General features: G+C 40.4%; 3 protein-coding genes and 1 non-coding gene across 12 annotated transcripts; 1 reads left to right on the top strand and 3 right to left on the bottom strand.

Moving 5' to 3' along the window:
• Positions 1–1,516: 1,516 nt before the first annotated feature.
• AP1G1 (adaptor related protein complex 1 subunit gamma 1) lies at positions 1,517–82,749 on the bottom strand. Its single transcript, XM_019935558.3, has 23 exons — positions 82,430–82,749; positions 55,977–56,180; positions 43,800–43,924; positions 38,134–38,275; positions 36,190–36,286; positions 34,935–35,011; positions 31,356–31,451; positions 30,813–30,893; positions 30,514–30,612; positions 26,766–26,821; positions 25,585–25,698; positions 23,071–23,211; positions 22,279–22,333; positions 17,501–17,623; positions 17,240–17,329; positions 16,499–16,626; positions 15,344–15,448; positions 14,286–14,427; positions 13,967–14,093; positions 9,856–9,963; positions 9,575–9,735; positions 6,826–6,924; positions 1,517–5,959 (listed from the first exon to the last, which is right to left on the bottom strand). Exons 2-23 carry the CDS (start codon positions 56,175–56,177, stop codon positions 5,858–5,860), a joined length of 2,469 nt encoding a protein of 822 aa, XP_019791117.1. The 5' UTR covers positions 56,178–56,180; positions 82,430–82,749; the 3' UTR covers positions 1,517–5,857.
• Positions 25,227–25,312, bottom strand: LOC117309294 (small nucleolar RNA SNORD71). Its single transcript, XR_004523582.1, has one exon. It is a non-coding gene; the product is annotated as a small nucleolar RNA SNORD71 (small nucleolar RNA).
• A 19,707-nt stretch (positions 82,750–102,456) lies between the features above and the next one.
• On the top strand, positions 102,457–113,550 carry ATXN1L (ataxin 1 like). 2 transcript variants are annotated; one of them, XM_033846175.2, is made up of 3 exons: positions 102,457–102,606; positions 104,474–104,541; positions 105,757–113,550. In XM_033846175.2, the coding sequence occupies exon 3, from the start codon at positions 105,877–105,879 to the stop codon at positions 107,941–107,943; it is 2,067 nt and encodes a 688-aa protein (XP_033702066.1). In that variant the 5' UTR covers positions 102,457–102,606; positions 104,474–104,541; positions 105,757–105,876; the 3' UTR covers positions 107,944–113,550. The 2 variants fall into 2 exon arrangements, with proteins under 2 accessions (XP_033702066.1, XP_033702065.1); XM_033846174.2 differs by having other exon boundaries at positions 105,760–113,550.
• A 1,740-nt stretch (positions 113,551–115,290) lies between these two features.
• Positions 115,291–132,643, bottom strand: ZNF821 (zinc finger protein 821). Of its 8 annotated transcripts, none has more exons than XM_019935561.3 (9): positions 132,508–132,643; positions 131,795–131,857; positions 130,296–130,383; positions 128,876–128,990; positions 121,774–121,899; positions 119,122–119,267; positions 118,327–118,431; positions 117,002–117,168; positions 115,291–116,240 (listed from the first exon to the last, which is right to left on the bottom strand). In XM_019935561.3, exons 4-9 carry the CDS (start codon positions 128,913–128,915, stop codon positions 115,586–115,588), a joined length of 1,239 nt encoding a protein of 412 aa, XP_019791120.1. In that variant the 5' UTR covers positions 128,916–128,990; positions 130,296–130,383; positions 131,795–131,857; positions 132,508–132,643; the 3' UTR covers positions 115,291–115,585. The 8 variants fall into 8 exon arrangements, with proteins under 8 accessions (XP_019791120.1, XP_019791119.1, XP_073652941.1 ...); XM_019935560.3 differs by having other exon boundaries at positions 130,296–130,413; XM_073796840.1 differs by lacking the exon at positions 130,296–130,383 and having other exon boundaries at positions 131,837–131,857.
• Between the last annotated feature and the right edge of the window lie 5,197 nt (positions 132,644–137,840).

Below are 137,840 nucleotides of genomic sequence, written 5' to 3' on the forward strand. Positions count from 1 at the left end.
AAAGGTCTCCATGGTTTAAGACCCAATTCAGTTAAGTGGTGACAACCAGTTGATTCTGAGTTTTCTTTTCAGATCATGTATTGCCATTAACATTTTATACTGTTTCAAAGGTCACATATTCATGTTCTCCCCCAGTTCAAGGCAGTGTGCATTATGTATGCCTAGGGTTATGTAACTACAATTTCTAGAAATGGTAAACAGCTCAGACTAACCCTAAAAATAAATTCCTCTGGGATTTTTTGTGCAAATATCCATCTGCCCTCACTGCAGGTTCATCATTACAAAAATCAGTTTGAATCAAGCCAAGAGACAGAGAAGTCATTAGACTCCCTCCTTTCTGTATCCTTCCTGTAAGTGCATACCTCTCTCTCCACCTAGAAGGGGTTGGGGAGGGACACACACACACACTTTATCCCAGGAGCTCTTCCTAATCTTCACTACAAAATGGAAAGAAGGTGTGGAGAAGGGGAGTTCACGTCTGTAAGATTTTGGTAGAGGAGCCATAAGAGCTTACTACATTTGCTTCTTTATAGCTAGTTCCCACTCCTTTGATGATCACAAGTCATCTTTAGGCCTAAATCCTTTGTTATTTCTACCACAGATTGAGATTTAGATAGTCCTTATTTTAGTTTCAAATAAACAGGCTGTATTTACCTGGCTTCCAGGTTTGAAGGATTTTTTTTCCTTGAACATTTTTGTATTGTTGAATATGGGGACAACTGAACTAGGGAAGGAAATAGCATGAAAAATACTTTAAAAAAGTGATAAAAATTGGGCTTCCCTGGTGGCGCAGTGGTTGAGAGTCTGCCTGCCGATGCAGGGGACACGGGTTCGTGCCCCGGTCCGGGAAGATCCCACATGCCGTGGAGCGGCTGGGCCCATGAGCCATGGCCGCTGAGCCTGCGCGTCCGGAGCCTGTGCTCCGCAACGGGAGAGGCCACAACAGTGAGAGGCCCGCGTACCCCAAAATAAAAAAGTGATAAAAATTAATTTGGTCCTTCTGGATGGAAGTTCAAATCTGAACACTATTCACTGTATTAAGTAAATGTCTAGAGTCTGTTACTGGCTAACGTTTTCTACTGCAGCTTTTATATTTTCCTCTCGTTACATGGAGATGAAGGTGTCAAGTAAATTTAATATTAGAAACAAAGATGAATTTTAACTAAGCCACATACAAGATTATAGAAATGTCACTTATCAAACAGCACCAAAGGGCACTTCTGCATAAATTAGATAATTGCCAAGGCCTACTTCCTTCTACTTCTCAGTTAGGGGGCTAACTATCACACTCTCCCTCTTTTCAATAAGGGACTATCAGGGATCATCTGAGTACTGGAACACATAAGCTCCCAACTTTCAACCACTCTCACTTCTATGGAAGAGTTCATATAAAATAGATCATGAAACAGAATTCATTTGGCTGGTCAAGCCTTCCTCTTCTTAGACACAGATAAACTTGAACAAGTCACAAATAGACGCTTTAAACTAAAAGTTCATGACCACCTCTAACACACAATTCATCTTGACATGATTTATTTGCCTTGTTTGAGAATTCACCCATGTGGAGAATACCAGCATGGAAACAATCACTAGTTAAAATTTCCAATTGCACTTTTCACTGTCTGTAACTTCAAGTTTTTAAAAATTTGTTCAAGTTCCTCTTTTGGTGAGATTTCTGTGTAAAAGGAACATTAACAGGTCAGTAAGTTTAGCTCAAAGCTCTGGAATAAGAACTCATCAAAGGCTTCTCTAATCCACTTGTAAGAAGTGAGGAAGCAAAATTTAAATCATTGAGTATTGACTTTTTATTAGTCACTGTTCATAATTTGTTTCAACCAAAAGACAATACACACAGCAGAATTCTAATGCATCCCATGTAAATGTTTACATCCATTTTATTCCTCTCACCTCTAAGACTTATCATTTAAAATTTTTTTTACATCTCAAAAATATGTCTGCAATAATTAGAACTTCATTAGCCGTCCCGCCTGGAAACAGCCTTTTAATATTTTTACAGTAAAGAAGATGTGATGGGGCTTAATGAAAATGTAACTTACAACATTATGAAAGAAAAGGGACTATACAGGGACATAGTGGGAGTTCACAAAGGAAAGAGTTCAGAAGCTCTTTCCCATGAAGCCCCCAAAGAGAAAACAAAAACAAAACACACAAAGCGCAACAGCAGGTTCCAAAAACAAAAACAAAAACAAAACTCCAATGTTCCATGTTGAAGTCAGAATCAGCCTCGTGGAAGTTCAAGAAGCAACTGTGCATGCTGCTTCAGCCTTTTCTTCTGTTTGAATGTTCCAGGTCCTGGAACCCTGTAGATGGGACCCACTCACCGCTATTGCTTGAAAAAGAGTTATTCACTTCCAGTTCTACAAGCAGGCCCACCCTCCTGAGCCAGAGCTGGTCAAAGTGTTTTAAACTTCAGGACTTTCTGAGCACGTCTCTTTTCAGTGATCCTCCCCATTCCCAAACTCCTGAGTGCACAGACGTGTACCACCTCTCCACCAACCACAAAGCTCGTGAGTATCCACTTTTTGCTCTCTAGCTCACTCTCTGTTTAGGACAATGTGGGTAGTACACATTCACTAGAAAAAAACATACGCATTCAAACTTTCCTTCCCCTAGTTCTCATAGCCCAAATATTTTCCGATGCAGAAGATAATGAAGTTGAACCTTGAAAACAGTTATCCCCTAATTTCCAACCTCTCAGAACAACATAAAAATGGAAAGCATGTTATATAGTAGACGGAAATACTCAAACCGTTAGTGCTAGACAGTTTTCTTATATAAATGGGACAAACAAGGGGTATGAAGCACATCTTTAATCTACAAGAGGGAAGAATCCCCTCCCAAATGTTACAGTGAGGAATGTTTCTTTAAATTAGAAAGACCTTAAAATGAACAGATAATCACTATACAGAGCATGAAACATTCCATGGCTGTCCAAATTACCTCGAGGTAACAGCACCGGAGCATAGTGGGAGAAGCTTCTCGGGTAGAGCACCCTTCCTACAGTTTTCTGAGATTACTTAGACGAATTCTCCTTTAGGATTACTGTGGGGGTGGGGAGGGAGTACAGAATAAAAACTACTCTGGAAGAGGGGAAAAACTGAGGTAAAAGTGCATGTGAAATTGTCCAAGTGTGTTTAGGCTCACTGCTTATCACCCTGGAGTTATGAAAACAGCCATGGAAATCACCCTTTCCTCACAATGGCTCTGAAGTTGTAAATCTAAACAATTTTGCTCCCCCGTGAATGGTTATACTAGGGAAAGAAAGAACTGAAATGTGCAAGTATTCATAGAAATTAAGAGATTTCTCCTTTAGCAGCACGGCCAAATGAGAGGAGAACGAATTCTGATCCTAGAAACTAAGGCACACTGAAGCTTTCAAAGATCCAATCATTTGAAACCGTCTTCACAACCATCAGTATCCTAGGCAGTTAGTTACCTGGCCGCTAGTCCTTCAATACGGTGCTCAGGTTCACTCTCTGGAATCATTTCATATTCTACACAGCACCCTTTGTGTTAAGGCCATGATTTTTACTCTGTCTAGACAAAGCTATGGATGATCACATAACTCTACCTCAAAACTACATTCACGCAAGGAGACACTTTGTTCTGAGAGTAGACCCTTTCCAGCCCCATTAGCTAGCACTGTCTCATAGCATGATCTTCAGCAAATTTCTGAGATTCAAATCAGTTCAACTAAAGAAACTTGAGCTGGTTAACTATAAACGTGAGAGAGAAAATAAAGCCTCAACCACAAGAGGAATGTTAGACAAATTCTATTCAAGAAATCCACCAATATTATGTTAATCCTATCACGTTTCACAGCATTACGTATCCATCCAATGAAATCAGTCTGCAAAGAAACCTTTAAAGACTATTTTTCATCACACAGGCAGAGCAGTTGTTTGAAACACACACTAGACCACAATTACTTTACTGAAAACTACGCACAAGGTAATATCCTGTTCTTGACTCAGTCAACCATTTACCCAGTAGAATAAGTTTTAGCAAATCTTGCTCTTAAATACTAAAATAAGACCAGAAAGTTCCCCCTTTGGAGCCTTTAGTTCAACTCCAGTTTGTCAAATGTTAGGAATAATCTAGCATCTGATACAGAGCTAGATTTGACAAGACACTGAAGATTTTAAGTAAAGGCTTGGTGAAATGGAGGGGGAAAAATGGATATCTGTATCCAGTTTTAAGACCAAAGCCAAAGTGGTCCTTATACTGTACTCAATACAGTAATGATTGCAAATGTTTTAAGAGCAAGGTGGGCCTGACTTTTCCTTTTCTTTAGTACATCAGACATGGCACCTGTGCACCTGAACATACACAGTACATTCAACACGTGCCACAGGAGAGTCACCTTACCTCATGCCAGCAACTCAGTGTTAAGGTTTGATAACATGAGGGTCCTTTCTAAAAGCACTCGGTACTCTCACTAGTTTAAAAAGCTCCAGATCTCAAGTCTTTGATGCAGATACTCATAAGATTGGCCTCTCTTGAAAGACCAACTTCTCGCACTCAGGAAAGGATATTCCTACCCTATGGTGTCTATAAGACTTCCTCTGACATAGGGAGCAAGGAAGCTACAAGGCTTCATTCCAACACCATAAAGTACGATATAGGAAAGATTTCTTTAACTGCGTGGTCTTTATTTCAGTGCCAGTGTTACAGATACAACACAAATGTTCCAGTTAGAAGAAGGAATTCAAACGGAATGCCAAGGTCCAAGCCAGGCTCAGGAAATAAAAAGGGAGATTTGGAGTAATGGAGAAGATGACTCCAATATGCTCTAGAGTGAATCAGATACTCACTCTTCCTGTGGGCAAAGGTGCTTTTGTTAAGGAGTCTGAACTTTAAAAGTGGCAAACTCCTCTTTCCACCCATTTACCATAGTTCAGGCAAGTCATGGGTTTGGGAGAAACTTTAAAATTTGTAGTGGGAATAGGGGCATTAATAACTATTAATATACCTTTTGTAAATTGTCCACTTTGCACTTTAAGGGGAATCAATTTTGAAAATCATGGAGAGTACTCATGACTACAGCTAAAGAATGCAGAGAAAGGGGGGCTGGAAGAGCCTTTGAAGTTTCTATTACAAATAGAGCACCATATCCTTCATGCCAAATCTAAACAAAAGCTCTTTTTAACTGCATCTGTCCAGTGTTTACAAATAACCTTTCAAGGTCTGACCAGTTCTTGGTAACAAACATACATACATGTGTGTGTCTGTGTGTATACAGCAATGCACAGAAAAGGCTACCAGGAGCCTAATGCCTCTTTCAAACATTGGGGGAACCAGTAGAAAAAGGCAGGGCTCCCTCATGTCCACCGTTACATTTCCATTCTCAATGCCAGATGTAAAAAGCGCCTGAAGATGGTAACCCAGCTAGTGAGGAGTAAATACCCCACCTCGCCCAGTCCACAGAGAAACACAGTAAAAAGAAGGGGCAACTCTTTGCTGCAGAGACAGAGTGAGTGTCTTCTTGCCATGAATTCCAGTCCTCTCCTCCAGACCAGCTGCTTATTTCCTCAGGGGCCCAGGGAATGTTGATTCTGGCTGTAAATGTAGGAGGGGTGGAGAAGTGCAGAAAAAGGAGAGGAGGAGGAAGAGTGCAAAGTAGCCTCCAGAAGCAGCCGGCCTCAACAGTGGAGGAGAGGAGATTAGTCTTTAACAATGCTTCAAGGTCAGCAATAACTTTAGGAAAATCCTCCTCAACAGTTCTCTTCAGCTCCTCATGCCCATGGTACAGTTGCGGGGGACTTGCAGCGATCATAATCTCCTTCCCAGAGTTCCTTTGATTGAGTGGGATAAGAATGAGAATGGTGCTGGACCCTCATTGCCAGGACTGAGGGGGAAAGTTGTTCACCTCTGCTAGATCTTGCATTGCTGAGCCCTTGTGATTATATGTGAGCTTGATCCGCATTCGCAGCTGTTGCTGTCAGAAGAAAAGAGAATAAAAAATTACACACTGAAATAAAATCTTTAGAATCTGTACAGTCTACAAATAGACTTTTAATCTTAGAAAACACATATTATTTTAAAGCAGAACTCTCTTAAAAATGAAACACAGGCAAAAAACAACAACAAAAACCACCTAATACTCTAGCTATTAGCCAACATCATGCAGTCAAGTAGAGAAAATGCATCTCCAGAACTCACTGTTGGCTTCAATCCTAGAACCACATTAACAGGACAGAACCACTCAGGAGTATTTTCACAGAAACATTTGCTAAGTGCTTTTCTCAAGATTCAACCCTTGTATCCAATTTTCTAGAAAAATTAGGTAAACGTACTCATCTTATGCTCTACATTCAGATATACTGGTTGCTTTGTCCCCCTCCCCATGCAAAAACCTAGACTTTTAAGCCTCTAAATAGAGAAATCTTTAAATGTGCATTTTAAAGATTTTTTTTTTTGATGTGGACCATTTTTAAAGTCTTTATTGAATTTGTTATAATATTGCTTCTGTTTTACGTTTTGGTTTTTTGGCCATGAGGCATGTGTGATCTTAGCTCCCCGACCAGGGATCACATCCCCACTCCCTGCATTGGAAGGTGAAGTCTTAACCACTGGACCGTGGGGAAGTCCTCTAAGTGTGCATTTTAATGAGATGCCACTAAACCATTTTGTGTGTCTGGGCTTCACTTATTATCTACAAAAGAACAAGGAGGTTAGACCAGACATTTAAAAAGATTTCTTTTCTGCTGTGAGTCAGAAAAACCTTTGAGAAACAAAGCAAATTTTATTTCAGGGAATATGCTTACACCTTGCTCAGATAATGTCTTCAACTGTGCTACTCACCTTCTGTGGGTTCAGAACTTTAATGACTTGTGTGATGGTCCCCGTATTAAATGCTGGGACGATGCTGCTGCTAGGAGACAGAAGCTGCAGCTGGAATGTCTGGGGGGAACAAAGGGCACTCTTCAGAAAAATACACTTAACACTATGTCAGAGATGTCAACAAATACAGTCAGACACGCAGATGATGGTTCAATTACCAGATTTACCTACTACTAAATTCTATTTGTTTTTCAGATATCAGCAATTCACAGCATGTGGGCTATCACTTCATGGCATTTATAAAACGCCATTGTTTCTAGCAATGAGCTACTCTTTCCTTCCTGGTAGAAGCAACTTTAGCCTACCTCTTTTCAAAAAGTAACCAATTCTCGTTCTGGCAACCTCAGTTAATAGTAACTGATCAACTATGTAACTAAAAAAACAAAACAAAACAAACAACAGCAACAAAAAAAATGGGTCCCTGCGGTTAAAAAAAACTAGAAAGAAATGAAAAGCTTTCTAAAAATAGTAAACCAGCACACTAGTCACCAACTACATGCCTTCAAACTTTTGTGTATTTGGACAGTTGGGATCAGAGACTTGAACCTTTGTTTTCTAAAGCCTATATAATCTGGAATGTGTCAAGGGTTACTCCTACAGGACAGAGGTAAAGGAAAAGCTGAAAAAAGCCAGTTTGTTAATATGTATGTGGAACACATCAGGATCTCTACATTGGGGACACAAAGCCCTAACAGAAAAATTATGTGCAGAACTAACCCATACAGCAAAAGACCTGGAAAAGCCAAACACCATAATTTATTGAGTGCTGGTGGATTTTGTTTGTTTGTTTACAGGGAAGAGAGATAAAGGAGCTGTGAGCAAGACAGGTAAGTCATAGTTAGCACTATACAGTATGTATGCAGCTATTTTACAGACTAGGGTTACAAAAATTTTCCTGAAAGTTTAGTCTCCTAAAATATTAGAGAGAGAGGAGAATTAGAGAGAGAGAAAGAGAAAGAAGAGAAGAGGGGGAGAGAGAAAGAAAGGGATGGAGGGAGAGAAAAGAGAGAAGGGCAAAGGGGAGAGAAGGAGAGGGAGGGAAGGAAGAAAGGAGGGAAGGAGGTTCGTGGGTCTAGGTCTTCTCTAAGGCCAAAAATTATAAAAGCAGAAATTTAATCTCAATGCACAGGTTTATTACTTTGGGACTTATTCATAAGTCTACTGTCAAGATAAATTATGTAAGCTAAAATTCATTTATTTACATTTATTTCATTAAATGTTAGATGGCATCAACTGTAATTCACACCATTATTTTATATACCACTGAGAAAGAAAATAGGCTGCCAATGAAACTATGACAAGGGTATCAATTTTAAAATGTACCTCAATTTCAGAAATAACAAAAAGTAAAAATAGTATTAGTAGAATCTACGAAATACAACGTTTTGAAGTTCAAGATACATCATGATATGCAAATAGGCATTGTATAGTACAACACCAAGAAGAAGGCCATACTTTAAAGCAGAGACAGTATGTTGCTAGAACCGCAGCGTAAAATAATAAGTATAAAACTCTAAGTTGTAGCAACTAACATTTACTGAGCACCGAACATACGAAAAGTGCTTAAAACAGTACCTGGCACATAAAACTCATTTATTCCTCAAAGGAACCCTATGAATTAGATATCACGATGACACACCCCCTTTGCAAATGAAGAAACGGAGGCATAGAGATTAAGTAACCTGCTTAATGTCATACAACTAGTATTGAAACCACTAACTCTACTGCTTGTAAAACATCTACATTATTCTGACTCCTAAAAATCCAAGTAAAGAAGGTTGCAAAGTCAGCAGTAACCACAAGTAAAAGGTCTTCAATTTCCAAAATTGTGTTGTCTGAATGTCATACTTCACATGTCACTGAAAAGATCAGATTAGCCTAATCTATCCCAGGGGTTGGTAAAATATGGTCCACGGGCCAAGAATGAACAGACACCTCTTTCTGCAAGTGTTTTATTGGAACAGAGCCACCACCTTTATATATTGCCCATGACAGTTTTGGCACTATGACAGCATATAGCCTAAAATACTCACTATCTCGTCTTTTACAGAAAAATTTTGCCCACTCCTCATTCTACATTTTCCTTTTTCAAAACTTTTCATTATTCAATGATGAACATAAACACTCCTTAAACTAAGATTTGGTATAAACAAAACTTCAATTTACAAAAACAAGCAGTCATTGCCATCAATAGTAAACTAGATGTTAATGAAGGAGGAATGTTTCTCTCACATTATCAAGAGGCAAAAACTTTTAATTCTGATCCAGTGACTAGAAGAGAATATCAAATACATGAAGTCTCTCATCTTGATTGAACTTTAATTCCACATTACAATTTGTGCTTTTTAGGTCTTTACCACTGTACTACTGAACCCCAACCTATCCTCAGTGCCCCGAGCATTAATGAATCACCTTGTAGAATTCTGCTCTGTCGCTATTAGGCTGCCCTTCCTTTATCCATTGTAGACAATACTAACTGTAAGAATATTTTGACTAAGCAGAAAGTGTTCATTAAAAATGACATGCTTAGTTAAAAAAAAAAAAATGACATGCTTTAATGAACCATAATAGTTAATTACTGTTAGTTTGAGTTAAATCTGCAAATTTAGTTTAATCTCTGAACATTAAAATATATCCCTTACCAAATACATAAAAAATAATCAGCCAATTTTTAATTCAAGGAAAAAGGCCAAGAAGACAATTATAGTACCTTTGGTACTGCAGCCTGGAAAACAAAGTCCGTCATGTCCAGCTCTGTGCTGTTGGAGGCCTGTATCGTTATCACTGTGACACTGGGGTTGGTGTTTGACCGTTCAAAGGTGAATTCTATCTTCAAGCCATTCTTACTGTATGCTGTGATGGAGGGGATGCCTGGGAAAGCACAGGGAGATCAGTCTAATTGTAGTCAGCCTAATGCTTGCAAAATTATTACTTCCTTTCTTCAACAACTATCTCTCATTGCGCTAATGATGATAACACCAGTGATCGTACCTGTAGCAATGTCATTGAAGAGAGGCTGTGATGAAAGCCCATCCAGCAAGAAGGGGGGCTGGGATATCTGTGGGACTGAGGCAGGGGCGGGAGCAGCAGCTGGAGCACCTAAATGAAACATCCCAAAGTTAGGTCAATCTTAGCCAGAATGACAAATCTCACCAAGAAAATATGGAAGAAAATTATCATGATCTCAAATTAAGGGAAGGATGCCTTAAACAAGATGCAAAAATAACTAAAAATTCAAATACTTTAAAATGAATAACTTCTGTTCATTAAAAAAAACCATAAAAAAATAGACCAAAGGCAGAAGAAAATGTATGCTACAAAATAACAAATGGATGATTACCCAGAACTATAAATATCTTTTACAAATCAATAAGGAAAAAAGTTAACCTAATTTAAAAGTGGTAAGAGAAGTGAACAAGCATTTCACAAAAGAAGGACTGCTTTGATTAATTCTTGCATATTTACACAGGGAGACATGTTACAAAAAGTGTGCATAGCAAGATAATTTCTAACAATGAAATTCTGGAAACAAAATGTCCATCATCAAAATAATGGGTAAGTAAATTGTGGTACACTGACAAAATAAAATACTATACATATACAGCAGTAAAAATGTGAATGCACTAGAAATGCACTTAACATGGATTATTCACAAATACAATGTTTAGCCAAAAAAAGCAAGGTATAAAAGTACACATGCAGTTGGATACCAGTTCTAAAAAGGCAAAAAATGGCAAAACAATACTACACACTGTATCATTCTAGAAATACACATGAATGGTAAACACCAAAGCTAACACTATTTTAGAATAGATAATAGTTACCTCTGGGATCAAGAGGGAAGGAGATAAGGGGGCAGTACACAGGGAATGTCAACTCTCTTAGTAACATTTTATTTTACAAGCTAAGTAGATCAAGGCATTTATTAATTTTAACACACACACACACCCTGGGAGAGGTGGTGTGGAGTGGGGGAAAGAAATCATCAGATTATCATACTTATTTGATCCTTCCAAATAAGAACAAGTTAAGGAGGGCCAGGGATAGAACGTGATCATGAACTAACAGAAATCAAGATTCTAAGAAGAGGCATAAGAAAATTCAGCAAAAGAAAGAGAATGCATTTTATGCTTAAATAGATTTCAAACTACTTATAAAATTAACTTAAATTACACCATTTAAAAAATTCACAAAATGAAATAAAGGCTGAATTAGCTTAAAAAAAATAATGCCCAAGTACACTAGAAAAAAAATCACATACTAAAAATTAGCAAGGAAGGTAGAAATACATATGGCTAAGCAAAGCACAAGGAGCTAAAACAAATGTGGACACCACAGGATGTGCAGTCAAGCAGATTACCAATGAAGAATATAAACAAATATTCACATAGTTATCCTAGTTTTTATAAATCTAATCTAGTAATTTTCCCACAATTTCCATTTTCAAAACAATTTTAGAAACATGTTCCCATGGAAAATCACGGGCTACCCAAGACACACAGGCAACATATGAGTCCCTAAGTCCCCCAAATTTTAGCTTTTTTCCTCCTGCAATGGTACAATACGTAGTTTTGAGAAACAACAGAAACTCACTGCTCCAGTTCCTCTAAAAGCTCATACTAAATTTATTTCCTACTTTCTACTGATTTAAATTACTGTGCATTACGATATGACTGTAATGATGGCTTAAAGAATCTAGAACTCAAAATTTTTTTACTTAAAAATTAAAAAAAAGGGAAAACGTGTTTAAACTCATTATGAATAAGGAAAGGAAAATCTAGACTTTTTAACATTTTATCATTTTACTTTTTCATTTAAGACTAGAAAAACAAGAAAGTCAGAACAAAAACAAAACATTAAGACCCCAAAAAAAAAAAAAAAAAAAAAAAAACATTAAGACCCCATGATAAATGAGTTAAAGGATACAAAAGGAATGTACGAAAAGGAAATTCATGTATAATGCACATATGGATAAATATAAAACATTCCCTTGAATGAAAAAATAAAAATTAACAAAATGATAGCATCAATCTTTCAACTGTTAGGGCTTTTTAAAAAAGACGATAATATTTATGACTATACAGTGAAACTCATGGCCATATACATTGAGGAAACGATAAATAACATTTACCAAGTGCCTACTATGTGTCATGCATGTACTAAGTCACTGTTCCTCACAATACCCTATGACGTTAAGTATTTATCCTTCTTACTTTAAACAGATTCAGACAGATTAAGCCTAACTTAACTTAGCCTAAGAATGTAAACCCAAAATAAATTTGGACAAATTTATGTAATAACGATATGTTGAGGCATCAGTTATGATAAGAAAACTCTGGAAACAAACAAAATGCCCAATAGTAAGGAACTGAATAAATAATGGTTCAAACTTCTTAATGAAATATTAGACAACCATTTAAAATTATAATTGGTAAGATTATGTACTAACATGGAAATGCTATTATGTTAATAAATAAAGCATATCATCTATACACTACAGTTTGTTTTGGACATGCCGCACAGCTTGCAGGATCCTAGTTCCCTGACCAGGGTCTGAAGCCAGGCCCTAAGCAGTGAAAGTACATAGTCCTAACCACTGGGCTGCCAGGGAATTCCCCATACACTATTTTTTTTTTTTTTTTTTTTTTTTTTTGCGGTACGCGGGCCTCTCACCGCCGTGGCCTCTCCCGTTGCGCAGCACAGGCCCCGGACGCGCAGGCCCAGCGGCCACGGCCCACGGGCCCAGCCGCTCCGCGGCATGTGGGATCCTCCCGGACCGGGGCACGAACCCGTGTCCCCTGCATCGGCAGGCGGACTCCCAACCACTGCGCCACCAGGGAAGCCCTACACTATGTTTTAAACATGGGATTGTTTTTGTTTTTCCATATATCTAGGATAGCTTTGGCATCTCAAGATTTGAAAATGACTATTTGTAAATGGCTCTAAGTACATGACAAGTAACATTTTTAAATTCTGTTAAGACAAATACAAACCATAAGCTCTGGGAGGCTGCTACGTTAGGAAAAAAATCATTTAGCTTGTGATAGCCAGTCTAGATGAGCATTCAACAACTTTATCCTATGGCTGTTTTCTACGTAAGGTCATGTATGCTGTAACTCTCCATTATACTTTTAAAGAAGTCACTTAAGATAGAAATTATATGCTACAGTGATACTCTTGGACTCTTTTTTTTTTTTAATTTATTTTTGTCTGTGTTGAGTCTTCATTGCTGCACGCGGGCTTTCTCTAGTTGCGGTGAGTGGGGGAGCTACTCTTTGTTGCGGTGCGCAAGCTTCTCATTGCGGTGGCTTCTCTTGTTGTGGAGCATGGTCTCTAGGCATGTGAGCTTTTGTAGTTGTGGCACACAGGTTCAGTAGCTGTGGCTCACGGGCTCTAGAGCGCAGGCTCAGTAGTTGTGGCACGGGCTTAGTTGCCCTGCAGCATGTGGGATCTTCCCGGACAAGGGCTTGAACCCATGTCCCCTGCATTGGCAGGCGGATTCTTAACCACTGTGCCACCAGGGAAGCCCTCTTGGACTCTCTTGAACTCTTGTGTTCACAATATCTCTGAACACATTAATTACAAATGTCTACTACATATAAATAAAGAAAAGATATTCCCAAATGAAAAGTTATATTTGAATATTATAACCATGGATGACTTTCTCCTTCCATTGCTTTAATACCAAGGAGAGAGACAGGGAGAGAGAGGGAAGGAGGAAAACAGTTGACATCTCTCCACTCTCTACAAACGGCCACAGTTCTTGGAAACTAACCATGAGTAGAAAGAAACCTGGAAAAAGTAATGTATTTCTTGGGATGTATTTCTTTTCTAACCTGAGACAGTCCTTTCTATCTTAAAATGCTATGAGTAATTTACTCTCCAAAAAATTAAAAATTAGACTTTAAGGAATCCCTATTAATTATCTCTAGAGTATTAGTATGGCAACATATCCCAGATGTTGTGAAGACTCTTGCTTTTCACTTAGCCTCTCCCATCTTCAACTGTTTCATGTGCTAGATAGAAAGGCTATGTTCAGTACAGTTTTCCCCTAAGGCCCTTGTCCCTAACCAAGCATGAAATAACTCTAGTCTGGCCTCACCTGTAAGGTTGATGTCTCCCAGCAAATCAAGAAGTTCTCCACCAGCAGAAGCTGGTTTGCTTGTAGGTGCAGTTGGAATGACAGGTGTTATGTCATTTCCTCCCAACAAATCCAATAAATCATTGGCCTAAACAAGGAAACAAAATCTTATTCATTAGTCACTGCCTAATCTGTATCTGATGCAAAGCCCTTTCAACACTTAAAAATAAAGAAGAGAACCATCAATCAATCCAGGAACACTGAAAGGTATCAGCTAAGAGATAGGTTCTAAGGAACTATAAGATCATGAAGATCCCCAGATAAGCAAGGGAAAAGCTACCTGGCTGGTGGGCTGTGGCCCAGAGGGTGGTGGCTTGGTCTCTAGAGGAGCTGGTTCTGTCTCTCCATTTGTCTGCACAATCTCAGTAGGGCCATTTGTGGTTACTTTTTCCATGACAGGCATTCTCTCAAGCAGAGCAGACCTGAAAGAATCTGAAGTGGTTAAATTCTAGGCAGTTAACCTAGCTTCCCTACCCAAAACAATCACTGTAACTATATTGGAGCCAAACATGTAGAGACATCTCCCCTCCCCACATCCCAACACAGACACTAAAATAGAAGCTGGATTACAAGAATACATGACCTAAATTCCTGGCTGGATTAAGGGCAGGCAAGAAACACTGAATGGACAAACTGTCCCTCTAAATCCCGAGACACTGGGAATTCTCAGTGATAGAGAAATTGGAATGAAAGAACAGCAAATAAGTACATTATTAGCAGTTTCCAATTAAGAAGATACTGGGGCTTCCCTGGTGGCGCAGTGGTTGAGAGCCCGCCTGCCGATGCAGCGGACACAGGTTCGTGCCCCGGTCCGGGAAGATCCCATATGCCGCAGAGCGGCTGGGCCCGTGAGCCATGGCCGCTGAGCTTGCGCGTCCAGAGCCTGTGCTCCGCAACGGGAGAGGCCACAACAGTGAGAGGCCCACGTACCGCAAAAAAAAAAAAGAAGAAGATACTGCATAACAGAAGAGGGAAAAAAGATACTGCATAACAGAAGACACTGCACACCAAAATGTTAATAGTAATGATATCTGAATGCGATTCTCTTGAGAAAAAAACAACTCCCACTTCTTCACCAAATAAAATGGAAAATGAAGCAAACTTTCTCTACCAAAAGAAAGGTGAGAAGGGGACTAAAGGAACATAGTTCACTTATTTCTTTAGAGGCTAGGCAGAATAGAAGATGGACAAAACACAAGGGGCCAAGCAGTTAGAACTAAACAGAGTTGTGAAGTCCGGCTAATAAAGCACGAGGGATGAATCTCCTTTACGGGTTTATCGTGACAATTTGTTTGAGATGCTAAGAGGCACATGCATTGTTTACTTTCTTTTACTTACCTCATATGGTCATATTTCTTAAAAAGTGCATTATATTCTACTGCCCTCTGCTGGAGCTCCACATCAATGCTGCTTCCATAGATGGAAACCACTTTCTTAATTCGGCTTTGGGATAAAATGACAAACAAATTCAAATACCCAAAAGAAAGTTCATAAACAAGCAGAGAGAATAATGTTTGAAACAGAGGGTTCTGGTTAAAATTTTGAAATGCTCTTTTCTTAATGTACATAACTTTTCAAAAACAAAACACTTTTCCTTTATGTTCATTCATCTGACATATAGCTCAAGACCATCATACTTATTACCATCATACTTATTCTAGTTGTAATACTAGATTTTGTCTGTTAAATATCTCATACCCTAAAATTTGCTAGACAAAAGTACCGATTATTAATTTGCTACAAAAGAATAAATTTATAGTGTTCACTCTCTTTTTTAATAACTTTAAAATAAGCTTTTATCAACAAGTGGGTCATGGCATCAGACTTCTTTCAACAAAAGGTCATTACCTGACACCAAATTCTTCTACTTCACAATTTAAATAGTAAAAAATACCATTCTTCACGAGGCTTAACATTAAAAATTAAAGCAGACGGCTTCCCTGGTGGCGCAGTGGTTGAGAGTCCGCCTGCCGAGGCAGGGGACACGGGTTCGTGCCCTGGTCCGGGAAGATCCCACATGCTGTGGAGCAGCTGGGCCCGTGAGCCATGGCCGCTGAGCCTGCGCCTCCAGAGCCTGTGCTCCGCAACGGGAGAGGCCACAACAGTGAGAGGCCCGCGTACCGCAAAAAAAAAAAAAAAGAAAAAAAAATTAAAGCAGAAGGTCTAAGAGAACTAAGTTTAAATATGCTTGGCTGCGAGACTGATCCAAGAATTGACTTTTCGTCAAAACAGTAAAAAGAAAAAAATAAACCAGAACCCTTATATGGGAAAATAACTTCGCTACTTTGAAAGAGAAAACAGGCATGGGGGATGACAGGGAGCAAAGTATAGATAAAATAAGGATTAACCATGAAATGATGATTGTTATTGAGGAATAAAGGTATATGCAATTGATTTTACTATTCTACTTTTGCTTTTGCTTGAAATTTTCCATAATAAAGTTTTTAAAAATTACAAAACAACATGTTCACCCTACTTTTTCTCCATACTCACTTTACAGTACAGGTGAATCGAGTAGAAAGCTTCATAATGGCAGTGAGGGCATAACCTCGTGTCACTGAGGTGGACATATTAGAGATTAGGACACTTTCTAAAATATCCAACACTTCATCCTCTGTTACCTGTGCAGAAAAAAAAAAAGACAATATAAGATGAATTTTAACTGTAAATATCTACATCTGATATTAAGTCACAGGATGTCACCAGAAAGACAATCCTGCCATCATCATTACCAAAGCTTCTAACATAAACTGTGCTTTGCCAGAGTAACTGTACAACCTAACCCACCAACCAGAAGCAAGTAGGAGGGAGGTAAAAAGGATGGAAAATACCCATTGGGGGCTAAGAGGCATTTTATGACTTTCAAAGGCAGAAGGAGAGGAAGAAAGGAAAAAGATACATAGAGTTAAAGTGTTGTTGCCACAACTTCTCTGAAATCCAGTCCTTTAATGAGCAAATGGAAACATGGATACACTCTCATTTCTTATCAGCCAGAGGGTAAGAGAAACAATGTAAGTCAGTCTGATGGGATGGGGGGTAGGTCCTAAACGCAGTTTTAATATCTCACAATGGCCCAGTAAGTTCCAACTCAAAAATCAGCAGGTTTTCCAATGTAATTCTGGAATTGCTTCTTTAAAAGGTTTTCAAGGAATCAATCTCAACTGATTAAACACCACTCTCTTAAAACCAAAAAATTGTTTTTCCCCCTCCTTAACCAAGAGTGACAAAGGGTACCTGAATAGGCTCTTCCTCTTCACATTGGCCAGACACAAGAAGATCTCCATATTCACCTATACACCAGGCAGCTACTTGCACCAAAGGTTGCTGTCAAAAGAAAGTCACCATTTGTCAAAGATTTCAGTCCTTTAAAGGATTAATACAAATCACAGGTCATCTAATCATAAAGGTCAAAACTGAGGCACCTCTAGAGTGACAGTAGTAAGAGCATATCAGGAAAATAAAGGGCAATTTCCCCCCAAAAGTGAAAGTACTTACCTGAGAATAATCACCAAGAATTGCTTTGTACAAGCGCTGGACAGTATAGGCATGCATCTCCACACTATTCGTTATTAACTGGATCAAGTTGGGAACTGCATCATCACGAACATAGCTTCCTGCCTAAAAGGAAATGCGGACAGTTAGCCCTAGAAACACACAGTAATAATAAGAAATGTTAGCTAGTATTGTTGCTGTTCAAAGGAGACTACTACAAAACACCCTCAAAGATAAAGTTGTTTCCAATTCTCATGTTTATAAGCAGTTCAAACTTCAAAGTCTTTTTTTTTTTACTGGAGTATAGTTGATTTACAATGTTGTGTTACTTTCAGGTGTACGGCAAAGTGAATCAGTTATACATACACATATATCCACTCTTTTTTTAGATTCTTTTCCCATACAGGCCATTTCAGAGTATTGAGTACAGTTCCCTATGCTCTACAGTAGGTTCTTATTAGTTACCTATTTTATATATAGTAGTGTGTATATGTCAATCCCCATCTCCCAATTTATCCCTCCCCCCTTAAAGTCTTATTTAAATGAATATTCTAAAGTTTTAAGATTTTATAAAAAATAAAAACTTCTCTTCGTCCAAAGTAAAAAAAAAAAAAAGTTTAAAATTTAAGAAGCCTTCTCTACTCAAAACAGGTAAGGTCTACGATTACAAAAATTTAAGAAATACATTCACTGGGAACTTAATTACAACAACCTCTCCCTTCCCACAACTCCCCAACACAGGTGTTAAAATCACATGAGCTAGCTATAGTAGTCACGCTACTCTGGGGGATGGAGAGTACGTGAACAGTTCAAAAAGGCTTGTTAAATAAGATGAGACTGAAATAAATAGTAACTTTTAAAAAACCTGAGTTTAGGGGACTTCTTTGGTGGTCCAGTGATAAAGAATCTGCCTTCCAATGCCGGGGACGTGGGTTCGATCCCTGGTCGGGGAACTAAGACCTCACATGCTGCAGGGCTTAGAACTAAGCCCGTGCGCCTCAACACACATGCTGCAAACTACAGAGCCCACGCACTCTGGAGCCTGCGTGCCACAACTAGAGAGAGAAAACCCGCACACCACAACTAGAGAGAAGCCCTTGCACCACAATGAAGAGCCCACACGTCACAACGAAAGATCCCAAGTGCCTCAAGAAGATCCTGTGTGCTGCAACTAAGACCCGATGCAGCCAAATAAATACATAAATAAGCAAACAAACAAATAAAAAACCTGAGTTTATTCACACTCCTTTAAAAACTAGTTTATAAATATAGAACCAATAAGTAGTCCCAGGAATAGGAAATATTTTGTATTTAATTATCCACATTAAAAAAAAAAGAAAACCTTGATCTCTTTATTGTCCTCTTGACTAGTGGAATCTTGAGATTTACAACCACAAAAACAAAATACAGCTATTTAACCTATGAGGAAACTAAATTTTGGCCTTATCAGAGCACGATGATAACCAGGCTGCACAGGACATATAAACAGTGGAACCTGTGCCTAGTATCAGCCCACCTTGGTCAATCTCCCATTACTGGACAGAAGAGTTGATCGGATTTACAAGACTGAGACCAGGCCTACCCATGTGTACTTTAGAGAGGAAAAAGACAAAGAAAAAATCCCAGGTGGCTGGGATACCCACTCCTGTTAAGAAACACAAAGACAGGGCTTCCCTGGTGGTGCAGTGGTTGAGAGTCCACCTGCCGATGAGAGGGACACGGCTTTGTGCCCCCGTCTGGGAGGATCCCATGTGCCGCGGAGCAGCTGGGCCCATGAGCCATGGCTGCTGAGCCTGCGCGTCCGGAGCCTGTGCTCCGCAACGGGAGAGGCCACAATGGTGAGAGGCCCGCGTACCGCAAAAAAAAAAAAAAAAAAAAAAAGAAACACAGAGACAGAGGGAGAGAAGTTTAGGGAAATGGTCAAAAAGGAAAGGTGAGAAGCTAAAAAGCAGGTAATTAGTGGTGTGACTTAGATATTTACATTCTTCCCTAATAGGAAAAAGCAGAGTGTTTTATTATTTTTTTTAATAAATTTATTTATTGTATTTATTTGTTATTTTTGGCTGCATTTGGTCTTCGTTGCTGCGAGCCGGCTCTCTCTAGTTGCAGTGAGTGGGGAGCTACTCTTCACCGCGGTTCACGGGCTTCTCATTGTGGTGGTTCTCTTGTTGCAGAGCACGGGCTCTAGGCGCGGGGGCTTCAGTAGTTGTGGTATGTGGGCTTCAGTAGTTGTGGCTCGCAGGCTTAGTTGCTCCGCATGTGGGATCTTCCTGAACCAGGGCTCGAACCAGTGTCCCCCTGAATTGGCAGGCAGATTCTTAACCACTGCTCCACCAGGGAAGCACAAGCAGAGTGTTTTAAATAAGAGAAATCATCAACATGATCTAATTGACATTTATAGACCACGCCATTCAACAACAGCAGAATACACATTCTTAAGCTCACACAGAACATTCATTAAGACAGATCACATTCTGGGCCATTAAAAATAAATTTAAAAGAACAGAGGGACTTCCCTGGTGGTCCAGTGGTAAAGAATCCGCCTTCCAATGCAGGGGACACGGGTTCGATCCCTAGTCGGGGAACTAAGATCCCACATGCCGCGTGGTAACTAAGCCCACGCACCACAACTACTGAGCCTGCACACCTCAACTAGAGAGACTGAGTGCCACAAACTACAGAGCCCACACGCTCTGGAGCCCACGTGCCACAACTAGAGAGAGAAAAACCCAAACGTCACAACTAGAGAGAAGCCTCTGTGCCACAACTAGAGAGAAGCGCAAGCTCTGCAATGACGAGCCCCTGTGCCACAACAAAAAGATCCCGCATGCCACAATGAAGACCCAAGGCAGACCAAGATAAAAATAAATAAATAAATATTTTAAAATAAATAAAAGAATAGAAATCATGCAAAATTAAACTAGAAATAAGTAATATAAAGATGGCTGAAAAGTCCCCAAATATTTGGAAATTAAATAACACACTACTAAATAACACATGGATCAAAGAAAACATTGGGAACAAAAAAACTATAGACCAATATCTCTCATGAACACAGATGCAAATATCCTTAAAAAAATTAGAAAATCAAATACAACAATAATGCATTAAAAAACCTATATGTCACAACCATGTGGGATTTATTCCTGATATGAAAGGCTGATTCAGCATTCAAAATTCAATTAATGTAAGCCAACTATACTTCAATTAAATAAATAATTTTTTAAAAAATCAATTAACTTAACCTAGCACATCAATAGGCTGAAGAAGAAAAATCATATGATCATATAAAAAGAGAACATAAATTGATTGGAAAACCGAAAAGTTGGAGCAATTTTTTAAAAAAGGTTTTGATTTCGATAAACATTTTTCTCCAGGAGCTCTAATTTTTCCCTTCTTTTGAGCCTTATAAAAACCATCATATCTTTTGTTAGAATATAGTTTCCCAATTAAGTATACTGACTTTTAAACTTTTACGAAATTAATTCATTGTAGGTAAACTATTTAATTGAAATTTTAAAAATTTCAATGGTATCATTCCCTCCTACAGATGTTTCATAATTTACTTAACCCATGCCCATTTGGAGACTCCTGGTTGTTTCCAGCTTTCCCCTATTATAAATAAGATTAGGATGAACACTTCTGTAATATACATTTTTGCACAGTGACCTTTTATTTTTCCAACAGAAAGTCCTAAAAACATAATTAATAAAGTACTGCCTGTTCTCTATTTTCTAACTAGCACTAGGAATTAGATTAAAAAGTATGACAAGTGAAAAATGATACCTCACTTTTATTTTATTTACTATCTCTTTAAGAGTAAGGGTATTTTTCACTGTTAACTAGCCATTTCTTCTTTTGTCAAATGTCTGTTCAAATGCCAGTTTTTCCTTTAGTGTTTCACTTTTTCCTATTAATTGTAAAGTATTTATAGATTAAAAATATTAACACACTGTCATATGTTACAATGGTTTTTCCCCTAATTGTCATCTGCCTTTTAACTTTGTAGACTTTTTTTTCCTTCTGCTATACAAGTTTTAAATTTTAATGTGGTCAACTTCGTCAACGTTTTTTACTTCTGGTGACATAATTAGACATAGATAGTTATGCCACTACATTTTCATTTTTACTCTTAAATCTCTAATCCCTGTCTATTAATTGATCGACTGAGAAGCTCCAAAATTCTGGAAGACTACCAAAGAAAGGATATTCTATAAAATCATAATTTAAAATCCAGAATTTAGCCATTCAAAACTTTCCAATGATTTTCATATTCAAAATAAAATCCTAACTCCTGTAAGGCCTTATAGAATCTAGCCCCTGCATCAAGCTTACCATTCTCTGCCTCTCTCACTCTACTGGCTTCACTGGCCTTCTTGATGCTCTCCAGACAGGTCAAGCTTGTTTGCTACCCTAGGGCTTTGCAACACTTACTGTTCCCTCTGATTTGTACACTCTTCGCCCAAACCTTTGCACAGCTCCTCATTTAACCAAGTTCTCTACTCAATGTTACCTCCTCTGAGTGACCTGCCCTATTCTACCTAAGACACCTGGCCCACTGCCCCATATCCCATCCTCTTCTGCCATCAGTATAGTCCCATATGCTACTTTAGTATTTTTCATAGCATTTTCCCCTGCCTGAGAAGAGAGTGTTACATATTTCCCCATGAATTTCCTACCTCCCCCACTAGAATATAAGCTTCATGAGAACAAGGGCTTTTCTGACTCGTTAATCGACACATCCAGCCCTTAGTATATGTTGACTTAAGAACACTACTTACCGTTGTCAGAACGCGCATAATTGTGTCTATATGCCACCGTTTGGAAGGTGCATACCTGAGAAAATAATGGCACTAGGTGAAAACACTGGAACCTATAAACTAAGCTCTGCTCAGTGACTTTCAAAAATCCTGTCCTACAGCATTTTTTAGGTTCACAGGTTAAGTGATTACATCTGGATCCATTTTACCTTCAAAACTAGCAGCAATTCCCATTTCAAAGGGTGATGAAGTGGTACATAGTCAAATTCAGATGTTCCACGTAATATGCAATAGGAGTTGCTGAGCTGAGAACTGGGGACTCTGTCTCCAGTTTTTCAGAAAATAAATCATAAAGTCAGGACAGGAGAGGATAGAGAAGAAAGAAGAAAAGGGACTCTTCCGAGACCCAGGCACACCAGGACTAGAAACTTGCTCCCTTAAATTCACAGTGAAAAGAGGGGAAACAACCATACTACCAAAATCTTGAGGTACTTCTTCCTAAAAGTTTTACACAGAACCACCATCCAGATGCTGTAACTTTTCTATTCTTTTCATCAAAAGGACATCATAGATGAGAGGTTAAAGAACAGATAAAAGAGGAGATTTTATAAAAGTGGGATTATTTTGGTCTTAGCATAATGCTTAACATTAGATACTGGCTAGAATGGCCTTCTCAAACCTAATTTCTAATGGGAAGCCTGAAATAAATGTTACATGTTTAAACATGTTTACAACATTTCCCCCATGTTTTAAAGATGCTTTCCAAAAATTTCCAAGCATTTTTTACCAATGAATATAAAAATTAAATCTTACTTTTCTGCAGCAAGGAAGATTCCAGATGCACAGTCTGCTTTAAATTCTGGCTCACATGAATCCAGAAAATAAAGCAATTCCTTCATCATGCCTCGAATATTATTCCCATTTACCAGGGCAAAACTCAATTCCATTGCACGCCTTGCAGGGGGGAGGGAAAAAAAGTTATGATATTTACAGTGGGAATGAAACAAAGACCCAGGTATGTTGTCTTTGAACACCAAGCACTAGTGGATGTATTGATGTCTTTGCATGATCTTATGATCCCAATCTTTGCACATGAGATAACCAAAGTTATCAAATTTATTTTGAACGTTCATCAACACTTTTCTTCAAAAATCCCCAAGAGATATACTACTAAAGACCAAAAATGCAGTTTGAGTTCAGCAATCTATTCTATGAAGCTGAAATTTAGAATACTTAAAAGGCTCAAAAAGAGAGGCAACAAAATTATTACCCAATGATAATAACTCTGCGTTATTCATTAAAAACATGATATATAGTCACCATACTCTCCTTTTATTACATCCACTTTAGTCCAAAGATGATGTAACATAGTTTACATCAAAAGGTACATAGAAGAGTAGAATAAAAACAAACCTTGAGAGCTAAGTGAAGTTAGAGAAAGACAAATATTGTACACTATCACTCATATGTGGAAGCTAAAAAAAGCTGAATGCATAGAAACAGAGACTAGAATGGTGGTTACCAGGGTCTGAGGGGTGGGAAAAATGGGGAGATGTTGGTCAAAGAGCACAAACTTCCACCTATAAGATGAATAAGTTCTGGAGATTTAATGTATAGCATGATGGCTATTGTTAATAACAATGTATTATATACTTGAAAGTTGCTAAGAGAATAGATCTTAAATATTCTCACCATGAAAAAGAAATGGTAAGTATGTGATAGGATGCAGGTGTTAACTAATGCTACGGTGATAATCATTTTGCAATAGATAAGTGTGACAAGTCAATGTGATGGACATCTTTAACTTACACAATTATATCTCAATAAAGCTGGGAAAAAAACTGAAAAAGAGAATAAGAGCCATGAAAAGGAAAAAAAGGGTATGTGCTATGAGAGCAAATAGGAGTTTCTAAAACCGCCTATCAAATTTGGCAATGAAGGCAAATATGGACATGTTTTACATATAAAAGTTATAAGGTTACGACAGGCATCTTTTCACATTTGGTCAATAATGTCAAACATGGCATATAATTAACTTTCAAAAATCCCAATTTAATAATACTTTCATCTTAGTTAATCTACAAGCAACAAAAACTCAATCCTTACAGAAATGCAATAATAACTAATTCTTACACAGTGCTTAAGTACTTTACATATGTTAATCCAGTTAATCCTGCATATAACCTTTTGAAGTGGGTGCTCTTGTATCCACATTTTGCATATGGGACAACTGAAGCACAGGAAGGCTAACTAACTAGACAAAGTTTATTAAGGGCAGAGCTAGGATTTGAAATGAGGCTTTCTGGCTCCAGAGTCTAAGCTCCTACTGTTATATAACCTGTCAAAGAGACCCAGGTTTTACTTTTGAAATGCAAAGCCCAGTCATGAGCTATACAGAAACAACACAATAGAAGTCAGAAAGTCTGATTTCTATTCCCACGTCTGCCATGTCCAAGGGGTAAGGTTTGGAGTAAGTCATTTGATTCCTTTGGTACTGTATTTTAATCTGTTAACTGGGGATAGAAGTAATTGCCTAGTCTCTCTTACTGGCTTGCTCTGAGAACCAACTGAGAGAGTGCTTATAAATCCTTTGCAAAGCACTATGTAAAAGTTGTTATTACTGACTCTAGGTCTTATCTTTAGTTTGCCCAAGCACTTAGCACCTGTTCTCTGCAAATAAAAGGAACACAATTATCAATGAATGTTTGTTAAGTGAATAGTTTCAGAGATCATTTCAAATCTAATTTTTTCTGGTTTGAACAGTAAACCAAAAGTTCACTGAGGCCAACTATAACTAGGTTTTACAAACAACTACAGTCATTCTAAGACGAGAACCAGTAGAATTACTACACCAAGGAAAAAATATACATGCCTTTTCTAAGTCCTATGTGCTGCCTAAAAGTCATTCCTAGATGCACTGTTCTAAAGAAACACGGCCGCCTCTAGTATTTTGAAGTACTGTGAGAAAACGTGTGCTGTCAGCAATTTGAGTTTCAGCATTGTGATAAAACACTCAGCCGATGGATCACTCCATATTTTCATCCTCCAACACACAGAACACAGTACCTCTGTTGAGTAAACATATGCCCAGCTTATCTGTACCTGTTTTACTCATCAAAGAACCAAGGACAACTTCAGTGTGCACTTCAGTATTCCGTACTGGCCTCTTTCATTAATCTAAACTTCTCCCTGCCAATCCTTTCGAAAAAAAGGATTTACTCTGTGCAAATAATGACTAAATACATAAATGTCTACATTCTCCCTCTCAAAACTATTACAAAGTTATCAGGTGATGGGTGGGGAGCAGAATTTTCAATAATCTGTTACCGTTTTATTGAGACATCCAAATCTTTTAGACAGTCCACAATGGTACTTCTGTGCCTCTGTACTGCGTTATGATCTGTCTGCACAGTCTTCAACAAAGATGTTAAAGCTACATATCTGGATGACATAAAGTTGCAGAAGAACAGAATTAAAATTCAGGATAATTCTCTGCTTAACGACAAAGAAGATGTCCAATGACTAAGGGAAAGCATACATTGTTAAATATTTAAAAGACAAGACAGATTAGTGAGTAAAATGGAAACACAGTAAAGCCATAAAAAATACTATAATCTAAAGCTGTGGCAACCAGAAGCCTTGGATTTAGATTTGTATTCATGGTCAATTCCATTTAAACTTCTAAAAGTGACTGACTTGATTCTTCCAAACTCTTTCAAATAGTACAACAAAATAAGTATACAGTATGCCTTTTCAGGCTGTCTGAGCCCCAAAACACAAGAGGAAATTATTTCAATTTTACCATTTCCTCTGCTTTTGTTTGATACCAGTACCAAAACTGCCCCTGCAAAAATTTGAGTTTATGATCCAAGTATTTAAAAATTCTTCTGGAAGGAGAAGATAATTCAGGGTACCATAATGATTATTTCCACATTTTTTCAATCGTTAACATGACAAGAAAGAATAGAAGGTAATACTGATAAATTCATCTACTTTAAAAAAGTAGCTGGAGTTCACAAACATGTTCCAGGTTTGCAACTGAAATGTTGTATTTTTCTTCTTAATTTAGAGCAGGGGTCAGCAAACTACAGCCTATCTGCAAAAACCCAGCCCTCTGCTGTCTGGTTTGGTAAATCAATTTTTATTGCAATACAGCCATGCACATCATTTACACAGTCTATGGCTGCTTTCACACCAAGAGGCAGAGGTGAGTAGTTGCCAAATAGACCCTAAGGCCCATGGAGTCTAAAATACTGACCATCCATCTGGTCCCTTACAGAAAAAGTTTGCTAACTCCTAATGCTAAAGTATAAACAGGACTAAAAATTAACTCATGAGGCAAATACTTAAATTCTTATCAAAACGGTTTTAAGACCAGACTAAAAATAAAAATCCTGAGTTGAAGTTCTAGATATGTCACTCAATACATGTGTGATCTTGAGCAAAGTCACTCTTGAGTACACTGAGTTTATAATAGCCAGATACAAGACATTTTTCAGTTGACTTACCTAATATTCTTGTCGTTGTTCAATAAGAAACGACCCAGGATATTTATGGCTAGGACCTACAGAGAAACAGCATAGCTTAAAAATTTAGGAAAATCAAATATCTATATTGTTTAAGGGTCACTTTCTGGCCTCTGATAGGTGCAAACTATTTAAAGGTGGTAGTTTAGTTAGTACTTCTATAGATTGCTAGCCAAAAAAAAATTCTGAAGGTAAACTCCTAAAACCATATTTTACTTCTGCTGAAAGATTGTTTTAAAGTTTTTATATCGTTAGCAGAAAAATAATATTGTTACAGCCTCACTGGAGGGAAACCTGGCAGTAACTATAAATATTTAAAATGAGGAATTCCCTGGTGGTCCAGTGATGAGGACTCTGTGCTACCACTGCAGGGGGCATGGGTTTGATCCCTGGTTGAGGAACTAAGATCCCGCATGCCACATGGTGTGGCCAAATAAATAAATAAAAGCTACAAAATGAAACTATATCCTCTGCTTCAACAATTTCACTTCTAGGAATTTAGCTGACAAATGTACTTGTACATATGCACAAAAATCTACTGCAACACTATCTATAATCACAAATGATAGGAGAGTCCATTAATAGCAAATTTGCTACATGTACTATGGCACATCCATACAACAGAATACTATGCGACCATTAAAAAGAATAAATCCTGACACATACTGCGAAATGGATGTACCTTGAAGACATTATACTAAGTGAAATAAGCCGGACACAAACACCCCATATTATATGATTCCATTTATGTGAAATGTCCTGAACAGGCAAATCCATAGAGACAGAAGGTAGAACGGTGGTTGCCAGGGGTTGGGGACAGGGGATAAGGGAGAGTTATTGTTTAATAGGTACGTAGATTCAGTTTCGGAAGGCCAAACAGTTCTGAAGATAAATGGCTGTGTAGGTTGCAAAACATTGTGAATGTGCTTAATGCCACTGAACTACAGAATTAGAAATGGTTAAAATGATAAATTTTATGTTATGAATATTCTACCACAACCTTTTTAAAAATGAAAATGGTCTCTATACATGAATATAAACTAGTTCCAACATAATGTTTTCACCTAACATGAAATGTGTAAGGTGCAGAACAACCCAGATGACAAAAAGAACTATACACAAATACTGTAGTGTAGTTAGTAAATTTGTTTCTTACAAAGCTATGGGTTAGCAATTATTATACTAATAAATGGTTGAAAGAATGAATAAATTCTTGAGGGAGAGTTTTTCCTTATAGAAGAATTCCAATTATTTAATGAGGAAAAAATGAGGGAAATAGAACGGTATCATTAGAACACCACCCTAATAACTGTTGCAGACAAGATCCTCTGATGGGTACTGAAATGGTAGGTAAAAGTCTGAGGAGAACAGAATATCTGCATAGTGTCAAAGTGTTTCCTCCAAAATATTATAATTACAAAGGGGGAAAAAAACAATTATACAGTGGAGAGACACCACCTTAACCAAAAGATCAAGCTTAATATCACCAGTAATGAGACAAACAGATAGCAGGTACCTCCTGATATGAAGCTGAGAAGGGCACACCACTTCTGTGGTAGTCTTGCCAAAAAAGCATAACCTCAAACTAATTATAAGAATGTATCGGGGGCTTCCCCTGGTGGTGCAGTGGTTGAGAGTCCGTCTGCCGATGCAGGGGACACGGGTTCGTGCCCCGGTCCGGGAAGATCCCACATGCCGCGGAACGGCTGGGCCCGTGAGCCATGGCGGCTGAGCCTGCGCGTCCGGAGCCCGTGCTCCGCAACGGGAGAGGCCACAGCAGTGAGAGGCCCGCGTACCGCAAAAAAAAAAAGAATGTATCGGGGTGGGGGGACTTCCCTGGTGGCACAGTGGTTAGGAATCCGCCTGCCAATACAGGGGACACGGGTTCGAGCCTTGGTCCAGGAAGATCTCACATGCTGCAGAGCAACTAAGTCCATTTGCCACAACTACTGAGCCTGCGCTCTAGAGCCCACAAGCCACAACTACTGAGCCCGTGTGCCGCAACTACTGAAGCCCCGTGCCTAGAGATCATGCTCCAAACAAGAGAAGCCACTGCAATGAGAAGCCTGCTTACCGCAACAAAGAGTAGCCCCTGCTCGCCGCAACTAGAGAAAGCCTGCATACAGCAACAAAGACCCAAAGCAGCCAAAAAATAAATTTAGAAAAAATTTTTAAAAAAAGAATATATCAGGGACTTCCCTGGTGGCGCAGTGGTTAAGACTCCATGCTCCCAGTGCAGGGGGCCCGGGTTCAATCCCTGATCAGAGAACTGGATCCCACACGCATGCCACAACTAAGAGTTCGCATGCCACAACCAAGGAGCCCGCATGCCACAACTAAGACCTGGCACAACCAAATAAATAAATAAATATTTAAAAAAAAAGAATATATCAGACAGAGCCAAATTGAGGGACATTCTACAAAGTAACTGATCAGTACTCTTCAAAAGTGCCAAAGTCACAAAAATGAAGGAAAGACGAAGGAAATGTCATAGATTAGAGGAGACTAAGGAGACATGACAATAGATGCAATGTGGGATCAAGGATTAGTCATCAGTAGAAAAACTGGTGAAATCTGAATAAAGTCTGTAATATGGTTAATGGTACTGAACCAATATTAACTTCTTAGTTTTGATAATTATACTACAGTTATACAAGATGCTAACATTAGGGGAAGCTGAGCGAATGGTAATATTGGACTCTGAGCTATTTTTGCAACTTTTGTGTAAGTCTAAAATTATTTTAAATAAAAAGTTTTTAAAAGTGGGATAGACAAGAAATACACATGTACAGACACATTTAAATATGGATAAAATATCTCCAAAAAAAAGTACATTAGAAAATGGTGAGAGTAGCATTAACACATTTACACTATCAAATGTAAAACAGATAGCTAGTGGGAAGCAGCTGCATCAGCTTGGTGCTTTGTGACCACCTAGAGGGGTGGAGTAGGGAGGGTGGGAGGGAGAGACAAGAGGGAGGGTATATATGTATACATATAGCTGATTCACATTGTTAAACAGCAGAAACTAACACCATATTGTAAAGCAATTATACTCCAATAAAGATGTTTAAAAAAAAAAGAAAAGAAAATGGTAACCGTATTTCCCACTAGAAAACTTGAGGGTCTACACATGAAAGCTACAGACAGACATCTTCCTCCCTGCATACCTTTTGTACTGTTTGAATTCTTTTACTTTGTGTTTATTTCTCAAATAAAAATTTAGAGAAATGAATTAACTCAAATATCATGTCTTATTTGAAGTGATTGAGCCCAACTCAAATCATGGCTTTAAAAAAAGCTCATTCAGAAATGCTTCCTTGGAAAAAAAAAAAAAAAGAAATGCTTCCTTGGGACTTCCCTGGCGGTCCAGTGGTTAAGACTTCCCGCTTCCAATGCAGGGGACATGGGTTCGATCCCTGGTCGGGGAACTAAGATCTCATATGCCACATGGTGTGGTCAAAAAAGAAAAAAAAAAAGAGAAAGAAAGAAAATTTTCCTTCACTTAACATTATCTATGTGTCTAACCATACCTAAGCTCTTCCAATTTCTATTATAATCAATATTAAGCCTTCAGTGGAGAAAATGATACTTCAGATACCAAAAAAAAGCACTATACATTCTGCATCATTCTTTACTAAAGTTAATTTCCAAATGGAATTCATTTCCAAAATCCAAGTCAATTATTTTAAATAAAATGTTTAGAGAAGAAAAGATTAAAAAGACTTACTCGCAGTCCACTCTCTGACTTAATATCCATGATAGTCAAAACCGTTTCATAAAGAATAGCATTTCCTACATTTTTACTAGTCTCCGTATTAGTGGCAACCTGAAAAGACACAGAGGGTGTTACAAAAGTGACAAAACAATGCTTCCAAAAAATATCCAGAGGTAACAGGAGACATTTTGTGACTGATTACAGCCACCAATTAGAAAACACAAATAAAAACTGCTCCATATACTCAAAATCATTCTACTCCTTGCTTTACTAAAATGAGTGTTTACTTAAATGCAAGTTTAAGTACTCACCTGTGCTAATATATCATTCATAGCTTCACTTGAGTCATCATCATTTCGTCCTAAAATTCTTAATAACCGCAAAATTCGTACCTAATGTGCAAAATATGACAAATGTCAACAAATTCCGCCTGGCACAAAGGAACTTTGCTTGATATGAAATTCAAATAACTTAAATGAAGTCTTAGATCCCAACAGAAATGGTAAAATTCAAACAGAAGAAATTTAAACATTATCTTTAGAGAAGTTATATATGGTTCTATGTCTTAATGAAGTTATTAGACAACCCACACTTTGACACTTCACAGCCAAAGGTTACCACCACCTGCAGAGCTGTATTATATTGGTAAATCAAGTTTCCATGTAGTATATGATTTGACTATTACAACTATAATTTTATCCTATTAATCTCATACAGAATTGTGTCACTATTCATTTGTTAATGTAATTAGTTTAATCAATTAACTACCAAATCTCTACCCAACACAAACATAAGAGGAAGGAAAAATCTATTCCAAAATATATCATTTATCCAAAACTTTCTTTCGACCTCACCTGCAAAAAGGGGTCACTGATCCCAGAAACATCATGTTCTGGTGAATATCCGGACATGATGAGGTTCTTTAGAATACGAACTAACTGGGGCACAAGCTGGGGGGAAGAGAGATGCATCAAAAAACAGTGAACATCAAAGAATTTCTCATGAATAGGCAGGTAATTTGACTTAGAAAAAGGATGCAAGGGTCTGAGTCCAAGCAAATTCTACTGATACAATATACTAGTATACTGTTGATGTTTGATAAATATAACTTAGGAGTATTCTGGCCAAGAACTCAAGAAGGAATATCTGAATTAAAAACAAACCAGATATTTTTACTCCAGAGTCATACATGCAAAGGTACTATAAATAACAGTAGGTTAGAAAGCCTCTGAGAACGAAGTAAAACAGGTACCTATGGGGCATATTGCATTTCTACTTCTATAGGACTTGACACACGAAGGTTGCACAAATATATTCAGTTTTTAATACATTCAACACATGTGGATATAAAATGTTATCACACCCAAAATACTGGTGATTTTATTAAAATTATAGTCTTAAAACAAACTATCTCAAATAGAGAAAAAAATTCTCCCCTCTTAATATTTGGCTAGTTATATCCTTTTCCAACAAACAACAGGGAATACAAAAGCCTCCAACACTGACTAAGTGGAAAAGACACATGAAAAATTGTATCCTTCACTTTAGGAAGACAGCAAGGCCATGAATAATGTCCTTTTCCTATTCTTAACTCATATGACACAATTTTAGGTAAAATTTAATTTCAGCACCTAATTATACATTTGTTGCCTGTCTTATCTCACTGATGAAACTATACATTCCTTATGGTCAGAATGCCCTTCTTCTTTTTACTCTGTCCATTAGACTGACTGACAGAACATAGTAGACGCAATTTTACTCCCAAGCTGAACTTAAAAATGCTTTAAATATTATCATTCATTTCAAACTCTGTTGATCAATCATTTAAGGTTAAAACCCTATTCCAAAATGTTTGCCACAATAAGAACATTTCCAGTCTCAAACTACAAACTCAATTTAGCTATATAAACAATTCTAATCACCTAACATTAAGAAGTGTCCGAAGCGAACTGAATCCTATCTCTTTTGGAGGCAGTCAAAACAGCCCCAACTTTGCTGCAACTCAATTATTTTTTTCTCATCGTATTTGGATTCCTCCCTACTCTCCAATTCTAAAAGGGGATCAAGACTGAAACAAAAGCCAAGCTCTGCCCAAGGTACACACTCAAAACATTTACAACACTAAGTCTATTGCTAAATACAAGACAACATAATCTGTGGGAATTTAAATAAGTTTGGCCATAACATTTCAATTAAGCACTTCGTAAGTCACCTAAACAAAAATCTAATTTGGACAATTCCAAGATTAAAACAAATCTAAGCTATAATGACCTGTAAATTCTAAACAGAATCCTCATTAACTCTGTCAACTGTGGACAGATTCATATTAGAGGTCAGAATAATATAACTGTATCAACTGCTTTAAAATGTAATAAAACCGGGATCATCTAATTACCAAGCTCTGCACAAAATGTAGTTCGCCTTGCATACTTCCCAATGGTCTCCTTTTTTGTACTACCCATATCCTCAATTACTTTTTAAAATCTGGTTTCTGGGGACTTCCCTGGTGGTCCAGTGGTAAGGAACCTGCCTTCCAATGCAGGGAACACAGGTTCGATCCCTGGTCAGGGAACTAAGATCCTTCATGCCGCAGGGCAACCAAGCCTGTGCCACAACTACTGAGCTCACGTGCCTCAATGAGAGAGCCCGCATGCCACAAACTACAGAGCCCATGCAGCCTGGAGCCCGCGTGCCACAACTAGAGAGAGAAAAACCCGCACACCACAACTAGAGAGAAGCCCATGCACCACAATGAAGAGACAGCGCACCACAAAGAAAGATCCCACGTGCCACAACTAAGACCTGACGCAGCCAAAAAAAATTAATTATTTTTTTTAAAAAATCTGGTTTCTGTCTCAGAGGAGTCCTTTTTCCTTCAGCTACTAAACTCACACCACATAAGAGCACCCGGGACAAAAAGCACAAATGTCTAAGTGTTCTGCATACAAATTCCTGGAACCCAGCTTTATTTTTCTGATAAAAATGCAAGTTACTAAAACTGATGACAAGACAAACAAAATAAAATGACAAAGGGAAAGGCTGCAGCCATGAAAATCAGTTGACGCCCACCCACTCTACCTCAAAAAACTTTTAATATTCCAAAACTTCAAGGCAAGATTGAGGGCAAGTAAGGGGGAAATTAAAGCTCTAAGTCTGAACTGAAAGTTCAGAAGTACGTATGGAGCTTTTTAAAGCATGGGGTTACCCACACGGCTCTAAAATATCTGCTTCAAGAAGAAGCAGTGTTTGGTGTCAAGGATCCAAACTGATCTGGAACTGCCATCACCAATGGGAAACTGCTCAAAGTTTCTCAAGTGAAGACAAAGGAAAGGCAGAGAAGGAGGCTTACAAATCAGGAAAGGCTGCAACTGAAATCCAAGGCTGACTTTGGAGTCAGGAGTTTAAGTGACAAGACAAAACCTGGACTAGGAAGTTAGCCAAAAATGCTAGGACAAATAACATAGTATTAAGCACAACTTCAGCATTAGTATATTTTTAAAAGCCACATTTGTGGATGGATACACAAAAGCCACTAAGGACCTAATGCCAGCATGCACCATCTAAAAGAGGGTTAATTCTTACCTTTTCATTCTAACATACAGCAGGATTCCAAACAGACAACAGGAACAAAACATACAAAGCAAGCATTAGGGACAGATACGGGCCTCATACTATTTTATAATAATTTAATCAATACATGAACATCTAAGGGGGCAAAAAAGCCTCCCAAAAAAGAGCTGCTATTAGAGCTTCATTAGATCTAAAGTACAAAGTAAGCCCAATTTATGGAGTGATCAGCACCCTATAAAAGGAACTGAAATGCATGTAATTACCCAAAGAACAGTCTTTCTCTGAGTTCTCCTTACTAGTCCCTTCTAAACATAAGTGGAGAAAAAAATTTCCACTTTAGAATGCTCTAAGAAAGGGAGGGAGGGACTTAAGAAAGCTAGAGACTTCCATCACTGGAGTCACCACAGCGTAAAATGAATAGTGCGGGACCCTATGTTAGGTAAAAGTAATGTCAAATTTCAGTTTGCAGTTTTCACCTTTAAAAAAAAAAATTACCTGCCTTAAACTACATACACACACACACACACACACACACACACACACACTCTTCCTGTGTGTAATTTGACCTCAGGCTACATTTCCTAACTTCAATGTGAAAACAGCAGATAAAGCACGTGAGAGACTGGTGTGTCTGCCAACAATGAGAGAAGACTTCTATTATGAAAGGGAAAACACTGCACTATTGCCAGTTCTTATATGCCTAAATCTGGCTTCCAGCCCTACCACACAGCAGGGCTGTTTAAGTCCTTTATTCAGCTCCACAGCTTTCTTTCAAAAGAAAATTCATAGGTGAGAAAATCATGTACTTTTCAGGAAAGCCATTTTCAATCAAGAAAGGCTTAGATATACAGAATGGCACCTACCTTTCTGAAATGTGCAAGCATGTCTGGGCTTCGCTCACACATTTCTGTGAGGAGGACTACAGAAGTGTGAAGGACACCTGAAAGAAAAGAACCAATGAAAACTAATAATGAGGCTATATTATTCAACTTCATAGTACAGGGCTCTGAGTTTTGAAGGTCAATTCCAAAAGGATAGCTGCTATTTTTGTTTTTTAATCTCTCAAAGAATCTAAGCATTGAGGTGAATACAAAGAAGGTATTAATAGATACCTGCTGATTTAATACTGGTGATGTCAATCAAAACAGAATATTCTAAAGTTATATGACCAAAATAATTGCTAAAAAATGAGAGCCAATACACATGTCTCTACGTTTGAGAATATCCATAAAGACATGCTCCTAGTCAATATAAACTGGACATCACCTGCTCCAGACTTAATAAGCTCTTAGCTGAGTTTTGATAGATATTTCAAGAAGAAAAATCTTACTAAGATTTTAAATTTCCAGATAAAATATACGAAAAACCCAAGGTAGTTGTGAATGACAAAGTAAATTTGCTTGGTCAAGAGTGAGTGAAAAGAATCACACCATACTTTTCACTAAATAATAAATAAGTACCCTAAACATTCATTTGTTCAACAAGTATATTTTGAGTCTTCTAGGCACAGGACTGCATTAATCAAATTAAATACACGTTAACATTTTTTCTCTTAGCATTTAGGACACAAGAATTTTCTTCACTCAGAACTTGTTTCACTGACTTCAAAATAAGAATAAAATGCTCGGTAAAGAACTGCCACATTTCATTTAATTTCTCTCAAGCTTTATAAAAATATATCTGGGTAACCATTACAAATTCCTGTTACAAGTAACCTAAAAGTAGTTTCACAACTCTTACACTACTATGGCAAAGCAATAAAAAAATAACTTTTTCTTCTATTATAAAATAGCCAGGAAATCAAAGGGTTTTACACATGAAAATCAAGGCTAGGATCATTTGTAATTACACTATTACTTAATATAGTATTTTTAATATAGTAAAAGAGGACCAGAAATGAAAAACAACAAGCTTACTGTAAAGGAATCAATCTCTAATTACAAAAACTAGGATATGGGAGTAGAAGAGAGATTCAACCCATTAGCCCTTCCTGGAAAAGTGTCCAAGCACAGTAGAAAGGTGAGTCTACTGCATGAGACAGAAGGCCAACACTGCCTGAAGCCTGTTCTCTTTCCCCTTCTCCCTCAGTACTTCATGAGTGCATCTAAATCACATTACCATGGTTCTTTTCATTCAATAAATTTTTTGTTGCTGGTAAGAACATCTCCATAAGTTCAGGAACCTTCCTGATGACATGAACAGCACAAAGTGCTGCCTATAAAAAACATAAAAAGGACAAAAGAAGATTTATTTCAATTAAGTCAGGACAACCAATCTTATAAACAACAAAACCTTATCAACTAGTTCACCTACATGAAAAAAGAAAGGACTTAGGTATCAGATTTATTATTTATCATTATCAGACTTATTAGTTATTAACTGGTTAGGGCTTTCCAACTTATACTTACTGCATTAACGAGAACTTCTAACTCACCTGTCTCTTCGGTCATATATTACCAAATAAGTGGACGAAAGCTTTCTCGACTAGACCATGGTTAAACACAAACTTATCAAACATGCTAAACATAATTTATGTGGAGTTTTGCAAAGTAAAAAATAAAGACTTCCATCTGTGCTAATCATTCTTCTGAGTAAAAAGACCAAAAGGTTTTATAAAAACATTATGCAATTGAAAGATGCTTTAAATCTGCTGCTGCTTTTAATAATAGCTATACTTTCCCCAATTCACTCTCTACTGAAATCAAGAAAATCATTTGAAAGTTACTTAGGATCTTAGTTAAACGCCTCTCAGTTAGCTAGTCTCTACTGAAGAAACTTGTTCACAGGAAAGAAAGGCACTCAAAGACTGATTTTGGTTAAACGCCCCCACCCCTGGCAAAAGGAACCATAACTACTATTTGTTGGAATTGAATAACATAGAAGTTTAGATACATTAACAAGAAAAGATTTCAGCTAATTCTTCTCATGCTACAGTGGGGGGAAACAATTTTTTTCCTAATCTGTAGGAATTATTTTATTTAATAATTATTAATATTTATTTAATCTTTCTGAACAAGAGCAGCCCACACATTTTTTAAGAGAAAAGACTGGCTTTGGTCTATAGCCATCATTAACAGTACATGTTCCTGGAAAACAGCTTGGCCCTTTCAACAGCTTTGTCTCACACCATTAATACAGAGGCACAATAAACGCCAACCAGACGATATTATGTGACTCACTTCTAAAGTCCTAAATTTTACCCTTTGTTTATGAAGGTTTTAGGATTCAAGCACAATAAAATAATAACAAAATGCTTATATCAACAAATAAAAGCAAATAAGTGAATAAGATCACTGTCTTCCATTACTATTCCATTTAGATATATCAGTTTTAGGAAGTATGTTCTAAATCATTCCCTAATAATTATCTAGGTCCCCATGGAACTGCACTTCCAAGATTCAAAGGCCCTAATACAAAGACATGGGCACTAAAATAAATTCGTAAAGATCTGTTCATTATCACTTTGTTTAATACTGTTTAGAATCAGGTAACTTAGGAAGTAATTAGGTATGCCATCTAGGGTCCAATAACATTTGCTTGTTTATAAATCATTTCCTTGAAAAATGACGAATTAAGAGAATTAAAGTGTTCACAATCACTTATTAATTGGTGAGTTAAATAGCAATAAAAAAAAAAAAAAAATCACCTCCGGGCTTCCCTGGTGGCGCAGTGGTTGAGAGTCCGCCTGCCGATGCAGGGGACACGGGTTCATGCCCCGGTCCAGGAAGATCCCACATGCCGCGGAGCGGCTAGGCCTGTGAGCCATGGCCGCTGAGCCTGTGCGTCCGGAGCCTGTGCTCCGCAAAGGGAGAGGCCACAACAGTGAGAGGCCCGCGTACCAAAAAAAAAAAAAAAAAAAAAAAAATCACCTCCAAAATTAGTATAAAAAAAGATTTTGATTTATAAACAACTGATTCACATATAATCATTTAAAATACATTTACTGCACAGGGAAAGATAAGTTATATTACCATTTGAGCTTTCAAATATGAATAATCTGCCTTCTCATCTCCATAATACTGCCTAATCCAAATGCATACATTCGGTTTCATGGAAAGTTACCTTTTTTCTTAAGTAAGAGTTGGAGGTTTTCAGGAGTTTCTCTACCTCTCCTGCAAGATCTCTGCACATCTCTGAGGAGCCCATGCAGCCGAGGGTACAAAGTGCTAGCCCCTGTACATATTGCGTGCTATGATTAAGATCACTGCAAAAGAAAGAAGGTGGCAGAAATGAACATGCCCTGCCTGGTGCTCTCCATGAAGAAGTTTCACAATCTAACGAGGTAGCTCTGAACGATTCATGATTTCTCTAATATGGAAAATATTTATTAGGATTATTTTTGCAAAAAGTGTTTATTCTAACTTTATTACAAATTACAACACAGCAAACTGACTGACATTCTGTTCTACATGCTTGCAACCCAATGTTCCCAAATACCAAAGCAACATAAACTGGACAACATGCTATCTGTTGGATGTTAAAAGACAACTCTCTTTAGGAAACTCAGCAAACCACTGAAAGTAAAAACTAGCAATGACAGAATATGAAGCACAACTGTATATTTAAAAGATTTTAATATGCTCTATTACTAACTACAAAAAAAGTAATACAGTAACCAAAACCTTAAAAAAAAAATCAGAAAACAATCTCTACTGCTAGAGCATTTAAGATGACTTAAACATCACAACAGAAACACTCTATACTATATACTCTATACTTAAACACTGTATACTCTAAATACTATACCATAAGGTCTCTGATCTTATGATATAGTATTAACCTTGATGTTACATTAATTTTTACACTTTTATTTATTCAAAAGAAGAAAAAATTAGTAACTAAAAAGATAGCTAATTAAACCATCATAAACTAAGCTAGATGTTTACAGTGAGGCTCAGTATCTAGTGATACAGATACAAAAAATTCTATTTCTAACAGGCACTGATTACTGTACAAAATTATTTCTAAACCAGCCTGAAGTATACTTTCAGAAAAGCTGAAATATTAAAAGCTTGAACCAGTAAACTCATTTACATATTATAACCAACTCTTACCATTCAGAAGCTGAATTATTGAGTTATGCTACTTTTACCAGCTTTAAGAGCATTTTAAAATCGTTTAGCTCAGTGGTTCTCAAACTGTGATTAAAGAATCTCTGGAAGTCCCCAAGGCTGTTTCAGGGGGTCCACGAAATATAAACTATTTTCACAATACTAACTCATTATTTGTCAGCTTTACTGACACCCGCACTGACAGTGCAAAGGCAATGGTGGGAAAAACTATGGCATGTTAGCACAAATCAGGGCAGAGGCACCAAATAATAGTAGTCACTGAATACACTGCCACACACTTAGAGTGAAAGAGGGGAGGGAGGGAAGGAGTTTCACTTAATACTGCCCATGACAAAGCAGTAAAAATGATTAGTTTTATTATACCTTGACTCTTTTTTTTTTTTTTTTTTTAAAGCCACGCCACACGGCTTGCAGGATCTCAGCTCCCTGATCAGGGATTGAACCCGGGCCACTGCAGTGAAAGCCCAGAATCCTAACCACTAGACCACCAGGGAACTCCCATATACCTTGACTCTTGAGTGCACATTTTTTAACATTCTGCGTGACAAAATGGAAAGTATGCATAAAGTACTTCTGATGCATACTGGAGTAAAGTGGCAATCTCAGAGAAAAGCACTTGTGTATTTCTTTCATTTGCAAGCTAAACTACAAACTAGCTACTTTTAAAATGAACATCATTCTTATTTGAAAAATAACTGACAACTATAATTATTAAGATGTGATTATTTGCCAAACATTTTCTTGAAGAAGAGCCAAGTAACCTTATCACTTCAAGAGCAACAAGTGACAATATTTGTTGCCAATGATAAAATCTAAGCTTTGAAGTGAAAATTAGAATTTTGGAATATTTTTATTGCCACCATGAACCTGACAGTCTATCAATACTCTAAAACTCAGTGAACCAATTTTCTCCAAATGCCTTAAGCATGATGTTTAAAAAGCATGCAAGAGTAAAAGGTTCATTCAAAGTGTAAGACAAACCAATGGGTTTTAATATAACAAAGAACCAAACTTCACTGATATGGTTTCAGACTCCACATTGTAATTAACCCTAAAGAAACTACCACTTATGGAGTTGTGATATACCATCATAGAACATTATCCATAGTTAATCTGAAAGGTTATTAAAGTCCTCTTTCTTTTTTAAACTACATTATCTGTGAAAGGCTAGATCTTCTTCATATACTTAATCAAAACGTAACATAAGAAACGGAATGCAGAAGCAAATATGAGCATCTAGCTTCTAGCTTCCATTAGGTTAGATATTAAAGAGATTTACAAAATTGTAAAATAATGCCATTCTTCTCACTGAAATTGTTCTTGTTCTGAAAAATAGTTTTTCATAAAAAAATTTATTTCTGTTAACATTGTAATGGGTTCATTATTGGTCTTTTTATTTATTTGGGGGGGGGGTAATTTTAAATGAACTAATAAATGGTTTTAGGCTTCCCTGAAGAACAAAGAAAGGAAAGGAAACAGAAGGTAAAGTGTCAATCAGTCAGATTTGCTATTGTCTACCAATTTGAATATTTAAGATAAAAATTACTGATAAAGTTTAACTTACCTATGGCTTTACCATTTAGTGTCCTAGTTCCCAAGAGTACTTAGTTGACTCTTCAATCATTTTTCAATGATTAAGAATATTTGCATAATGCAAGCTCTTAAAGTATTATATTTAATTTTTAAAGATTTAATTCCAAGATCATTAATGTCAGAGTTTTTCTAGGCCAATGAACAATGAGGTAAACATTCATCATTAAACAGAAAAACTGTTGGTACATATGATGCCCCATAAGCAAAATGCGAAAAACCTCACAAATAAAAAAACTCATTAGCAGATTAAAAAAACACACAGGGGACTTCCCCGTGGTCCAGTGGTAAAGAATCCGCCTTCCAGGGTTTCCTTGGTGGCGCAGTGGTTGAGAGTCCGCCTGCCGATGCAGGGGACATGGGTTCATGCCCCGGTCCAGGAAGATCCCACATGCATGGAGTGGCTAGGCCCGTGAGCCATGGCCGCTGAGCCTGCACGTCCAGAGTCTGTGCTCCGCAAGGGGAGAGGCGACAACAGTGAGAGGGCTGCGTACCGCGAAAAAAAAAAAAAGAATCCGCCTTCCAATGCAGGGGACGCAGGTTCAATCCCTGGTTGGGGGACTAAGATACCACATGCCACAGGGCAACTAAGCCCATGCACCACAACTACTGAGCTCGCGTGCCTCAATGAGAGAGCCCACGTGCCGCAAACTACACAGCCCAGGCACCCTGGAGCCCATGCACCACAACTAGAGAGAGAAACAGAGAGAAAACCCATAGGCCACAACTAGAGAAGACCACACGCCACAATGAAGATCCCGCACCACAATGAAAGATCCCACATGCCTCGACGAAGACCCCACGTGCCGCAACTAAGACCCGACGCAGCCAAAAAAATAAAGAAAATAAATTTTTTTTAAAAACTGAATTATCCGAAGTCCTTTAACTGAGCTTAAACTTAAGTGCCAGATCAATTCCCAACTATTATTAGCTCTCTCCAAAATTCACTTGGGGCTTAGCCGGGTCTCATGAAAATTAAACACAAAGATTCCTTATTTGCCTGTATGCCTATTCTTCAATTTTTATCAAGCTACAAACCTATACTTGAGTTTGGTATTAAGTCTCTAATATGAACTTGCTGCTAGGCGGAACTGCCAAATTATCAACATATAATTGAAGGCTTGAATAATAAGGGCACAGAGCATACAAGAACAAAAATTAAAGGAACTTTCAGAGGCCTGTCCAGAATAAATATGTAAAGTCACATTAAACATCTAAAATGTAACCTCCATGACACCAAGGATTTATGTCCATTTTTTTCATTCTCCATCCCCAAAGCTCGTAACACCTCCTGGCATACAACAGGTATACAATAAATATTTGTTGAATAAATGAATCAACTTAGTATTTTCATTATTAATATTTATTACAAGGCCAAAAAGAAGAAGATTCTCCCAAGTTAAGTCACAGAGTCAATATATTTACATGACACACTCTATATTTACAAGCAATCATAATTCTCATTTTGAAATTTTTCATTATTCATTGGGAAATTTTAAATTATAATTTTTACCACAGCAAAATACATGAGTTCAGTGTCTTCAAATTGATCACCTATATCCCCGATTCTACTTTCTGTCAAATACAGAAATACTATAAATGAAAAAGAAATCTAAAAAAGGAGATTAAACCAACAGACAAACCAAAACCAAATCAAAACAAACCAAAAAGTACCTTTAATCAATATGGCCATCAGAACTTCCATAACTTTCTTTTTTTTTTTCTTAAATTTATTTATTTAATTTATTTATTTTTGGCTGCGTTGGGTCTTTTTTGCTGCGCGCGAGCTTTTTCTCTAGTTGGCGGTGAACAGGGGCTACTCTTCATTATGGTGTGCGGGCTTCTCATTGCGGTGGCTTCTCTAGTTGCAGAGCATGGGCTCTAGTCACGGGGGCTTCAGCAGTTGTGGCTCGCGGGCTCTAGAGCGCAAGCTCAGTAGTTGTGGTGCACGGGCCTAGTTGCTCCGTGGCATGTGGGATCTTCCCAGACCAGGGCTCGAACCCATGTTCCCTGCACTGGCAGGCGGACTCTTAACCACTGCGCCACCAGGGAAACCCTAAAACTTCCATAACTTTCTAAGAGAAATTTATTATAAGAGAGATACTGAGGGGGCTTCCCTGGTGGCACAGTCATTGAGAATCCGCCTGCCAGTGCAGGGGACACGGGTTCGAGCCCTGGTCAGAGAAGACCCCACATGCCACGGAGCAACTAAGCCCATGTGCCACAACTACTGAGCCTGTGCTCTAGAGCCCGTGAGCCACAACTACAGAGCCTGCGAGCCACAACTACTGAGCCCACGTGCCTAGAGCCCATGCTCCACAACAAGAGAAGCCACTGCAATGAGAAGCCCGCCCACCGCAATGAAGAGTAGTCCCCCCTCGCTGCAACTAGAGCAAGCCCGCGCGCAGCAACAAACACCCAATGCAGCCAAAAATAAATAAATTAATTAAAAAAAAAAGAGAGAGACTGAGAACTGTTAATTCCCTACTCACAGGTCCTCTAATTTCTCCAGAATGGCAAGCATTAACTTTGTAAGTTAAACACATAACTGGACTAGTAAATCAGTAAAGCACCCATTAGAGAAAAAAGGACTTATACACAAAAATTCACAGGGCTAAATATAATTCCCAGCAACTGAAATCTGGGATTAGACTGCTGACAAACAAGACCTCTCTTTTTACCTTTAACTGGTATTTATTAAGAATATACACTGGTAATTATTTAATAAACACAATGTTTCATTACTCATGGTATTCAAAAAAATATATGATAAGAAAGCTCAGATTTACCAATGCTCTTTCTATTCTATGAAAGTCCGAATGTTTATTCATGGCTAAATAGTTGCTATGACTCAAGATGTACAGCAATACCTTCAGTTAAATTATCCCCTACAGAAGGTTTAATCCTTTGCTTAGCCTCTTTACATATAAGCTATAGAACCAAAAGCAGCTCAAATACATTCTAGACAGTAAATATAAAATCAATAAATAGAAGCTTTTTATGCCTTATTATAAAAAAGACCTAAAAGTACAAAGTAGTTATTGGAAGAAAGAAATTAAGACTTACTTCTTGATACAGTTGGTCATGAGAAGATGGACATCTTGTCTTTCATCTAACAGCAGCATTGCCCCTAAATAGCCAATGCGTTTGTCTGTGAATTTTTGAGAGGCGATAAGCTTGAGGCACTCCAACTACAAATAAAAAATAAATAAATAATTTTTAAAAAGAAAGAAAGAAAAAAGGAAAAGAAAAAAATTAAGAAATTGCTACCATAATCAGGAAAGCAATGTTTTTAACCCAGAGTCAATGGTTAACTAAAGTACATAGTTATAACCTGTATCATCAAACCACCTAAATAAAAGGCAAAGGTTTAAGATCGTTCAATATCTTGATCATAATAATCAAGTTCTGGAATAGATCATCTTGTCAAGGTCCTATGGTATCTGCCATCCAAATGGCAGTTTACCTTAGATCTACATATTCATACAAACTACTAAAGTGTTGTCATAAGGTTTTAATAAACCTAATTCCTAATTTAATTCCCAGGTTATATTAAATGAGCACCAAGCTCATGTGTGTATTTAATGTCTGGTTCCTATTGTGAATATCAAAAACTCAGTAACTGGAAACATACCAAGGTGCCAAACAGTGTCCTAAACACCAGGAATGTACAACTGAAGAAGAGATAGACAATAACTAACTTTAACATAATGTGGAAAGTGCTACACTCAGGGCTCGAACCAAGTACTATGGAGAGGTGAGGTTTTAGAAATCAAATACAGAAGTAAACAAACACACACAAGCCAGAGGAAAACCCAGTAATGGAATTAACCTAAACTGTTTTATATGATTTCTTCTTTACATAATTCTTCTTTACACAATCCTCAGAGCTTAAGAATCCGTGTAGTTATTTACAATAGCCAAGACATGGAAACAAGCCAAGTGCCCATCAACAGATGATTGGTTTAAGATGTGGTGTGTGTGTATGTGTATAAAAATATATATGTATATATACATATAATGGAATATTAGTCATAAAAAAGAATGAAATAGTACCATTTGCAGCAACATGGATGGACCTAGAGATTATCATATTAAGTGAAGTAAGTCAGAGAAAGACGAACGTTATTTGATATCACTTATATGTGGAATCTAAAAAATAATACAAATTAATCTACTTACAAAACAGAAACAGACTCAGGAAATAGAAAACTTATGGTTACCAAAGGGGAAAGAGAGAGGGAGAGGGATAAATTAGGAGTAATTAACAGATACAAACTACTACACATAAAATAGATAAGGAACAAGGATTTACTGTATAGCACAGGAAACTATATTCAATATCTTGTAATAACTTATAATGGAAAATAATCTGAAAATATATATATATAAAAAACTCAATCACTTTGCTATACACCTGAGACAATATTGTAAATCAACAATACTTCAATTAAAAAAAAGAGTCCTTGTATTTAAACAGTTTGTCTCTCTACTTAGCCTTTCTTGAACATCACAGTCACTCTGATATACTTTATCATTCCATCTTGACTAACATGGAAGAGGCCAAACATTCCCTCTCGGGCAGTGGTTTACAAAGGGCATACACAAGTTAGACTCTTCAAGAGGGGTTTTTCAAACTATGCTCCCATTTAGAATCACTGTATTCCAAGGAAAGGGGCTCAGATGCAGACTGGTGTAGACAGGAATGTAAGATCACATGAGACTACTTCCCACACGAATCTGCCTGTAAGTATGAAAGTCAAACTGAGAAATGTAAAAGAGTTTACAAATAAACCTGTTTCGAGCTATCTAAAAACTGCTCTCTCAATGTACCTACAATGAAAACACCTAAAGGTTGTGGGATGACTACACCATCATGAGCAAGTCAAAGAAGCCTCAAAGGGAGAATAACCAGGATCCCAAGGAAAACTGAAATGCCTCTGAGATCAACAAAGATTATCTAACAACCCTTCCCTTCCGTCTACACATTCAACTTAAATTTCAAAAACAACTTCTGAAATAGAAGATGTTTATAGTCATTCTTACAATGTCAGCAGAAAAATTACTGCTGAGGTGAATGAGAAAATCACAAGTTAAAATGTTATTAGAAAAATCTTTCTCTTTTTCAAACTGAAGGTTTTTAAATCTTCCCATTTAATCATTCTATAAATAAATATTTTAGCAGTAGAAGAAAATGTTCTAAGAATCAGGTATCACTGAAATGTTTATCATCCTCACTGAATCATGCTTCAGGCAAACAGCAAACATTACACAAACTATCCAAATTTTTTTTCTTAAGGTGAACTAATGAGAAGGACACTCAGGCATTAATATTACTTCATATTTTTAAAGGCCAAGTTTTAAGACAGTCACACTAAAAGTCATTGATGACTGGTGAGTACAATTTGTTGCTTTTTGTGACAGCTGTTAAAACTTACCTAATAACTAAATAGCCAAAAGAAAAACTAAAATTAAAGGGACAAATACTAAATTAATTCTTTTCTAATATTTCCTGTTGGTACAGTGACTTTGCTCTAAGAATGAGCTGCTGTTTTTTTTTGAAGGTGACAAATTTGCGGGGAAAATACAAGATTATATACTGGAAATTGCCTCTGAAATACATACTCCAGTGAAGGATTAACTCTGATCACACTTCACACTTACAGTGGCCAGCAAACAGAGCTCAGACTGTACTACATGTCATCATTAAAAGTGTTATCAAGGTTTTCAAATGTTGAAAAAGAAAATGATTGGAGGAGAATACAATGGGATGTCAGTAAATGTGAGAGGGCATCCACTTTTGAGTAGCAATCACTAAAAACACAACTCAACACTTACATGAGTTACAGAACAGAAAAAAAATAGTAACCAATTAAATGTATCTACCCCTTAGAAAACAACCTCAACTTCCATCTAATACTACTGCTCCTCACTTAAAGCTACTTGAAACCGCCACCTGAAACACTGCTAACCCACAAATCTGGCTTTAAATCCACCATAAAGAGTCCACCACCAAGGTAACAGAAAACTTTTGCTTTTACCCCAAACTCTTTGAGCAAAAGACAAATGACAAACTTGGAAAAAATATTTGCAACTCATTTCACAGACACGAAATCCTATACAACAGGATTCTACAAACTTATTTTTAAAAAGACCAACAACGGGGCTTCCCTGGTGGCGCAGTTGTTGAGAGTCCGCCTGCCAATGCAGGGGACACAGGTTTGTGCCCCGGTCCGGGAAGATCCCACATGCTGCAGAGCGGCTGGGCCCGTGAGCCATGGCTGCTGAGCCTGTGCGTCCAGAGCCTGTGCTCCACAACAGGAGAGGCCACAACAGTGAAAGGCCCGCGTATCGCCAAAAAAAGACCAACAACAAATATAAAAAGTCAAAGAATTTGAACAGACAGTTCAAACTAAGAAATAATTCAAACATACAAAATGAAGTTCAATCTCCTCATAAAACAAATGCAAACCCAACTAGGAAAATTAACTAAAACATCATTGACCTGTACACCTGAAAAGGGTGTGTTATATGATATGCAAAATATGATTCAATGAAGTTATTAAAAAAGAAAAAGAGGGCTTCCCTGGTGGCGTAGTGGTTAAGAATCCGCCTGCCAATGCAGACGACATGGGTTCGAGCCCTGGTCTGGGAAGATCCCACATGCCGCGGAGCAACTAGCCCCGTGAGTCACAATTACTGAGCCTGCGCGTCTGGAGCCTGTGCTCCGCAACGGGAGAGGCCGCGATAGTGAGAGGCCTGCGCACCGCGATGAGGAGTGGCCCCCACTTGCCGCAACTAGAGAAAGCCCTCGCACAGAAACGAAGAGCCAACACAGCCAAAAATAAATAAATTAATTAATTAATTTAAAAAAAAAAGAAATGCAAATCAAAACCATATTGAGATACCACTTTTTAACCTATTATATAAGCAAAGATAAAAAACTGTCATAACAGTGCAAGGACATTAGTAATGGCAGTATAAACTGGCACAAGATGCAGTAAGAAAGATTTGGTCTATCTAAATTACAAACACACATACCCTTTGACTCAACAAATCCACTTTTAGGAACTTACAATGCATTTATATTCACACATGAGCAAAATAATGGATATTATTCCATTGTAGTATTACTTTAAACAGTAAGATTGAAAACAAATGTCCATTAATAAGACATCAGTTAAATAGATTCACACATATTACAGAATATTATGCTGTATTTACTACCGTGAGCATGTCAATAAAGTTGGAAAAAAATAAGTACAAGGAAGCTTATATATTGGTATGGGTTAATCTTCAAGACAGATTAATAAGGGGACAGTGCATACAGTATGTTACAATATATTTTTGGAAGAGGTGAGAATATACGTGTCCATTGCCTGGAGATGTATAAAGTGTCTCTAGAAGTATAGTCAAGAAATGAATACAAGTTGCCTATAAGGAAGGAAACTAAGTGATTGGAAGAGGATAGAAAGCAGAGTTTTCATCATATATCCTTTTGTATCCTTTAAATTTTGCATCGATGAACTGTCATTATTTATTTCAAAGATAAATAATATTGGGCTGGGAGAGAAAAAACTGCAGGATAAAGAGAACTTACATCTAACTTGTAGTTAGAAAAGTTAATACAATAATATTATAATTAAAAAGGAAAAAAACAACTGAAATCATTTGTTCCCCCTCCAAAGTTAAACATATATTTCAAAAAATAGCAAAAAAGCATTTGAGTCTTGGAATCATTTCATGAAAAAGCCTTTGAAAAATTTAAGAAAATCATATGAAAATATAACTCAGTAAATGGAAACTACCTTTTAAAGATAACTTAAATTCATAATGAGCAATTACTGTGCTATTCTATCATACCTGCGATGCCGTAGGAACATATTAAGAAGTATGCTCCCTTCTTATCTCTATTCCCCACAAGGGCTGTGCTCTTTTCTGCTAACAGTTATTTTGTATTCTTCACCTACTATCAATTTCTTCCTTAACAACCGGTCTTAATATATTGATACTTGCTTACCCACAGCAACCTTCTCCCTCTCCCCCCACCTACATCCCAAAGGGTTGACTGTGGTAACTCTTTGCTACTCACTGATTTTTTTATATTTATTTTCCAAGTGTTTTGAGACACTGTGGTTTTCCTTTAATTTAGAAAGCTCCTGCTGTGTCCAAACCAATGTGCTAGTCATTCTCACTGACACACAGAAAGACACATAAAAGAAAACCAGCATTTGAATATTTATCATAACATATGATAGATATATACCGTGACAGTCATGCACAAGCTACTGTGAAAACAAAGTAGGAAGGCCACCCAATTCAGGTTAGAAACTAAGAAAACATCTGAGAAAGGTTTCTATCTCTTTATATAACACTTAGTGGAACAGAAAGAAACCAGTTAGGAGCTTTGCCTCTCTTATCCGGGTTCTAGCTAAGAGACCTAAGTGAGTTATTTCAACAATCTGGGCCTAGTTTCCTTATCACTTAGGTAACTGAGCCACATCATGGAAGACAGCACCCTAACAGCTGTCCTACACTCCATGTCTTCCAAGGCAAATAGTCCCTAATTCTCTCCAGCTGATCCTCGAATTTTTCTCAGAATATTTTCTCAGCAGAAGCATTCCAGAGAGCCATAAGCAACAAGCCTTAAGGGACTGAAGTTATCAGCCTCCTTTAGAACAAATACAGTGCCTTAAAAATCACTAATCAAAATCACCTGGGAGGGTTCTAAGATTCTTTTATATATATATATATATATGTCACCCCCAGGATATTCTGATGGAGTAGATTTGAGAGAAAGCCTAACAACTTAATTTTTACATACTTTTCCTAGATGACTCAATGCTCCAATTTTCCTTGAATTTCAAAGCAATTTTTAATAGGAGAACTTTACCAAGTTTCTGGCCTTGTTACATTTTTCTGAAGCAAGTACAAATATATTGCCTTTTATCAGCATTTAATCTGGTTGCCCTTTAGAAAAAGCTGCACTCATTTTGTTAGCTTTTAGAACAATTTCCCAAAAGGTCAAATGCACATATACATTTGCTTTTAATTTAACATTGAGCTTTATGATGTGAACAATCATCTTGATGAAAAGATGCAATTAAAATATTGTAAACATTAACGGATCTGCAACTGATTGGTTAGGTCTTAGTTATTTGTATTTCATTTTAATGCTCAGAAATAACTTTCCAGTTTATACACATACCCACACACACACACACACACACACACACACACTCACTCACTCACACACACACAATTTTTGAAGAACAAGATTATAACTGCTTTACCACTGTGTAGCTTGGCAACATAAAATCTACATGGACCAGAGCCTGTTTTTTCATTCTTCTGGCATTAACATTCCTATTGTATCCCATTTTTTTTTCTCTTGAGAAAATTTATCATGAAATATTTTACTCAAAAATTTGACCCACCAACGAGCTTTATCAAATCTTAACATTTTACCCTATTTATTTTAATAAATTTAATATTACAAATTCAACTGAATCCCTCTGAATAGTCTGCCTCAATCTGTTCCCTCTCTCTATCCCAGGACTGACCAAAACTCAAAACTGCTGTTGATCATTGTCATGTCATGTCCTTAGCTATACATGTAGAGACAATTGTTTCTGAATGTTTTAAACTTTACACAAAGTATCATATTGTATTCCTGCTCTTTTCACTCAACATCTTTTGAGCACTACTCACATCCAGACAAGAAGCTCTAATTCAGTCATATTCATTGCTATAGAGCATCCCATGTATGAATATACAACTTACCTATTCATTTTTTAAAATAAATTTATTTTTTTTAATTTATTTTATTTTTGGTTGTGTTGGGTCTTTGTTGCTGCACGCGGGCTTTCTCTAGTTGTGGTGAGCGGGGGCTACTCTTCGTTGCAGTGCGTGGGCTTCTCATTGCCGTGGCTTCTCCTGTTGCGGAGCACACACTCTAGGCACGTGGGCTTCAGTAGTTGTGTCACACGGGCTCAGTAGTTGTGGCTCACGGGCTCTAGAGCGCAGGCTCAGCAGTTGTGGCACACAGGCTTAGCTGCTCCGTGGCATGTGGGATCTTCCCGGAGCAGGGCTCAAACCCACGTCCCCTGCAGTGGCAGGCAGATTCTTAACCACTGCGCCACCAGGGAAGCCCAACCTACCTATTCTTTTTGTGGAGATACAGATTGTTCCCAATGCTTTCCTAACAGAAACAAAACTACAATGAACACTTATAAAACGTCTCTTTTTAAACAGACAAGGAGCCTTGATCAGATTCAGGTTTATCAGTTTTTCTTTTGTTTTGATTTAGCAAATATAATTCACAGGTGGTGGTATGAACTTTCATCAGGAGGCATATAATTATGTCTGGTGGTTGTCTCTCCTGTGACATGAGCAGCACCGGCGATCATCAGGAATTGCAAAATGGTAATATCCTAATTCTTCCATTCCTTCTTCATTAGCTGGATTATTCCTCTAAGGAGCAATTTCTCTATGTATACCATTGGATCACCAATAGTTCCTTCAGAAGGAACTTAGCAATAATTCCTTTACAGGGAACTACGGGTAAGGAAAGGCAGGATAAATGTTTGTTTCTTTCATTTATCAGTTTTCAAAATAATGAGTCAGTTCCCTAGTATCCTCCAAAGATGACCAATGAAGTTTTCAAAAAATTTTTAAATTATTATGAACTCACTGACATAAACTTACTTGGTATGTTTCAACTACAATTATTACTTTTATTAAAAGCTCAAACTTTCTCATTTTGAGCCATGACAGCCTCCTCTTGTGGCTACCATATCCTTTTAAAATGACCTCTGTAGTTTTTCTTGCCTTCTGGTACAGTACAACAGTCCAAGCTTATTTTGTACATTTCCTGCCCCAGATTTGGGATCAGCCATCTTTCTAATGGGCCTGACCCTTTTAGAATAAAAGGGTATTTGGAGACCACAATCTGAGCTTAAGTGTGCTCAAGGCAAGGATGCCTACTACCACCTCTTCTTTTCAATATTGTTCTACATGTACAGTATAATAAGGAAATAAGAAAATGTTTAAGGATGGAAAAGGAAGGGAACTGCCATCATTTGCAGACAGTATTGTTGACCATATGGAAACAATAGAGTCCACAGGGACTCTTAGAACTAAGTAATGTTGCTAGGCAGATAAATAGACAAAAATCAATTATATTTCTATATACCTACAACATAATTATTAAAAAATTTAAAGAATGCTATTTCCAATAGGAACAAGAGCTCCAAGGAACCTACCAATAAGTTTCACCAAAGATGTGTAAGACCTTATGGAGAATACTGTAAAACTTTAGAGAACCTAAGGAAGTGAAATGCTATACTATACTATACTGATGGAGAGGAAGACTATTGCAGACAGGTAATTGGGTACAGCAGGCCAGGATGGAACTGGGGAGAAACAGAATGCATGCCCAGCCTGGAGAAGGTCCCTAGCCTACTACTACCATGTGAAAATGTGGATCCAGTGTTGCCAAATCCTCTGACTTTCTCAGAGAAACTAGAAATCCAGATTTCCATGAGAAGTTCTTTGATTTTTATACATAGACAGCAAACTCAAAACAATTTTAAGTACTGTGCAGGACAAACAAAATACATCTGTGAAGAATTTGGGCCCTGAGTCACCATTTTCTACTCCTGCAATCTACCCACTTCTTCAGATATTCAACTTTATTTCTGGGTTGTGTTTAAGCCAGACACGTGAAAGGTTACACACCCTACAGGAAATCTATCATTGCTTTTGTTGTAAAAATGTTGAGGATATTGTCTCTTACATTACTAAAAGAGCCCTAAATAAAAGACCCATGAAAGAACATCCCTTTTAGAATTCAGTGCTTTTCCTACATTTTGTTTGCTGTCCCTTAGGAAATGGTACAATTGGTAATGTCTGACAGTTTTTTAAGAACAAAACATAAATGTTTAACATTTATTAATTTAATTAACCTTTAGAATAACCCTATAAAGTAGTATCACAAATATCCCCATTTTACATATGAGGAAACAAGAAAGGTTAATAGGTTCTTGCTCAAAACCACACAGACAGCAAAGTAACAAAGCCAATTCACATCGAGGCAGTCTGGTTCCCGCAACTGTGCTCTTAAATTCTAGTAATAACAACCACATAACTGAATCTTTTTTTTCTTGCCTGAGCTGCCTCCCTAACAGCAACTACACAGGCCTTGTGTTCTGAATTCTTCCTTCTCCTAACTCTTACCTTCTACTATTCTTTTTCCCTTTTAAATAGATGCTGGTAACATATGCCATCTCAAATCCTTTTTACTGCAAGGCAGGGCTAAAATAATTAACTTAAAGCAAATAGCTATTTATAGATTTAAACTAAACACAAAGAATGAATAGGTTTTAGAGTTATACAAGGTTGAGTCACTTAAGTCACTTAAACTCTAAATTTCAGTTTAAATAAGTCACTTAAACCCTAAATTTCAGTTTCCTCATCTGTACTATGAGGATACTATCTACCTCATGGGTTTTATTGTAAAATTTAAATAAGACTCTTAAAATATGGTTATTAGAAATTTTTAAATTATACATCTGGCTCATATTTAATTTCTGTTGTACAGTATCATGTTAGATACTGCAGTGAAAAAGAAACAGGTGAAATTAGCTTTAATAATATATTTTATTCAGCCCAATATATCTAAAATATCATTTCAACATATAATCAGCATATAAATTATTAGTTAGCTATTTTACATCTTTCTTTTGTACTAAGGCTTCTAAATACAGTATGTGTTTTACACTTACAGCACATCTTAATTTGTACACTACATATCCATCAGAAATATGTGAACTGTATTTAGATTTCATAAAACTCACAATTGATAAATAGATTCACATACCCAAGTTTTAAAACATATTTAAAAGTTTTCCAATAACTGCATCAAGTACCCACCCAAAATTTATTTTCCTTTAATATTCACCTCAGTTGAACTAGCCACATTTCCAAAGCTACACAAGTAGTGGCTATCATAATGAACAGTGCACATCTAACAAATAAAATGCAATTAAAGGCTGGCTGTTTTTACACATAATTAAATGAAAATGACACTGTGATTCATACATGCAGGAGAGAGAATCTTGATAGGAACCTTTTTATGGGTACATTATAAAGGCAATTCCAATGGGTAGGGTACCAAATTACTGATACGGATAGGGCCGTGACTTATTCAGAGGGAATGTTTGAATTCCCTTATCCAAACAGAATGAGGGCCTTAAAATTATGATTCCTATTCCCACTCAGAAAAATCTTTATTTTTTTTGTATCAAAACTTTCCTTGAGTGTGAACACTCTCCGCCTAAGACTTAAATGTTTTATCTAATTAAGTTCCAAAACACCTAGACAGACCTGAAAAGCAGTTTTATTTAAACATGTTATAAAAATAAATCTTAGAGATATATAGACAAAACTCCTTTACAAAATGAAATATCACCAAAGTCTATCCTATGATTTTAAATTCAAGAGTTTGTCTTTAAAGTACACCCTTTGGGGTTTCCCTGGTGGCGCAGTGGTTGAGAGTCCGCCTGCCGACGCAGGGGACACAGGTTCGTGCCCCGGTCTGGGAAGATCCCACATGCCGCGGAGCGGCTGGGCCCGTGAGCCATGGCCGCTGAGCCTGCGCGTCCGGAGCCTGTGCTCTGCAACGGGAGAGGCCACAACAGTGAGAGGCCCGCGTACCGCAAAAATAAATAAATAAATAAATAAATAAATAAAGTACACCCTTTGGAGTATATAAATCTACTGTTTCCATGATGTTAACAGCAGTACACTCTGAGTGGAAGGATTAGGAGTCTTCCCTTCACTTGACTATCTAACTTAATGAGTCTACTTAAAATCAACCAAAAAGAATATATGAATATCTACTTGCTTTATACCAATTATGTCACATACTACATGCATAACCCCACCTAGATCCATTTCTGATATAGTAAAAGCATATGACGTTTATTTACAGAAGACAGCTGTTGTTTTTGACTGCCTAGTATCTGGTCCTTTCCTCTGATATTAACACCTCAATTTTCCTTTGGGGAATTAATGCTCTCCCACTCTCAACCATGTATTTCTAGAGAGGCTGATCTCATTTCCTGCCCCAAAATGAGCATAAAAGTAACCCAGGTCAGCCTGGTAAAATTCAATCCCATTACTTTTGCTCCTGACGCACAGGCTCAGCGGCCATGGCTCACGGGCCCAGCCGCTCCGCGGCATGTGGGATTCTCCCAGGCCGGGGCACGAATCCGTGTCCCCTGCATCGGCAGGCGGACTCTCAACCACTGCGCCACCAGGGAAGCCCAATCCCATTACTTTTTTGTTTTAACCTAAGGGTGAGGGAATTTCCTTCCACTGAAGTTAATGAGCTGAACAGAAGATAAACTGATGACCATTTTTCCTGATAAATATATCAAAACATTAACAACATTATCTTTGAATAATGCAAATATGGGTAGTATTTTTTTCTACTTGTACCTAATATTGCACATTGTTTCTTTTAATTTTGCAGTCTTTTCCATAAAAAGACTACTTAGCATATAATTAAATTCTTAAGTGAAATAAAATTCAATAGCATTCATAAGAATTAAAAAACAACCCACTATACCCTTCTCTGTGACTCAATCTCCACAACAAACGTGGAAAGAAGAAAGCACTTATCACCAAGAATATCATGCCCAGACTGGCTGTATGTGTTTGTATGTGGGAGTAAATCAAGAGGCAGACCTGTACAGTGGTTATAGCTATCAAGGAATGAGGTAATTAGGACAAAATCCTTAAATCCTATTACTTGGCAACTACCTAATTTCTTTTACTTAAAAACATCTGTCACTGTTCCTCATAGTATCACTGCACTGAGGAAATAATTAAGAAAACATTTAGCAAACTTTTTAAAATGTATACTCATTATAGTCCAGGCCCTCTGTCAGAACAATCACAATCTACTGGTTAATCCCGGTCAATCTTTAAACTCACTGCCACCATTAAAACATACCCTAATCCACATAATGAGATTCCCAATGGAAAGGAATTGATGGCAATATCATGCCTTCCCAGGTCTGCAGCTTTCTCTCTCAATTCTACCCTCAGTCCACAATAATCAGACTACAAGGACATCAAAAATAGCCTGTCCTCCCCAACAGGAAAGACTAACAATCCCTGACCTATTGACATTAAAATAAGAGTACCCTTGCTAGATGTGGTCTCAGCCCAGCCTACCTGTCCAAAGTGAGCAGGGTAGCCCAGCATGTGCATATATAGTAATTTTGCCACATTCCGACACCGGTATGTATTGTCTTCTTCTCTAAAAGATGACCGAATTGCAGCACATTCTTTCTGGATCATTTCTCGTTCTTCGGCTTGGGTTCGGGCTGTCCGGATGGTCCGGATCAGCTCCCGCAATCTGATGGGGGCTGGCATCCTCTGGATATGGAAAGACATTAAATAAAGACGTTCATATTTTTTACTACCAAAACCATTCACACAACTTCCCACACACATTTCTGATTTTTAAGAATTTAAGACTTGCTGAGTCCAGTAATACAAAGTTCCAGCAAAGCTATTACATACAAACCCCTCAATTCATTAAACCTCTGGAAAGAACACAAATAAAAATGTTAAGTATTAACTAAAGCAAAATAAGACATAAAATACACCAATGACGTAAAGCCTATCACTAATATCAAACTATCTTAGGAATTAACTCAACCCAAATCTTTAGGCAATCCTTAAATTAAGGAAAGGCCTATGCCTAACCTTTAAGAAGATAGATATTTTCTGCTCAACTGTTGTTAAACTCAACAAAGCTCAACAAAGTATCAGAGAAATACTGAATATGATCATAATTAAAGCTCAATTCAACAAAATGAAAGTTTAGGAGAAAAGACCAAATATCAGATTTAAACACCTTTCCAAGAAGCATAATCATCTCAGTATCCTAGGTACTCTTTGAAAATGTGATGAGGAAAAAAATAATAAACTGATCTCAGCATACAAAACTGTCAACTGAAAAAAACGCACAACCTAAGAACTGAGAACTATGTTTTATTCAGGGCATTACTGATGCCCAGGATACAGCATCTCAGATAGCTCTTCCAAAGAAGTAAGGGAGAAGCCAGGATATATAGGAGGTTTTGCTGTGGAAAAAAAACATGTAGTTGAACATCAAAAGATGACTGCTAATCCCAAAAACAGACGTCTCAAGGCAATGATTTTAGTGCTTTTCTATGTATGGGAAGATGCAACAGTCTGGGCTGACTGAAATCATTCCTTTGATATGCATCTTAACTATCTAGGGCCGTATCCTGTTTTTCTCCATCCCGAATTCCCCTCAAGGTGCACCATGCGGGACAGCTGCAGTGGCTGATGGTTTCACAGCTACAACATCCTTTGTTTACTGAAATGGCAGGTGACAAATTTTTGTCCAAAACACTACTGGTGTCATATTCTCATGAATATTTTTTAAAGTAATAATAATAACAGAGGACCTATAATAGACAAAACAATTACGAAAATTTAAAAAAAAAACCCACAGGTGGAGAATTTGCACTACCTAATTTCAAGAAATACTACAAAGCTACAGTAATCCAGACACTGTGGAACTTAATTTAAGGACAGACAGAGAATAATGGAGCAAAACAGAAAGTTTAGGAATAGACCTACACAAATATGTTCAACTGATTTTCAACAAAGGGGCCAAGGTTATTCAATAGGAGGAAGGATAGTCTTTCAACAAATGGTGCTGGCACAACTGGATATCTACATGAGAAGAAAAAAATTAACCCTGGACCCTAACCTCACACAATATACAAAAATTAACTCAAAATGGGACACAGAAGGAAATCTTTGGAAATGTGAGTTTAAGCAATCATTTCATACACAAGCAAAAAATACAAAAGAAATAATTAATAACTCACATTTTATAAAAATTTTTAACTTTTACCCTTCAAAAGATGTCATTATAAAAATAAGGCAAGCCACAGAAAGAGAAATAATACAATTCCTATCCTACAAAGGACTTGTATTTAGAATATATACTTCTACAACTCAAAAATAAAACAATCTTACTTAAAAATGGGGAAAAGATTTGAATAGACACTTCTCAAAAGAAGGTATATGAATGGCTGTAAGCACATGAAAAGATGCTAACATCATCAGTCAGCAGGGAAATGCAAATTAAACTATAAAGAGATATCACTCCACACCATTAGAATGGCTAAAATTGTAGGCAAAAATATAGAACAAATGAACTTTCACAGACTGCTCACGGGAATGTAAAATGGTTCAAATACTTTGGAAAACAGTTTGGCAACTTCATATAACGTTAAATATACACTTGGCATATGATTCAGCAAATCCACTCCGTATTTACCCAAGAGAAATGAAAATATATATTCTCACCAAGACATGTACACAAATGTTCAAAGAAGCTTCATTTATAATTGCCACAAACTGGAAACAACCCAAATGTCCATAAACAGGTGAATCATAATCAGTATACCCCTATAAAAGAATACTTCTCAGAATAAAACAGAACCAATACACAACATACAAGAGTCTCAAAAACATTCTGCTGAGCAAAAGAAACAAGAACAAGAGAGTACATGTTGTATGATTTCACTTATATGAAACTCTAAGAAAGACAAGTCTCACCTACAGTGATGGCAAAGAGATCAATGATTACCTGAGAGGATAAAGATAGGGACTGGACTGGGATGCAAGGAAACCTTCTGCGGTGATAGAAATGGATATATGCACTTCTTGAAATTCACCAAACTGTATACTTAAAACAGTTGCATTTTATTTTATACATATTATACCTCAAAGTTAAGAAAAATGATAGAATTAGATAATCATTACAATCACCTTCAGTACATATTAGCTGTGGAATCCTAAACCAATGACTTTCAATGTTGTTCTAATCTAATATACCAGGAGGATGTCCCACTCCAATCAGTTCACTATGGTATCAATCCTCAAGGTGGGGATAGTACATTAGGAATTTAGAAAAGTTCCCTAGGTATTGATATGCTCTGGTATATTGGCCCTCTTAAGATTGTGTGTCCTAAACTATGCAAAACTACCTGTATAAGGCTGTTTTGTTACTTTTTTTTATATATAAATTTATTTTATTTATTTATTTTTGGCTGTGTTGGGTCTTCGTTGCTGCCTGCGGGCTTTCTCTAGTTGGGGTGAGCAGGGGCCACTCTTCGTTGCGGTGTGCGGGCTTCTCATTGCGGTGGCTTCTCTTGTTGCAGAGCATGGGCTCTAGACACGTGGGCTACAGTAGTTGTGGCTCGTGGGCTCTAGAGTGCAGAGCTCAGTAGTTGTGGCGCACGAGCTTAGTTGCTCCGCAGCATGTGGGATCTTCCCAGACCAGGGCTCGAACCCGTGTCCCTTACACTGGCAGGCAGATTCTTAACCACTGCGCCACCAGGGAAGCCCCTGTTTTGTTACTTTTTAAAAGAACTATTCAAGGGTCTAGCGTTTGTAGTTTACAAAGCACTTTTACATTTATTATCTTCATCATCTCATTTGTTCCTTAGATCATTTTGAAGTAAGGGCAGAAAATCATTATCCCCACTTTGCCTTTGATGAAACTGGGTCTTAGAGCAACTATTCAACTTGCTTAACGTCACAAAGGCGGTAGCTGACAGAGCTAGCACCTCAACCTGGTATTAAAACTCCAAGAGTTCTTCCCAATACTTCAAAAATAAACATTATATTGGACTTCCCCAGCAGTCCAGTGGTTAAGACTCAGCACTTCCAATGCAGGGGGACATAAGATCTCACATGCCGTGCGGTGCGGCCAAAAAAAAAATTTTTTTTAATAAATAAATAAACATTATATATACATGAAATAATATGATTGCTAGGATTTGTTTTAAACTACTCCCGGGGGAGGAACTTCCCTGGTGGTCCAGGGTTTAAGAATCCGCCTTCCAATGCAGGGAACGCACGTTTGATCCCTGGTCGAGGATCTAAGCCCATGTGCCACAACTAGAGAGAAGCCCAAGCACCGCAACAAAGAGCCCGCACACAAAGAAGGATCCCGCATGCCGCGATGAAGATCCCAAGTGCCGCAACTAAGACTCAACGCAGCAATAAATAAATAAATAAATATTAAAAAAAAAGAAAATACTCCCAGGGGAAAAAATATTGAGGAAGGAAAATAGGAGAGAAAAATATGCAACAAAATGGGCAAAATATTGATCACTGATGAAGGTATATGATAAATACATGATGGTACATTATATTATTCTCTATTTTCATGTGTATTAGAAATTGTTCATAACCAAAAGCTTTTTAAAAGTCAAAAAGCCTCAACAGGGGCTTCCCTGGTGGCGCAGTGGTTGAGAGTCCGCCTGCCGATGCAGGGGACACAGGTTCGTGCCCTGGTCCAGGAAGATCCCACATGCTACGGGGCGGCTGGGCCCGTGAGCCATGGCCGCTGAGCCTGCGCCTCCGGAGCCTGTGCTCCGCAACGGGAGAGACCACAACAGTGAGAGGCCCGCGTACCGGGGAAAAAAAAAAAAAAAGCCTCGACAAACAAGGCATTTCAATCCTTAAAATTTTTCATAAATAATAAAAAATATTAATAGAGATCTAAATCAAGAACTACTTTTCACAATAACCATAAATACCACGAACTTCAGGATAAAACAAAATTTAAGGGTAAGCAAAACCAACATACTCTATATTCTTTCAACACAGTGAAATATAAGAAAAGCATAAAGCTACTACAGCTCTCAGAGATCAAGAACTAAATATAAAATCAGTTTTCAACTGTCTAAAGCCCAGTCACTGTACTTTCTTTCCTTCTTCTTTTTTTTTTTTTTAATCTTTTGGCCATTCTGTGCAGATGTGGGAGCTTATTCCCTGACCAGGAATCGAACCCATGCCCCCTGCACTGGAAGCATGGAGTCTTAACCACTGGACTGCCAGGGAAGTCCCTGTACTTTCAAAGAGAATAGTATTTATTATCAACCCTAACTTGGTGTGTGGGGAAAAAGAGAAATCTAAAAATCAATCGAGATTAATGGTAATACTCTGCTAAGAAATAACTTCTCTCTAGGAAGACCTCAATGATTCTACAGAGCAAACAAAGACTATCAGAAAAAGCCTAAATCTAGTCCCAAAACGTGTAGTCCAATGGGAAAAATCACAAAAGTTTAAGCCAGCTGAGAGAAAAACAAGTTACCTGGAGCAATTTCTCAGCTATCAGCCTCAGAATCACAGAAATATAGTTTATTCCACTAGCTTTTTTTTTTTTTTTTTTGGCCGCACCATGCGGCATGTGGGATCTTAGTTCCCCGACCAGGGATCAAACCTGTGGGCCTTGCACTGGAAGCACAGAGTCTTAACCACTGGACCACCAGGAAAGTCTCAGAGCCACTACCTTTTTATGGAAGAAACTGAGGATGCAGGATGTTAACTACCTCGCACAAGGTCACAGAATTAGTTGCTAAGGCTGCCTCTAGCTTAGAGAAAAGCAGTAATTTTTTTTCCCTTGGGCTATGACAACTTACTACTACTTGACTTCTTTATATATCACAGGAAAATATCTTAATAGGTGTCAACTAAAAAAATGCACATGGAAGTTGAGAATTATGTTTTATTTGAGGCATTACTGGAGACTATAGCCAGGGATAGAGCCTCTCAGACAGCTCTGAGGGACTGCTCCAAAGAGGTAATGGAGAAGCCAGGACACATGAGTTTTTGTAGGAAACAAAACAAAACAAAAAGAAACATGTAGTTAAACATCAAAAGATGTTAATCACAGGGCTTCCCTGGTGGCCGCAGTGGTTGAGAGTCCGCCTGCCGATGCAGGGGACACGAGTTCGTGCCCTGGTCTGGGAAGATCCCACATGCCACGGAGCGGCTAGGCCCATGAGCCATGGCCGCTGAGCCTGTGTGTCCAGAGTGCTCCGCAACCGGAGAGGCCACAACAGTGAGCGGCCAGCTTACCGCAAAAAGAAAAAAAAAAAGATGTTAATCACAAAAAACAGACATCTTAAGTTAATGATTTTAGTGCTTTTCTATGTATGGGAAAATGCAAGAGTCTAGGTTTACTGAAATCATTCCTTTGATATGCATCTTAACTACTGAGGGCTGGTATCCTGTTTTTCTCCATCCTGAATTCCCTTCAGGGTACACCACTGGGGGGCTGCAGGGGCAACAGTGGCTGATGGCTTGATGGCTGGAAACGCTCTTTGTTTACTGAAATGGCAGGCAACATTTTTTTTTTTGTCCACATAGGCATGAATGAAAAACAAAAGTTTATTAACATAGTACTGAATTTAGTTTATATTTAGTATATTTCAGAATATATTCTAAGATCAAAACTAAACAAAAAGTTCTAGTTCCAGTGAAGATGGGTATAAACAACACTCCATGGAGACTCCTTCCTCTCTCTCCTCTGAATGCAACTAAAATCCTCGACAAAAGGCATGCCACAGCTACCTGAGGACTCTGAAAAATAAATGACAGCAAGCAGACTGGAGAAAGAGAGCAGAATTTTAAGTTCCCTCAAACTGGCAAGAAGCTATCATTTTCCTCCAGTATTGCCCAGCCTGTACCCAAGGGCAGCCCAAAACCCAGAAGTGCTCGCTGGGTACAGAGAAGGAACTCTAAGAAAAACCCTCTCTTTCTGGTCCAAGGAGCAGGGAAAGAAATATAAAGGACAATGGAGGAAAAGGCTCTCTTTTGTTTAGTTTTGTCCTTCACTCCACCCGTGCCCCTAGGCAATACTGCAACGGTGCTGGCTGTGGCAGAAAAGCAATGGCAGTAACAGCCAGGCAGGCACCTAGAAACGGGGAAAGGGAGACTCTGCTCTTCTGACCAGAGGAGCTGTGATCCTAAGAGCATGGCATAAGTCACTCCCTATCCTCCCACTGCTTGATAAAGGGTGAATTCGCCAAGAAAACACAACAATCCTAATTGCAAACGTATTCGACAGTAGTGCTAAAACATATATGAGGCAAAAATTGACGGATATGAAAGGAAAAATAAACCACCACTCAATTATAGTTAGAGACTTCAACATGCTTTCTAAGAATAGAACTATAGACAGAGTATCAGCAAAGGTGTAAAAGACGTGAATGCCACTGTCAACTAACTGCATCTAACCAATATCTATAGAACACCCCAACCAACAACAACAGAATATACATTCTTCTCAATTACAGAACATTCACCAAGATAGACCATGTCTTGGGCCATTAAAAAAAAAAAAGAATTCCCAGGCGGTCCAGTGGTTAAGAGTCGGTGCTTTCACTGCCGTGGCCGGGGTTCAATCCCTGGTTGGGGAACTGAGATTCCGCAAGCCACGCAGCCAAAAAAATAATTAATAAATTTAAACGAATGTAAATTATACAAAATATGGTCTCTGACTGTAAGGGAATTAAACTAGAAATCAGTAACAGAAAGCTAACTGTAAAACTCTCTGTGTACTTGGAAATTAAACAATACATTCCGAAATAATCCATGGGTAAAAGAGGAAATATCAAGGGAAATTCGTAAATACAGTGAACAAAAACATAAACACACATCAAAATCTGAGTTATACACTAAAGCAGTGCTTAGTGGGAAACATACAGCATTAAATGCTTCTGTAAGAACAGAAGAAACATGTCAACAATCTGACAATATAAGGTTCTACTTTAAGAAACTAGAGGGAATTCCCTGGCAGTCCAGTGGTTAGGACTCCAAGCTTTCACTGCTGAGGGTACGGTTCAATCCAGGTCATCCGTGGTTAACCCTGGTCGGGGAACTAAGATCCCGTGAGCTGTGTGGTGCAGCCAAAAAAAAAAAAAAAAAAAAATACTAGAAAAATAGCAAAATAAACCCAAAAGAACTAAAAAAAGCAAATAATAATAATTTTTAAAAATCCAGAAATCAATTAAATTAAAAACAAAAAAATATATCAAGTCAATGAAACCAAAACCTGGTTCTTTGAAAAGACCAATAAAATTGATGAACCTCTGACCAGACGATAAAACAGAAACAATACAAATTACCAATTATTAGGAATGAAAGAGGGGATATCACCACAAACATCAGAAGGATAATTAGGTAATAGTATGAACAACTCAATGCACATCACACCTGGACATCCATATGCCAAAAAAAAAAAAAAAAAAAAGAACCTTGACCTAAATTTCACACCTATTAACTCAAAATGGATCATAGATCTAAATGTAAAACATACAACTATAAAACTTTTAGAAGAAAATATAGGAGAAAACCTTCATGACCTGGGGTTCGGCAGAATTCTTAGACATTATACCAAAGGCACAACCCACAAAAGAAAAAAATGATAAAACTACTTTTTTTTCATAAAAAGTACAAACTTTTGTGCTATGAAAAACACTACTAAGAAAATGAAAAGACAAGTTACAGAGACTGGGATATTTGCAAATCACATATCAACAAAGGACATGTTATGTATTCAGAACATATAAAGAACTCTTTGCGGTACGTGAGCCTCTCACTGTCACGGCCTCTCCCGTTGCGGAGCACAGGCTCCGGAAGCACAGGCCCAGCGGCCACGGCTCACGGGCCCAGCCGCTCCGCGGCATGTGGGATCCTCCTGGACCGGGGCACGAACCCGCGTCCCCCGCATCAGCAGGCGGACTGTCAACCACTGCACCACCAGGGAAGCCCTAAAGAACTCTTAAAAACACAACAGTTAAAACAAACCAACCCAGTTTTTTAAAACAGGCAAAAGATTAAAATGGATACTTTACCAAAAAGGTATAAGGATAATAAATAAGCATATTTAAAAGATGCTCAACTACATTAGGCATTAGAGAAATACAAATTAAAACCACAGTAAGATACTGCTACACACCTATTAGAGTGGCTAAAACACCAAGTGCTGGGGAGGATGCAGAGCAAATGGAACTCTCATACACCGCTGGAGGGGATGCAAAATGGTACTGCCATTCTGGAAAACAGTTTGACAGTTTCTTATGAACTTAAAACATACGCTTACCATATGATCCAGCAATCCCATAACTTGGAATTTATCATAGAAAAATGAAAACTTTTGTTCACACAAAAACCTATACATGAATGTTTATAGAAGCTCTGTTCATAACTGCCAAAAACTGGAAATAAAATGCGGTAAATCCATAAAAATGGAACTCTATGTAGCAATTTAAAAGGGAACAAACTATTGCTACATGGCATTACACAGCTCTAAGGTATTATGCCTAATGAAAGAAAACTGTCTCAGAAAAGGTTACATATTGAATGATTCCATTTATATGAAATTCTCAAGAAGACAAAACTATAATGATGGAGAACAGATCAATGGTTGCCAGAGGTTAAGGTTGGGGAGACTAAAAAGGGACAGCCTGTGGAAGTTTTTCTGAGATGATAGAACTGTATGCTAATTGTGGTGGTTATTACATAAATCTATACATGTGTTAAAGTTCACAGGACTGTACACTTCAAAAAAGGTCGATTTTACTGTATGTTAACTAAAAAATTAGAGTTTTTAAAAAGTAAACAAAAAAGCCTTCAATTAAACAATTTAGACCTATTTGACCAGGTATAATAATATACACTTGGGATATTAAGTAGGCTAGTGAGAAAGTTACTAATTGTTCCAACCTGCTTTAAGACACATTTAACTGCTAATAAAACAAAACTGTTCAGCCTGTAAAAGATAATAGCAAACCCTTATTTAAGGGGTGGCTGAAGGCAGGTCTCACCTGAAAGATGAAGTCATGTTCTTTGCCAGTAAAGTAGGGATGGGTGACAGGGAACTAAAAGGTGCTCTACTGAGCTAACCCCCATGAAGGTGTGAAGGTGTCAAGCTGTCTAGAAAGGAGTTCCTGAGTGGCATGTTGAAACATAGTGCTTTCCAAACACAGGCAGGTCAGAAAAGGTGTCTGTTAAGCCTGTTAAGCTATATCCCTTTTGGACTTCTAAACAGGTGAACTGAGACTAAAAGAGGATAATGCTTTAATTACATGGAGAGGGACAATGACAAATCTTTGAGTACTTGTATTTCTCTTTATTTCTACCTTAGGGCTTCCCTGGTGGCGCAGTGGTTAAGAATCCGCCTGCCAATTCAGGGTACACGGGTTCGAGCCCTGGTCCAGGAAGATACCACATGCCGCGGAGCAACTAAGCCCGTGTGCCACAACTACTGAGCCTGCGCTCTAGAGCTCACGAGCCACAACTACTGAGCCCGCATGCCACAACTACTGAAGCCTGAACGTCTAGAGCCCATGCTCCACAACAAGAGAAGCCATCATAATGAGAAGCCCGCGCACCACAACGAAGAGTAGCCCCTGCTCACTGCAACTAGAGAAAGCCCGTGTGCAGCAAAAAAGACACAACACAGCCAAACATAAATAAACAAAACTATATTTCTACCTTAGGTATGTAAGAAAGTCTATTCTAAAATTCCAGCCATTTCAAATCCTGCAAAAGAGAAAATCAAAAAGCTTGCATCTGGTCTTCCCTGGTGGCGCAGTGGTTCAGAGTCTGCCTGCCAATGCAGGGGACACGGGTTCGAGCCCTGGTCTGGGAGGATCCCACATGCCGCGGAGCAACAAGGCCCGTGAGCCACAACTACTGAGTCTGCGCGTCTGGAGCTTGTGCTCCACAACAAGAGAGGCCGCGACAGTGAGAGGCCCGTGCACCACTATTAAGAGTGGCCCCCACTTGCTGCAACTAGAGAAAGCCCACGCACAGAAACGAAGACCCAACAGAGCCAAAAATAAATAAATAAAATTTAAAAAAAAAAAGCTTGTGTCTATGTTTTGGCCAAATCACTGAAAGGAGGGAGGCACACCACAGGAACTATGCATTGGAAGTAGTAGCAATTAAAGTCAAAGAATTAACAAATGGAAGGAAAAATTACTGGGCTACAGAATTAGGCCTAGTAAGGTAGCCTCTCCTCTGGCCTCCTCCCCAAGTCTTCTTACATTAATAAACCTTAGAGATTATGGTTTTATATTCTGAATGAAGATTTTGAATGACAAAGTTCTTAAATCTTTCAAATACATACTCTTAACATGTTGAATATCCCTCAGACACTGTTTCTACAAAGAACATATTTAAAAGAAATGTTAGCACCAAAACAATAAAAGAAAGATCCTAATAATCAACCACCATTGTCGGCCAAGCTACCTAAGGCAAAACCTCCAGACTTCTCCAAGTCTCTGTTCCATCAACTAAAAAATAAGGGTATCGAATCAGCTTTAAAAATCTGTGGGGGACTTCCCTGGCGGTGCAGTGGTTAAGAATCTGCCTGCCAACGCAGGGGACATGGGTCAGAGCCCTGGTCCAGGAAGATCCCACATGCTGCAGAGCAACTAAGCCCGCGTGCCACAACTACTGAGCCTGTGCTCTAGAGCTCACGAGCTACAACTATTGAGCCCACATGCTGCAACTACTGAAGCTGCCTAGAGCCCATGCTCCGCAACAAGAGAAGCCACCACAATGAGAAGCCCACACACCGCAAAGAACAGTAACCCCATTCACCACAACTAGAGAAAGCGTGCATGCAGCAATGAAGACCCAATGCAGCCAAAAATAAATTAAAAAAAAAAAAAAGAGCTGTTGGAGAAAGTTCACAACTCTTTCAAAAAAAAAAATCTATGAGAACAAATATTTGATGATCACATTACATATCATCCTATTCTCAGTTTGTCAATTTTAAAAGTATCATTATTTATAAATCAAAGGTACTCCCTTTATTTGACTGTTTGTACAGTCAAAGCATCTGTACAAGCATCTCTGTACAAGGAAAAAATAAACTAAACCAAACTTCAATAGGAACAAAATATCATATACTATACTTAACTGAAATACAGCCATTAAGTTTGAGAATCTTGAATTCAGAAAGCAGCAGGATCAAGGTCTTTAATCAGAAAATGAAAATGAAAAAAAGAAGTTTAACAGTTCAGGGCCCATTAGACTACAGTTATAAAACAGAGAATACAACATCATAAATGACATCAACATTAGCATTATTTAAATCCATTTCAAAATGGAAAGGGAGAATGTAAAAACTTTGGAATCAGAAGTTAGCTTCGTGCACCTCTTCGTTTTCCTCCTTGTTCAATTCAATTAGTCACACTACCCCAGAGATGACCTAAGTAACACGTAAGGGAAACACGTTATACCAGTAAGTGCCAATCACTCATTCAACAAATATTTGCTGAGCATTCTCTATGCCAGGCATTGCAATAGGTGCTGGGGACTGGCAAGGACACAGTCTCTGTCCTTAAGATCTCAGTCTACTGAGGAAAACAGATTTTTAAATTGCAGCCACACAATAAAAAGCAGAAATTGCTAGTCAATGACAGAACAGAAAATTGTATTTATGATAAGCCAAATTTAGTCATGGCCAAACTAACTCAATATAATTAGAAATTTTTTCTTTTGTGAAATTTAGTGATTTCTGGATCAGCATGATGACCCTGGAGTAAAATTACCTAGGTTTGAACCCCAGCTCCACCACTTATTAGCTGTGTGTCCTTGTGTAAATGGCTTAACCTCTCAGAGTTGTGTCCTCATCTGCAAAATGGGGGGTGGGAGTGTGTGTGAAGTACCTACCTCAATGGATTGTTACAAGAATTAAATCAGAATACATGTAAAATTCTTAGCAAAGTGCCTGGCACCCAGTAATCACTAAACAAATGTTGGCCATAATGTTGGCTATATGAACAAATTATTCTTGCATAAAATAATTGAGCAAAAATAAGTTGAAGAAAGATACACAGTATCAATACTTACAAAGGTTTAAAACACATGAAAGTGCCTATTCTTTAGAGATACTACAAAAATGCATTAAGAGTATATGTATAACTGAATCACTTTGCTGTATACCTGAAACACTGTAAATCAACTATAGTTCAATTTTAAAAATGCAGTAAGAGAATAAGAAAGAACATGAATGTAAAAGATAACGGTCAAATCCAACACAGCGGCACATCTGGGAGGGAGGGGAATATGATCAGGGGCAGTGATACACAGGAAACTTCAGCTATACTAGTGATGTTTTATTTCTTAGACTAGGTAGTAGGTAAGTGAAGGTTTATTATTTTCCATATGCTTTATATCTGAAACATTTCTAAAAATTAGGTTCAAATACATCTAATCTATGTAATGAATGTTGCAGACTATGTAACATACTTTTATTACAGTGTTGAGGATTTCCTTATTTTTTGAAAGTTTTTACTTGCTTTTCAAAATACTCAAAAACCACGAGATTCCTTAAAATACAACAGCTTAAACACCTATCATAAAAAACAATAAACTCTATGCTTTTTTAAAAAATTTGTAAGAATATAATGTATATAGTAATGACTCAGCTATATGGAACATAGCTGAGAATCCAAAACACATTTTCATAATCTCGTGCAGCCAATAGAGAGCATCACATCAACACACACCTACACAGAATATCTACTTTACTCTATTTGCAGGTTCTTATTCAGCCTTTTCCAGAATAGAACAAATTAGAAAACTAGAGCAACTGAAGAGGGTGGGGGCCAGGAGAAAGAAGCTGTTTTGGGAAAGGACACTGATGGTAGTTAAAGTGTCACCTAACAGCAAGGGAAAAAACAAAAACGGTAGTAAAACAAACAAATAAAACTTACATATAACAGAAAAAAGCATTCAAAAGCATAGTAGCAACACTAATAAATTCTAGAGATCTGCTATAACAACACTGTGCCTATACAATATTATATTGTGCAACTGAAAATTTGTCAAGAGGATAGCTCTTATTGTATTCTTACTACAATTTAAAAAATAAAGTTTGTGCCCTTACTTGACTTCTATACTATTAAAAAAAGTTAAATGATTAATCAAAAAGGAAAAGATCAAATCACTGGTAAATCTCTGCCTTTGGGGCTTCCCTGGTGGTGCAGTGGTTCAGAGTCCACCTGCCGATGCAGGGGACACGGGTTCGTGCCCCAGTCCGGGAAGATCCCACACGCCGCGGAGCGGATAGGCCCGTGAGCCATGGCCGCTAGGCCTGCGCGTCCGGAGCGCTCCGCAACGGGAGAGGCCACATCAGTGAGAGGCCCGCGTACCGCAAAAAAAAAAAAAAAACCTCTGCCTTTGACTTCCACAATAATTACCTTAATTTACAGCTTTTTAAAAAATATCCTCAATTAAAGTATTTATCTTACACACACACACACACACACACACACACACACACATACACAGAGCATAGTAGTCTGATGATACTTAAGTGTGCTAGCAAAAAGTCTTCAAGTCTCCCTATAGTCCTAAGGGTATTAACAAATTACAAACAGTACCATAATCCATTTTTATAATAAGACCCTGGTTCATCAAGGAATGGTTCACAAAGATCAACATTTAAAGCAGAAGGTAGAAAAAACTGAATATAAAACTATATCCTAACTCATCAAATTATACATTAAATATGTGCAATTTTGTCTATTATACCTCAATAAAGCTGTTTAAAAAAATAAAGGTAACAATTACATGAAAATAAAGAGTATCCACTGAATAACCAATTTCTAAAAATTATGTAGTTCAGATACTGTCTGCTCTTATTAATTTAACTACCTGACCCATCAAAGGCTGAGAAAGATATATTTAAGTCTATTACCATGAGTATGTGCCTGTCAACTTCTCCTTTTACATCTAACCACCTACATTTAGTATTTCAGTGGTTTCAGCCAATGATTAAATGTCTATATATTTTATATGTACATGCTTGTACACTTTTTCAAAATAAAATGTCCCTCTTTGTCATCTTTTATAAAACTAATAATAAAAAGTAAAACACTAGGACAAGGACAGAAAGGAAACACAGAAAAATTAAAAGTCTGACTTGTTAAGGTACAAGGACTGTGGTTAAATATATTCTATTTAATTAATGGTTATGATAAATAATGATGAAAAATATAGAGAAAAAAGGAAGTGTGAAATTCATTTTGGAAAAATTTCTATCCAAAATGGTTAAACAAAATTAGGTTCTGGAGCTTAAACTAAATTAGATTACTTTACATACCCAAAGTAATCAAAATTATAAATGCTTCATATAGGAAAGAAAAATTTTAAACAGTATAAGAGACCAGAAAAAAAAAAATGACTGCATATGTTCCAATTCTCCTAAATTTTATCCCCCAAATGGAGAAAATGGTTATTTTCCAAAATCTCTGCAAATCCCTTTGTGGGATAAAGATTTTCCTCATACATCAATACCACCTCCAAGCCATAATCTCCTCTTTTTTTCCTTTGAAATACCTATTTTTCCCACTCAAATATAAGTTCCCTGAAGCCTGATCCTTATTTGGTTTATTCATCCTTGTATTCCTCTTGCCTAAAAGAGTAGGAACTCACTAAATACTGTATTTATTGAATTCTAAAGGCTAGATAGAAGTCTTATCTAAAGAAAATACACTTGTCCTTTCCAAAGCATACAAAATAAAGTGCACTGGCTGCTAACACCTATGGGAAAGGACTCAACCCAGTCCTCTATTCTACCCTGCTCAGTTAACTTTCTTCCTACTTCTGACCTCACTCCCGGGCTGTGAGCTCTGAGCTGACAGCCAACAGTCAAAAACATATAACCAGGACTTCCCTGGTGGCACAGTGGTTAAGAATCCGCCTGCCAATGCAGGGGACATGGGTTCGAGCCCTGGTCCGGGAAGATCCCACATGCAGCAGACCAACTAAGCCCGTGCGCCACAACTACTGAGCCCGCATGCCACAACTACTCAAGCCTGGGCACCTAGAGCCTGTGCTCCACAATAAGAGAGCCCCGGCAATGAGAACCCCACGCACTGCAATGAAGAGTAGCCTCCACTCGCCGCAACTAGAGAAAGCCTGTGTGCAGCAACAAAGACCCAATGCAGCCATAAAAAAAAATGTACTTATTTTATTTATTTATTATTTAAAAAGCATATAACCAAGAGGCTGGGGCTCCTGCTTGCTATTTGGTCCTTCTTCCTCTAAACTTAAAGCTTAGATTTGAGCTCTAAATCTAAAAAGAAATCCTAAATTAAAAGCGATTTTCAATATTAAAATTATCTCCTTTTCTATCCACTCACTATACTTGAAGTCTTTCTTGCTAAACAATCAGAAATTAGATCTCAGTTAACTTTACCACTCATTACTGTTTAACAATCCAGTCACAGATTTCTAAGTATGGCTGAAAATACTCAAGGGACCTAAGTTAACACTGGGCAAAACCCTCCAAAAGAAGTTACTCTGCTTTCTCTCTCATACTCTCCATATGGCCTATAATTTCCAATTATGCTCCCCACAGAACCTCTATTTCAGATTTTTATCTTGTATGTATATTTGAATTGCTTTAGTGCACTTAAAACTTGCAAAATACTATGACCAAAATAGTAAGAATGCTTAATAGTAAGAAACTTAAACCAAATTGATCAACAGTATTATGCTTCAATCAGAATTTTACTTTCCAATATATCTTACAGACACCACCTGTCATTAATATGACTTAGCTTTCTCACTGTGTTTTTATGGTTTTCTTTCTTTTGGGGAAAGTGGGCGGGGAGGGGGAGGCAGTGCACATCTATTTCTCCTGTATGAAGAATGTGTTCATAGAAGGGAATGTTCTACAGAGTGAAGAAAAAGGAGAGACCAGTGTTAGTACATCATTGTTTGAATAAAAGAGATTAAATCTGGGGATAAGTATTTTGGTCTCTGGAGAGGCAAACACCATTGTGGGACAGGGATAGTTCTTTCATCAAGTTTCACAGTGGCCTAGAATGATGAAACACTCAAGACCAGCCAACTTTATATGCTCTGGTTTCAGGCTCACAATGCAGCTTTCTGATTATTAATCACCTTCTTAAGTACCTTGCCTCCCAAACACCTCCATACAAGGAACAGAAGAATGCCCTGGAAAGTAGACACAGGTAATTCAGTAGAAAAGCATAACCCCTTATGAATTACAACAGTGTTATTTTAACTTCCACATCAGTGAGTTCAATCAAGATGAATCATTCCAAGGTGAAATACTGAAATGGAATTTCTGGATCTTCAAGGCTAAGGCTGTGAAACGAGTGACCACATTAAGATACCATCACACCCTCTCTAGGCAGCCAGTCGGCATCCCTCTGAGAGATCTTAAGCTCAATTCTCCCTAAAATGCCACAGTGTTACAGGAATCTTCTTTTATGCTTAATTATCCATAACCAAAACTGAGATTTTAAAAATGGATGGATGTAAATGCAAATGTCTACTGAACGATTCGATCACATTAATTCACATGAAAAGCAATAAAGGCCGAATAGGGCTTCCCTGGTGGCACAGTGGTTAAGAATCCGCCTGCCAATGCAGGAAACATGGGTTCGAACCCTAGTCTGGGAAGATCCCACATGCCGTGGATCAACTAAGCCCATGTGCCACGACTACTGAGCCTGCGCTGTAGAACCCATGAGCCACAACTCCTGAAGCCCGTGGGCCTAGAGCCCATGCTCTGCAACGAGAAGCCACCGCAATGAGAAGCCCGGGCACTACAAAGAGTAGCCCCCGGTCACCGCAACTAGAGGAAAGCCCGCGTGCAGCAACAAAGACCCAATGCAGCCAAAAATAAATAAATAAATTCATTTTTAAAAAAGGCCCAATAAACAATGATAGATGAACATGATCAACATCAAATTTGACACAAGTAAAATAAAAAGCAATTTTTCACTCTCCTAACCCTGATTTTAGCAAAGATATCCTAGAGTCCTCAATTATCAAAAACTGTCACAAAATTCTCCAAATAAAATCTTAATTTTCTTAAAGATACGCTCCAAAGGATAAGATAAATTTTAAGGGAAATATCTGTGCCTAGTGTGAATACAGATGCATTTTTAACCTCTGTATATTTTGATATCTTTCATATAATGAACATACATAATTTGAGAATTCTTGCTTTGAAGAGTCAAACAAATTAACAAAAACTACAAGAATGGATAAATAAAGCAAAACTGCAAACTTTCAAAATAATAAGATGGTATTCATCCTAAAAGGACAGAGTCACAGTTATCTATGGGCATTTTTCTACACGGTGACATTAGAAAGTTATGAGAAAATGATTTAAAACTGAGATAACAAATTCTCCCTAGCACATTCTTCATGAATCCAAGTTCTGTTAATTTGGGATAGCAAGAAGGGGGTGGGGATGAGGGGCTCTGGTCTGTAAGAAATGAAACCTATATTTGACATTAGTTACAAATAGAGGGGGGGAAAGTCCCACTTACAACAGTGCCGAAAACTATAAAATATCTAGGAATAAATTTAGCAAGAAAGGTACATGAACTAGATGAAGACAGGTATTAAATCTATGAAACCTCTACTGAAGAACCTAAAACTAAAATAAGACCTCAATAAATGGAAACATCATAATAAGGAAAAGTTATCCTCATTAAAAAATGTCAGAAAAAAAAATGTCAGGCCTCCCAAAATTAATATATGAATACAGTGCAATTCCAAACACTGGGCTTGGGCTTCCCTGGTGGCACAGTGGTTGAGAATCTATCTGCCAATGCAGAGGACGCGGGTTCCAGCCCTAGTCCAGAAAGATCCCACATGCTGCAATTAAGCCCGTCTGCCACAACTACTGAGCCTGTGCTCTAGAGCCCACGTGCCACAACTACTGAGTCCACATGCCACAACTACTGAAGCCCGCGCACATAGAGCCCATGCCTCTCAACAATAGAAGCCACCACAATGAGAAGCCCGCGCACTGCAGAGGAGCCCCCACTCGCTGCAACTAAACAAAGCCCACGCACAGCAATGAAGACCTAACACAGCCAAAAATAAAATAAATTTTTAAAAATTAATTAAAAATAAAAAAACACTGGGCTTTTCTGAGGTTTTCTGAACTCAACAGAATTATTTTCAACCCATACAGATATAAGAATAAATGTTTAAGAACAGTCAAGAAAATGGAAAAGTACAGTGACAGGAGCTATTCTTAACAGAGTGTAAGTTTCTATAAAGTTATGATATTCACAACAGTAAAATAATGGTACAGGAAGAATAAAACAGAACATCCAGAAATAGAGCAAACATATATGGGAACTTTACATATGATAAGGTGGCATTTAATTCATTGAGAAAAGGATGGTTTATTTAGTCTAGACATAGTTGGCTCTTCATACAAAGGAAAACCATAAGACCCCTTCACACTATATAAAAATTAACTCCAGATTAATAAACGCATGTGTTATACAACAAAGAATTAATGTACCATAAGATGTTCCTACAAGATAAGGAGAAAAATAACTTGAAAGAAAAATGAACCAAGGACATAGACAATTCTCAGTAAAGGAAATCCAAAAGGCCAAAAATCATATCAAAAGAGGCTAGCTCCAGCAATAGTCAAGGAAATAAAATTAAGACGAAACTGAGAAACCATTTACCAACTAGCAGAGCAGCAAAAATTAAATTAAGTAATTACGTCTAATGATGTGATATTATGGAGAACCCACTGCTAGTGGAGACGGAAATTATGACAACCTATTTAGAGAGTAATCTGGCAATAATAACATTTAAAATATAATTCCTTAAAAAAATAAATAAAATATAATTCCTTTAACTCAGAAATCCCACCTTGGAGATTCTAGCCTGTAGAAATAATAGCATCAGCAAATAAGGTGACATGTACAAGGATGTTTACTGTAGCGCTGTTTGTAGTGGCAAAATCTAGAAACAGCCCAAACGCCTACAAGAAAATAACTGAATAAGTTACGTAGAGTACATCCATACGATGAGACATAATAGGGATATTTAAAAAAACAAGATAGAATTATATTTACTGACTATGATGTGTTAAGAAAACCTTGTTACAGAGTAACATAAAAAGTATGATCAAAAAAAAAAAGGTATGCTCTACCTTTTGTAAAAACAAAGAATCCTTATATATGCACATTTATGTTGTATATATAGTACTTAACAAAGCATGGAGAGAAATGTTGAAGTATACCCATAACCTGGTAAAATGGCTGGGCAGTAATAACAAAGGGATTAGGGAAATGAACAGCTTTTTTAGAAGTATGTCTTTAGATTTTTTTCATTTATTACAATGGACCTCTATGATGTTGTAAATTAAATGAATTAAAGACTTTTAAAAATCCTCAGCATTATTAAAGTAGATTATTCAAACACAAGGGGAGAGGGACTTTCCTGGTGGCGCAGTGGTTAAGACTCCTTGCTCCCAATGCAGGGAGCCTGGGTTCAAGCCCTGATCAGGGAACTATATCCCACGTGCATGCCGCAACTAAGAGTTCACATGCCACAACTAAGGAGCCCACATGCCACAACTAAGACCCAGTGCAACCGAATAAATATTAAAATAAATTCACTTTGTTATACAGCAGAAACTAACACAATATTGTAAAGCAATTACACTCCAATAAAGATGTTAAAAAATAAAAAACACAAAGGGAGAGTCAGTAACAAATCACTGAACTATCAACATATTTCCATTTTGGGGGAAAAGACTGAAGTTCTCAACTTACTATTAGTTTCTTCAGTATAATGAATTACATAATAGGTATTCAAAAGAAGGAAAAAAGATGGCAGGAAGAGTAGATTTCTTTGCTGTCACTTGAAGCTTTTGCATAAGAAAGAGTCTGAACAAATTGCAAAGAGGAAAGGATAATATCAATTTTAGAATTAAACATCTAAATAATATTTTCAAAGACACGAGATAAGGTTTTGTATATGTTTTAAACCTGAAAATAAACTTCACTAACATCAACTCTATCGGTCACAAGTAAATGACCTGTAGTAAACTTCCATAGCTCACTTAGGACCCTGACTGCTTTTGGCTTGACCAATTACCATATATCTGAGGACCTGAACATGTTTCCATATTATTTTCATTCACATCATCTATTCTGCAGAGTAGCTACTAAGTGCCAGGCACTGTGCTATGTACTAGGGATGCCATCAATTAGATAGTTCTTGTCCTCTGAAGCTCAGGAAAAGCAAACAATTCAACAAATACTAAAAAAAAAAAAAAAAAGTACTATACTCCTTTGCCTGGTGTAGAGAGGAAGGAAGAATAGGTTCACCAGATGGAAGGAGAAAGAAAAGCATTCCAGGTAAAAGCAGAACAGGTACAATGAATGAAAGAACATGGAGTATTCAAGGAACAGCAAAAAGTTCAGTGTGTGTAAATAGAATAATATAACCAAGTGCTAGTAAAGTCAAATTGTAAGCAACTTCCTCATTCTACTTTCTTAAATAATCAACACCATCTATTAAGCTTTCATCATGTAAAGTTTCTAAAGAAAATACAGAGGTCATGTCTTCACTGACAGAGAGAAATACACATTTTAAAAAATCAAATATATTTATTGAGTACTATCAGAAAAAGAGGCTCAGGGACTTCCCTGGTGGTCCGGTGGCTGGGACTCCATGCTCCCAATGCATGGGGCCAGGGTTCGACCCCTGGTCAGGGAGATGGATCCCACGTGCTGCAACAGAGCGCCTCATGCCGCAACTAAGACCCGATGCAGCCAAATAAATAAATAAGTAAATATTTTTGAAAAAGAAAAAGAGACTCTTTCTTTTTTGTTTGGTTGACTGTTTTTTAAATTTTTGGCCACACAGAGTGGCATGCAGGATCTTAGTTCCCTGACCAGGGATCGAACCCACACCCCCTGCAATGGAAGCAGTCTTAACCACTGGACCGCCAGAGAAAGCCCAAGACTGCTTCTTCTTACAACAGTTTTTCTTCGGTAATCATACCCAAAAAACCCTAATATCTACAAAGATTCAATTAACTCTACACAGTGTACCTATTTTTTCAGTTAGTTTCCCCATTTATTTCAAACCAGTATTTTCACCATATTTTAAAAGTATCATGTTATGAAAAATTTCAAAAAGTGGGAAGGGAATCTTTCGTGCAGACTTTAAAAAGGAATTTAAAAAATTAACTTCCCTTCCTTTTCTTCAGCTTGAAACTGAACAATTTCCCAAGAGTGAGGTTTAGTAAGTAGCTACTAAACTGAGCTGCAAAAACACTGATGGAACTTCTTTTAATTTGAGTTGTTCAACTGTGTGATCATTTACAAAAGTTACATCTTATAACCAAGTAGTGTACATCATCTATGCTCTGACAGTCTTAATTTTAACCCAAAGGCTTATAAGGAGGGGAGTGCAAATATTTTACAGTTCCAAAGATCTAAGTTCATGTCTTTCTCATATTTGCTCTTCCCAAGAATCCATAACATTAACCTCAAAGCCAGATAAGCTGCAAAGCCTAGGATGCTCAGCCCAACACAATCAGCTATAACATGCAAACTGGAGTGAGCAAAGCAACTGCATATCAGGTTACACTGTGACTGCTGCACTGTAACAACAGAGAAAGGAGGGTAAAAACTACTTGCCTTTAAGATGTCTTTAATTATTAATAAAGTGCAAAGGTCACATATGTTTTCTCCATCTTTAAAAAAAGAAAAAACAATTTTTTTTCCTTCTAAGACTGTTTTTCACTGGTAATACTTATAACTCATTAATTTTCTCTCTCCAATGGTCTGAGTAGGCCAAAACAAGGCCCCCCCAAAAAAGGCAAAATTTCCAAGTACCTAGTGAAAAAAGCATTTCTCGTTTTAATCATATTATCCTAACCCTTGCCCGTTTTTGTACAAAAGTGTTAGTTAATACTGACTCAACAAGTTTGGCAAGTGTGGGGGTTTTTTTCTTCCACTTTTGGACTCTTCAAACTTTGACAAGAGATTGTTCCAGTAAGCAGAACTCATGGCAAATTAAGCGTTTTATGTTACTCCTTCAGTGAAGAAAAACCTTACATGTACTTTGAAGGCAGAAATGACGCCTTTACTGATACAAAATTTTCTATACAAAAAGCAAATGGAGGGCTTCCCTGGTGGCGCAGTGGTTAAGAATCCGTCTGCCAATGCAAGAAACACGGGTTCGAGCCCTGGTCCGGGAAGATCCCACATGCCACGGAGCAACTAAGCCCATGTGCCACAACTAAAGAGCCTGTGCTCTAGAGCCCGTGAACCACAACTACTGAGCCCACGTGCAACGACTACTGAAGCCCACGCACCTAGAGCCCATGCTCCGCAATAAGAGAAGCCACCACAATGAGAAGCGCACACACCGCAATGAAGAATAGCCCCCGCTCGATGCAACTAAAGAAAGCCCACATGCAGCAATGAAAACCTAATGCAGCCAAAAATAAATAAATAAATTTTTTTAAAAAGCAAATGGAAAAATCCTAATACTTTTTAACAAAGATGATTCTCAAAACCTATAAACCAAGAAACATAAGAACTTAGATAAATCTATATGTTCCCTTAATTTTAAAACTGCTACTTTAATACCATCCTGCATGAAAGAAACTGAATGTAAGTAACAAAGGGATGAAAGAACGCCAAAATCAACTGAGAACGATTCATAAAGGAAGACTGAATGATAAGCACCTAAAACAGATAAACAGGTTGCTGCAGTTTGAAGAAAGGAATAGTTTTAGATTTTCTGAAGCTAAATCTAAATAAGAGTTTTAAAGTTTTGATATCAAATCCTGCTGTATACACAAAATTTTTAAATTCTCAGCAAATGCAAATAAGGGGATTAAGCATTTTGAAAATCTGTTTTGGTATGTATTTTCCCAATTCAATTTTTTTAATTAAAAAATAATCTTTTGGAAAATACTCATTCAACTTTTTCAATTTGCATAGAGTTGTTACAAATCACATAAAAACTTGAGTTTTTGTTTTTGTACACGACTGATTTCAAGACTACTTTAAAAATAGTGAGATGAAATATCACCAAGGCATTGCTGACAATTTTTGTACTTTATAGTTTCATTCTAAAATTCATCTTCAAATCTAGAACTGCTGTCAGTGAAACAGATCAAAGAACAAGCAACTGCTCCAAAAGAAAATAAACTGAGGTTTCCTAAACAATGTTTATTTCAAGTATAACCCCAAGAACCCCTTAGACAAAGCAGACATTCAAGTATGTGCTGATCAATCAAAGGTGCACTAAAATAGGTGCTTCCCTGGTGGTGCAGTGGTTAAGAATCTGCCGGCCAATGCAGGGTACACGGGTTCGAGCCCTGGTCCAGGAAGATCCCATATGCCGCAGAGCAACTAAGCCTGCACTAAGCAACTAAGCCTGCACTCAAGAGCCCGCGGGCCACAACTCCTGAAGCCCGGGCGCCTGAAGCCCATGCTCTGCAACAAGAGAAGCCACCACAATGAGAAGCCTGCGCACCGCAACGAAGAGTAGCCCCTGCTCACCACAACTAGAGAAAGCCCACACACAGCAACAAGGACCCAACGCAGCCAAAAATAAATAAATAAAATAAATAATAATAAAAATTTTTAAATGTGCACTAAAATAAACACTTTACTTATCATTTGCAAGGCAAAGGATGCTTTCTCCAATTGAACGCAAACTACCTAAGAATGAATGACATTTAAATACCAGTACATAATACCATGAAAGGAACTGAGTAAATAACACCTATCTGATAGGTCTTCCAATACCTTGTTTTAAAAGTGTATCTCAGAGACTTCCCTGGTGGCGCAGTGGTTAAGAATCCGCCTGCCAAGGCACTGGTTCGAGCTCTGGTCTGGGAAGACCCCACATGCCGTGGAGCAACTAAGCCCATGCACCACAACTACTGAGCCTGCGCTCTAGAGCCCGCGAGCCACAACTACTGGGGCCGTGTGCACAACTACTGAAGCCCACACACCTAGAGCCCGTGCTCCTTAACAAAGACGAGCCACCCCAATGAGAAGCCCGCACACCGCAACCAAGAGTAGCCCCTGCTCACTGCAACTAGAGAAAGCCTGTGCGCAGCAACGAAGACTCAATGCAGCCAAAGATAAATAAATAAATTTATTTAAAAAATAAATAAAATAAAAAATATATATAAAAGTGTATCTCAGAAATGGAACATTTCAGTAACAACTACAAGGGGATACTTAGTAAATGAGTGAGGATTCCATATATGTTCTGTTTGACAGTTCTTCAAACCAAAAGAGAAAACTCCATAGCTTCAGAGTAAATACACAAATAGTAAATATATTTTTGAAAAGTCTCCTTAAAACAAATAACAAGAACACTATTTACAATGAAAACATTCACTTTTCTACTAAGACATCATAAGACTAGTACACGAATTTATCTACCTGATAATAACCTGATAAGAACAACGCACTTATACATGGATTAGAAGTATTAAAAGATTTGATCCAGTTCAAGTTATAAATTTAAGTTTCAGCAGTCACTAGGCTACAATCTCAAATAAGTTATTTCTCTTTTGCAGATGTTAAAACGCAGGCTGAGGTGAAATAGAGGTGACTAAATCACACCTAACTTGAAATGTAAGAAATAATCAGTGAATTGCAGTGAAATGCTTTTTATTCAAGCATGCTATACTGCAAAACATATGTTAAGAGTAGAATAAAATTGGTGAAATTATGGGTACCTGGAGAGTCTATATTTTTAAAACAAAAGTTAAGGGGTATACAGTCTGACAAGCACTATGGAGAACAGTAAAAGTGAGGATTTAAAATCCAACTATCTCCAGAAAAATCCAATACTCGAAGTCAATCCAAGAATCTTTTTGGAGTTAGTCAACGAAGAACACTACTGCACAAACCACTTGAAAGTTAAAATCACTACGAAATTTTCATTCACTCCTCTCTTCTGTTAACTAATCCCTACAGTAGCCAAAAAAGTTACTTTCCTTTCTACCAATGTCAGATTAAGATTCTTTTTCAAAAAAAAAAAAAATTCTTTTTCACAGGCAGATTTCCATGGTCAGGGATATACATCAAGAAAAATACTAAGTGTCAAAAAGTACCCAAAAGCTAAGTGTTCAGCATAGAAAAGGGAATCCACAAATGAGAAAACATTTGACAGCCTCTGCCTACCACCTTCCCCCTCAAAGCCCTTTAATGAACTTTATAAACATTTACTGTTGAAGTACACTCTGAGCGAGTGGTTCGACGAATCTCCTATACCTAACAAGGAAACACAACCAACGTCCCGACTCGGTCAAGAAGATCGGGAGAATTATTAGTTATCGACGCCTGCAGGATCAGGAGTTTGAGAGAAGAGTAAGCAGTGTATTCGCAGGTGAGTTTAAGAAAATAGAGGAGAGAGAAAAAAGCCCGGAAAATTGGGAAAGAAGTTGGTCGGAAGGCTAGAGAGAAGCGAGGCCAATGTCCAGTTTGAAAAGAACGGCAATGCAGGTGCAGACGACGTTCAACTGAGCATTTGGAAGTGCTGAAGAGAGTTCCACGAAAGACCTGACCCAGGTACGAGATACAAGAACGCTGATACGTGGCATAGAGAATACACGCGGGGGTGAGACCCGCCCCGCAAACCCTAGGCTCTCTGAATGAGCCCCAAAAGGAGGAGCGCAGACTGAGAAAATCAATGGGTCCAAGGAGGCCCGCACCGGCCGGGCAACGCCACAGCAAGGAACGCAGCCGCGCGCGGACCCTCCCGGTCCGACGCTTCGGGGTCGGCGCTCAAGAAGTCGTAACAACCCCTGAGCTCCGGGCCCCTCCTGGCCCAGCTTCTGTCCTCTCTTCACCCCCCACGGTCTGGGACCGGACACCTGGGATTGACAGGAAGCTTCTGGCCGAGCGCTCCCGGCAGGCGCGGGGTAAAAAAGGCAATATGCTCTTTGCGCCGCGAGTGACACTCACCGGCCCGAAACCTCGAACGAAACCTGCAGCTCCGGGGGCGGCGGCAGCAGTGGCAGCAGGGGCAGCAGGAACCTAACATCCAAAATGGCGGCTCCCTCGGCCTCACCACCGCTACTGCAGGCGGAGGGATCCGTAGGTCGGAAGGAGTTTTTAACTAACTTTGCACACTATCGCAGAAACTTCGGTCCCTATCTCCCTCTGCTTGTCGATCCCGTGTCCCCTGACCGCAACTTCTCGTGCCTCCCCTCTCCTATTATCCAAGAACTCGGACCCCACCGAGGACTATTTGCCAAGGAGGAGGTGACTGCTCCTGGCAGAGCGACGCAAAGCGTAGCAAGAATCGGGGCTGTCACTGATGACGCGAGACGCCGCTGCCGAGTCACCGCTGCGAAGAGTCTGAGCGAGAAAGATCCGGTCGACCCCAGAGCCCACGGACATTGGTTCCGCATTGGTGGAAGTGGGGGGGCTACCAGGAAGTGGCGGGGCCACCTGAAGAGGGTGGGGCTAGCAAGGTAGCGAAGGACGTGGGGAGGCGAGGCAGATGGGGGCGGAGAACACTGAACCAGGCTGTGCCGGTCCTAATCCACCAGAACCCCAAATTCTCACCCATCACGTTTGAGACCTTAGCTTTCTCTTTAGGTTAACTTCAGGAACATGCTCCAAGTGGTCTTGGATTCTGAGGTTTTTATGGCATCTTTGCAATGTATTTTATAAAAATAAAAAGGATGACACAGAAGAATAGATTCCAAGCCCAGTATCACCTTTCAACCTGTGCATTGAACAAGATATTTAAACTCTCTGGGCTTCAATTTCCTCAAATGTAAAAAGAGAGGATTTGGACTAGTGATAGCTGAAACCATTCCATAATGGGCTTTCTGACTGATTCCATGCACTAATGACCTGAGCCAAAACAGTCCAACCATACAGGTCCTGGCTTGATAAATAATCACTAACACCTGACACGAATATTTTCCATGTTTATGTAAAGAGAGCCAAGATATCTTGGCCCGTTTAAATGAAAGGTGACCTACCATTCCTTCAGATGAAATGGCAATAAAGTATCCCTGAAAGTGAATAAAGCAGAGCACCTAGCTAGATGACAAAGAGAACTGAACTAACCACAAATCTTGAGTTTAGGACCTGTCATCAGCAGGAGGTTGTACTTTTTTACTTTGCGGGTTTCATGCAGGGGATTTCAAAACAGTTTACAAAAATTGAATTTAGTAGGCCCGCCTGTACGATTTCGTTCTTGAACTACTGGGGCATGCCAAGTGGCCGTAAAGAAAGGAGGCCAAGGGCGTAATAATAGTAATTATCATTTTTCATTATCAAATATTGATATCACATTGTTTATAAAAGCATCTTCGTATATGTAATCTAATTTGACCCTCGCGACAACCTCCTGAGTCAGACTAGACAAGCATAAGTAACTTAGTTTTACAAATAAGGAGACTGAGGCTCAGAGAAGCTGTAACTTGCTAAACGACCCTCCCTCTCTCCTCCCCCACTAGGGTTCATCTATGTGGTACCACCTTAGGAGTAAGGAAATTGTAGGTACCCACTCACCCTCCCCCACACTGAGCGGTATCAACCGAGAGCAAATGATTTGGGGAGCAGAATGCTTATGGAATTCAGTCACTTCATATCCCCTCCATGCACTACTGTATAGTACAGCTGTTGATCACAGGGCAAGTAAAGTGTAAAACTAGAACACCATAATAATGCCATAACGCAGATTTCACTGAGGTATAGCTATACATGCTAAAGTACATTATGGGGCTCCCGTAAAAGTAAGGAGTTTGCAGGTTCCAAAGCAGTTACCTACAGCATTCTGTTTGCAAGTCACAAAAATTTGCTTAGAAGTCGAATTTAAGTGTTTACCATTGCAAACCACAAAAGAAAAGTTAAACTATCTTCTTAAGAAACAGGAAGGAGCTTGGATTCTACCATGCCAAGTGGCAGAACATTAAAGAGAAAATGACAGACATTATAAAATGTAAATCCTCTTCATGTATTTTTTTACTTATATTTATCTTTATAATTACTAAGCTCCTCTCGTAATGCAACTGAAAATTAAAAGCAATTGACCCAATATATAGCATAATCATCATTATCCTGGGATCTTTGGTTTCTGTGGCTGGCTATTAAAGTTTGGGAAAACTTACTGCCCATCTACTCAAACATAACCTCAAATTTCAGATAAATAAATTACAGCACATCAATAAAGTAGAATACTATGCTGCCAATAAAAATGAAGCTACACCTCTATCTTTACTAGCAGGGTATGGCAGATTTTTAAAAACATATTACAAAATAGTATTATAGGGCTTCCCTGGTGGCGCAGTGGTTAAGAATCTGCCGGCCAATGCAGGGGACACGGGTTCAAGCCCTGGTCCGGGAAGATCCCACATGCTGCCGAGCAACTAAGCCCATGCACCACAACTACTGAGCCTGCGCTCTAGAGCCCAGGACCACAACTACTGAAGCCCACATGCCTAAAGCCCGTGCTCCACAACAAGAGAAGCCACCACAATGAGAAGCCCACGCACTGCAATGAGGAGTCGCTCCCGCTCGCCACAACTAGACAAAGCCTGCGCGCAGCAACAAAGACCCAACGCAGCCAGAAATAAATAAAATAATATTTTAAAATTTTAATTTATTTATGGCTGTGTTGGGTCTTCGTTTCTGTGAGAGGGCTTTCTCTAGTTGCAGCAAGTGGGGCCCACTCTTCATCGCGGTGCGCGGACCTCTCACTATCGCGGCCTCTCGTGTGGAGCACAGGCTCCAGACGCGCAGGCTCAGTAATTGTGGCTCACGGGTCTAGCCGCTCCGTGGCATGTGGGATCTTCCCAGACCGGGGCACGAACCTGTGTCCCCACTAAAATAAATTTTTAAAAAATAGTATTATAGGGCTTCCCTGGTGGCGCAGTGGTTGAGAATCCGCCTACCGATGCAGGCGACACGGGTTCGTGCCCCGGTCTGGGAAGATCCCACATGCCGCGGAGCGGCTGGGCCCGTGAGCCATGGCCGCTGAGCCTGCGCGTCCGGAGCCTGTGCTCCGCAACGGGAGAGGCCGCAACAGTGAGAGGCCCGCGTACCGCAAAAAATAAAATAAAATAAAATGAGCTTGTAAAAAGTGTATATATACACAGAAAAAATGTTGAAGGATAAAACTAAAATGTAAAAGTGATTATCTTTGGATGGTGGGATTATAGAGGACTTTTATTTTCTTTATTACGTTTTGTTTTTTGCAATAAGTATACTGTATTTTTATTTGGAAAAAAAGACTTTCACATTTTGGGGGGGAAAAAGTCCTTATAAGATAATGTAGTTTTATGGATCCAAATACTAGAGGAGATATTTGTTTTTATTTGTTTTAATTTATTTTACTTTATTTATTTTTGGCTGTGTTGGGTCTTTGTTGTTGCACGTGGGCTTTCCCTAGTTGCGGCAAGTGGGGGCCACTCCCTGTTGCGGTTCCCGGGCCTCTCATTGTGGCGGCTTCTCCTGTTGTGGAGCGCGGGCTCCAGGGGCACGGGCCCAGTAGTTGTGGCACACAGGCTCAGTAGTTGTGGCTCATGGGCTCTAGAGAACAGGCTCAGTAGCTGTGGCACACGGGCTTAGTTGCTCCGCAGCATGTGGGATCTTCCCAGACCAGGGCTTGAACCCGTGTCCCCTGCATTGGCAGGCGATTCTTAACCACTGTGCCACCAGGAAAGTCCCAGACTTTTGTTTTGAAAACAGCAACAACCAGAAAGGATTCAACAAATTTCCAGCAATAGATAATGGTTGGGGAAAAAAGATCATTGTTTTTATGGTTTTGTTTATTATTGATAACTAGTATGCTTCGATTTAACAAATAATAACAACAAAAACCAAAAACAAACTGAAGAGGCATCTCCAGGAGTCAGACCACACAGATGTCAGTCCTGGCTGGGTTTAACTGAATTTGTGCCCTGAGCAAAGTGTTTAATATCTCTGAACCTGTTTCCTCGGCTGTCCAATATTTATTTACGACTTGCTATATTCCAGAATGGATTCTAAGTGGCTTATTATCCAGAGGGATCAAATGTGTGAAAGCACTTTGAAAAGTATCAGGCATCATGAGAATATAAGTGTAAACACTTTTTGTGCCACCTCATAATTCAACCAAATCATTTACTGATTGCCCACTACTGGTGCAGTAGTGTGTTCTGTCTTACAATTTACAAAAATATTTTCATATATATTGATTCATTTGCTCCTCACCCACCATGAGCTTGTAAACCATGCAGGCACTATAGCATAGTAGTTAAAAGTGTTGTTTTCTGGTGCCAGACTGCCTGGATTTAAACTTGCTCTTCCTCTCTTCATTGTGTGGCCTTCAGCAAGTTCCCTAACATCTCTGAGCATTTCTGAACCTCAGTGTACCCGTCTGTAAAATGGAGTTAATAGTAGCACCAGCATCTTGGGACTTCCCTGACGGTCCAGTGGTTAGAACTCCACATTTTCACTGCAGAGGGCATGGGGTTGATCCCTGGTTGGGGAACTAAGGTCCCACATGCCACGTGGCATGGCCAAAAAAAAAAGTATCATCAGCATCTTAAGGCTGATATGATCATGAAATGAGCTGATACATGTAGAGTATTTAGAAACAGCAGGTGGCACTAAGTAAGGGCTCAATAAATATTAGCTCTTTTTAGGATAAATATTATCATCCCTATTTTAGATACAAGGAAACAGAAGGTCAGGGAAATTAAATGATTTGTCAGCTTCAAACAGCAGAGATCAGATTCAAATCTAGATCGTCCAACTTTGAAAGTAACTTTTAGTCCATACAGTAATCATTCAATGAATGTGCTGCCTGAGTCTTTCCACTACACCACACTGCCCTGGGTGCACAGAATATGTAATAGACAATGCAAAAGAGACAGTCCCTACCCTGCAGATAATTATAATCTCATTGAGGAAAACTGGATTTTTTTTAATCCAGAAAAATATCAGTGATATTATTACTCAGCAGATAAGTCCTAGTTCCCCAAAATCAGAAATATGAGAGGTCACTGGGCACCAGAGCAGTGAAAGATGGTTTTTGGAAGACGTGGCATGTCAGTTGGAATCTGTGGTACTAGAAGAGGACCTGTTCTCTTGGGCCTAGATGCCGCAGGATTCTTAAGTGACTCGGTATCAGCAGCTGAAGCCATATGACCTTTGCAGCGCATGGGGAAAGCTCTCACTACAGAAACGTGGTCAGCGTCTTTCACAAGGGACTCTTCCTGCTTCTCCACGTGCCAGAGCCCTCAGCCTAGAAAGAAAAGGAAAGAGGGGATGCAACCCTGGAGGAAATACACTGATGTGAGTCAAAGAGGCAGTTCCACTGGCCTGTTTTGCTATCGTTTGAGTCACCTGAATCTATAAATAAGCCTGAGAGAGTAAAATTAGTCCCTCTGTTTTCTATGTAATGTTTGCACAAAAAGCATTTTTACAATTCTTTTAAGGGTGGCCCCTAAGCACAATTTATCCTGGCCTGAGAAAAGGTTTTAGGAATCAATCCTACAGTTATAACAAAAACCAGAAATGATGTAAAAATTAATTTTCCAACAGCTAACTCCATACACTCTTTGGCCTCCTACCAAGAGCATTAGAAATCTGCTATATGTTCCTTCAAAGTAAAGACCAAAGCCCAGAGGATATGAGGCTCTGACAAGCTTCCTCTTAGCTTTTTAAGGACTTTTTAAAAAGAGGAAACCCATAACTAATAAGAACCTGCTGTTTAAAAAAAAAAAAGAGGCCACCTGAGATGTTTTATGTCACAATATTTTTTTAATTAATTAGATTTTTGGCTGCGTTGCGTCTTCGTTGTTGCACACGGGCTTTCTCTAGTTGTGGCGAGCAGGGGGTACTCTATTGCGGTGGCTTCTCTTGTTGCGGAGAATGGACTCTAGGTGTGCGGGCTTCAGTAGTTGTGGCACGCAGGCTCAGTAGTTGTGGCTCACGGGCTCTAGAGTGCAGGCTCAGTAGTTGTGGCTCACGGGCTTAGTTGCTCCACAGCATGTGGGATCTTCCCAGACCAGGGCTCGAACCCGTGTCCCCTGCATTAGCAAGTGGATTCTTAACCACTGCACCACCAGGGAAGTCCCTATGTCACAATATTTTGTTTTTTCTAGAGTAGCTGTACTTCGTGTGTAAATGATTCTATACTATGCTGGCACCTTTGGAGTGAAAAATCTTACCAGATATGAGACTGCAACCACCTCAAACCCCAACTTGAGGAAATGGTGCCAGTTTCCTGTTTAGGAAGACAAAACTGAGGAGGGGGACTTAGGGGAGGGGGGAATGAAGGCAGTCGAAAGGTACAAACTTCCAGTTATAAGATAAATAAGTACTAGGGATGTTATGTACAACATGATAATGAAAGTTGCTAAGAGAATAAATCCTAAGAGTTCTCATCACAAGAAAAAAAATTAACTTTATACCTATTTGAGATGATGGGTGTTCACTAAACTTGTGATAATCACTTCATGATGTATATAAGTCAAATCATTATGCTGTATACCTTATTCTTCTACAGTGCTGTGTGTCAATTATATCTCAATAAACTGGAAGAAAAAGAACAACTGAGGCCATCAGAGAAGGATGCACCATCCAGAAACAGAGCAGGGCTTCTGACTCATTGTTTCCTACTCAAGTTATTTTATTTCCTTAGTATGGGCACTGTCATTTCCCTGGAAGGATTCACGGTAAAATGGTTTACTTTTCCTTTAAGTGCATAGCCCCATCCTTGTTCTTTTAAAATCAGTCAGTCCTACAAGTTGCTTTAAAATTAGCCTGGGGGCTTCCCTGGTGGCGCAGTGGTTGAGAGTCTGCCTGCTGACAGAGGGGACACGGGTTCGTGCCCCGGTCCGGGAAGATCCCACATGCCGCGGAGCGGCTGGGGCCGTCCGGAACATGTGCTCCGCAAAGGGAGAGGCCACAATAGTGAGAGGCCCGTGTACCGCCAAAAAAAAAAAAAAAAAAAAAAAAAAAAAAAAATTAGCCTGGGAAGTCCAAGAAGTGTTGGGACATCCGCAGTAACTGGGGCAGCCAGTTCCTGGTACCCAGTTCAGAGAACACCAAACTCCTCCGCCAAGCTATTCACACATGCCAGAGGATGATCTAGGACTTGACCAGGTGCCAGGGTGAGGTGGCTTATCCCAAGGAGAGGCAGACAGAGAACGATAAAGTTTAAGAGATGAAAGATATTGTAAATGAGAAAACTACAGACCCACACACAGGTGGCCATATTAAAATTTGTGCCCAGGAGCCCTGATTCCCCAAAAAAATAGGCAATCCAGGACTAAGGAATTAGGTGGTTTAATCAGCATTTCAAGTCTTGGTTAAGAGCTTCAAAATCGACTTCCTCAGAACCATAATGACACTGTTTAATATTATGAAAGTAAAGAGTATGTGTTACACACATATACTGAAGTATTTACAGATGAAATTATAGGCATAATGTTTAAGATTTACTTTAAATTCCTTCTGTATCAAAAGAAAAATAGGAAGAGATAGGTAGATGAAATAAAAGCAGCACAATATTGATAACTGTTGAAACTGAGGGATGGGTACATGAAAGTTCATTATATTATTCGCTCTAATTTTGTATATGTTTAAATTTTTCATAATAAAGTTTTCTTTGTTTTATTTTTAAGCAGAGGACTTGAATACCTAGAAGCTGAGCAATACACAAAGTGGTTCAGACAAAAATTTCAGCAAGGAAAATCAGAGTCAAATTATGTCTGAGGACTTCCCTGGTGGCACAGTGGTTAAGAATCCGCCTTGCCAATGCAGGGGACATGGGTTGGAGCCCTGGTCCGGGAGGATCCCACATGCAGCGGAGCAACTAAGTCCGTGCGCCACAACTACTGAGTGTGCGCTCTAGAGCCCGCGAACCGCAACTACTGACCCAACGTGCCACAAATACTGAACCCCGAGCGCCTAGAGCCCATGCTCCGCAACAAGAGAAGCCACCGCAATGAGAAGCCCGCGCACCACAACGAAGAGTAGCCCCCGCTCGCTGGAACTAGAGAAAGCCCGCGCAAAGCAACGAAGACCCAACACAGCCAAAAATAAATTTTAAAAAAATTATGTCTGAAATATAAAATCTTTTAAAAAAAGAGCTTCAAGAGGTCAGAAATACTTAGGAAGGCGAAAAGAATAAAACAATTTCTCTTTACTTCATACCGAAGGAACAAAGAGTAAAAATAATTAATGCATATGGTTCTTTAGGTTTTTTTTTTTTTACTTCTCCAGAATTATGTACACAAAGTTATGAGATTTTTATACTATTTTCAACATAAGAGAAAATTGTTTTCACTACATAGTAATTAAATATATCTACTCTAAATCACTACACATTAAAGACTTTCAAAATTGACCAGCTCTTAAAAATGTTCTTTGCAGTCTATACTGTGGTATTGTCAAGAGGTAGATATAAGACTAAAGCCCTATTTTCTCATGAATTCATCATAAAAACACATCAAACATCAGCTAAACGATTGCAAATATGCTCCCTGGCTTTAAAAAAAACTTCACAAAGATCATTTTACTATTCAAAAGCCCATTTAGAAATATGTTCTAGCGCTGCTTGGAGTCCCATTCCAGATTCAGTTTCTTTAACCATACTGACCTGTCTTTCAGGAGAAAGGGGTGAGAAATAAGGGGCTGGAGATGACACAGGTGAGGGCCCTGCTGCTAATACTGGCGATGCCCCAAATGGATCACCCGTTCCTGCTACAGTTCCACCTCCTCTGCAAAGAGCACTTTTCTTGACATCCTCGGTGAATTAACCAGGCCTGCTGGGGCTTCAGCCTGAGGCAAGAATCACATTGGCTTCTCAATTTACTACACATTTGTTCACTGCATACCTACTACACTCCAAGCACTCTTGGAAATCCGGGGGAAGAAACAGCGAGCAAGGACACATGGTTTCTGCCCTCATGAAGTTTAGGGTCCAGGGTAAGTCAATGACAGTTACAGCAAACTTCAGGCTTACTGGCCCACATACTTCTTCTTTCTCTCTGTTTCAATGGCTGTGTTTTGAGTGCTTATGAGGTCAGACACTGTGGTACACCAGTGATTAAGAGCTAGATGTCAAAAAAAAGAGCTAGATGTCAATATGCATAGATATGTCTACAAGAAAGTTTATCATACTTTAAGCAGTGGTAAACTCTGGATGTATCCGTTCATTTGACAAAATCTATTGACCTTGTAATATAAACTAGGCATAGTGCTGGGAATGCCACAGTGAACAAACCAGACAAAAGTCCCTGTCCTCGTGGATCTGATATTGCAGGGGGAGAGACAGATAAGAAACAAGATCACTAAGTGAACGATAACAGTGTGTTAGATAGAGATAAGATTGATAGAGAAAAAATATAAAACAGTGAAGAGGGAAGAGAAGGTAGCTGGGAAGGGCTTTGCAGAGAAGAGAACACTCAAATACAGACCTGAAGAAAGTGAGGGAGGGACCAGGCGGAGAGCTAGAGAACACAGAGTCCCAAAGTACAAAGGTCCTGAGGAGGGAGCAGGTGTGTGTTTGAAGAAGCACGAGGAGGCCAGTGTGGCTGAGGCAGAGTAAACACGCGGAGAGTAGAGGGACTGAGGCGAGAGAGAAGAGGTGACAGTAGGTGTGGGTGGCCTCCTCAGTCATAGGAAAGCTGTTGCCTATTATCCTAAGTGAAATAAAAAGCCATTGGAGGGTTTTAAAAGCAGAGGAGTTACATGATCTGACCTAGGTACTAACCAGATCTCTGACAGCTGCATTAAACATCAGTTAATGGGGAAAAGGGGTAGAAGCAGAAAAACCAGTTAAGAGGGTACTGCAATCAATTCAGACCAGAGACTATTGCAGGTTAGATCGTGGTACTGTCAGTGGAGATGGTGAGAAGTGACAGAAATCTGGAACGTAGAGTAACCAGGATTTGTTGAAGATTGGTTGGGCTAGGGGTTGAGAAAAAGGGAAGATATCAAGATTTTCCCCTAGCATAGAATTACCACTAACTATAGAATGAGTACGTTCTTGGAAAGGGTGAGAGCACTTTTGGACATGGTAAGTTTGAGATGCATCTGAAACATCCTAGTGAAGATATCAAGAAGGCAGGCGAGGGACTTCCTTGGCACTCCAGTGGTTAAGACTCCCGCACTTCCAATGCAGGGGGCGCGGGTTCCAGCCCTGGTTGGGGAACTAAGATCCCGCGGGCCATGCTGCATGGCCAAAAAGAAGACGAAGAAAAAAAAAGGCAGGTGAATGCATCAGCCTGGAGTTCATATCAACCTAGAGGCCTTAGCTAGTGATAAACATGTGGAAGTCCTCACCACAAAGATGGGATTAAAAACTACAATGTTGGATGAAATCACCTAGAGAATAGGGAAGAAGAAGTTGTCCAGAGACTGAGCTCTTAGGCACAACTCTGGTGGTATTTCATGTGGCTTTTACTTCTTCTTAGTCCCTTTCTGTATTGTCTAAATTTTTTTTACAACATGTCATTTTTCAACAAACCATATACTCTTTGGAAAAGAAAAAAAGAGTCCCTTTCAGGAAACCATCAAGAGTAAAGCATCAGAAAAGACAGGTGTGCCCTTTAATCACAATCCAACATGGTACCTGCTGCCAATTTGAGGGCATTAGGGAGAAATTTCTCTTGCCCTAAAACAATTCATGATCACTTTTGGAAGCTTCATCCATCCTCTGTGATAATGATGAGGATGAAAAGCAAAACTTGATTATATTTGCTATGTGCCAGGTACTGCATATAAATTCCTTGTACGTATTAGCTCATTTAATCATCTCAACAAATTTATGAGATTTTAAAATAACTCTTAACTGTTATTATCCCCCTTCTTACAGTCCAGAGAACTGAGTCTTTGAGAGGGTAGGCCACTTGCCTGAAGTCTCACAGTTAATAAATGGCGGAGCTAGGATCTGAATATGGGTTGTTTCACTACTGAACTCAAACTGTGAAACAAGGCTAAATGATGGTGCCTTGTGCCTTTGGATCTTGTAGCCTTTATTCCAAGAGCTCTTTATTGAAATGCAAAATAACCCTCGGATAAAGCTGAGATCTTAAGAACTAAAAACATTTTATACGCTTCTAGGTATAACACTAGGTAACTTCATCTTTGTTTTCCACTCTATCGTTAACAACTTAAAAGGGTTATCTGACCACAGAAGTCCAGCTCTGCTAGAAAAAGTATGTGGGTGGAGAAAAGGTGCAGATGTCACCTGTTTACAGTCCTGCCAGAGCTACGGTGGAAGCCACATACCTAAGTTAAAAAAAAATCTTCTGGTGCACAGTAAGAATCTCTGCTTTAAGTCAATTCTCTCTTCTTGAAAGTACTGACCATAAAGGTTGCTTTGGATTTATATGGGCCATTATAGTTCTTAGCCATTTCTGTTAGGTACTGTTCCACTGGAACCTGGGGTAGAGCGTTTACGTTCAATTTACACATTAGCTGCAAAATAAAGAGCATAAGAAACAAAAAGTGTTTAAGTGGTCTTTCACTTTTGAATCATAGTACTTCATTTTTCTAGTCTCTGTTATGTAAGATGTATAATTTGTTTTTATTTTATTTTATTTTTTATTCATTATTTATTTGGCTGTGTCGGGTCTTAGTTGTGGCATGCGGGGTCTTTTGTTGTGGCACCTGGGCTTCTCTCTAGTTGTGGCGCAGGCTCCAGAGCACGCGGGCTCAGCAGTCGTGGCGCGCAGGCTTAGTTGCCCCGTGGCATGTGGGATCTTAGTTCCCTGACCAGGGATCAAACCCACGTCCCCTGCGTTGGAAGGCAGATTCTTAACCACCAGGGAAGTCCCAAGATGTATAATTTTTAAAAGATGTATAATTTAGCAACAACAAGGAGGGGCCCTGCTTGTTTCATAAGACAGCCTATCCTAGGGCAAAGGAACCAAGTAGAATAAGAGGAAGAATATAAACACAAGAAAAAATACTTTGAGGTAAGAATTCTGATTTCATGATAAACATTTTGAATTATGTCAGAGGTAATAGTCAACATATTCAACAAGGCACTATCCAATCAGAATGGACACCCTGAATGATGAGAGTGTCCACCAGCCTGAAACAACTACTGTGGCCACATGCCCGTGTCCCAGCTGAATGTCTGTCTGAATTATGTATGTGGTCATGATTAAGATGTTCAAAAGTTGAAACTTCTAAGTTGGATTAACTTCCTTCATATTACTAGGCCAGTTACATTTAGGAAAATGTATGCTTTCTTAATAAAGAAATCAGCTCAGTTTTCTTGACTCTAGCTTTTTGATAAAGATCTGAGTTTTCTAGTCCAAAAGCTTTATTCAAAGTTGTGCTGCCTCTAATGCAAAACTTATTTCTAAACATCTTTCAGTCTGTACAAAATTATATGATCTGAGTTTGCTCATATTTGCTTCTCCCAGACTTCTTGGTTTAAAAAATAATGTGTGTCTCTGGAAATGGTACTACCCAAGAGCTGACAGTTCCAATCTCATTGCTTTGACACAGCTGACCATAATTCTCAGCTGTACTTTTTACACAGCCGATTAGATACCTGCAGAAAACCATCACCAAGAAAGAAAGAAAGGCAAAATTCATCAAGTTATGGCAACTTTGCTTTAGATGAAGAACCACCAAAATAGCAAAACTAATTTCATGTTACCTCTTTGGAATTATGTTCTATTAGCTTCAGAACAACAATAACAATAAAACAAGTGCTTTGCTTTTAAGTATCTGATAAATGTGAAACTTAAAACCTCTATTTCTAAACACCTGATAAATTATAACACCCCAACCCTCACAAAAGAAACCCAGTTTCAAGTTTTTGGGTTTTTATAAATTTATTTATTTACCTAGTTATGGCTGTGTTGGGTCTTTGTTGCTGGGTGCGGGCTTCCTCTAGTTGTGGCGAATGGGGGCTACTCTTCGTTGCGGTGCACGGACTTCTTATTGTGGTGGCTTCTCTTGTTGCGGAGCATGAGCTCTAGGCGCATGGGCTTCAGTAGTTGTGGCACGTGGGCTCAGTAGTTGTGGTGCACGAGTTTAGTGCACCTGTGTCCCCTGCATTGGCAGGGGGATTCTTAACCAGTGCACCACCAGGGAAGCCCCCCCCCATTTTCAAGTTTTGTTTTATTTGTTGCCATTGCCATTTTTTTTAAAAAAAGTATTTTTCACTTAAAGACCAACAGAAGAAAATGCTTCTTTGGTTAACCCTTAGGAGAAAAAAGGATCCTCCAATTAATCCTAAAACACCAAGCAAGTAACACTAGTGATACCCTCACCTACGTCGTGACACAGGCAGTTAAAAACAGTCAAACAACTATTTTCAACTCAGGCACCTCTGACTGGAGGTGAGAAGCTACCCAGATTAGTGTAGATACAGATTCAGACAGACCAGAATCCAGTTCCTTAAAGGAAACATAAAAATCTCAGGGCTTTATGTTTCCCTCTTTTCCCACGGACAATACTCAAAACATAATGTTAAATAAAAAATTTTTTTAAACTTAAATTAGAATACAAACCTATATGTATATATCTGTATATATACACACACATAGATACATACAGACATATAGACTGAAAGGAATATATTAAAATTCTTTTTTTTTTTTTTTTTTTGGTACGCGGGCCTCTCACCGCTGTGGCCTCTCCCGTTGCGCAGCACAGGCTCCGGATGCGCAGGCTCAGCGGCCATGGCTCACAGGCCCAGCCACTCCGCGGCACGTGGGATCTTCCCGGACCGGGGCACGAACCCGTGTCCCCTGCATCAGCAGGCGGACTCTCAACCACTGCGCCACCAAGGAAGCCCCAGGTTACTTTTATGTTCTAAAATGTTCCATACTGAACATTTATTATTTTTGTAATAAAAAGAGTAGTTATTTTCAAAATGAGAGTGCATGTCATGGTTTGCATTTTAAAAAATGTTTTCTTATATACAGTTCCATTTGATCTGAGTAACACCTGTGTGAGGTTTGCATGTTATCTGCATTTTGCAGCTGACAAAATTGGGATTCTGAGAGATTAAATGGCTTGCCCATGTTCACATGACTAGGAGTAACTGGTCAAATTGGAACTCAAAACTAAATCTTCAGGCTGCAAATTCCTATGCTTTTCCACCACATTATGCCATAGAATGAACAAGTCAAGTCATGTTGGAGATGTAACAAATGTAACCTGTCCCAGATTAATCCACTGCGATAAGGGAAGTCTTACTACCTTGAGCTATCAACTGATGACTGAGCCTGGGGAAATAGGCTTTTCATGAGTCGGGGAAACCTGAGCCTGCAAATCATACACTCTGCCTGTCTGCCATACCCTAAAAGTGATGCTCACCTTCTAATCATGAATAGAAAGAGTTACTCTTTCATTGCAAAAAATCTTGACATGAGACTGTACTTGAATCTGAAATAAATGCAAAGCTCAGTACTTGGAAGGTTGCTTAGCTAAGTTCAAAGTATGAAAATGGCCTTTGCCCTGGACATCACAGAGAAGAGAAATCACAGTAAAACTGGACTGTTTCAGATAAATGCTGAACTGTTGTTACACAAGTGCTAATATTGGCAAACATTTATTGGGTGCCCAGGTTATAGTCTGTATTACATATAGAACCCTGGAGTGATAGAAGGTCAAGATTATCATCTCCCTTTAAAAAAGAATATATTTAGTTAAGAGAGCACTCATTAGCTTTATTTATCTTGAATCATTCAGGCATTCCATGTTTAAATTTCTCTATTTGTAAGAAGGGGATAAAATGTATCTGAATAATAATATGTATCCCTGATTGTCAAAATCGAATAAAAGAACACATGGGCATGCAGTTTAAAATTCACAAGTTCTATGTACACCATCAATGTCATCCTCTTTGTTCATGGTAACCATAATGGGTACCACTGGTTTTCCCTAAATTTCATTTGTTTTGGGTACTTTCCTTAGGCTCCTGTTATCTAAGTAATGCACAAACACCCTCTGCAAGATTTGGCTAAAGAATGCCCAAAAATCAGTTTGGAAGTTTGGGTAACATCTGCCTCTCTACTACTATAATAGGCTATAGTAATTCAATAATAAATAGTGCTATTTACGGAGCACTAGGAAAACTGTGTTTACATGAAATACTTATTTCACCTGAACCCTCCTCATAATCAGAGATCACGTTTCTCAGTTTATTGAGGGGTCCATCCCACATGTGATCCATTGGAACAAGGAAAGAGAAAAAGGCAACATAAAATAAGTTGGACTTACAGCAAGAAGACAACAGGCATCAGCTACTACTCCTGCTCATGGGTGTGACACTACTTGAGCTGTCATGTGATAGAAGAAATAGCATTTTTTGTGTGTGTTTGAAAAAAGCTAAGGAAGCTCTTTCAGAAATATTTGCCCGGGAGCTCAAACTTAATAGCTACTGCACATCTAAAAAGGCTTGGCTAGATAAAGTTCTATGCTTTGGTGGAGAGAAATCCAGTAATTTGGACATAATGCTACATTTTAAACCTTTGGAAACATTTTCTTTTTCTTTCTTTTTTTTTTGTCCACACCAGGCAGCACTCGGGATCTTAGTTCCCTGAGCAGGGATAGAACCTGTGGCCCCTGAAGTGGAAGCACGGAGTCCTAACCATTGGACCGCCAGGGAATTCCCTAGAAACCTCTTTTTAAATTAAACTTTTTATTTTGAGATAATTGTAGATTCACATGCAGTTTGTAAAAAGTAATACAGAACAACCCAGGGTACTCTTTACCCAGTTTTCCCTGGTGGTAATATCTTGCAAAACCAAAGATATTGGTATTGACACAGAACTGTCAAGATACAGAATGTCAAGATACAGAACTGTGTTTGGAAACTTTTAAATGATTTGATCACCGTAATAATCATTCCCACAATTCAGAAACACTCCTTTAAATTCCAGAGTTGCTAAGTAAGGTCTTAGGAGATATGTCATGGGGCTGGGAGGTGGTGGCACAGAGGATTGCACTGGAATCTGAGAGGCAGCTTGCTGTGCTGCCTGGAGAATTTACTCATTTATCTTTTTTTTCCAGGAATTTTAAGTGGTTGACAACCAGTGGCAAGTTGACGCAAAGGGGATCAGCTTTGAAGGAAGAGCTGAAATGATTTCACCACAAGGCACAGCAGCTCGCAAGTCACCTTGCTGAGAAGTTCCCCAGCCAAAGAGAGTTATCAGAGGCTCTAATTTTTCCACATCCACGTTATTTATTCAACAAATCCCGTGTAAGGAATTCCTGGCTGCTTAGTACTGGCCTTAATGCACTTGTTTCTCTGTGGACCAGTTCCCCAGATACAACTCTTGTGATTCAAATAAGGGTTAGATCTCTTTCAGTTTATTCCAATTGTCAGTGTTTTTACTGCAACTTTTGAGAGTTCTGCAGGAAGTTTCTGACAAAAATTAAAGTCTTTGGCAAGTGTCTGAGGAAGTAGACAACAGAGGGAGATTTCCCTCCCCAACGAACATAATAGTCACTTACGGAGAAGTTATAAAACCTCCTTCTAAATAAAATATTTATGAATTTGAAAGGGAAATCCCCATTGGAATCTGGAGAGGTTGCATAACGTTAAAAGCACATGCAAATGAGAACACAGAGAAGTAGATAAAACAGAAGCTTGAAAATTGCACATTCCTATATTTGGCCAGCTAGAAAACTTTTGAAAAATAGTTTAATACCAGGAACCAACACGTTTCTAGGGAAAGCTAAATCTGCTAAGGATTTCTATAATTTCAATGTATGCTTGAGATTAGTTGTTGTTTCTGCCATTGGATCTAAAGATAAAAGTTCCAGGGGCTTCCCTGGTGGCACAGTGGTTAAGAATCCACCTGCCAGTGCAGGGGACACGGGTTCGAGCCCTGGTCCAGGAAGATCCCACATGCTGTGGAGCAGCTAAACCCGTGCGCCACAACTCCTGAAGCCCTGGCGCCTAGAGCCCGTGCTCTGCAACAAGAGAAGCCACCACAATGAGAAGCCCACGCACCGCAATGAAGAGTAGCCCCCGCTCACTGCAACTAGAGAAAGCCCGCGCGCAACAGCAAAGACCCAATGCAGACAAAAATAAATAAATAATAATAAGATTAAAAATAATAATAATATAAAGACAAAAGTTCCTTTCCTAAAATGACACCTTGGCATGCTAAAGCATACAAGCAGGAAGACATGACAGTATGTAAAAAGCCACCTACTCCTCTTATGACACACATGGTTTCCCAAGTTAACAGCACTTCTCTCTGGTTTGATCCCTTAATGTCAAAAAAAGTTGGGATAGTTGTCTGAGCTTACCCTGCCTGTACTACATGTCTAGAAAAATCGCCAACTAGGAACTAAGCAAACATAGAGCTGGTTTGAAACTCCTGCTTGCTTTTAGGCAGAGTAACTAGCATGGCAGGGTTTTGTCCTTGTTATTTTCTGTCCAGCAGAGTAGCTCAAGCTCTCTCATCACACAAATTCAACCTACACACATCAAAGAAATTTAATAGGAATCCAGGGAAATGGAAGAGGTGGACAAAGCAGCCTAAAGTTTAATTTTTCAGTCCCCAAATGTCCCAAATACCTTTAAAAAAATCTCTTTTCACTGCATCAGTTCTTAAAATTCTGTGGAAATTTAAGAAAAAAAAGCTGTGAAAGAAATGAAGGATTTTCAGATGAGACTAAAAAAAGCCAATAGGCAAAATAGATGAGAATAGAAACGAGGAAATGAGAGCAAAAGAATTAGCAAGGGAAGTCTCCCATTTGGGGATTTCTTTGTGAAATTTCATTCAACGACTATTTATTGAGCCAATTACAGTTTTTTAAACCCTAGGTTGACTTAAAAAACTTTAATAGGGAATTGTCCACATTCCAGAGAATAATACAGATTTTTAGAGAAGTGAGGTAACTTTGGGTTATTTAAGTATCTTAAATTTAAAACTGTATTAGTTTACTTGTCACTAACATTCCTGTCAAACTGTCACTATGGGGCTTCCTACCATCAATATGTACAACCAAAGAAATGCGGATGGCTTGGAGTAAAGAGTTCTAGAAGAGGATACAGAAGATATGACCCACCCTTTTGGGACTGCAGCACCAAACCAGGAAGTCACCAGTGCTTCACCAATCAGAACATCCTTTTTTAAAAAAATTAGACACACCTTTGCACCAAGTGATTATGTTAATGTCTGGTAGCCAAAAAACTTTTTGTTTGCATCTACCAGTGTCTGCTCTTTCAACTTTGCCTGAAAACCAGCTCTCTGAGGGTGTATCTTGATCTGGGAGAAACTGATTATCCTTGAATACACCTGGATGGTCTCTATCTTGGCAGTTTTAATGCCGGTTTAGTGAGCTAAGCAATGAACTAGAAACCATTCTGCCAGTTAGTACTAAAATGGGGCCACTGAGCGACCACAGGACTTCCTTCTTGGACAAACTGAGAAGACAACTGTTATGAATAATATTAATATTCACAAAGCAAAGTTCCCTGTTGATTTAGATGGCTACAAATCAGTAGTGTCACTATATTTTACCCACTGGTGCAAGGTGCGTGTGTCTGTGTAGTGTTCAATAATTTTGATAATTCTCTGTTCCCACCCAAGTGAGAAAATATCAAAGTTGAGGTCTAAGGGTTCTCTAGAAAGAATCTTAGAGATCATATACTTTATTTGTATTTTAACTTACTCATTTTAGTATTTCTAAGGTAATAGTCTCCTTAAAAAATCCAAACAGTAACATAAGTCCCTTTTGTTCCTCTTGGCCACCACCCAATTCCACTTTCCTCTCCCGAGATAACAAATGTTAGCTAGTTGTTACATATCCTTCCACTCCTTTTCTCTACAAATACATAAATATATGCAACTGTAATATTACATGTCTTTTAACAACAAATATGTGATCTCACACTGTATATATGTGCTTATTTTTTCACTTAAAATGTTTTGAGAGCTCTCCTATCTACATTTCACCCCCACTCCTTCATTCAGTTCAAGTTCCTCATTTCACAGAAGTGGAAACCCAAGTATAAAGTAGTAAAACGATTTTCCAAAGGCTGGATAGCTAGAGCCCAGCCAGTAGTACTTTCAAAATCAAACAAAAATCAATGATTATTTATTGAACAAAGTTTGCAGAAACTGAAAAGGGAAAAATCTGCTCAGAATCCAATTTCTCCAATAGTTAAAGTTACTTTTTTCTCAGTTCAGTTTTTGTCTGTATGCAGAACTACTTTTTTACATAGTTGTAATCAAAGCATAAATCCAATTGGTGTTCATTTTTTTTTTCACTTAGTTTTTTTTTTTTTTTTCTCTTCTATTTTGGCTGAGCTGTGGGGCTTGCAGGGACGTGGAATTTTAGTTCCCTGGTCAGGGACTGAACCCGGGACCAGCAGTGAAAGCGCCGGGTCCTAACCACTGGACCACCAGGGAATTCTCTTTTTTCATTTAAGTTAATCAGATGTTCATATTACTATAAAGTCAGCTAGTTTATTGGCAATGAATGGTGACCTCATAGTTCATCAAGTAGTCAAGCCCTCTTCCCTCTAAACTAAGCTGCTTCCCACTGTACTAATCCCCATCCTCTCATTCCTCACAGACTTTCAAGACATTAGCTTCACTTTCCCCTAGGTCCTGGTTCCGGCCCATTCTCATCCCCCTCAGAGCCATTTCTCAACTCTTAAAGAGCTCCATCTCCATCCTGGGTCTCTAGGGGGATCTCATTACCCTCCTGGGCCGGGGTCGCCTCGGAGCTCTCCGAGGTTCCCCAATGAAGTCTTCACAAAGTCAGGTCCCGAAGTCCAGGAAATGATGGCCACGCCTCAGGGCTGTGTTTGGGAACCCCCAGAATTTACTGGAGTAGACAGATATCAGGGTCCTTGTGGGGTCAGGGTGAAGGGGCCGTGCCCAGTCCTATTTACGTGACCCGGCCCCAGGGAGAGGAGTTCGTTTTCCCACCAGAGGGGGGCGCTGGGGGCGACGGTCGGACAGCCTGCACAGTCCGCTCCCGGGTACTCCTGGGCGTCGCTCTCCGGCCCAGGGCCGTGACGCAATCTCCCCGCGCCGGGGGCGGTACGCGCTTGACACCATCTTCGGGCGCCCGTCTTGGGGGGCGTTGGGTGTGGGGCGGCTCCGGGGCCGGGGATGGCGGCGGCCGCCGTTGCGGCGTCTCCGGGACCAGCGGGAGGAGCCCGGGGAGCGCCGTGAGATGGGCCGGTGAGTGTCGCCGGGAATGGAGGACGGCCGAGTCGGCCTCACTGGGGCCAAGCAGGCCTGGGCTCGGAGCTCTGGAGGAAGTGGCCCCCCAGAGCCCGTTGCCCCGCGGACCGAGGGAGCGAAAGAGGCCGCGCCTAGACCCCCGATCGCTTCTCACCGGCCCGGCCCAGAGAGAGGCCTCAGGTTCCTGCTCCCCCGCGACTGTGTCCTGGCGGGGCGGGGTGTCCGAGTCCTCGGGGCGGGAAGGGGCCCCCAAACAAGGAAGCAGCGCCTGCGGGGCCTCGCCCTTACCCCTCTGCTTGAAAGGTCGACCCCCCACTCTCTAAATGCAGAGTTTCCAATTTCGGGCCCTACCCCTTTTGGGGCAAGGATTGCGGGATCAAGGGAAGCCATAACCCCTGTCTCTTCTAAGCTCCTGTCTTTCTGGCGGGCGCACCTCTCGCCCTCAGCGAATTCGAGTCCGAGGCTGGGTTCACCCTCTTGATTCCGGGCTGTGCTGCCAGCGCTGGCAGCTCTCCGGAATGGTCCTCCTTTCCCGTTAGCTCGGTTGGGGTCACAGCTGCGTCTTCCCCTGGAGAAATCCTCATTGAGCCTCTTCAGAGGCCGAAGTTTCAGATTCCGAAATGTGTTTTGCGTTGTGGGAACTTAGTGCACAGGCTTGGCTCTTTGTTATTCCTGCAGACCTTTTGCCTCTTTCAGTCCTTTTATTAGCTTGTGTTTGGCTAACCCCTCTGTGACCTAGAGGCAGGTTTTCTTTAATGCTTTAGTTGTGAGAAGCAAGTATCATTCTGAAATTGAAGTTGTGACCCCATTTTCAGTTGGGAATGAGAGAGAAATCTAACTGCTTTTCAGTCACTGGAACTGCAGGCAAAGAAGGGATGCAAGACTTGTGCCCACTGTGTGAATTTGTGTTTATGGAACCAAGAATTTGTCTTTCCACCTTGTTTTCCTATCTTGTCACTTTTTTCTTTTTGTACATCTGCACCTTGCTGATCTTAAGAGGGAAGTGTCTTCAGTTTGGTTTGAGGCGTGCAGTGTTCTTTAGGACTTGGACAGCGCAGTGGGTAGTTTCTCTGAGTACTGGTCAGTAGTACTTTCTCTGTTTTTAGAGATTAAGGCTCTGTTCTTCAGTGCTTAACGTTTCTGGCATGTGTAGATTCAGATATTGACAGTTTAGCATGAGTTTTGTTTCCCACTGGTAGGCTACATGAGGACAAAGGGAATGTTTTCAGTTACACCTGATTCAGCACGTGGTACAAAGTTGTCACTTAGAAAATTTTACACACACACACACACACACACACACACACACACACACACAGAGGAGCCTGTTTTTTTACCCTGGAAATCTGCTAATAAGTCTTCCCTTTGAGTGACTCCCCCTTGACCTCTTTTTCTGCCCCAGAAACATAAATAATTGTTCTTTTTCCTCTAGTGCCTCTTATCTCATTTAAATAACCTCCACATCTGTGTTTTCATCAGCCCTGAATAAAAGTGAAATCCGTGAGGCTGATTTTTCCTGCTTCCCTTTGTTCACATGGGGACAATGTTGAGTCTTCCACGTTTATTTGTACATTTACCTGAAATTGGGATTGGAAGTAAATTTAACCTTTGGGGAATAGGTACAGGTAGAGAATGAAGAATATGATGTTAAGGAAAACAATGACGTTTGACACATGGAAATTTTTTTCCAGAGATGTTGTCCTACAAATTAGAATTTAATGTGTTGTTACCTCTGGAGAAGAGTAGGAGGCAGGGCCTCCTGGACTTTAATGTCTTTGTGGTTTTGGAATTACCTTTCTTGATGATCCTGGGGAGGATCAGAGGCTAGGTTCCTGCTTACTCTATTCCTATTTCTGTCTCCTAGGCTCCCAAGCCAGTGGGGAGGACACTGCTTCTTATTACAGCTGCTCAGAAGCACCACTGGAAGCTCAGGTAATACAGGCGCTTTGGATACCTTGTTGTGGAAAAACATCTGGAATTCAGCAGTGGAAAAACAGAACAGAGTGTAATATCATAGAAATCTCATTTCAGATCCGAAGAACTGAAGCCTGATAGGAAGAAATAGGTGAAAAATTTCGTATGTGTTGAAATGTTCAGACCAGAAAGATACTTTATGAAAGTGGACAAAAGCATGTGTGAAAGGTGATAGAGAAAGGGGAGAGAGAACTTTCTTATGAATCATATAGACCTGAGATAGCAATAAACAGGCATGTTTGGAGGAATAGAACCAGAATTTTAAGAAGTGGTGCCTAGAGCAGACCTACAATGGAAAAGGAGCCATTGGCAAAAGAAAAAAGAAAGGGAATGCATGAAGAAGGCCAATTGATGGTGGTCAATGGGAAGAAAAGAAGTCTTGCCAAACTAGGGAACACAAAGTCTATGGAAGGTCAGAAGAGTTTTGTTGCCCTTTGGAGAGGAGAAATAAATAAACTGTAGAAAACACCAGTACAACCACCTCCCCATAGGGCCCAAGTTTGAATGTAGTATTTCATGGGGTGAAGAAGATACTTTCATAACATGTTTAGGGAACAACGTTTTAAAAAAAAAAAACAAGACGTGCAGCCCTCAGGACCTATTGACTGACCCCTGGGTCCTTGGGGTAGTGGTGATATGAGGCAAAGGAGGATGAGAGTTTAGGCAGGCCTGGGGTGGGGGGGATGGGGATAGGTGAGATAATAACCCAAATTAGGCTGGGGAAAGGAAGCAAGGATGAGATCATATGTTCAGGAAAGAAGATAGCATGGTAGTGTTTGGTGGCAAAAGGAGAAAGTTAGGAAAAGGAGCCAGCAGCAAAGACCACGTGTTCAAATCCCCCTTAAGGGAAAAGGCTTAGAATAGTCAAGGTCCCCATCAGAGGAACAGCTAATCATGAAGCTGTTGGTTTCCCTGGGGTTGTGGAGCCCACAGGTTATTTATGCATTGTTGAATGCTTGTCCTTGTACCTCTTTGTGGTTTCCGTGATTGTTTCTTTCACGTCCTAGGCTGGATGAGCGAGAAGGGTAGCATCTTTGTCTGCTCCTTTCTCATTCCTCTTTTTTTCCAGCAGTCCCCTTTGTTACATCTTCCTCCGTGGACACAGTTCCTGCTTTTTCCTTTGACTTGGTTTACCCCTAGGTTACTTTTCTTTGCCTCTGATTTGTTCCCTAGCAGATGTGGGCGCCCCAGCCAGCAGCAGAGAGGGGTGCAGGGGAGCCACAAAGAAGCCCCTTCTGATGCCCCAAGGAGCAAGCCGACCCCTTCCAGGCTCCAGGAACACCACAAAGCAATATGAAACCTGTTCATGAGAGGAGTCAGGAATGCCTTCCACCAAAGAAACGAGACCTCCCCGTGACCAGCGAGGATATGGGGAGAACTACCAGCTGCTCAACTAACCACACACCCTCCAGTGATGCCTCTGAATGGTCCCGAGGGGTGGTGGTGGCCGGGCAGAGCCAGGCAGGAGCCAGAGTCAGCCTGGGGGGTGATGGAGCTGAGGCCATCACTGGTTTGACGGTGGACCAGTATGGCATGCTGTATAAGGTGGCTGTGCCACCTGCCACCTTCTCCCCAACTGGCCTCCCATCTGTGGTGAACATGAGCCCCTTGCCCCCCACATTTAATGTAGCGTCTTCACTGATTCAACATCCAGGAATCCACTATCCCCCAATCCACTATGCTCAGCTCCCGTCCACCTCTCTGCAGTTTATCGGGTCTCCTTATAGCCTTCCCTATGCTGTGCCACCTAATTTCCTACCGAGTCCCCTCCTTTCTCCTTCTGCCAACCTCGCCACCTCTCACCTTCCACACTTTGTGCCATATGCCTCACTCCTGGCAGAAGGAGCCACTCCTCCCCCCCAGGCTTCATCCCCGGCCCGTTCATTCAACAAAGCCCCCTCTGCCACCTCCCCACCTGGGCAGTTGCCACATCACTCGAGTACTCAGCCACTGGACCTCGCTCCAGGCCGGATGCCCATTTATTATCAGATGTCCAGGCTGCCTGCTGGGTACACCATGCATGAAACCCCTCCAGCAGGTGCCAGCCCAGTTCTTACCCCTCAGGAGGGCCAGTCTGCTCTGGAAGCAGCCGCTGCCAATGGACAGAGACAACGAGAGCGAAATTTAGTGAGACGGGAAAGCGAAGCCCTCGACTCCCCCAACAGCAAGGGTGAGGGCCAGGGACTGGTGCCAGTGGTAGAATGTGTGGTGGATGGACAGTTGTTTTCAGGTTCTCAGACTGCGCGGGTAGAGGTGGCAGTGCCAGCACACCGAGGGACCCCAGACACCGACCTCGAGGTCCAGCGGGTGGTTGGCGCTTTAGCTTCTCAGGACTATCGTGTGGTGGCAGCTCAGAGGAAGGGTGAGCCCAGCCCCCTCAACCTGTCCCATCATAACCCCGACCATCAGGGTGAGGGGCGAGGGTCAGCCAGGAACGCAGCAGAGATGGCCGAGAAAAATCAGGCCCGAGGGTTCTACCCTCAATCCCATCAGGAGCCCCTGAAACATAGACCTTTACCCAAAGCAATGGTTGTAGCCAATGGCAACCTGGTGCCCACTGGAACTGACCCAGGCCTGCTACCCATGGGCTCGGAGATCCTGGTGGCGTCAAGTTTGGACATGCAGGCCAGAGCCGCCTTCCCAGACAAGGAGTCAACGCCACCCCCCTTTACCTCTTCCCACTTGCCCTCCCATTTCATGAAAGGCGCCATCATCCAGCTGGCTACAGGGGAGCTGAAGCGGGTGGAGGACCTCCAGACCCAGGATTTTGTGCGCAGTGCCGAAGTGAGCGGGGGGCTGAAGATTGACTCTAGCACAGTCGTGGACATTCAGGAGAGCCAGTGGCCTGGATTTGTCATGCTGCATTTCGTGGTGGGTGAGCAGCAGAGCAAAGTGAGCATCGAGGTGCCCCCCGAGCACCCCTTCTTTGTATATGGCCAGGGTTGGTCCTCCTGCAGCCCTGGGCGGACTGCACAGCTCTTCTCTCTGCCCTGCCATCGGCTACAGGTGGGAGATGTCTGCATCTCTATCAGTTTACAGAGCTTGAACAGTCACTCAGTTTCTCAGTCCAGCTGTGCTCCCCCAGGCCAGCTGGCTCCTCCCCGAGAAAGGCCTGAGAGGACAGTCTTGGGACCCCGAGAGCAATGTGACAGTGATGGGAAAAGCCAGCCGTTAGGCGAGGGCTCCCGAATGGTAGAGCCCTTGCAGCCAGAGCCTGGTGCTCAGGCCTGCTGGCCAGCCCCGAGCTTCCAAAGATACGGCATGCAAGGGGAGGAGGCACGGGCTGCGCTGCTCCGTCCCTCTTTCATTCCACAGGAGGTAAAGCTGTCCATTGAAGGGCGTTCCAATGCAGGAAAATGAACCTCTCCCAGACCTGGACTGGGATGCTACCCCAGAGCTGGGCCTCACCGTGAGCAAGCAGAGGATTTGCACATGCCGAGCAGGGGATGGCTCTCTTGGCAGTGAGGTTAGTGGGGAAGAGAAGGCGTGAAGGCAGCCTCCCAAGGCATGGTCTGTTGCCCATTACCCCATGGCATCTTTTCAGAACAGCCCCAGAGGGTGCTGTGATGGGGAGCAGCAGGCCCGGGCCAAGGAAGGAAGGGGGTGCACGCAGGATAAGAAACATTCCAAATATCAGGGCCTCCCTGTTCTTTCCTCCTCATCCCTAGCTCCTGCAAGGAGAGAGTCAGGCTTTGGGAGCAGGTGCAGAGGGAGGGAGCAAAGAAAGAGCCAAAAATGATGATCCACAGCTTATAGTAGCAGTTCAGCTATCTGAAGTTTTTTGTTTTTTTTTTTTTTTCCTTTCTTTTTTGTGATGGGAGGGCAGGAGGCCCCATGCTTGGAAATAAGAGGGTTCCCACCCAGAACTCTTCTTTTGAGAGCTGTGCACTTTAAAGGGTAGTTTTGTTACAGATGTCTAAGGCTGGGTGTGCAGGGGACTCTGCTTGATCCTCTGCTTCAGCCCTTTCCCATCTCTCCCCATCATTCCTCCCACAAGGCTTCTAGCATTAGGAGAGAGAAGCCGCTCCAGGGTTCAGAGTGAAGTACTGCCTTGGCGGGGACCCAGTCACGGGACTTTGGGAGAAAGACCCGATGGCCAGACTGACCGGGCTGTAGGCAGGGCTTCTGGAAAGGTAGCTGACCTAACAAGGCTCCTCCTACTCAGCATGCCAGACCCACTTTGAAATTGTACTGAATCTCTAGTTGGTAATGGTGACTTTTGAAAGAACCAGTGGACCCTTTTCCCTGGGCCCCTACACCCGATCCTCTGTCTGTCTATGTTGTGCCTAAGTGCCTGCACTGCCCCCACCCTTCCGCTGACCTAACCTGTCTGCATGGTGTCTTGACCTGGGCCTATTTGTAGCTGCACTGCCTTTCCCCTTCTGCAAAACTGGTTTTGTCCACTCTGACCAAGACCTCTAGTTTTTGGTGTGTAGGGGTCTCTCTGGTTTCCCTTTCAGTTCTATTCTCTATTTTTAAAAACTCAGAATCATGTCCTCTCCTCTTCTGCAGCTGAACCAGTTGGTGGAGAAACGAATGGAATTATGCCCCGGGTTGGGACCAGTACAGCTGGCTGGGCAGTGCCCATCCTTGCGCTTTTAGAGTCCCTCCCATCTTACTCCACTCCTCCCAGCATTCAGGCTTCTCCAGGCTGTCTCCTCCCATAGCCAGCTGTAAGGTTTTGGGATACTCTTTTTTTTTTTTAAATTTTGGCCACACCATGTGGCATGTGGGATCTTAGTTCCCCGACCAGGGACTGAACCTGGGCCCTCAGCAGTGAAAGCGCAGTGTCCTAACCACTGGACTGCCAGGGAATTCCCTAGAATAGTCTTGATAATGTTTCAATACCTGAAAAGTCTCCTAGATTCCATTTCATGGTGGAGTATTCCTCTGCCAGGAGTATTTTCAATCTTAGTTGCGTTTGCCCCCTGTGTCTTAAGCCCACTTTTTCTTCACGACTTTCAGCATCACCTCGGACTGTGGGATTCCAGTGGGTGTTGAGAATTAGGCTTCCCCCATCAGCTTTCAGGTGGGTGGGTGGGTTTTTTGTTTGTTTTTTTGGGGGTCTTTAGACTCTTGAACAACTCAGGGTATTGTCCACTCAGCTCTCTTATGAGGCTTCTCCTGGGGTATGACCCTGGCATTTCCTTTCAAGATGGACTGGCCAAGGCCTAGCCTGTTGTCAGGAGTCCCAAACCTCTGAGGTCTGATATCTGCTCTGTCAGAGACTTTAGGCAAGTCTTGTGACCTTTCGCTCTTTCACTTCCTCCCCAGCTGCCAAATGGGGATAAATAATCTTACCTACCTCCTAGGGGGAGGGGGAGTTCTGAGAATGGAGTCCTTCTTAGTGTTCAGGTGCTAAAGGTGGTTCTCCTGGGGGAACAAAGTGACTGAGACTGGCTTGTTCGCTGCAAGCCCTACACTCCACTGTTTCATTCCTTGAGAGCAGTTACCTGGTCAGTCAGCTTTTGGAGCCCCGTCCAGAGGAAGCTGCTGACCTGACCACAAGTATGTAAGTCTCCAGTTCACCTCAGAACCAAATACCAACTGTGTCTGGTGAACACTCAACCTTGTACACATTTGGGATCATGTCTTTTCCCTTCTCTGTCCCCTTATCTCTCTGAATGCTGCTTTCTCTGGCTTGTTTCCCACAGTTGGGGGCCTGTGGGGCTGAGTCTCGAGGAATCCTCTCAGAGGACGGCCCTCGGAGAAGGCCTTGTTTCTGCTGTTCCATGAGCAACTCATTCCTAGTTTCTCATGCATGGGTTTCTCAGAAACATCCTTCCTCATTAGGAAGGCTCATCAACTGAATATAGCGACAGGCACACAGTGGACACTAAAGAAATATCCACCAAGGGCACCAACCGAGCTTCCTCCTTATGGGAACAAACCTATATCTAACCAGATAGAGGCCAAGTAGTGTAAATACAAGAAACCCTCACTGCCCAGCCTGATAACTTCCCCTTAATCATGGAAAGAGAAAATCTTGTGCACCTTGGCGAGTTGGGCCCTGAACTTTCTGCTGCTGTTCCTCTTCTGTCTCTTGCTGGTGAAGCAGCACCAGCACTTCCTATAATACTGTGCCATGCGTATGTAATATATTAATACTTGACTTTGTTGAGCTGCAGAGGTGTCTTCTCCCAGGGGAAGAAGCTCTGCTCTAAATCTTGGTCAGAGCTGAGGTATTCCCCTTACCTTTTCCCTCTGTTTCAGTCTTTTCTTCCAGGCATGAGGAATGAGAGTAACCTATGGTGTGTCCATTCGTCCTTTTAAAGATTTCATAAGTGTTATTATAAGAGATGTAAGAGCAGTTTTGAGACAGCATTTTGGAGGGAAGCTGTCAGCTTTTGGGGGAATGGGCAGTTAAAGAAGGCCAATGTCATTAGTAGGACAGTCCCAGAGCTTAGGGGTAGAAAGGAAGATGGCTAACTCTGGCATTAAATAGAAATGCCTATACCAGTTTGGGAGTAGGGGAACCAGGTGAAGGACGGTAATACATCCAAGTCTTGGATCATCATTCCTATCAAGATTAGTGTACACAGAGGAGGGGGAGTGGCATGGGGGAAGGGGAGACTGGGAGGTCAGAGCTGAGCACTCGTACCCAAGGGGGAGGGACCCCAGTAGATCTGGACTGACCCTTCTACACTCTTGGTCCCAGTTGGTCTGTGCTGCTTTGCCACTGCTGCTGTCTATTCACTGTCCTGCTTGCTGCCCTTGATAGCTCTCTGTCTTTCTGTGTCTTTGGCCATATAGGTGAAATCCAGGCATCCTGTCCATCCTTACATGTGCAAGGGTTACTTTATAACAAAGTCATCTTGAGTAGGGATAGTATGAAATGCTGCTGGTGGGCTGGTGAATCCAAAGGGATATGGCTTCAGTGCTTGTTGGGAGCCCTTTGGCTCCAAATATCTGACTCTCTTGAGGGAGAGACAAGCAGGTCCTATAAGTGGGTGTTTTCTTTGTATTAACTGCTTTCCTTTATGATATCTTGTGTCCTGTTTTAAAAATTAAATGATGGGGAACCAGATTAGGGCCTGTGTCAGCATCCCAGGGAGGTTCATCTGGCTCCAGTTAAATGGATTCTGGGGTTGGGGGAGCGTTTGAAGTTTGAAATAGACCCTCAGGTGGGGTTTAGTTTTATTTTTACCACTGGGCGCCATAGAAGATGCACAGGGTGGTGGTATGATTTAAACCTGCAACAAGCAGGCATGTTGAAGAGTTGAGTGATCACACTGGAGATAAAGGGTGGACGTGGGTTCACTGGGCAAGGGCTTGGGTCCATTGGAGTAAAGATAACCAGATTGGTTGAATTGGCCATGGGAGATTAAGTCACAGTCTTAAAAACAAAGCAAATAGGGCAGAGGCCAAGTTTTAGGGAGATTTCTTGGCCTCCTAGGGCTAAGTTTACTAAACCACACTGAAGCTACAATACTTTCCAGATGGGAAAAAGTGTACACTACAGTTGAAGAGCTGAACCGTGTTAGGTTGGATGTTGACCAGGAACCTGTTAGCCCTTTGCCGGGAAGCCTTCACCCTCCAGCATCCCTGGGAGAGGGAAGGCCTCCCACATTATGCAATAATAAAATAAGCATCTGGGTCCTTGCAGCTGTCAGTTGCTCTTTCAACTCTAGGATCCATCTTTGGGCCAGAATCCTGGTCTGGGCCTAGGATGACACTGGCCCTTGAGATGCTAGAGTTGACTGCACTCTCTCCTTACCTGCAGACTATGCACAGTGCCTGGGGCGGAAGGAGGAGAGGTGGTGCGGTTTACCCTGCTGAGCCTCCCCAGCAGGAACAGTAGTAATAAATGCACTTTTCACACTAAGGTTTCTTTATTCGTTCTCCTGTTAAGCCTAGATCCTCCCCTGGTAGACTGCAAATTCAAAGTCTGTGTGATCCCCAAGCCATTCTGCTGCAAATGCCCAGCAGTGAAGATGGCCTCAAACTGGGTTCCTGTCTGCAGTGTGTGTGGCGGCAGCCCATGTGCCTTTACCTATTGTCAAACTTTCAAGCATTTATTTCTGTCTTTATGACTGTCATGGGGACTGAGGTTCTTCAGAGAGAGAGAGAGAGAGAGAGCGCGAGTGTGAACAAGCTGATGACACAGTGGTTTTACACCCACTCCCCAGACAGGGAGTATGCACATAGTTGTGAGCTGTGAGTGGTTAGTGCATTGCTGATGTTGCTGAAGGCAGGGTTCATCCCTCATTTGCGTGACACTCGCATTCAGGAGAAGCTTGTGTCGGGGAAGAGACTCGTGGCAAACTTGAAGTATTAAAAATAAGGCTGTCCCCTACAACCTTCCTAGTCACACACAGGATCCCTGTAGCCAAAACAGTATATGTTCCAGCTGCAGAGAGCAGACTGCTCTCAGCTTGCACAGCACCTTAGGGGAGGGAAGAATATATGGATAGGGAATGGGGTGGAGAAAGGATGGAAATGTTGTCATCCAGGTGGCTTTAGGGTCCTCAGGAGTAGTAGAGAAGGACGGCACTGGGGAGGTCTGATGGATGGATCTGATTTGTGTAGGAGTTCCCTGTAGATAAATTACTGATCCCCCAACTACTATCCCCAGTATGTAATGGCTAAATTAATATGTAATCAACTGCATTGTATCTAAAGCCTTAGAACTAGTCAGGTGCTCCCCCCACCCGATACCATTTCTTACCCTCTAATCCTACCTGATCTTTAACAAAGCATTAATAATTCTAAGGATAATCTCTATTTTGTTGTGCTTTTTTGTAACTGTTTTAAATAAATCAATTTGTACTGTATATTTGTACTTTTGTGAGATCCTTTTTGCTGTTTTACCATTTTAAGTCTCTGTACTTGGCTACACACAGATTGTATTTTTATTGTTAATGCTCTTCTTATGGATACCTGCATTTAACTTGTGGACTATGTAAACACAATATATATCAATATCTATATATCTATATATCTATCTATATAAACTACTAGCTTTTCCTTTTGGTGTTTGCGCCTTCTTCGTATCCCAGCCTTAGATGGTGGCCATGGGGGGGGATAGAAGGCCTATGCGGCAGAGCTTGAAATAGAGAGCAAATCGTGCCCATCTTCATGTGGTGGGCTGGGGGCAGATTGCACGAGCTAGTCCTGAAGCATGGTCTGTGTGTTCTGTTGTGTGTGTTTCAGGGACCCAGAAATCTACCTGTAGACTCAGATACTGTTCTAGCACAATCAGTCACAAGGACCTGTAGATGCCCTCACTGCTGGCCTTTTCTCCAATTCTTTTCTCAGGAATACTGCCAGAAATTTCTGGAATAAGTCAGCTCCAGAACTTAGCTTGCCACTAGTAAGAGGTGAAGCACTCAGATACATGATAGTTACTCATACATTTATTGAGCACTTGCTACATGCCACAAAATAGCCTAGGTGCATTATATATTAATAACCATTTGTTGCTAGTACTATTATTTTCACTTTGTGGGTGGGGAAACCAAGAGGTTTAAGTAACGTACCCAAAGTTACACAGCTATTAATTAGCAGTACAGAATGTTAAATCCAGGCACCTAATTCCTGAGTTTGCGTTAACTCACAGTTCGTTGTAAAAATTAAATGAGATAATCCACGAAAGTGCTCAGAACAATCTTTGACACATAATGAGTGCTCAACCATTTTGAAACATCCCAAGTAGGACTTCCATGTGGGGCTCTGTGAGAAAAAGCCATTTGGCTCAATTAAATATTTTCTTTTAAATGTCCAGTATTTTGTAATAAGCTTATTAATATTTTTGTATTTTTCAAGACAAATATTTCGGCCTGCCTGGTGGGAATTAACCCTGGTTTGGTGGGGGGGTCAGTTAACGCTCTTAAATAGCCTTGAACCTGTGGAGGTCAGAGAGGAGTCCAAGTTTCCTTGTTACGATATTGGAAGAGGTCCACATTCCTGGCATAGTTATTTTTCTGGCTACAACTTAACTAGGGCACTTCCTTCTGGACTTCAAGATCTGTAATTATCTAAACTGTATACAACCTTTGGTGCAGGCTAAGGAAAGTTCTGTGCTTGTTGTGTACCATCACAGAACCTTTTTAGAAATGACCTCAGCTCGTCTCCTCCATGGTTTGGCAGCCATACAAACTGCCAGAGTCGTCATTTTGCTCTGGCCTTGACCGCTACTGACCTGAGCTCTCGTGGCACCTTAATTCTGGATTTTCCTCAATTATCCTACCTTGGCTCTGAGGAATAAATAAAAAGATGGGTTTTTACCTCTTCTCTCAAACATGAGTTCCTCGGCACTATGAACCTTAATATTGCAGCTATTTCTATGAATGTATTCCTGAATGCAACTGAGTGCCGTCTAGGGTAGAATATTGAAAAGTTTGGCAGACTGGGAAAAGTAGCTGGTACCTGGTCTAAATACGTCATCCTCTTTAGAAATGCCAGTTATGAGGAAAGGCGTCTACTTCTGAGTTTGGAAAAGGAAGCTGGGTTGAAATAGCTCTTGGGACCACAGGTGATCTTCATTAGTGTTGTGGGCATGCACCCTCACAAAGTCAGCATGGGTTCTTCCTTAATGTCATTAACTTGTGAAGGGCCAGATAAGGGATCTCTGCTGGGAGAGCCTTTGTTGAGGAGCACCCTCCCTTGGAAAAAGACAATGGCTAGACGTCCCTGCCTGAAAACTTCCATCCACGTCTCTCCTAGATTTGCTAGAATGAAATCGAGAGAAAAGCAGGAAAGGGCCAGTAAAGATAAAATTAATTTATTAGCCCTCACAACTCCGTGGGGTGGGTGTGGGCCACACTAGGGCCCCAGAGTCCTATGCTCATGCCCTGCAGCAGTGGGCTGGGGAGTCAAGGTGTCTGGAGTGCCTGCTCCCTCATCCAGAGCTGCCTTGAGCTGGGTCCCTCCTGACCCCATCATCCTGCTCCCATATGCAAGGGGTACACAGGTCCACCTGCAACAAACTCGGGCCTGCCTCCAGCAGCAAGGACAGGACCCTGGGGACGGCTGAATGGGAAGGCAGGCAGGCGGGTGTGGTTCAGTGCAGAGAGCTGCTGTTCTGCTCTTCAAAGGCCATCTTGCCCAGGAGCTGGCTGTCCAACTCCACCCCACTCACAGGTAGCTGGAAGAAGTTCATTTCGGCTGCTAAGGCTGCCATGGCAGAAGGGTCCTGGCCAAACTGAGCTCGCAACATCATGTCCATTTTCTCCAGCCTCCTCTTGAGCCGCTTGGCCTCCCGCTCCCGGATGAGCCGGGCCTGCCGCTTCTCCGGGGTTTCATTGGCCCGCTTCAGCCTCATGGCCTCCCGATCTCGCTGCAGCCGGCGTGCCCGCTGCTCGTCTGTCTCCTGCATGCGCTGCAGGCGCTTGGCTTCTCGGTCCCTCATGCGCCTTACCTCCCGCTCCTCGGGGGTCTCATTGTCCCGCCGGCTCTTCTTGGCTGTGCGCTCTCGTTCCAGCCGCTGCAGCCGGACTTCCAAAGGCTCGTTCTGTCGACGCAGGGCCCACTTGCGTACACTGGGGGTCTGGGCTTCTAGCAGTTTCCGGTAGGCAGCACAGTTGTTGCACACAAGCAGAATTCCAGCAGGGTACACTGGAGGACTAAAGGCAATGTCCTTCCCCTCAGCACTGGAGGGGCCCTCACTGTGGGCTGGTGGTAGGGATTCCATATTAAGGACTTCAGGAAGTTTCTCACTGGAAAGCAAAAAGTTTAGATGGTTAATGCCACGGTCTAACAAGGCTCAGGTATCCAGCCCTGACTTTCTCTGTCCTACCAGGCCAGTTGCTCCAAGTTCACCACTAGGGGTCAGTATGAGTGCTTGGGAGACCTCCTCTACCTTTCCACCCTTGCCCTTCTTTGGGCTAGGTTGTCTACCAAGTCTTAAAGCCCACCTGGAGTTAGGGGCTGAGCCAACCACCACAGCAAGCCACCAGAAATCAGATGAGCCCTTACAATGTGCAGTTCCATTCAAGCTGGACTGATGGTATTTGTAGGAACTGTGCAGGGCAGTCCTCCTTGAGGCGGAGGCTGCCTTCAGGGGAGGTCCAGTCCACTGGCTCCACCTCCCCCCAGCCGACCCTGCGTTGTACACTAACAAATGGGACTCAGACACAATTTACACAGTTCCAGTCTTCCTGGGACACAGTGGAGACTCTGTCCTCACATTAGGGTCCTCTCAGCACCCTGTAACTTCTTTCTCATGAATGGTCTTGGTCTTCCCCACATCTCTTTCTAGTTGAAGATATTCTGATCGAGGAAAGAAATAAGAATTCATTTCCCTTTGAGGATGTCTAATGGAATGGACATATTTACTAGCCTCATTACTTGTATTTACAAAGAGTCAAGAGTCAGTTCCCTTTGCATTGCCCATCTCTAACCTTCACTTCGACTTGGGAAAGCAGAACCCACACCCAGTAATTTGTTCCCAGCACAGAGGGTCAGTTGCCCGGCTAACCTGTTAAACGTGGCATGGCTAGTAAAACGGGCTCCACACACAGCACAGTTAGACCGCTGGTCCTCCGAGTGGATTAAGAGGTGGCGACCCAATGACCCGGGGGAGCTAAGGGCCCGGCCACAGACAGGACACATGTAGCTCTTGGCGCTCACCACTGCTGCAGTGTGCTGTAAAAGAGAGCCTTAATCTGTCAACTCACACCAGCTCCAGGACAATCTGTACCCACTTAGGAACTACTTTCTGGGAAACGTCCCCTTTCCTTAGTGTTAGAACAAGGACTTGCAACTATTCTCCCTATCTAGCACCTGGAAAAGTAAGAGTCTCTTGTGTTAAAGGGCCTTCAGAAGGGCAAGGCCATCCAGACCATCACTCAGATTTCATTAGTTTGAGTTCTGACTACGTACTGGGACATGTGGCTGGCTTGGGGGACAACGGGACTCCGCAGCCTGAGAAGAATTCTTGCTCAGGATAATTTCTCACGGCCTGCTTGCCACATGCTGTGTAGGTACAAGTGCATTTTTTTGTGTGTGTGTGCGGTACACGGGCCTCTCACTGTTGTGGCCTCTCCCATTGCGGAGCACAGGCTCCGGACACGCAGGCTCAGCGTCCATGGCTCATGGGCCCAGCCGCTCCGCGGCATGTGGGATCTTCCTGGACTGGGGCACGAACCCGCGTCCCCTGCATCGGCAGGCGGACTCTCAACCACTGCGCCACCAGGGAAGCCCACAAGTGCGTTTTAAAGGAGCACTGAAGGTCAAGTCTAGAAGCTGGATGGAAAGACTGATATCCAAAAGGTATTTAAATGCACTGCCTTTTCTTCAGTCTTTTAAAATCAGTCTCCTGAAGAAATGCTTCTCCTCATGAACCAATTATTTTTATGGTAAAACTCAGGCTGCCATGTGTGCTCATGCCTGTTCAATACAGAGCATAAGGCACATGTTCTGCGACTGGATCAGGAAAAAAAAGGAAACAAAAGTTTGTCTAGTTCTGATCCCCTGGTTTACACTATCTTTCTCCAATACTTCAGAAACACCTATGTTAACTCATTTTTTCTTCTTTAAAACAAAGCCCACTTTCTATTTCACTGTTTTAAATATATCTTAAGTAATTTAGAAAAAAAATGATACTTAATTTTCACAGTGTGTCTGCCTGGGAACCCAGAACATATTCACTCAACATATCCCACTTATTCTCTACAATTTTCTGAGGATTGGAGTGGAGTCTTGGTGGAAGCAACAACCCAAGGTTCTTTCCGGGGTTGGAGGCAAAGGCTACACAAGTTGTTGGCGCCCGTGTTCTGGAGCATGCGGCTCCGCACGCCATACCTGGTACACATGCGCAATTAGCTGCCCCCGACTCCCACAGTCCAGCTGGCAGAGGGGACACTGGCAGAGTCCAAGTAAGGGGTCGGAATTCAAATTCTCCGTGACCTGCAATTTAACAAGTAGGCAATTCATGAACACAGTTTACCAGTCTCTTCCCTGCCCCTACTTCTTTTAAAAGGGTATCCTGTTAAAAGGAACACAACCTCTTATCATATGTTATTATTAGGTTCCCATTGTGGGTCAAAGGAAAAAGTGATAGGGGAAAGGGAATTAAATTTGCTCCCATCTTCATTTTCTCCAAGGCTTCCTGCCATGAAGACATAGTATTACTCCAGAGAGAGCTTATCTATTTTTTTTTCCCCTAAGGTAAACTCTGTAGAGAAGATCAGCTTTCCCTACTGCCATGCCTCTTGCAGGAATCCTTAGGAAACAGTTTAGTGAAAAGATGGCACCTCAGTTAATACTTTGACTGAAATTTGCAAGCATATTCAAGAGTACACCTGAGGAAGTCAACTAATAGTTTTGCAAAGACGGATGTTCTGCTGGGAAGAAGTGGGGAGCTTTAGGAAGAAGAGCTGTGTGGGAGTGAAGTGATATGTGGGTGGAAAAGGAAAGCTGGGTGTGAAGAGAACTGTGTGTCTGAGGTTTGGGTAACTCATGTTGGGAAGGAAGACAGGCTTCATATGAAGCCCAGGGGACCCTCAGAGGCAAGAGTGTTACATGTGGAAGAGAGGCATCTTGGGCAGAGTAGAAGGGTAAGGAGGTTCCCGGACTCAGGAGCCATTTGTCACTTGCCTCATGCTCTACCACACTGTTCCCACCAACAGGCTGTTCTGCATTTTCTAACTCTTTTTCCACTTTGACCACCCCTCCGTCTTCCTCTGATGTATGGGAAGAGACTTCATCTTGTGTGGTCTCCTCTTCATCACCCTCACTGTCACCTGGAACACACAAACTGGTCACTTCTTCTGATTTTTGCATGAATACATCTTACGTTGCTTTCCACCCTAAAGTTTGCAGCTAAAATGGAAAACATTCTCAGATCTTCCATAATATAGTTTGTATCAGTGCTTATTTGGGTACAAATCACGTTAAGTGGAAGCCAGCTATAATTGTTTATATTGCCATATACACACTAAAGAGAAAATCAGAGGCAAAACTGTATTGGAAAATGGTTATTAGGTCCTGTATATTATCATAAAAATGATAACTTCTTACACAGAGTTCCCAAATATCTCACACTTTCAAATCACACCTCCTATGCACCTCACACCATGCTCATTCCAACACACCACTTCTGACTTACCAATGCTTATCACTGATTTTATTACTTACTTTTCTCCATAACCTCCCTGCACAATTTCTCCATGGTGTCACATACACTATTCTATTCTGAAACCCACTAATCTGTTCTCTCCCAACAAACCCCAAGGCATGATTACAGAAACACCAACAAGTTTTTCTTTCCTCTTATCAATAAAGGAGGCAGTAGGAAATTAGGTAAAAATGTCACTTTATAGGGAAAAAGCTCAGTACAGTGGAAAAGTTAGCACAGCAACCAACCTCGGGCATTCTGTCGTGGTATTTGACTCACAGCGTTCTTACCCTGCTAGTAACTCAGCATTCTACATTAAATAAGTCCATTGTTTCTGTTGGTTCTTTGGATTATCTGATGGATTATTGAATGCATCAAGTGGAGGGAACAGGACATTCTTTACTTTAGGATGAAATATAATTTCTCGTGGCTAAAGAAAGAATTGATTTGTTTTAGTTCAGGGTGCAAGATGTGGCCATGCAGAGGTCTGCCTGTGGCTAGGGGATCTGCAAGGTTTGTGTGTGCTGATTTCTTTCCTCTATTACTTATAACATTGGAAAAGAAATGATTTTTAAAAAACACAATAACATAGGGAGTTCTTTCTGAAAGGAAAAAAAAGTGCTAGTACTTTGAAGATCACAAGAGGAAGCCAAACCTAGGGAAGCTGTCAGACTCCAGTCCCATCCTAACACCACCTAGATCCTGGACTCCTGGGCCTGACTGTCAGCAAGAGAAATACAGGATAGAGTTTCACCAGGCTCTCAGCATCAGCAGTGAGACTCAGCTTTCCTAGCTAACAGTGTGCTTCTTATCTTCTCTCTACTATCCCTTACATAATTTCTAAATCTACCAAGAACTGGGCAAAACTGGTTACATTCCCTTTCTTCAAAAGAAAATCTAACCAAATCATCTGCTAGTAGATACATGTGTCTCTGTTAGATACTTCACTTGGTTGGTGGACTGGATTTGGGCCCTGGAAAGATCTACAGTATGCCTTATTCCTTGGTCCAAAGCTTTAGTGTGAATCCATCTCAGTAATAAGGGTTGGCACAGATTAAATCATACTATATTTTCTCACCAGCTTATTTGGAATACTTGTAGTCTAAGACAACACTGTATCAAACACTTTTTGTAATTCATCAAAAATCCAAATATATCTCTCTACTAGAAAGGTTAAAAAAAGAATAAGTATGCCATGCAGAGGGATGATGCAACTTTTCCAGAATGGAAACCTATCAGACTTCTATAGATATTGCCATTCCTACCTATTACTCAAACTGGTGGCTCCCACAAATTTTCTAGAAATATTTGGTTCACTTTTCTGTACCTGAGCAATTACTTGCTAAATTATTATTTTTATTGCTAGAGTATTAGTTTAAATAGAAAATGTAGTTCCTGGAAGGTACAGAACTCTCTGCCTCTTCTTTCTTTTACAACCCCGAACATGGAGAAAAATCAGAAATGTCAATATGAATTGACACTAATAATAACCAATATCAGATGGATCAGATGTGGAAATCATCCTAGGAAATAACACATCTCAAAGTGTATTTGTTCAAGCAAGTCACAGAACAGACAATCCATGAGGCTCAACCAGTTACCAGCCACTGTCTTTTCAATCTCTTAAGCAAAGGGATCTACTCAGGACTTGGTGTGGGAAGACCTCGACATTAGCATTTTACATGCTGCATAATCTCACTGGTAAGCAAGTCCTCTTATAAAACATTAAAACTGGGTCCTCAAGCAAAACTTTCGTTAATACCACTCTTACATTTTATTAATTATGAATAAACAGATCCTAAGAGACAGGGATTTTTTTCTTTTCATTTGACCTAGCCCAGGGGCTGCTTGAGCACTCATTATTCCTATGCCCCTGTCTATCACAGTCATCACAAATCTATCTGTGTATGGCACTATGCCAAGTACTGCAGTCCTTGAGTTAAAAAAACCTGTTCTCTCTCTGGACAAACATATGCCCATACACCTTAGAACACCTTTGGGAACACTGAGGATCCACAAATCTCCTTCTTCATGTCTTCCTCCCAACCCCCATGCATAATCCCCAGAGCACACACACTCTGATAATTCTTCTCCCATTGCCCTGAGTCATTACCAGAAGGTGCAGAACTCACTGCTACTGGAGTCCTGATCTCTTAGTTGTTGGATAGCTTGTCGCTGACTGCCAAGGTCTCCAGGAAAATCAGTTTTCATCATCGCCTGGCGGGCTTGCTCTTCTAGCCCAGCAAATACTTGATCCCCTGGTGGTCACAAGGAAAAATAGTCAGGCCACCAGCTGGGCAGTACATCCCCAGGCAAGCTGGTTGGAAAGTCAGACCATTCAAAGGTAGGAGACAGGCAGGTACCCTGTGGTGGGGTCATTCATCTCCAAGTCAGCTTGTTGCCTCCAGTGGTTTCCGGGGACAGCTACTCTTCTTGGGCAACAAGCCAGATGCTCTAGAAAGCATCATTTGCTTCTCTTAAATCCTCCTAATATTGACTCCTTTTAAAGGTGATCAATTGCTACTTTACCAATTTAACATCAAAATCTCAATTCTATTTATAACCTTCCATCAGGACTGGGGAGACAGAGGCAAGTGGCAAAGTGATGGAATGAAGATGGGGCAAAAAATCTGGGCACAATCTCTGAATCTCAGTGTATTAGCAATATGGTCCTGATTCTGTCTGCCTCTGACTATAAACAAGTGCTTCAAATAATCCAACTGAAACAGTATCTATGACCCCATCTTTCATCCATTCTCCTTATAAGACGTACTCTAGAAGTTCTTCCTTTATTCTCTCACATCTATTAGAATTAGCCACGAGCAAATAAAAAATAATGGATTAAAAGGAAAACAGATAATATGTGAACTCATTTCTGCTGAGGAACAAACTTCCTGAAACATGCCAACCAATTTGCAACAGGTAATATTTCATCTAGTCTCCTTGGTTTAGTGTGGTCTTTTTTTTTTTTCTTCTTTGTATGCAGTATCCAAAAGCCCCGGACCCATGCTTGATTATGCATTTACTGTGAGGAACTCTGCCTGGGATCTGTGTGGTTATTGAAGAGTTAACATTTAAGTGCTCTTTTATTTCCAAGAGGCCAGGCATAAGGAGAAAAGAGAATTGGGTTTCTTGAGGTTTCCATTATCTCAGTCAGAGTGGAAACTACAGTCCCCATTCTCCAGCCACCAAGAGAGAATAATAAAAAGCCCTAGTGAAATGTCTGACAATAGACCAGGCGCTTTCTTAATGAAGAGAGAGAGGAAATTAAACAGGCTCAGGTTCCGAGGCTGATACAATGATGTAGGAGGAATGAACTGGTCAGTTGACCTGTACAACTAGTCCTTGGGCAGTGAAAGAACTGATGTGAAGTAGGCTTCATGTGATTCATTTAGGTATTTGTTCAGCAAATATTCATTGAACATCTACTATATGCTAAGTGCCAAATGCTAATAATAGTGATTATTTGGCACTTCCTAGTTCCAGGCTCTACGTTAAGTGCATTATAGTGGCTACCTCACCTTAATTCTCTGCAAAACTCTATGTGGTAGGTATTACTATCCATATTTTACTTAGCAGAAAACTAAGGTCTATGGTGGAACAAAGTATTCAGACCCCAGTCTGTCCAACCCTTAATTACCATATTTTTCAGTTGCTTTCTAGCAGAGTTGTAAACAGAATTTTAAGCGGTTCATTAGAGCAATTTTACTGAAAACAAACGCTTGTCTCTGTGTGACAAGAATAGCTCTGATCCTAGTGTGTTACCTTCCTACCATCAGAAACTGATATATACAACTCAAATACCAAAATAATGTTCTCAAGGCCAAGACTGACGGAAGGAACCATCATTTTTATGGTTCTGATTCCATGTGATGAGTTACCATGCCTGGGTTAGAGTAATATTATGGCTATTCTGACTGACACTATGAATGGGAATAGAGGTGCTAAGAGTCCAAGTGTACTTCTAGCCACTCAGCCCTCAAGTAAACGAAAAATAACCTGCTTTAAGTCCACTTTCGTAATATTCAGGATGACACACTGGATATAAATTACCGCTAGGGAGAGCAAAATATGAATTCTGTGTTATAGCGCCTCCTCTTCCCTCTTTGCAGGAGTAAAATATTTAATTTCTCCACGTTGGTTCTTCTGTAACCACAAGACCATGGCTAACTGGAATAGTTACTGAATTCTTCTGGGTAAATGCATGTTTTTGGACCTGGTGGCTGTGGGCAGATATGACACTAAGGAACAAGTTATGTACCAGCATATAATCATCAAGGGCAGACCATTCTCATCAATGACATCTCTAAAGAAACCTATCCAGAAACCAGCTAGGTTTATAACATACTAAGAATCTACACTTTCCCCCCTTTCTTTTTTTTTTTTAATTTATTTATTTTATTTTTGGCTGTGTTGGGTCTTCATTGCTGTGCGCGGGCTTTCTCTAGTTGTGGCAAGGGGGGGCTACTCTTCGTTGCAGTGCGCGTGCTTCTCATCGTGGTGGCTTCTCTTGTTGCAGAGCATGGGCTCTAGGCGCACGGACTTCAGTAGTTGTGGCTCGCGGGTTCTACAGCACAGGCTCAGTAGTTGTGGCACTCGGGTTTCAGTAGTTGTGGTGCATGGGCTTAGTTTGCTCCGCGGCAGGTGGGATCTTCCCAGACCAGGGATCAAACTCGTGTTCCCTGCACTGGCAGGTGGATTCTTAACCACTGTGCCACCAGGGAAGTCCCCCCCCCCCTTTCTTAATGGGGAATCACCACTGAATTAGAAGGACATCTATAAAGATATGTAATTTTCAAGATCAGCTAGTAATTCAGTCTAGTCTCCATCAAACTTGAGCTAAAAATTTATTCCTATTGAAGCTGTCTAAACATTTCAGCCTTCACAGAACAGAGAAGAGTCTTTTCAATACAGCTGCCCTATCTAGGACTTTTGGGAGCATTCTCACCTAGGATAGTTGGGCTATTCCTTTTTTGGCAGTTTGGAAAGAAAAGCTATGCTCTTCTATTTTATTCCATTCCTGACTTGGGAAAAAGGCTAAGGTAAACTTTACTCCTTAGGGCTATTCTTATTTAAATACCAACATAAAGCAAAATATATAAAAACCATAAAGAGGGATTCTGGCAGACCTCACAGAAAAAGATATGTGAATGATCTCCCAGTAGTCACTATTCACCTAATCCCTAAATCTGACTGTCCAGAATTATCCTTTCATAAGAAGGTAGTGATAATTGCTAAAAGTATGTCATATTAACTCAAGTATAATGTGATCCATAGAGATACTAGTGATTAAGAAGTGTTATACAGTTGCCTGCTTTTACAATGTAGCAGTATTATTTCCTTCTATCTTGAGACTGTTGGAGTAGGTTAAAAAAAATCCTCTGTCTTCTAGATATTAATGTAGGGCAACCATCTTCTTTAACATGGTATTTACTTGTCTATTAATAGTGGAGAAAAAGTCATCTAAGTTCAACAGTAAAAAGCAAGGTACTACCTCTCCTTTTTGTGGTATGAAATCAAGATACTGTTGGTCTGATTTGGCTAAGGTTTTTTAGACCAGATAAGAACAAAGCCATGCAAACAAGCCTGTAGAACAGATGAGAAGCCTGAGATGAAAGTTACTGGAAGACAAAGATTTTACAATTCTCTTTCTTGAGTCTTTGGTGCAGTTAAATAAATGCAATGTCTGGCTGACTTAAATTAAGTAAAGCAGCTGAGACATATTCTAAGAGAGCAGATGCCTAATTCAGAATAAAATGAGCTAGAACTGGGAGTGAGGCACTTAGGATTCCTTTTCTAGCTGACAGTCTCCATAATCCGAGGTGCTATCACATATTGGGAACAGAACCATTTACCTCACAAGGATGCTAACAATGAATGAAGACAAAACAAACTGCACTTTTTAGAAGAGAAGGGACTTTAAAGGCTTCTTTTTCCTACTTCTCTGTAAAAGCTGAAAACTTTAATTGAAGTTGAAAGTTTTTAGTCTCATATATAATCTGAAAACAAAAGTCTCTTAAGAAACGGAAGTTTTCCTTTACTTAGTGGTTTGCTTGGTACAAAAGCACCAAATGAGAGTGTGCAAAGGATTGTATTTTCAACCTCTCTAGAAACAGTTACAGAAATCTGTATTCAGAAGGGGGTGAGATGAGGAAGGAGGGAGGGAAGAGGTCTACAGAGATTTCAACCCATATGCAGTTCCTCTGTGACTAACAATTCTGGACTTTTATTCCAAAAGCTCTGCATCAAGTCTATTAAGGAACTGGGCAAAACACAAGAGTCTGCCTGGACGTTTCTGGGTAAAGGAGAGATCATGACGGTAATTTAGATACAGAGATAATCCTGAGGAAAGCCAAGTATATGCCAGAGCAGCCTGCCCATTGACTTCTAAAGTGGATCTGACAGATGCTGCCAGGCTACAGCAATGGGATTCTTAATATATTCTTTTAGGAGGGCTTCTTAATATATTCTTTTAGGAGCTGCCTGCTACACAATCCTCTTGTTCCCAGAAGGCAGATCTAATGGAGCTCAGCCATTACTCTGCTCAAATGCCATTGGCTTTGACATTTAAGCAAAGCTTCTGCAGACCTTCCTGCCTCCCAGACCTTGAGTTCATTCTGTTTACTTTAAATAGATGAGCAGCATTAAATTCAATACATTTGATTGGTTCTATTTCACTGCAAGGGGTTAGGAGACGCACGTGGTCAGAAGACTGAAATTACCTATTTCTACTTGGCATTATTGTGGGCAATGAGAAGATGACCTTTCAAAAAATGTAGGACCAGCTTCAGTCCCCAAATAGTAAATAAGTAGAAGGTCCTCAGAGACCAGCAAATCTCAGTGTCTTTCTTCTTTCTTAGTCCATGATGTGAGATGCCTTCACATTTCCCTGCCCAAATGCATCACTGAAAATAGCCCCTCCCTGCGGGTCTGCTTTTTAGTTGCACCGAACATTTCTGTTCACAGCCCTCTTAATGGTCACCACTGCAAAGTCCCACCCGCTCCACCACAATACTACAAGCATCACTAGCTCAACTCTAGAAACTGCATTTCTGCAGCTGCGGATATGATATTCCCTCCTTCTCTGTGGTCTGTTTGTCCATCTGTTTTCCAACTCCAGTACCAGCTCATCTTGGCTTTGACTGATTACGGTAGGAGGAGATGCAGCTATCGACTTATGCTATGTGGGCGCAGGCACTGGCCACACAAGCATTTACTGGCTTCCCTGTACCTACCTGATCATACTATCATCCCCACCAGCTACTTTTCTCAGTCTCTTTGGACAGGTGGCTTTTAGAGGTAAATGCCCAACTCCAGTGATTGCCTTATTTGTGAACCCATCACTCTACTAAGAGTTCCTTTCCTGCCCTGCCTTCTTGGGGTCACATCTGTGTCTCTTCTCAATATCCACCTTCAACCAGAGAGGAGAAGACAATCCTTCTGAACCTCTGTGTTGTATTACCTATGGTAGAGATACTTCATTTTATCTCTCTTGAAAATCGTCACATTCAGGCCCACTAAATTTCACTGTTTTAGCAGCAGTTTCTAAATCCTTCCTGAACCACTCACCTTTATATTAGGCAGCCTTCCATATCCACCTACTCTAGAATACACTCCTAGAAGTATCCAACTTGAGCTGTCTTATAAAACTTTTCTAGGACTTGAAGAATTAATTGTATATGAAAGTTTGCTACCCTAATCTCATTTAATCTATAAAATGCTGAAGTCCTCTTAATTCCTCTGAACCTACTGTTTTCTCTCCTACTTTTGAAATTACCCAATAAAATAAAATAAGGTACATACTGTCTGGCATATGGTATGTTTTTAATAAATTTTAGTCCTCTTATATTAACTCCATGACTGATCTATCCTCTCAAATGTAGGTTTTTTTCCTTAAAAAAACCAAAAAACTTTCATATGTTATACCACTGAATTCCCTTCAAATGTTGCTGTAGTCAGTCCTCCATAAAAACACGGAGCTATTTGTCTCTTTTTTACATTTGAATGAGGATGCTTATCTCCCCAGATCATAGGAAACTGGTTAATTGTCTCAAATCTACATAGATATATTAGTGTTAATTTAATAAGGCACTTTTGAAAACCCACTATGAGCAGTGCTAGAAGTAGAGAGGGATAGCAGGAATTATATATGGGACATAGTGTCTGCCCTCCAGAAATTTACAATCAAATTACTAAAATAAAACGTATATATGAACCTGCTGAGAAATAATGCAAGGCAATAGTGCATAGCTGGTTCTTGTTACCAGTCTCTTCTTCATGTGATCCAGCCCACACACTGTTTTGTAGTCCCAAAACACTGTATTCTGAATGTCACTCCATTCTCCCTGCTTAAAAACCTTCAGTAGCTCCTTACAGTCAGGATGAAGTGTGAACTTGGCCTGCCCTTCGGGCCTCTACAATGCAGAGTTAAATGTCTCCAACGTCATGTTCTATGGCTTCTGGACAAATGCAACTTCTGCTTCATACAAAGTCTCCTTGTCCCCTGAGCATACCACGTGCATTCCCTCTTTGTTTCTTTGCTTTCCCCTACCTGATTTTACCTCTCCTTTCCTCTTTTTTTAAAGAATCCACTTTCTACCTTCCAAGGTCCAGTTCAAGTTCATAGTCTAAGGCCTCTTCCATCAAGCATTCCCTGGCTATCTCAGTCCATGGAGCTCTCTCCCTCCTCTTTTTTTTTTTTTTGGCCTCAGGGCATGTGGGATTTTAGTTCCCCGACTATGGATCAAACCCATGGCTCGAATCCTTGGCCCCTGCAGTGGAAGTACAGTCTTACCCACTGGACCGCAAGGGAAGTTCCTCTCCCTCCTCTTAATTTCTGTAGTACACACAGTCTGCAGCATCCCTATTTGGCACTTAGCATATATTATCTTGCTATATGCCCATCTATCTATCTATATATCTGTGGCTACGTTATAGTCTTATATATCTTTATATTGTTTTACGGCCTTGGCATCTAGCACAAGGCTTTGCACAGAGTAGGAATCCTATAAATGTTTGTTAATGTGAATACTAAGGATGAATCAAGAGCACCTATTCCTAAGACAGGTTTCTAAGACCTCCTCCAGCATAGAAACACTTTAAATCCATCATGTTTGACACCTTTAACCCTTTTTTCTTCACAAATTAGTGTGAGTCGATCACCTAAATTCAGATTACACTTCCTTTCCAACCCTCAGGGTTCTCAGGTTCCAGAATAAAAAGCCCAGTACTCACAGTGAACTTTATTTGGATTTGTCTGTTTCCGACGGGACATGTTTCCCTGATCCAAGAGCTCTGGCTTTTCCCAGTTTCACAACTGGATGTTACTACCTCCTTGCAAGGTGCTGACCTACAAAAAAAAGGATAATGTTAGCACATGTCATTTTGCTCATAAATTATACACAATTAAAAGATGAGAGACTTTTTAAAATAGTTTTTGAGTATATATAAAACTCACCAGTTATAAATCATTGAACTTCTTAAAGAAAGAAACAAATGAATAAATCTCTAGCACACTTTAAGGTCCCAAGAAGTTTCAGAGAGAATTCCAAAGGATTTAGAGAATTCCACTCTAAATCCAACTCTGGAATCCATAATACTGTTAAGTGTTCATGATCAAGCTCAGAGGGTAGAAAAGGAAGCAAAAAAACTCAGGCAACCAGCGTTAGAAGCACCATAGGCTCAAAGGGATAACCCTCATGAATTGTAAAAGGAAGCAAAGGAAGCTAAACAGGGTGGCAGCTCATATGTCACATGCCCTCTGGAAGTCAAGCCCTGCAATCTGCACCAATGAGAACCTCCAGATGTTTTTTTCAAGAAGTTATCTCTCCTAGAGGTGACGAAGGCACCACATCCCTGTGAGACAAGAAATATCTCAAAACTTCTGGGCATCTGTAAATGAAACATGGGAAATAGAGCCTCTACCTAGGGATGCAGGCACAGTGCTAGGCACTGTGGATGACAGGGCACTAAAGCAAATCAGACTTCCTGTTGAAGATGGGCTTTTACCAGAAGAGCCAGGTGCCATACACGTTGTTGGGTACTAATTCAATACCTCAATGTGGAACATCAACCTGACCCTGCTCACATGCTCCCGAGTGGTGGTCAAAGTTAATAACTTTAGTGCCTCTTCTCAATCCAGCCTCTTGTAGCAAAGAGTGGGAAGAACAAAGAGAAAAGGTCCCCAAATGAGAAGTGCTGCAGAGACATGCACCTGCTTCCCTGAAATAGGAGAGAACAGATACTTAAGCCTAGAGGTTCCTGGTTAGTTATAAGAAAGGCTTTCCCAGCATTAAGTGTTGTTAGAGAGTCCGAAATGGATTAGTAGTGGAAGCTGTGAATTTTCTTTGAAAGACAGAGTGAATAAACAGACATAGATTAAAAGGAGATATTCTCTTTCCTACCAAAGATGAGAACGTGGATCTGGTCACCCTCTAACTTTTCTTTCAGTTCCTGCCTTCTCAAATTGTACTCACACTAATAAGCAAATATAAAATTGTAGTTTATTGCCTTAAGAGGCATTATGAGAGGCTACTTACTACCATCTACACTTTGCACTCCAGTTAGTGAAGACTCACCTCCTGTTATGCCAACTAACTCCTCTATGTAGCTAGAAAGGACCTCAGACCTGTAATCAGATCCTGCCTCCCCTTACCAAAAGAAGAAAGAAACCGCAAATGGCAAAGACAGGCCTCCACAGGAAGTGGCAAAGGAAGCAGCTTTCAGGCAGTCTTCTATCATATCTGCATATCAAACACAGTTCTTTTTCAGACCTTTAATTAAAAAAAAAAACAACAAACTCCAAATGTATACAGTAAAAATCAATTTTAAGGTAGTATGTTGAGTGCTAATGTTAATGACACGTGTTCTCTAAGTTTTGTTTGTGTAGATCATTTCTTTCTAATCAAGTAGTTATTTTACAAATTGAAGCAGTGAATGAATATTACACTTTGGATCTTTTCCTATAAGTCTGTGGAATCACAAAGTGGAAAGTTGAATGAAATGCAGGTTGCCTATCATTTATTTTTCCAAAATTTGCAGAGCTATAGCTCTCTATTGTATAAGGAAGAAAATGAAACCTTAACTAATCTTTAAATTTTCTTCCTATTAAGATCAGAAATTGAAACTGTGAGATAAAGGTAATAAAGATCCTTCTGAATGAAGGCCAAATAATATGACACAGGCTCTGTTCAGATCATCTTGGTGAGGCAACAGCTCAATACTAAAGCTACAAGTCAGAAACAGAAATCAACATCTGGCATATTTAAAGCACTAGTGTCCACTGCATCTCACAATCCTCCTAGTGGCCAAATGGGGAACCAACCAGATGGTACCCAATGGGACTTCACACCTGAGGGATTAAGGGGAAAACATAAGCAAATACTCTTCCTCCCTCAAAAAAAGAAAGCCTGTGGGGTCGTGGACTCTTGAAAATAAGTAAGTTAATTAATTATGTAATTAATTAACAATAAAAAACTAGCACTAGCAGATAACATTCTTGACTGCACAACAAGATCTCAGAGGTTAAACAATTGTTTTATAGCAGTAAAAGCTAATAAAATCCATAGACACATTGCCGTAAAGTTCACTAACTCAGTTTTACTTTCAACACTGCCTCAGTTCCCAAGCCTGAATCTGAAACCGATACAAAAATGTAAATGGATAGCCCGAACATCACCATCTGGAAGAAAAACAGGATGGGAAGAAAGGTAACCGGTGAGATTCAGGTCTACAAGGGATTCTATTTAAAAAGGGAGGCAGTTTTGTCCATCTTTTGTTTTTTTTCGGTACGTGGGCCTCTCACTGTTGTGGCCTCTCCCGTTGCGGAGCACAGGCTCCGGACGCGCAGGCTCAGCGGCCATGGCTCACGTGCCTAGCCGCTCCGCGGCATGTGGGATCTTCCCGGACCGGGGCACGAACCCGTATCCCCTGCATCGGCAGGCGGACTCTCAACCACTGCGCCACCAGAGAAGCCCAGTTTTGTCCATCTTTAGAATGTGGTTAAGAATACTTGGGACCGGGGCCAACGTCTCCCCTTAACACTGTCCCTGCTCTCCCACAGGTGTTAGGTTGCAGCTTCCAGGACACACCACAGACTTTAGCAAGAAAATACGGGTGAAATCCAAGCTTTAAGAAAAGAGGGTGCACTCCCACCTCCAGCTCTGGTGCAGTTCCCACGGAGCAAAGTAAACTCGCCTGAATCCCCGGTATCTGTATCTGCCAAAAAGGAGAGGACAAGAAAGCTGGTCACGTAGCCGCCTCACAGTTCACCCTGTTCCCGGGTGTATAACCAGCCGAGACGGTCCCTCTGGCTTCCTGAAGCATGAGCACAGGTAGATTCCCGGGAATTATCAGACAAGAGCCAGAGGTCTTCCGAGGCGGCTCAGACAAACCCTCAGACAATACAGTCTTCTCAGAAATCTAAATTTAGAAGCCCTTCTGCGAGAAGGCGACTCGGGACTGACACCCGGGTCGGCGCCCCCACGCCCATCCTCCCCTTCCCCCAGCTCCAGCCCAGCCTGTCAGACGCCCGGGCCGTCCCGGCGCTGCCCGGCTGAGCCCGACCTGGGCCCACGCGGGGAGGGCGGCGATGCGGACGCCCCTCCCGCGCCCGAGACCTCCAGAGGGACGGAAAGTGGAACAGCCGCTGTGGGGAGCCAGCCCGGTCCGGCCTCGTCGCGGGAACCCGGGGCAGGGGGAGGGTCAGAGCCAAGGCGGCCCCCGCCCCCCAGGCCAGAGCGAGCCCCTGTTCCCCTCCCCAGACACAGACTGACAAAAGGACCGACAGCCGGCGACCAAGGGAGGGGGCGAGGAGCCCCTGCATCCTCAGCCTGGTCCCGGAGGGAAAGAGTCGGGGGTCTTTTTACCCGGCGCCTTGGCGCTCCGCGGCGCTCCGGGTCCCTGGGCCCCGCCTCCGGACAGACGGACCCCCGGACAATGGGCCCTGGGCCGCAGCTCGGGCCGGCCGGGCCGGGGCTCTCCTGGACTGGGCCCCGGCTGGCAGAGGGCAGCTCCGGGCCGAGCTGGTGGCGGGGAGCCGAGGGGCGGCGCTGCAGACGGACAAAGCCAAAAGCAGACAGACAGACGGAGGGGGAAAAGATGGCGACGCGGGCGGCGGGAGCGCGCTGCTCGCGCACCCGCAGCGAGTGGGGCGCGTGCACGAGTCTCTCCTATCCCCTCCTCCCCCCTTCGCAAGCTTCGTCCCCCTCCCCGCTCCCCAGGCGCGCGCCCGGAGGCATAGGCGGGGCTTAAGGGGAGAGGGGTCCGGGGAGGCAGGACTTAAGGGAGCATCCAATCACAGACATTCGAGAGGGGCCTCGCCTTGTTTCTCGCGCCATGGAGACCACCGAGCCTCGCACCCTCCTAGGTCTTTTTCTGGTCCTGTCAACTCCTCAGCTCCCCTATGCTCTCCTGAACCTTTAAACTCTACCCTGACTGTCAGCTCTGATCCTGGTTTCCTACCCCACCTTCGAGTTCAGCCACAAAAGCCCACATCCCCCAACCACAGCTCCACCGCAGGCTCCCCCTCTCCTTAGCCCAACCTCTTCCCCTTCCCCCAACCCAAACCCTCTTCCCTTCATTTCCCCACATCTCACGGTTTCTTTGGTCCCCACGGCGTTTAATGTGACCGAGATCTAGGGGCCACGGACCTTTGTGGGAGGGGCTAAGTTCGGCTGTCAGAACCTCAGAGGAGAAAAATCTTTAGCTTCGTTTTAGACATGTAAGTCTCCAACATGATTCTCAACTAATAAAACAACAGTAGCTGTAGACCCTGGGGCATAGAATTAATTTAGAGAAGGGTAACTTGTGGCACTGTTGCCACTTAAGGGGCATTTGGGGCAATTGAAAGTGGTTAGACTCACTTCCTAATAAAACACCTCCTTCCCCTCTCATTGTCCCTTTCTATTTCCTCACCGCTTTCCTTCCTTTCCTCTAATTCTCTCGTCTTGTAGAATGCCTAAGCCTGCCTTTGACATAGCTCACTTGGAGAAGTAGGGCATGCGGTGGAAAGATGGAATCTGACATTAGAAGATCCAGCTTTGAGTCTGCAGCTGACCAGCCTGGTTACTTTGGGCAAGTCACTTCCCTATTCTGAATCCCTGCTTCCTAAAAATGTAAAATGGTTAATAATATAATAATTCCTGGTCTCTACTCTCATAGGGTTGTTGTGCTGATTAAGTAAAATGAATATATGAAAGAGTTATGTAAACATCCCTTATGATCACTGGCCCCACAACGGTGGAGCTAATGAGGATGCTGATCATTGCTTATAAAGCAACAAGTCTTGGTATTTGCATAAAGCGCTCTTGCAAAATGTCCTTTCCAGAAATCTCTAACGAGATGATATCATTGTCTGCATCTTGTGTTTAATGTGAGAGGATCTTGGTCCTTCACAATTCTGTGGTAAATGGCTCATTCATTCATTCATTCATTCTTTGTGGCTGGGATATGAGGTAGGAATTATTCTTTTTTTAATAAATTTATTTAATTTATTTACTTTTGGCTGCGTTGGGTCTTCATTGCTGTGCACGGGCTTTCTCTAGTTGCGGCGAGCGCGGGCTACTCTTTGTTGCAGTGTGCAGGCTTCTCACTGCTGTGGCTTCTCTTGTTGTCAAGCACGGGCTCTAGGCGCACGGGCTTCAGTAGTTGTGGCTCGCGGGCTCTAGAGTGCAGGCCCAGTAGTTGTGGCGCACTGGCCTAGCCACTCCGTGGCATGTGGGATCCTCTCGGACCAGGTCTCTAACCCGTGTCCCCTGCATTGGCAGGTGGATTCTCAACCACTGCACCACCAGGGAAGCCCAAGGTAGGAATTATTATTGTTTAACTTCAGTTAAGGAAACTTTTAAATTTCATTTAAAATTTTAATTCTTGGGTAGGTGGCCAGAAAATGGAATATTCTCAACCAATCAGAAGGTTTTTAGTCAGTGTAAGAATGCAAGCTGGAATAAGCACTGGCTTTTGTACTTAACAGTAATTCTTGATGAGTTTAGACTGAGGGATACAAAGATGGCTTTATTATGTCACTTTAAAGTTGATGTAGTTGACATTTTCAACATGACAATAGCTAGCAGGTAAAGTATTAGGAGAGAGCCTCCAGTGAAATTTCTTGGCTTCATCAAATAATAATGTGTAATACTGGGCGTCTTGTTTCATCTCCTTGAGCTGCAAATAAAATGGGATCATAATAATGCTATTCTTAAAACCTTCATGTGTCCTAGAAATGCCTCTGAGGTGTTGTGATTCAGGGTTATAGTCAAATAAGGCAAAAATTATTAAATAAGGAATTAGTTTACTTTTGCTCTCACCTAAACTTGTTCTGGAGCTACAAGACTTTTTCTTTAATCATGGAATTTTTTCAGCTTCATTTTTTATTTCTACTTTTCCGGTCTACTCATGGATTTATGCAATTATTTTGCCATTTTAAGTATCTTAACTTTCCCTTGAAATATCCTCTGGTTTATATTTATTGGCTCCTACCAAGACCTTGTTAGGGCTTTACATTACAACAGTATTGGTAGGGTAATTTAAAGAGCTCCGCTTAAAAATTTATTATGATATAATTCACTTACCATGAAATTCACCCTTTTTTGTTTTTTTGGGGTTTTTTGCAGTACGTGGGCCTCTCACGGTTGTGGCCTCTCCCGTTGCGGAGTGCTCCGGACGCGCAGGCTCAGCGGCCATGGCTCATGGGCCTAGCCGCTCCGAGGCATGTGGGATCTTCCCGGACCGGGGCACGAATCCGTGTCCCCTGCATCGGCAGGCGGACTCTCAACCACTGCGCCACCAGGGAAGCCCATAAACTTTTGAGCTTATATTTAGAATCTAGAGTTATAAGTTTTCATTTCTTTGAATTCATTTAAGGAAAAATTACGTTTTCTAGGATGATTGCAATCATGATAAATGTCATGAAAAAAATCTGATTTGAGAACTCTCTTTTGATCTGATATGTGAACCCATATCAGATCAAATCACAGTTCATAACTGTGATTTAATGCATTTTTCTTTTTATTTGTTGATAAATTCAATATACACACATTGAAGGTAAAACAGGATGCAAATTATTATGGAAATATGGACATATGAAAATTATATCATGTCAAGTCTCAAGATCTGGGTTCAAGATCTGATCTTGGCATTTATTGCTGTTGATCTTGGATTGCTCACTTTACAGCTCTAAGCTTCACTTTCTTCCTGTAAACTAATAGACATTTCTGACCTACAGCTGCTTCACAGGAATGTTGTGAGCCTCAGACTGAGGTCATGTGCTTGTAGGTGCCCTGTAAATTGCAAAATGCCATGGAGATGTTTAATATTTGTATATAGCCCTAATTATTGATGTTAATAAGTTCTCTGAGGAATCATTTCATAGGTGCTCTAAAAAATGCTCTTGATTTTTTTCTAGGCCTTAGGAAGATATCCAGAGAAGTTTCTATTTCATTCTATAATTTCTAGACTAAAAGCTTTCTGAGACTTTCCCCTTTCTAAATGTTAGTACTTAAAAAAAAAAAAAAGGCAAATTACTCAATGCCCATCATCTTTCCCTTCTGTCTCACACAATGTGTAATACTTTCTTCTATTGCAGGAGTCCGAAACTTTTTCTGTAAAGGGTCCAATAGCAAATATTTGGCCCTTTACAAATAGGCTTTGTGGGCAATATAAGGGTTCTGTCACATGTTCTTCCCTTTTTTGGTTTTGTTTCTTTACAACCTGTTAACAATGTAAAAAAAAACATTCTTATCTGGAAGGGCTGTACAAAAACAGGCCTGACTAATTTTGTCCTATAGGCTTGTAAGACTCTTATATTATTGGGTTTAAGTATTATATCAGGTTTTAGTTACAGCCACTAGTTATAATTGTGTACATAAAAAAGAGTTACTGGTTAGTTAACCAAAGAATGTTTTGTGTTAATTTTTATCCTAAGAGCAAAACAGGATTTTCAAGTGAAACAGTGTGAGCCAGTTTGTTTCTTTGGATTATGTTTAGCTTTGATTGAAACTGGTCTATTCAGCCAGGGATAGAGATACTGTTTTGAATAATTGGTTGGTTGTGGTACAGTTCACATTGATATGTTATCGGATCTAAATAACTAGATGGGACAGGACACAGGTGATGATTGCTGAATCCAAGAAACTACTGAGTTGGAAGCAATTTTTCTAAATGAATCATGTCATTTTTAGCAAGACATGGACTCAATGACACTTTTCACTCGTCTTTACTTTCATGGTTTGTTCGAGGGTGCAATAATGTCAAGGATTCCAAAAGTTATCTAAACACACTGTGTTACTGAGGGCATGGGGAAATAGAAACTCTCATACATTGGTGGTGGTGGTGTAAAACAATACTTCCTTGTTGTAGGGTGATTTGGCAATATCTATCAGCATTAAAGATATACCTACCCTGTCACCAGTTCTTCTGCTTCTAGGAATTTATACCCAATTCGTACAATCCATATAGGCAAATATCTAGTCATTGCAGCATTGTTTATATAGGCAAAATAGTGGAAATAACCTAAATGCCATCAATAGAGCAGTACTTTAAAACAATGGTACACATATACAGTGGAATATTATGCAGCTCTTTAAAAGAATGAGAATTATTGATAACTACTGATATGAAAGTCTCCGAGATATGTATCTTAAAGCAAGTTATAGTACTAGACAAGTTACGGTATACAGTCAGCCTTCCATATTGGACAGTTCTACATCCATGCATTCAATCAACCTCGGATTGAAACCAGTGGGAAGGAAAATTCCAGAAAGTTCCAAAAAGCAAAAATTGAATTTTCTGCTCACTGGCAGCTATTTACATAGCATTTACGTTGTATTGGGATGATCTGAAGTATACTGGAGAATGTGCATAGGTTATACGCAAAAACTACAGCATTTTATGCAAGGGACTTGAGATTTTGGTATCCTTGGGGGATTCTGGAACCAATCCCTTGCTGATACTGAGAGACAACTGTAGTATGTATAGTATGCTACTATATGTGTAAAAAAAAGACATATTTATACATATAGTTATACATGCAGATAATATCACTGGAAGGATTTTGATAGCATTAAACATTGTCAGACACTGTTCTAAGAGTTTTTCATAATTAACACATTTAATTGTCCTAACAACTTTATTAGGGTAGGTGATATTATTCCCATATTACAAATGAAGAAACTGAAGCACAGAGAGATTAAGTAACTTGCTC

The sequence above is a fragment of the Tursiops truncatus genome, chromosome 19, assembly GCF_011762595.2.
Source record: "Tursiops truncatus isolate mTurTru1 chromosome 19, mTurTru1.mat.Y, whole genome shotgun sequence".
Classification (NCBI taxonomy): Eukaryota; Metazoa; Chordata; class Mammalia; order Artiodactyla; family Delphinidae; genus Tursiops; species Tursiops truncatus.

Bases quoted from the DNA above. Each gene is read 5' to 3' on its own strand.
- AP1G1 (XM_019935558.3), bottom strand. From the start codon at position 56,177: ATGCCAGCCCCCATCAGATTGCGGGAGCTGATCCGGACCATCCGGACA. The intron at 25,699-26,765 runs GTAAGTCAACTG...TATGTCATCCAG, and splicing joins AACAACGACAAGAATATTAG to ATATGTAGCTTTAACATCTT. The intron at 5,960-6,825 runs GTGAGTAGCACA...TTCTTCTGACAG, and splicing joins AAGTTCTGAACCCACAGAAG to CAACAGCTGCGAATGCGGAT.
- ATXN1L (XM_033846175.2), top strand. From the start codon at position 105,877: ATGAAACCTGTTCATGAGAGGAGTCAGGAATGCCTTCCACCAAAGAAA.
- ZNF821 (XM_073796840.1), bottom strand. From the start codon at position 128,915: ATGTCCCGTCGGAAACAGACAAATCCAAATAAAGTTCACT. The intron at 118,432-119,121 runs GCAAGTGACAAA...GTTAAATTGCAG, and splicing joins ACAGTGTGGTAGAGCATGAG to GTCACGGAGAATTTGAATTC. The intron at 116,241-117,001 runs GTTAGCCGGGCA...TTTGCTTTCCAG, and splicing joins AGCCATGCCACGTTTAACAG to TGAGAAACTTCCTGAAGTCC.